At 37.0% G+C, this 120,788-nt stretch overlaps 4 protein-coding genes across 9 annotated transcripts; 2 read left to right on the top strand and 2 right to left on the bottom strand.

The window, feature by feature from the left end:
• Window positions 1–433: 433 nt before the first annotated feature.
• Window positions 434–16,350, top strand: LOC577615 (atrial natriuretic peptide receptor 1-like). Its single transcript, XM_031000079.1, has 21 exons — window positions 434–572; window positions 1,821–1,976; window positions 2,379–2,514; window positions 2,975–3,069; window positions 4,023–4,155; window positions 4,462–4,546; window positions 5,721–5,847; window positions 6,422–6,487; window positions 6,916–6,993; window positions 7,503–7,607; window positions 8,194–8,265; window positions 8,879–9,029; window positions 10,205–10,354; window positions 10,780–10,951; window positions 11,547–11,699; window positions 12,049–12,172; window positions 13,082–13,150; window positions 13,734–13,908; window positions 14,192–14,290; window positions 15,428–15,519; window positions 15,817–16,350. Exons 1-21 carry the CDS (start codon window positions 468–470, stop codon window positions 15,883–15,885), a joined length of 2,412 nt encoding a protein of 803 aa, XP_030855939.1. The 5' UTR covers window positions 434–467; the 3' UTR covers window positions 15,886–16,350.
• A 2,789-nt stretch (window positions 16,351–19,139) lies between these two features.
• LOC105438251 (DC-STAMP domain-containing protein 2-like) lies at window positions 19,140–35,071 on the bottom strand. The gene is made up of 14 exons (XM_031000080.1): window positions 34,628–35,071; window positions 32,217–32,540; window positions 31,289–31,542; window positions 30,446–30,693; window positions 27,404–27,505; window positions 26,620–26,808; window positions 25,490–25,552; window positions 23,256–23,469; window positions 22,841–22,998; window positions 22,098–22,262; window positions 21,300–21,467; window positions 20,615–20,852; window positions 19,463–19,590; window positions 19,140–19,243 (listed from the first exon to the last, which is right to left on the bottom strand). The coding sequence occupies exons 1-14, from the start codon at window positions 35,069–35,071 to the stop codon at window positions 19,140–19,142; spliced, it is 2,799 nt and encodes a 932-aa protein (XP_030855940.1).
• Window positions 35,072–38,731: 3,660 nt separating this feature from the next.
• LOC577426 (cyclic AMP-dependent transcription factor ATF-2) lies at window positions 38,732–48,994 on the top strand. Of its 2 annotated transcripts, none has more exons than XM_777655.5 (10): window positions 38,732–38,868; window positions 40,322–40,412; window positions 41,058–41,154; window positions 41,802–41,917; window positions 42,730–43,028; window positions 43,590–43,797; window positions 44,888–45,033; window positions 45,580–45,748; window positions 46,146–46,257; window positions 47,172–48,994. In XM_777655.5, the coding sequence occupies exons 2-10, from the start codon at window positions 40,365–40,367 to the stop codon at window positions 47,252–47,254; spliced, it is 1,278 nt and encodes a 425-aa protein (XP_782748.3). In that variant the 5' UTR covers window positions 38,732–38,868; window positions 40,322–40,364; the 3' UTR covers window positions 47,255–48,994. The 2 variants fall into 2 exon arrangements, with proteins under 2 accessions (XP_782748.3, XP_011663815.1); XM_011665513.2 differs by lacking the exon at window positions 38,732–38,868 and adding an exon at window positions 38,875–39,041.
• Window positions 48,995–52,493: 3,499 nt separating this feature from the next.
• LOC577362 (tight junction protein ZO-1) lies at window positions 52,494–116,651 on the bottom strand. Of its 5 annotated transcripts, none has more exons than XM_031000167.1 (25): window positions 116,478–116,651; window positions 88,567–88,766; window positions 83,011–83,041; window positions 77,822–77,887; window positions 74,669–74,793; window positions 73,919–74,021; window positions 72,543–72,749; window positions 71,503–71,719; window positions 71,030–71,081; window positions 69,888–70,056; window positions 69,288–69,393; window positions 68,869–68,917; window positions 68,202–68,372; window positions 66,550–66,722; window positions 65,855–65,905; window positions 65,292–65,387; window positions 64,921–65,018; window positions 64,121–64,334; window positions 63,065–63,162; window positions 62,434–62,661; window positions 61,189–61,984; window positions 58,599–59,682; window positions 57,471–57,679; window positions 56,856–56,999; window positions 52,494–55,523 (listed from the first exon to the last, which is right to left on the bottom strand). In XM_031000167.1, the coding sequence occupies exons 2-25, from the start codon at window positions 88,599–88,601 to the stop codon at window positions 55,423–55,425; spliced, it is 4,623 nt and encodes a 1,540-aa protein (XP_030856027.1). In that variant the 5' UTR covers window positions 88,602–88,766; window positions 116,478–116,651; the 3' UTR covers window positions 52,494–55,422. The 5 variants fall into 5 exon arrangements, with proteins under 5 accessions (XP_030856027.1, XP_030856029.1, XP_782687.3 ...); XM_031000169.1 differs by lacking the exon at window positions 116,478–116,651 and adding an exon at window positions 104,174–104,718 and having other exon boundaries at window positions 64,921–65,012; XM_777594.5 differs by lacking the exon at window positions 116,478–116,651 and adding an exon at window positions 104,174–104,717.
• Window positions 116,652–120,788: the final 4,137 nt, after the last annotated feature.

Here is a 120,788-nt window from a genome sequence, read left to right on the forward strand (position 1 = left end):
ACCAGAGGATTGAAGAATTTATTGTAATATCTGTAATATGATATATGTAATCTGTAATCTGTAATATACAGGTGATAAAATGGTTTTTCATGCAGACAGTAAAGTCCAGAAATGGGTAATTACGTAAATGTTTTTTGTCATGCATCCTTTTGTCAATTGATATAATTTGTTTGTATCGAATGGCACACACACATTGCGTATGTGCCAATTAAGCGGCTCCAGCAAACGAGACTGATGTCGGTCTCGTGGGCCTTCGGTCTTATGTGTTATCGGTCTTATTGGCTGTCGACCAATTGGAATATCCCGGTACTGATCAATATCTTTAGCAAATAAAAGATTACAAAATTATAACCGATTCCAACTGCATGAATCTATTACTTTTTTCACTCCATTTTCAACTTCCATCTCTTTTTCTTTTCTATAAAGTCATCATCATTGCAGCACGTGGAGAGCTAGTACGAGAGACAATGCTGTTGGCCTACGACATGGGACTTATCAATGGGGAGTATGCATTTATCAGCATCGAACCTTTCAGTAATACGTTGGTCTTTGGCGATGACAACTGGAAACAGGTAATACATTATTGATATCCGGCATTCTTCAATGAAAAATTCCAAATACCTATGGCTTGTGTAATCTGCAAAAAAGAAGTTTTCTTTGATAGATATAACTCTTGTCTTTGTCATTTCATGAGATAACCTCTCATAATATCAACTTATTATATCAACCCATGACATTTTTCAGCAAAAGCACTCAAAAAAAGTCGATGGCACGTCACTATTTTTCCTGCTTTCCATGACAGTTTAGCGATTCAACCCTGCCACTTCAAATACCTGCATTCCGCATGCGCATGATCAGGCTCATACAGTATTCAACACGTTATGATTCCTGACAGACGTATGCCTCATCCATTGTGATTCTCTCAATATTTTAAATAATTTACAAGGCCATTCTATAAAGACTGATTTTTGCTGCCAAGAATAAACTAAAAAATATATCATATTCTGTTAAACTGTGAGTACTGGGAAAGAAGGAGAGGTTTTGTTGAACATGAATTTATTTTGAACAATCGTTGATATTATATTCGATGAGGGGAGGTAATGTGATATTTTCATTTTATTCTGTCAATTCCGTTTACCTCTTTTCCGCAACGAATTGCATATTGACAAGTGATTTTGTTTTGTAAAGGGAAATGATGTCAGATCTGCTACTATACCACTGTTAAAATAAATTTCCATTTTATCATCCGGGTTTGGCAAGATGACAGAACACTGTATATTTTCGCCCAATCTCAAAATAAAAATATGTTACCAGATTCAAAATATCCATCTTGTCACTGTACGCCTGCCATTATAAATCCATGTTGTCAACATTTTTGTGTTTCTGATATACGAATAAACTACAGTAAAATTAAATTGTATGAGAATTGAGGGCAGCATATCGGCTGCATTGCTATGTTTATTACTACCACTTCAGCGATTTATTATTATTTTATTTTATGTAAGAGAAAAGTAGGACTAAATAGAGATTGCCTACGTGATATTCGGACCAAAAGTTCTTGTCTTTCAATCTCATGTCCCACCCCCCCCCCCCGAAAAAAAAAAAAATTACATCACTTTCCCCTGCTTCCGCACCTCCGCCTGTCCATCTATCCTTTCCACATCTTCTAAATGTATCTGCCTTCTGTAACCCCTCCTCCCCTGTGGATTCGCATGAACGCAATAAAGTGATACACGCCATACAAATGCTGATTTGTATTACAATTACTATTACTTTGTTATTATTGTCATCATTATTATTATCCTCCTCATTATTATTAGAATGATGGCCGTGACGAGGACGCGAAGAAGGCTTACGAAGCTCTACTCACCATCCGTCTCTACGAACCAACCACACACGAATACAAAGATTTCCAGAAGGAACTGGAACGCAGGGAACAGAGGGATTACAACTGGACCAGACCTGATCCTGATCACGTGAGTATCATCAACTCAATATACAACTATTACCGTGGTCAGTGTACTATTTCTTTTTCATTTGGGTTGATGGTAATTGTGGTTATTTCCATTCACCCGAACTCCTTAATTTTTTGTTTAAAATTCCATTGATCCTTACCTTATTTTCACTGTAACATTGAACTTACTTCATTTGTCTCTACAACAATGTTTAAAGTGACAGGGATCAAATCTTACCTTTTGAAATGCTAAAATATTTTTGGAATTGACTAGTCAGACTTTTTCCAAGAGGAAGATTAGGCTACAATTTTTCTTAATTAGTTTCGATCAAGAACCACAATTTCTTTTTTTATTACTTGAATTGTCCTTCTAAATAAAAATGCCTCGTGATATTCATTATGACGTATGGGGTGCATTTTTTAGAACAATTACTTTGCGAGTGCCTTCCACGATGCCGTCATCCTGTATTCTCTTGCCGTCAACGAAACCTTAGCTGAGGGTGGCGACATCCGAGATGGTTACAAGATCACGAGGAAGATGTGGAACAGAACGTTTGAGGGTGAGGATGAGGAATTGATATTTTCCGAGGATAGACATCTATCATTTTGAATTGCTTTGGGATGTTAATATTATTAAGTGATATTGTTAAAAAATGACCATTTCTAAAGAAGTTGGCATGACATTTTTATCAGGAGGGCGAAATTGCTCAACATATATTTTGTTCAAAAGTGTGAAATTCAATGAATGCGTTATCTTTTTCTCTTTCTTTTTTCGTCTTCGTCCCCTGTATTATGTCTATCTCTCCCTCTCTCTCTCTCTCTCTCTCTCATCCTCTTTTCCTCATTATTCGCTGTTTATATCTATTCGAGTGTGATTGTCTCTTCATTCTCTTTCTCTGTCTGTTTTACTCTTCTCTATGACTGTGCATCCTTTCATTATCTCGTTCAACCCCCGGTTCAACCTCTCTCTCTCTCTCTCTCTCTCTCTTATAACAAACTTCGAAATATGATCTTTGATAGGTATCTCTGGTACGGTGACTATCAACAGTAACGGTGATCGCGATGCTGACTATTCACTGTGGGACATGACTGACACAGAAGAAGGTACCTTTGAGGTAAGTATACCTACTCGGCAAATGTTAGTGAAGTTCTGGGCTACAGCACAAGGAAGCGATAGAAGATGAGACTCGCAGTCCATAAGACCAACAAACATAAGTCCGATGCGCCTTCTGAAAAGTTATCTATTGGTTTGTTAAACCAACAGCAAGCAAATGAAACCGTCGTCGGGCCTTCTTACTTTATGGGGGTTCACAAGACTGACATTATCGGTGTTATGAGTGGAAAGTACTGCGATTTCCGCGAGACCGGTCTCGTGGGGCTTCTGAAAAGTTATCGAATCTTTCACTAGACAGGCAGCAAACTAGACCGACATGCCAATGTCGTCGGCCTTTTGACACTTTTGAAGAGTTATTTGATGGGACCGTATTCGGTCTTACGGATGTATATACTGACTACTTTTCTAGGGTGTTCTCAAGACCCATAATGTCGTCCCAATGGGTTGAAAGTCTCGCTGTCCGTCGCTTTCGTTGGCCATGGTTCCACTGCGATGTCGCAAAGTTTTATATTCCCGAGCCGGACTGAATTCACAGTTTTTTTTCAAGATGATTGAAGAAGTCATAAAATAAAATGCATAGGATATTCAGTTGTAGAATGATTCATATACTATTGTCAAATCATAACATCTCATCGATAACAACTATTATACATGTACTATGAACAACACGGCTCTTTATATTCTTAAACAACAATACCCAAGTATTTGCTGGAGAATTTTACGGTATAAAATGGTGTATGAAGGCAATCTTTCATGGGGGTTCTTACGGGGTTATTGCATTTTCTCTTATTTGATCAAACCACTGTGTGTGTGTGTGTGTGTGTGTGTGTGTGTGTGTGTGTGTGTGCGTGCGTGTGTGCGTGTGTGCGTGTGTGTGTGTGTGTATATATATATATAGGTTTATTAAAATCAAATAAATGTAATGTTTTATCGTAATAATGTTCTCATTTACAGGTGATAGCGAACTACTACGGTGCGACTGGTGAGTTTAAGGTAACTGATATAGCGCCTGTATGGCCTGGGGGAGCTACGGGACCGCCAAAAGACGAACCCGATTGCGGGTTTAACAACGAATACTGTGTGAATAGTAAGCATCTTCATGCAACTTTCCATTTCCTTTTTTTTTCTTCTTTATTTTTTGTTAACAGTATACAAACAAAGTAGATGTATATATGTTGACATGAATTTATTGTAATCATCAAAATACAAGAGCTTGGTGATAAAGTCGAAGTACATGTATGTCTTTGGTTACCCAGTGACCAAGTAATAACAAAAGATGCCAACATGATCAGTGAGATTGCGATAAAACTTTAATATTTTCACGCCGCCAAATCGCCTTAAACATGGTTTTGCATAAACATTTTCATCGTATCTTATCAAATGTTATTTTCAGAAGATTTGCCTGTACTTGGCATTGTTGGTATCACAGCTGGTGTCGTGGTTATAGCAGCTCTCTGTGCCATCTTTCTTATCTACAGGTATATAACATCGACCATCACAACATTCCCTGACCCTTTTCTACTAAATACTAAGAGCTTGTTTTTTGTTTTTTAGATTTGTTCGTATTGATTTTGAAGTGATTTAGTAATTACTGAGAGTATGATTGTCATACTTCATAGTACCCATATATTTTAGAAAAGACCATAATCGTATGTTGTTCATTATTCAGTAGCTGTTTTTTTTTTGGTCTTCATCCAGGACTTGTTGTAAAACGTTTCAGTTCTCTTATCACTTAACATTATGCTAATTGAAATAAAAACATCAACAGAAAGTAGGGTTAAAGGTACTATGTCCCTTTTGCAGCCAACCTCAAATTCTGTAGAACTTTGCAGGAATTATGAATATGTCATGTATGTCCTATCTGTGAAATTTAAACGTTAGCAGTGTCCTCATATTCAAATTATGCAAGGAAACCCGTTTACTTGCTAGACTTCAATGTCAGACACTATTGAGTGGCTGACTGGCTTTTTTTCTTCTTTGGTAATAACATACATGAAAAGGGTTGTAAAGGGTACATGAGCATTTGTCTACATCAATAACCCACTTCTTGTGATGGCCAAGATTAAACTGATTGAATCTTTGCGCAGCATAAAACGTATGACCATTCGGTACAATAATTGTCTGAAAAATCAAGACTATTACTTTTGGGCTCTATAGCCCTAAAGTCGATTTGACACTAATAGTCGTTATTTTACCACTTAAAGACATTTTCAAGCCCCACCTTTTTTAGGGAAGTTCTAAATTAGTATTATCTTTCAAATGCAGTTGGAATTTAACTTTTTCATTTTTTGGCCTGCAAATGGGACATAGTACCTTTAAGGTAGAACAGAGACGTGTAATCATCCATCATTATTATAATTTAACAAAGTTATGCAATGCACACAGCTGTTGCATTTCTGAGGGTCCTAATTATTGTTTAAGATGCAAAATACGCCGATTTTTTAAATTTCATTTAGGTGTGTTGCTCCAATATGGAACAAAGTTAGAGAGAAAATTGCACATGAACATTACGAGAAATTTATTTGTTAGACATCGTTTACCAAAACAATATTGTTATTGTTGTTACGTCACTAGAATAATTGATTTGATTGACTCTTTTACTCATTTAATTTGAATTTAATCTGTAACACGCCCAAATTGGCCATCTCCTAGAAAACTTCGACTGGATGCCGAACTGATGAAGATGTCGTGGCGGATCAAGTGGGAGGAGTTGGTCTTCGAGGAAATCGGCAAATCGGTTACCACGGCAACGTCAGGATCCAGAATAGTTGCATCCAGGGTGAGAGCTTTACCAACATACCCGAACGCATCAGCAAATATACCGATTGTTCTCCTTTCGTCTCCATTGCGAATCCTCTACAAGTTTAATCAAACAAAAGCATGGGGAATCTTTTGTTCATTGCTCTTTCCCTATAAATGTTTTTTCGCCTGCATGACGCCCCTTAATATCTCTAGCCTCTCTCTCTCTCTCTCTCCTCTCTCTCTCTCTCTCTCTCTCTAGATATATATATATATGCCTCTATAGCTCACCCTCTCTCGTTAAACATTTTTCGTTCACTCACTAACACTCACATTTTATCTATTCGTCTATTTTACTCTCTCTCTCTCTCTCTCTCTCTCTCTCTCTCTCTATATATCTTTACCTCTCATCCATCTCTTTCTCCTTATCCTTGCTTTTATATGTTGTTACATCTCCATACATGTCTCTTTTTGTTTGAATACCGTCTGTCTTCTTAATTTTGATGTCATCACACTTCCGTTATTTTTAGATGTACTCCTTAGAGTTTTGGAGACATGGCGACAATTGATCAATAATGCTATTTGGTTTGTATCTTCTTTCCCTGATGATATAGGGCACTCTCATTAATTCAGATTGTCAGGAAGGAGGCCAGATCTTTGCTACAGTTGCAAGATACAAGGTTAGACATGTTCAGATCTAGTCTTATCTCATTTAACTTAACTTATTATTCAACTCGCTCCCCCCTCTCACTCTCTCTCTCTCTCTCTCTCTCTCCGTCTCTATCTCTGTATGGTTTGTTTTACTTGTTTTTTCTTAATATACTTTTTATCTTCTCAGCTTCCTCTTCCTTTCTGTCTTCTATTGACATCACATATAATCGTTTACCTTTCATGTCCCTTCTTATTTCCAAATCCCTATCCTTCTTATTTTTCAAAATAGTGTCAACCGAGTACCTGATATACCCGATGGCATTTCAGTGTCACAATACAGTTGAACTACATCCAAAATTACATTTGGTTGGTATTGATTTATGCTTCACAAACTCATGGAATACATGTTCAGGTTTACCATGGAAATCATATAACAAATGTTTTCTGTCTCATTCAGGGTCGTTTAGTGATGGTGAAACGGATCAATAAAGGCAAGATCGAACTCACTCGAGACGTTTTAATGGAGCTTAGAAATGTAAGCGTTTCATTTACAACTTTCTCTTCTAACATCGTTTCCATTTCCCCTGTCTCATCTCATTCAATCAATATCTTTCCCTATTTTTCCACTTTTATACTGCAGCCATATTGGAGAGACTCATTCTTTATGGATGAACGATATCCGAAATTGTATACGTTCGTTTTTCTGCATATTTTGTTGTTGCTTGTTATTTAGTATGTTTTTATTTTTTCTTTCAGATTAGTAAAAAAAAAAAAAAAGGCATAAGGCATGTTGTAATTTATATTTTTCATTTTCTTGAAACCTGGAAAAAGTTAATGGTGTGCACTGCTGTACAACAATCTCTATAACTATGCCTCGGTAATATATTATTTTTAGCATGTTATATACTCGTTGAGGTTATTCCATTTAAACAAAATTGACATCATCCTTGATCCATTTTGATCAATAATTCAGGGGGAAAATGTCCTCCGTAGCGTCATGTTTCTATTCATTGATAATGCTGTGTTATTTGGTCTGCATAATAGATGAGGAACTTGGAACACACAAACATCGTTCGCTTCGTTGGCGCATGCGTGGACCCGCCCAATCAGACCATCATGACTGACTACTGTCCCCGAGGGAGTTTGCAGGTATTAGCATAGCATTGTATTTCAATTTCAAATACATCACTTTTGCAAATTTTGAAGTTCCTATTTGTACTTCCAACTGGAATTATTTAGAAATCTTAACAGTCAGTATAATCAGCTCCAAGGAACTTATTTAGGGGGAGTACGGTGTGCATACAATGTAGTTTTTGCATCCGATTTCAGTGAAGAAGAAAAAAAAAAATATATATATATTTTTTTTTAAATTGCATAATAATGATAATAATAATAGATTAATAGATAAATCAATCGAAATCGATATAAATAATGCACAATTAGAAGAAACATATCCAAGTAACAACAATTTTCATTAATTTTTCTTCTTCAACAATGAATTCAAAAGAAAAAGAATTGTAGATGTGTGACAACGATTTGCACGTCTCTTGAGAGACCAATGTCGGAACTGTGAACGCAACCAGTGGCATGTCCAACTTAAGTCGATCTTAGTCTTTGTCGAACACCACCCCCCCCCCCCCTGTTTAATTTCTTGGCGTGGATGTTTTTTAGCTTCAGATATAATGAGACGCTGTTTGTTGAAAAGATTAAAATGTCCTTATTTTTATTTGTCTAGGATATCTTGGAGAATGATCATCTCAAACTGGACTGGATGTTTCGACAGTCTCTGCTCATGGATGCAGTCAGGGTTAGATTTCTTAATTGTCTTTCACTTCGGTTAATAATATTAATAATATTCAGCTTTTTTATAGCGATTCATACATCTCGGATGTCTCTGAGCGCTTTACAGACATACTACTACCCCGGTTATTGGATTCAGTGCTTGCCCGCACACAATATTATGTGCACAATCTCCACTCCCTGGGGAGCATTCCAGCCAGGCGTTACTTGACGGCTCTCGTATTCAAGAGCTTAGCAAATTAAATCAAATGATACACGTTACTTCCGGCTCTGTTATTACTTTCTTGTAGAATTCCCTTCCCATTTAAAATATTTCTTGCATGCTTAGAAATGATACGCATCACCTGAATTAGTCAGTACTCGAACTTTATGTAGACTATGTTTGTCTGATTACTTTTAGAGACAGCTCTCTTTAACATGTATTTCTGTACGAACGTACTGTATATACTGATTTTAATGCGAGTACCAAAGACCAAACGACCAAAATAATTCACATTTTCTCACCAGCTTGAAAACAGTCATATCGCTTTCAAAAGTTTGTCCATCTCGAAGTAAGAAAATGTTCACTTTTGGAAGATGCCTTTCTTTTCTTCAAATATCTACTTTAAATTATCTTTTAGGGGACCCACTACCTCCACGACAGTGGAATTGGAGTCCACGGCCGAATGATGTCATCAAACTGTGTAGTCGATGGGCGGTTTGTTCTCAAGCTAACCGACTTTGGGATTCCCTCATTGAGACCGTCCTTTATTGACAGTGAAAACAAATACAGTAAGTCAATAATTTAGATTTATTATATCAACAATTAAAAGAAATCATAATGTCTAGAAAAATATTATATAAATGAATCATTATGATTATGATTACAAAAAATACTTATATATTCATTTATATTCCACATACTAAGAATCTTGCTCTACGATTGGTCAAAAGTAAATCACGGGATGAAAGATAGTTCGCCCATTATTGATGGGAGAAGCAAAAAGTTTGTTACACTGTGTAGATAGTACTACTATCTACACAGTGCAACGCACTTTCACTGAAGATAGAGGTACTATCTACACAGGGCAACGCACTTTCACTGAAGATTATCCAAAATCGCACTAAAACAAGCGTAATTAAGCGCGCATTACCAATGTGCGCAATTAAAGCAAACACATGCGCGCACCGTACCCTCAAGGGGTTGGGCTAAACTTTAACTTTTTTGGTTTGAATTTGGGGCTGTACTGGTGTCTTTCATGTAGATGCATACACGTCCTTCTCTTTTTGTAGTTAAATTGTTTTAGATGTGGAATATAAAGCAAATAATCACCTTTTGGTTTCAGGCGATGGCAAACTATCACTTCCTCGTCGATCAGAATGTATACGCTATCTTTCCTCAGCTTCGCTTCGGAAAAATAGCTACATCCAGATCGCCTCGGAAGTGATAGTTTTGTCCCATCACCTTCACCAACGGTAGTTATTTGCTTAATATGCATCATATCTATATTTACATTTCGTTTGGGGTGTTTACGTAACTGTCTTTCAAGTAAAGGACGAAAGCGCTTGACAATGATACCTTTTTTTAGATTTAATTAAATTATGATTCTGCACTTAACGCACATTTTCAATGCCACTGGGGAATTTTCCAGGTAGATACAAAGGTTACAGGCACCACTCGTTATAAATCCAAGCATAATGACGTCTCTTCAAATTTTATTTGTTTAAGTCTCTTTCATTTATATTATCTTTTCCTTCCTTCTTCTTCTTCTTCTTCTTCTTCTTCTATATCTATATACATGTAATAGTATATCTGTAAAGCGCTTAGAGACATCGTAGATGTATTAGGCGCTATATAAAAGCGGAATATTATTACTATTATTATTATTATTATTATTCTACTTCTTCTTCTTTATTTTCTTCCTCCTCCTCTCTTTCTCGTTCAATTCCATCTCCATATTCTTCAGAGCTCTTGTGGAGGGCTCCAGAACACCTCAGAAACCCCAATAGCCCTCCGACGAAAGAGGGAGACATCTACAGCCTAGGGATCATCATGTTGGAGATAGGCACACGATCAGGACCGTTCGATGAAGAACGCAAGTTCATGGATACTGACCGTAAGTCCTTTGAGTATAGTTTCATCTGGTTTCAGACTCAATATCAAAAAGGAAATTAAAGAAAATTGGAACAAGTCTTAATCGTATTTCGTGAATCTTTTGCATAATTTGGTGTTGTTATTAGGCCTTAATTCGGTATCACAGGGGTTCGGCCTAATGTTCGGTAAGTTCTCAAGACCGAATATCAGATTTTCAAATTCTATATGCGAGCGAGCGAAGTGAGTGAGCAAAAGGTAACATTTTTGCATCGAAAATGTAATTTTTCCTCCAAAATTTTCTGTAAAGATGATAAAAACTACGAATCGGTCCTCTCGTTGCCCGAACATGGGGGAGCGGTTGCTTTGATATATCTACTAACTGTCATCGGCCACGGTCTTGATTCTCATAATAAAAATATGAAATGATGTTTCCGAATAATTGTACAGAGATCTTGGAGTGCTTAAAGTCAACGACAACTGAACCACCGTTTCGTGCCTCGATTCCCGAGTCGTCATGGGGTCCTGAGATCAAGGATCTCATGAAGCGATGTTGGGAAGAGAACCCAAGCGATCGACCAACCGCTAGTACTCTCCAGTCAACACTAAAGAAAGTTAACAAGTATGTTTGGTCTAGTTTCATCGGTAACAATATTCAGAATCGTGATATCAATGTAAGAGACGTGCTCTGGGCACAAGGGGCACCCCTTGACAAATTCACCGTACTTATTACAAATGTGCCCCCTGCCAGTTGAGATTCTGTTTATCGTTTGTTTTGTTTTGTTTATTTGCTCGTCAGATCCAACTCCCCCACCCCCCCCCCCAAAAAAAAAGAAGAAGAAAGAAAACGTATTGTTAGATCAAGGGCTTTAATCTAGCAGTTCTAATATTCAGTCCATGATTTGAATAAAAGTGATTCTACCAGAATATGTTTATTGTAAAAGTATAAAACAACAACATAAATGAATAAACCTCTCATTCAGTTCAAGAATACGACAATTCATTATTTATTCTCCGTTATTCATTGTTTTGCTTTCTTGTCCATTACAAATAAGGTAAATTGCCAAACATTATTTGAATATATTACATTTATCGTTTGGACCGATGTTTGTGAGTTGCTTCGTTTGAAACCAAACGAACGAATGTTGTTTAGATTTCAACTATAAATTAGGTTTTCACCATCTTAGTATGTTCAAGAATTTTGTTTTGTTACATAGGGGTACGTCTAGCGGTGGTAACATTCTGGACAATCTGTTGAATCGTATGGAACAGTATGCCAGCAACCTAGAGGCTCTGGTGGAAGAGAGAACAGCTGCTTTCCTCGAGGAAAAGAAACGATCAGAGACACTGCTCTATGAAGTACTACCCAGGTAAATACAAGATAATACTTAAAGAAACGATTAGATACACGGATTAAGAAATATATGTATAATTGTTTGACTTAATGATTGTGAGACATATACATATACAATTTTTCCGAGGGAATGTGAATTTAGGAATAAAGTATTCAAAGTATCATAAGTACAAATGGCATCCTTTTACTGCTGCTTTACAGTAGTAACACATTTGATCTGAATAGACAATAGAATACCGTTGTACCAGAACTCCAAAAGAGTGGATAAAGGTACACGAAAATAAATTATCGAGAAATTAATTTTGTAACATGTTTGTCGTTGTCGTTTGATAGAATTTGTTGTATTTCATCTTTTATCTCTGTAGATCTGTGGCGGAGCAATTGAAGCTAGGCAAGTCTGTCGACCCCGAGTCTTACGAGAACGTCACCATTTTCTTCAGTGACATCGTTGGGTTTACCGCCATCTCTTCCGAGAGTACACCCCTTCAGGTACGTCACTGCGGATTCGTTATAGACATTCTACATGTGCTTATTTTTTGTTTAAAGCTTATCTGTACTTGTTTATAAGAGGGAATAGACCGCCCTGCAAGGTCACTGGACAGGTGGTTATCTCATCAACTCAGCTTTCATTAACATAAGAAAAAGAGGATCATGGGGGACCAATGGTCACCGATTAGGCATTGTTTGCTATACAGAGGGAGCAAGTAGCTACGAGTAGGACAGTGTGGCTTTAAGATTCGGGTACCTACGCGTAACTACTAAATGGACCCACGTGCCGTTGTGAAGAAAGGAGTGGATTGACAATCCGTCTACTAATTCTATATTTTTGGTTGTAAATAAAAGTCAAAATTGTTACTCGGATTTTTCTCTTCTCTTCCCTTCAAGACAGACAAACTACCCTTCATCCGTATGGCGGATGGCATGGGGTGACGGCTTTATTGCAGTTTGGTTTCATTTGTTTGATGGTTTATTTTACATGACTGCTAAGGGAGCATTGTATGCTTGTAACAGGGATATGTGAGTTAACTCACATATCCCTGCTTGTAAGTCCTCGCCGAGAATTGAAACCTTACAAAGGGGCAAAAGCACATCGGATCCTCCCAGCTACGAGACCACTGAGCAAACTCGTCTTGGAGTTATGAATCTGATTTCCTGGTGGGAACATGTCCTTTTTTCAACCTTCCACTTTCAATTTTTTTTGTCTAGCAGTCTCCCTCTGTATCAGTTTTAAAGATTTTCACGACCACATGCCAAATTAAGGTCAACTTATTCAAATTTAAAACAGAATGATACATACAGAATTATATGATTTTAAAAAAATCCTTACATCCGTCAACTTTTTCATGTACGATTCTTCTCATACGATTAACATGTACCATTCTCTTCCTTATCTTGCAGGTGGTTGCTCTCTTGAATGATCTCTATATTTGTTTTGACGGCATCATCGCTAACTCTGATGTTTACAAGGTATGAATACATGCTCTTTGATGGAAAAGAAGAAAAAGTTTAACTAGGTTGAGTAGAATGCAAATAGCAATGAAGAAAATAATATTCAGTTCTTGAGTAGCACATAATGTGAAACTCCGCTTCCAAAGTGCTTGGAAGTTATTAGTCAGATTTTAGCCGAGATTCACTGATATATCTTGGAGATTTCGGGTACAGACAAAAAGTATTTAGGTATCAGGAAGCGACTTCAAGAAATTGGTTTAGACCCAAAGTTGACACAAAAATCGACGCATGATTTACTCGGAAGGTAGATAAACTAAATTAGCACCTGGATACCGGCTGTTCTCTTCATGAAATGTGAAGAATTTGGGGGGAAAATGTCAATATATCTCAAAGAAATGCCCTAAAAGTTGAGTTTCAAACTTTCGCAAGCCACTATTCATAATTGTAAAGGAAGGAATTTTCTCCCCATTATATGATTGTCTATATTTTATTATTCACTTTTTCTTACGTATAATTATGTATCTCGACCGTTATGTGTCTAAAAGACAGACAAGAGCTTGCCAGTTGTGAAAGGATCCCATTTATTTGTACTGCTCTACAGGTTGAAACTATCGGCGATGCTTACATGGTGGTATCGGGTCTGCCCATCCGCAATGGCATTACGCATGCTCGTGAGATCGCCGAGATGTCCCTGTCTCTCCTGGAGGCTGTCAAGTCGTTCAAGATACGCCATCGGCCCGATGAACAACTAAAGCTACGAGCAGGGATACATTCCGGTAAGAACGGACATTTATTTATTTATTATTTGGCATTGTCCTCGAGAGCAGCGGCTACTATGACCTGGAGTAAACTTGGTTAAGAATATTCATTCATTTATTCAAGATTCAACATCGTCCTAGTAAAAATCTAGAGCAACACATTCTGAACTACTCAAGAGGGAAAAGCCCTGTACTCATTCAGGTTCTGGCATCCGGAATCTGAGCGCCTATAGATAAAGAAGAACATGGCGTATATGTTTTTCTTCATCATCTGAAAGAAGTTTTTGTATTTCCGTTTCAGGTCCATGCGTTGCTGGTGTGATCGGTCTGAAGATGCCTCGGTATTGTCTCTTCGGTGACACGGTCAACACCGCCTCCAGGATGGAGTCAAATGGAGAAGGTAAGGGATGGGGCTACGATGTTTATTTTTTAACGTAAGTTCTGAAGTCTACCAAGAACAGGGGAGAGTGGCGTCGTTAGAACAAAGAAAAGGTCATCAGATTTCGATTTTAAAGGGTCGGTCGGTTGTTGGTTTCTTTTACGTCACTGCTTAGAAAGCATGACTGTGTACGACTGTAAGCAAGCAACTAGGGGCTAGGGGACCGATAGCTTAAAGTCGTTTCAGAAGGACTTGGTAGTGAGGATTAATGCCTTACGAAAGGGCCCTAGCGACTTGGTTTCAAACCCGGGACATGTCTGTTACGAAAACTATGCTCTGCCACGGAGCCATCGCGCCTCATTTAAGCAGTTAAAAAAGTAGGTTCTAAAAATACACATTTGTATTTTCGACCAAGATTTTGAGTTTAGAATTCCAGTCCCAATTCCTCCATTCTAGCAACACTACAGAGAGGAGGGTGAAAAACGTTTTTTAATTTTTGTAAAAGAATAGTGGTATCAGAGATCAAGCGCGTAGCTACGATTTTATTTTAGGAGGGGCGGTAGTACGTGAGCGCCGAAGCGCGGTCCGTAGGGTGGGGGCAGTGGCGGATCCAGGGGGGGGCCTGGGGGCCCGGCCCCCCCTTGAGAAAAAATCATGCAAAATCACGCGATTTTTACCTTTTTGGGGGGTTGGCCCCCCCTGGCGCTCAAGGGTGTGGGTGCAAATTTTAAAATTTTCGAGGACCCCCCCCCCAAAAAAAATGTGCTCACTACCCCCCCCCCCCCCCCCCCCCCCCCCCCCCCACTGAGCGAATTTTCGGCTGGCTCAGTCGTTGCGATTTTTTTTGGACTCCAAAAAAAAAAAAAAGTGTCCGCTTACCCCCCCCCCCCCCCCCCCCCGGGGGGGGGGGGGGGGGCGACCACTCCCCACCGCCCCCTGGCTACGCGCCTGTCAACGATTGGATGGATTAAACATAATTAAAAATTCACCCTTTTTTACCAATGTACAGATTTCATTAATTCGATATATTAGAAAAAATTATATGTGATAATAATGATGTCGATGTCATTCCTGAAAGTTTCTAAATGTGCTTTCAGATTTTGATTTCAAAAGAAACAACAAACTGATCCCCACCTTTCACGTATTCTTTCCTATCAGCCATGAAGATCCACGCGAGTTCAGATTGCAAGGAAATCTTGGACAAGTTTGATGCTTTCGAGTTGGATCTTAGAGGGCAGGTGGAAATGAAGGTAAGAAACGGGATGAAGGGCTGTACCGTTATTTTTGGATCACTAAAACAATTGAAAGTCATCGGTGTTGTTGCTGCATTTGTAACAATAGGAGTTATAAAATAATGTTTCTTAATCAGATGTATATTTAAATGAAATTCGTTTATTATTCAACGATTCAATGCATACATCTTTTGCACAAGCTGCGCCTTTAGCATTTGACTGTCAAGTGGATTTGGCGCCTTATAAATCGTATGTATTATTATTCTTATTAATACATTCTTTCAGTAATTCAATGTCTTCCATTTCATCTCACAGGGCAAAGGATCACAGACGACGTACTGGTTGCTATCGCGAAATTCTAAGAAGGAGAAATGCATCTATTAATTATTTGAAAAATCTACACGGTTCGCCGAGGAACTAAAAAAAACAGTCGATCTGTCAACAAACGAGTCATACATGCGGTTTTTCATGTAATTCATGTGTCATGTTGACAATATTTAGCAGTCTTTAACTACTTATACTTTGTTCCATTATGCAACGGTGATGATGTGTAATGTTTGGTTACGAAAGAACAAATGTTAATCACTTGCCTCTTGGGATAGATATATGTGAATGCTGATACAACTTCAAACCGTCTATGACCTTGCATACGTCGTTGAATTGTACTTATGGATGGAGCAGATACATATTTACATCAAACTCAAAGATGTAACATATCTTTTCTTTATTTATTCATATATTACAAATGTATTCATATATTACAAATGTATGCTCAGAGTTTCGCTGTGTGACTTTTACAGGCATATATACTAACGCACCTCCTAAAATCTATATAAATCAGAGAAGAGAGAATGTACATGTATATCAGATACCTACGCAGTAGCATATCTACAAAATAACATACACATTTTGTAATAAAACACCAAAGGAATTATGAATATGGTTAGTACAAACATATTGTACAAATGGGATAAAAGCAACTTAAAAAATGATAACAGAACAAGTGCAAGTTCGAGAATCAGTAAACAGGATAAGTGTAATCAGACATGTGATGAATATACAAGTGCAATTTTAATAAATTATAAATAGGATAAAATTTAGGAAATGATTAGTAATGTGCAATACTGAAATGTCAAGACATTCTTTAAATGTTATATGTATAAAGTATATTTTGTAAATACATATGTACATGTAGGTTTTATGAGAGTTGTATAGAAACGAATGATATTCTTGTACATTCATTAATATGCATATACTTTACATGAATCAAGTGACCTATCAAAGGCAGTTTCATAATTATCATTATCGATATTTCATATTTTATCATCTAAACTTCATGCAGAACACAGTACATTCTAAAGAGGATCCATTTAATCCAAAGACTAATTCATAACTCGTTTCATAATAAAAAAATATTTAACTTTTTAAAGAAGAGATAACTTTTGTTGACATAAATTCACATCCATAAAACGTGTAGTCTTGACAGAACTCCTTTAAAATATTTAAGTATTATTCTTTGGCTACAATATGAGTATAACAAACAACAACTGTGTAAATATATTTTGTTATGTGTGCGAAGTTTCCGAATCGATAATTATTTATATCTGATAATGTACATTTGTAGCATAGGCTGTATTATAAAATCAACTTAATATTGGAAATTGTTAGAGCTACTAACAGCAAGTTTTTAACCTACATGCCTTGATCGTTGCTAGTACTTAATCGAGCGGTTGTAATGATTAGGCAGTACGAGAGGTGTCTTCGAAATAACATAACATGCTTTAGAAATCGAATATTTTAACCATGTGCGGAAAAATAAACTCTGCGAAAAGTGAACATTTATCAAAATCCATACTTGATGAATAACAAATAGACGATAAGCTATACAGCAAATTGAGTTCAATGACCACACTACAATTATTGATATATATGACAATGTTTATAATATACCGTGACCATATAGCTATATTCTGGCGTTATATTGAGTTACACCATTAAGTAATAATTCATGGGTGACGATTTACGTGTGCTTTAGTTAATTGCTCAGTCCTTTCAGAGTTAGTTTACTAAGTCTTGATGTTGGGAAAGGAAGAATTTATATTGTAAATATGTATAAGATGTTGCTTGATTAGATATTAAAGTAATGTTTGAAGTAAGCTGCATTTATTTGTGGGTATTCCCAGATTGTTATGAGCTAGCATTATGTGCACGATACTAGTACCCCCACCCCATCCTCCGTGGAATGTAACCCCAAAATGTAACATATACCTACAAATGTTATCATGATTAAACAAATCAAAGGAAACCAACTAAAATCAAATAAAGCTTCAGTAAAATCTTGAAATAAAACATTACGTTTATTATGGCTCATTGCCTGCTGTGTACAAAAAAAAAGAAATCGAAAAAAAAAAAAAAAGATTATGTAGTAAATTCCCCCCCCCCCCCCCTCGTACTGTACCAAGGAGGATTCTTAATTTTAACTTTTGAAAAAATGGACAAAATAATTATGCCCTTGTCTCATGAAATAGCAAAAGGATATTTGCAGAACTGGAGAGTTGGGAAAAAGTGAAGAAGGCAATATAATAGATAAGAAGTATATTTTTTGTCCCCTCCTTCACCCTCCCAGGCTCGTTGGATTTGTTCCTTTATTCACTGTATTTTCATATACCCCTTGTAAGAACCAGGGAGAAAGTCACATCTCCATGTAAGAACCCTGCCAACCACTCCACCCTTCCATGCTGGATCCATGCTGGATCCATGCTGGCTAGTGTCCCCTCAATGACTTGACCCACGCTGGGGCCAACTAGCGGTTGTGAGAGATGAGAAAGTTGGAGAAAGGATACACTGCGATCCTTGGCTACAGGGCGGACCTTCAGAAAATTGATTTGAGGGTTCCCGGATCACGAGAACGACGTCCCACGAGACTGACGATGTCATTTCAGGCTCGCATGCTTTCAGACAACTTAAAAAGTTGTGAATTTTCCATGAAGACCGACAGCTCACTACTGTCTTGTCCGACGGTCTCCCGGGAATACTGACAACTTTTCCTAGTTTTTACGAGACCAACATTACCAGTCTCAAGGGTTGTCGGTCTATCCTTCATGCTACATCCTTCCTCACATACATTTATGATCAAAGTATTAGACATGTAAGTCTTCATACATTGAAATCTTCATATTCCTCATCGTCATCGTCGTCGATCTGTATCGAAAAGTCTCCAAAAGGAGGTGCACCGAAATCATCGTCGTCCTCGTACTGACCTCCAAGAAGGTACTGGTTCTCATCGTGGTAATCGTTTTTGGAGACGCGCTTTGTCCTGTGTGCGTATTCCTCGTCACTCGAATCTCTGAAAGCAAGGAGGGAAAATGTTTTTGATGAATAATCGTAAAGTAAACTCTCAAAGCCCCTTTTTCACCTTCTGAATACAACTATCTACAATAAATGCAAATGTTTCTAGTTTTGCGTAAACGTTCTGTTAAAAACAAGACACATGAATTATTTTTGTTTATAGGTAGATGTAAAAAAAAATAACCAGAATAAGTTGCACAGCATAAAAAGAATATTTGAAATACAGAATATGTTAAGGTAATGGTGTAACGTGATTCGAAGTGTAAACTTTAAGAGATGTCTCGATTTACTTACTTTTCTTCGCTGAAGTCTGAAAATTCAATATACTCCACGGGTTCCATACATAACGTGCACATGTTGTGGATCTCAGCAATGCATTCTAAACAATAAACAGCTAAAATAGGGAGACAAATATGATTGTTATATTACTAATTTTTCTACTTCTTGTATAACTTCAAAGCTAAAGAAAAATTTAATTTACATAGCATGAAAAATTGCGACCAATGATTGTCAATAATTTTGTCTTTAGTGTCTTCAGTTTTTATCATCAAATCGTCAATGAAATTATATCCCTGATTTGTTTAATTTAAACTGTTCCTTTTCTTTTACCTACCTGGACAAGCTGAAGTTCCACAGTTCCTGAAGTTGGTAAGATTGTCTGGTTTTCCCGGCAGTCCACACTCGAGACAGTACTTCCGATCATATCCACAGCAGCCGAGAAACATTCGACAAATCTTTGAACTGTCGAGTAAGAAATAATTGTTAAGACGTTAATCAGCATTTTGCACCAGCTTGAACTTCTGCAGTCTGCGTTCAGAGCTGACGCTGGACTATGCGAAGGAAGGGTTGTTGAAACGAAAATAAACGTGAACATTACGACAAAAAAGAAATAAAGGGACCTTTTAATGCGCCGACAAGAGAAAAATTGGTCACCGTATTTCCAAAAATCGCAAATAGAGGTTTCAGTCCAATACAAAAAAACATCATGTTTTTCCACATGGCTTTAAAATTCTCGAATTTTCTGAGAGGTATATATATATATATATACAGTTTTAAATAGTCGGCGTCCACTCCTTGCCCCATCCCCGGTACGGTCGTGGTCATATTTTAGATTGGTTTCTTGTACTAATCAAAACGTATATTATGGCAGTGTACGTTAAACTAAAATGATAAACCTGAATGAATTAAACCCCCAACGCAAATGAAGTATTACAGATATCACCCTCCGCTGAGAGAATTATTCAGGCAATCGACCCAATGAATACATGTTAGTTTTGTTATTACAGATTCATGAAATCATTATAGTATGATTAACATTAGGACTACTATTCTAAATAAGTATTGCAGAACCAAATTGAATGAGACGGAAGAAGCATGTGAGACAACTGACCGTTCTTTGCTTTAATAACATTATAACATTTACAGTTTAGCAGTGCATTATCACTTTTAGCCGTGCATTATCACTTCTAGCCGTGCTTTTACGGTAGCACTATATGAGAGAGGGAGGATTGGGGAGTCCTGAAAAGGACTGTCGGTAATCTTTCTTTCTTGGGTGTGCGTGTGGTCCTAAAGAGGACTGTTGGTAATCTTTCTTGAGCTTACAGTTCTAAAGAGAACTATAGCGCCGGTTGGAGAGGATCAGTAGTAGGAGGGGCTCATTATTGCTATCTTTTTGTAATATTTATCAAGGTTCACTGTTTCCATTACTACAACAAAAAAAATTGCTTAGACATGCCAAAGTGACTGACGGAGGCGGGGTACTTACCTAGATGCCAATTTGCTCCTGAATCCAATATTCTCCTCAGTCTTATCAGGTCCATGCCTCCCAAATTTCATCATGAGAGCTTCCACCAAGCCGCCTCGTTTCCTCATGATGTGGTTGTAGAGCCAGACGACCCGGTACTTCTCCCTCTCAGGGTAGAAGTAAGCTGCCCCCACCCGGCGAAGTCTTCGGCCGTAAGACTCGGTTAGCACCAGTAGCAGACACAGGAGAAATATGCCTCCTAAAGTGATTTTTTTTTTTTTTTTTAAAGGCGGAAAAAGAGAGCGAGTTCACGAAACCGTTATAGGTACATGTACAAGTTTATATGCAGAAATCCCATTAAAATGCGTGTAAATGTTATTACACACGCTTCATATTATTGGATGTCGTTGAACTTGTATGATAGGGGGTTGTGTGTCCGGACACTCAATAAAATAAAGCATTCACTTTTACCACAGAAAGTATGAATCAAATAGCACTGACCATAATATGTGTTCGTCCTTTATGATATTTTATTACATAAGTCTTAAAGATTTATGAAATAATGTATGTAATTTTCTTCAATTTGCTGGTTTGATTAACCTGACACAACCTGACACAACATCTGGGTATACTTATGACCGTTTCGTGGAACGATGTCCTGGACTCCTTTAATTCGGACATTGAATAGGGAAATCATGTGACTTACCTATTTGGTAGTAGGAGTAGAGATCAGGAGGATTGGCTGCTGGTAGACACTTAGTGGTATCAACGGTGATGTTAGCATGAGATGAAGGATCAAGTGCCTTTATCAAGACTCTGTAGACGTCAGAGAGTAACCCATCACCTTGGACAAGCAGATGGACAGTCCCGGGCACTGCCAATCAAAAGAAATTAGGCTCTGTAAGCATAACTACATACCATACATAAAAAGTGGAATCAGTGTTATTTATAATAAGTGCAGAGTGTTCAAAGAAAATTCATTTCCCCGTGGGATTCGCGCCGGCCCTTTTTTGCCAACTCAAAGCCCTCCTATTCCTCTTGCCGCGTCATATGTAAACAAGGCTTGAGAGGGCAGGGAGGGGAAGAAGTGCCCCCAACAAAAAAAATAACTAAATAATAATAATAATAATAAATAAATAAATAAATAAATGAATTAAAAAAAAATGAATTCAAAATAAATAAATATTTTAATTAATTAATTTTATAAAAAAATATTTAAAAATATAAACAAATAAATATATACAAATACAAATTTTGTTTCTCAAAAAATAACGATTTAGGAAATCCGCCAGCTTCCCAAGGCGCGAAAAGAGTTCCACCGGTTATGTTCTCTGGCATATATACTAATGATGGCATTTATTCGTCGTGATTTTTTTCTGAAGGATTTTTCAGGATCACAAACATTTCTACACTATAACGAAGAAAAGAAAAAGAAGAAGAAGAAAATGAAGAAGAAGAAGAAGTGGAAGAAGAAAGAAAACAAAATAGAAGAGGCAATAATTACATCCTTGCTTGACACTCATCTCGACTTTCTCGCGAATGACGGTGAGGAAAGAGAAAGCAGATATATCTGAGCACATGAGCATGAGAGCATAGCCTGCTTGGTAGAACCACATCACTAATCCATGGACCATCTTCCTACGTTCACTCTTAGCCAGACGTAGTGCAACTGTCAATCAAAAGAAAAACGATGCCGTTTATTTTTGCTGATTTTGGTACTACAATTTCTTTTTTTAGCCTATATAGTTTTGAAAATAATATTTTATATTTAGTAATAAATAATGTATATCAATAATTAAAATTCATTTGAATTAGAGAAAAACGGTGTGATTGTGGAGGAATTATCACTGAGAGACTTAGCCAAGTCTGTTGGTTTTCTGACATTATCATCAACAAGAATGAAAATCTCAGTCACGATGTTGTAGTCATTACATCCCATCCCTTCAATTTGGAAGAAAATGGAGTAACGATTACGCTACTGGAGAATGATTTAGAATGATGCAACCTGGATTGTCAGATTTGGTTAAGCCGGGGCCAAATACCCAATAGGCTATCTATTGCTAATATACATTTTTTGGTAAAGTATTCATACGAATAGAGATTTTGTATGATACACAGATCATCACATTATTGTAGATTGTTTGAATTTGTTTGAATATTATAACTACACATATTCATGAAGAAACAAAATAATGAGAAAAGAGAGATTGACTTAATATGATATACTAAAAAAGAGAAGTTTCTTACATGGCCGGACATAGTAGAGCGTCTCCCGGTCGCTGAGTGGAAATAAAGTGAATTTTTGCTTTGCGCGTCTTTTTTCCTCCAACCTTACAAACTGATCTGTGATGTACACGTTGTCAAACTTATCCTTTGTCAAATATTTCGATTTGTACTTCATGGCCCTGAAAATACAATCCAACACAAAACAAACTTCGTCATATGAGAAGATCCAAAATATATATTAATTCTCTCTTTTTCAAATAAAATGTATTTAAAAAAAACTTGGAAACGATTTTCGCTTATCTTCATGTCCCTGAATAAGTGTTCATGCACCCCTGCAAATATGGTCAAAAGGGCACAACTTCTATCAGGGGTAGCCATCTTTTGCCCACATATCAACTTTTCAAATTTAATTAAAAAGAAAGAAAGAAAAACTCACTTTAGAAACAGGAACACGACGGAAAATGATAAACAGTAGTTGACCCAAGACAGAACCGTTCTGATAATCGATGTCCTGCCTCCGATTTCCTCGATGATGGCGTTCTTGATGTCGTCAGGGGTCTTCGAGAAATTCCGGTTGAGGGAGAACTCGTGAGTGAACTCGAAATCGACAGTGAACTGTTCCTCTAACTTATCCACGGCAACGTCGAAGGCTGGGTTTTAAACAGACAATGGGTAGTTGAGGCTAAATGCTAAAAAGGGCATAGGCTAACCGGTGTGCATACCCTTTCAAAACCCAGTTGACATTAGAAGAACTACAAAGTGTCCTTTAATAATAATTTTGTATATTTCGTAAATTTCCCCCTCCCTTTTACAAAACCTGGATCTGCTCTTGACAGGGGTGGCGAAACGTCTTTCAAATTGAAGGGGGATAAAAAGGGCACTTTCTGGAAAAAAGGGGCCCCTACACAGGAAAACCTCAAAGCAAAAATATATAACATTTTTAAACATTGGTAGGCCCTTATATCTCTACATTGTGATTTGATTATCAGGGATGATTTCATTGTTTGTTTCTCTCTTTACATGTTTCGAGTAGATACCGCTTAAGCATCAGACTTTGCAGTTTGAAGTGATGGTCTTAATTTTCATTTGTGAGCGAGCAAAGCTAGCGTGCAAAAATGTTAAGATGTTTGAGTTCACAGTGCAAAAAATTACATCTTATAAAGAGGAAAACAAATCCTAATCATGAAATACTTAAAAGATCTTTATCAAAGGTAATTAATACAAAGTTTTGGGAAAATTCGAAAATTGGGTGGATAGTGATTCATTACAATTTTGATATATTTGGATGCCCCTGTGGATGTATTATGAACACTAGAGATTTTAGCCCCTAAAACACTTCTGCTTTCGAGAAAAATTGAATATAAAAATTTACCGGTGCTCCCGGTAAATTTTGATAAATTTCAAATAGCGCCTACGACCCTACTATGGTAGCCGCGACCATAAAAATCTCAGAATATGTATAATTTTTTAAACGGGAATAGCTAATCGGTCGATTTTAGACAAGAAACATTGTTTTATAGCTTAATTAATATCTTGACCTTGAGAGGGAGCTATACAACATAAAGACTTTATTATTTACAATTTCATAACTTTACACTCGATTTCAACCGCGACAACGATCACTGAATATTGTTAGATCGCTTAAGCATCCAATATACTCATTTGAACCAAATTCATGAACGCAATCCAAAACTTTGTATTACCTTTAAGAAACACAATTATGTTATATTAACTTATAATAATGCGAGCGAGCAAGCTTTGACTGAAATTTAAGAAACAGTCGCTTTTAGTCGCTTTAAAGTAGGAGCACCGTATTTTAAGTTGAAAGGGAAAAAATCCTAAATTCAAGGGACACTTATAAGAAAAGAAAAGGAGCATGTGTCAAAGTAAAAATCGGAATTATCAGAGGCGAAAATGGGGCACTACTCGCACCTGATAAGGGGCACTCACCAGAGATGAAAAAGGGCACTTTTGAGAACGGAAAAGGACACTTATTACAAAGAAAAAGGGGAAATTATCAGGAGGAAAATGACACTAATTATAAAAGGGGAAGGGGCACTTATCAGAGGTGAAACGGCAAAGGGGCATTTCTTGTACCAGAAAAGGGGCACTCACCTGAGATGAGTAAGGGCACTTGTGATTGTGAGAATGGAAAGGGGCACCTATGAGCTTTTGATAGATGCATTAATCAGACGTGTGAGAAGGTGCATTTATGAGAAAGGGAAGTGGATTTTGATAAAAAATAAAAGGGGCATTCATCAGAAGGAAAATCGGTACTTATTTGAAAGACAAGGGGCACGTGTCAACATAACGAGAGCACTTATGAGAGGTGAGAAGGGGCACTTTTAAGAAGGGGAATAGGCACATATTAAAACAGAAAAGGCTCTTGTTGAAGTAAACTAGGCATATCTCAGATTTGAATAGGGGCAATTATCATCGGTGAAGGGGGCACTTATCCCAGGTGGTAAGAGGCACTTTTAAGAATGTGGAACGGGCACCAATTATAAATAAATGGGTCACTTATCTGAAGTAAAATGGGGCACCTTTCTTTTGCAAGAAGGGGCACTTTAGGGGAACTGTGCCTACAAGCCTATATAATTGCTTTTTTTTTTTTTTCTGATCGCGAGTAGAATTAAAGAGTAAAGAAATGTTACCATCATTGCAATTTACCTTGTGTTGCCTTGTCTACAATCAAGCTGACTAACATTGGGAAAAGACAGAGAAGTTTGCCCACTAAATGAAAGAGACAAAAAAATAAATTGTTGAAGGATACATCTATAACTGGCATGGTCACAATTTGAATGGAGGTGATAAGAAAAAGAGTTGTTATCAATCAGGACCTTGTTTCATGAAACTATATCAAGTTACAAAAACTGATATTAGTTCAGTAGCAGTTCTAGAGGGTGGATCGGGGCTCGAGAGTCCCAAATTTCCTTGATAAATGATTTAAGTGAGACACATTTTACGTAGAAAATGAATGCCCAAAGCCCCCCCCCCCCCCACAAAAAAAAGAAGAGTATGCTAGAACTGCATTAGTATAAACTACGTATAAATAGCTGCGAGCAAATACAATTGAATTTGGGCACTTGTTATTGATAACAAGTTTTATGAAACAGGGCATCATAAAGATATTTGAAGTAAAATCTGGAGGCGAGATAAATCATCTACAAAGTGGTCATTCGAAGGAAGATTAACAAATTGAGGAGGATGATTATATAAAATGGCAAACATATAGGTCTACTTTCTGGGAACATGTGATAAGCATGTTAAGAAGTTGTAATGTCTCGCTATGTTGAACTAAATTCATACAAACACGATATAATATTATACGCAACAAATCACATACAAAATATACCACCGAACACATAGATACGAATTAATGGATCAGACTTGTACAGGATGTGCACGGTATGAAAAGTTAAGACTAAGATATTCTCCATCCTCCCAAGGTAGTTAAGGCCAAACAGGAAAGGTCCATTATTTGTTCTGTCAACTAAGCCTAAATCGAGAATAATCGGTACCAGTGCATTCTTAAACTCTAGTAACCTTTGTCTGGGCCCCTCCCTTATTTTTCGACATTCCCCCCCCCCCCCTCAAAATCATTATTCTTGATACACACATATATGCACATAAATAAAATAATTTTAATTAAAAAAAAAAAAACTGGATCCTTACTTTTTGGCCTTATACTACCTCTAAAGGATGAACATGGGATGGGGCATGGGGAGGTCTTCGTTTTATTAAAAACTGACAATGGCTAGGAGACGCTCAACTGGATATCATCAACTTCTTATACTTACTGTTAGCAACCTCACAAAGTTTACTTGTCAGATCGACAATGCCGCAGAGAATACCTAATCCTTTAGCCCTACACTTGTCTGCCCCTTCCTCAAACTTGTCGTAGCATATATCCCTTGGTCTTCCCATCCTCTCATTACACTTATCCACCAAGGTATCCATCCAGTCGAAGAATGCTTGGATCGCATCACCTAGACAAACAGGGTGCATTATTCGAATTCACATCAAAGTCGGCATCGATTTTGCATACGAGTCAAAACAAAGTTCAGTTGAGTGAAACGTTAATACGCATATATCAACAATCAAATTATGCAACATACATGTACATGAACATTACGAAAAAATATTGTCGCTATAATACCAATGAAAGACTATTATATGGCATAAAGTAGTTTCGGCATTGCAAGCAAGCTGAGCCAGCTGTGAAGAAATCAATGGGAATATATCATTATCGAGATCTATACCAAGGATGATTGGTTCACTTATAACATGACAGAAAATGAAATTGGATATCTTGAATGGTAGTTTGAGAAGCGGAAATGTAAATGCTGCGATGATGAAAGGGAAAGAGACGAGCAAAGATAAACATGTCAAGAAAATAAAGACTACCTATGACCCTCTTTATAGGCCTAAATTAGGATTATTTTGAGAATGAAGACCAAATAAAACCCATTAAAACCTACCATAAAGATACATGTATATGACAATACTCTCGGTTTGAGTCTGTTTTGATAACTTGGTATGATATGATAATTTGGAATTTTATTGAATTCATTAAATTCTTACCGATGGCTTTGACTGCATCTACGAGTGCCATGAATGCTTCGCTGGCTTTGTCAACAAGCTTCTTCACTGTCTCTATCATATCCTTCACACCATTAACAATACCTGTATGACAAAGGTTGAGACACAGACAAGACAGAGAGGAGGAGAAAGTGAGAGAGAGAGAGAGAGAGAGAGAGAGAGAGAGAGAAAGAGAGGGAGGGGGGAGAAGAGAGAATGACAGGGGTTAGAGAGAGTGAGTGAGAGAAAGAGACATAGAGACAGGAAAGAAAGTGATGGAGACAATAAAAAAGCAAGATAGAACACGACAAAAGGAGCAAGAGAGGGATAGAGAGCGATAGAGTGAGCATTGGATATAAAGCATCGTTAACATTTTGTATAGTAATATCAAAATATGTTAAATTTTTCTATAAAAACTATTTTTAAAGAGATCGTTCGTTCGTTCGTGTCTCCTTAGATCAAGATAGTAATGTAAAGTTCCTTAACTTAGAAGTAAATTAAATTAAATTAAGTTCTTCCATCGCTCGATTGCTGCAATGGCCGTTTCATTAACAAGGGACAGGTCTTCATCTGTGCAACCCGTTCCGCCGCACTGCAAGAGGTGGTCCATCGTCTGAGTCTCTCCGCAGTCGCAGAGAGTATCTCCTTCATGGGCATAGCCCCATCTTGCCATATTGACCTTACACCGTCCCATTCTCGTCCGCATTCGATTTAGGCATTGCCACTCCGGCCACTTCAGGTTAAGACCTTTGATGAGTACGGGCTTGACTGATGGTGGAGGATTCTGTTCAGGTGGTGGGACAGAATCGAGGAAGCTGTGTCGGGATATAAGTCGTTTGTGGGGTTGTAAGTATCCGTGTAGCATGTGTCTGTCATCTGTCGCCTGCTTCATCCGTTCCTTTAGGCAGGTGTTAGTGCGCCTTTGGTTAGGAGATCCAATGCCAGCGAGGTGATATATCTCCTCAACTTTTGTTGGTTTCAGACATCCTGTTATCTTTCGATATGTGTTATTGAGTGTGGTGTCAAGCTTCTTCACATGGGCTGATCTGCTCCAAACTGGGCAAGCATATTCTGCGGATGACATGCATAGAGCAACAGCTGCACTTTGTACAGTTTTGGGGTCAGCGCCATAGTGTGAAGATACTAGCTTCCCGATGATGGCATTTCGAGATTCTACTTTGCCTATTGTCTTCTCGATATGTTTCTTGAAGGATAAAGTGCGGTCAAGTTTTACACCTAAATACACTGGATGCTCGCAGTGGTTAAGTTGCACATTGTTCCACTTTAGCTTCAGTTCTCTCTTTGCCTCCCTGTTCTTCAAGTGGAAAACACACACCTGAGTCTTGGATGGGTTTGCCCGTAGGTAGTTTGCTCTGTAGTACTCCGAAAGGCTTGCGAGCGCTGTGTTGAGATGGAGTTCAACAGCTTCGAAGGTACTATGCTGGGCTGTGATGCAGGTGTCATCTGCATAGATGAAGTTTCGAGTGTTCTCTGTTGAAGGGATGTCAGCAGTGTATATGTTGTAGAGTGTTGGCGCCAGGACGCCACCCTGGGGGAGACCGTTTTTCTGTTTCCGCCATCTGCTCTTCTGCCCATCCAGTTCGACAAAGAAGCGTCTGTTCTGCATCATCTTCTGAATGAATCTGGTGAGTTTGAGGTCATTTGTGATGTCATGAAGTTTTGTCTGTAGCCTTCGGTGATTGACAGTGTCATAAGCCGCAGATAAATCCACAAATACTGCACCTGTGATGAGGTTGTTCTGAAAACCGTCTTCGATGTGTTGGGTCAGGTTGAGAAGTTGTCCCGTGGTGGATTTTCCTGGTCGGAAACCTGCCTGCTCACAGTTCAGTTGGCTGTCAACGTGAGGCCCAATTCTGTTGAGAATAAGGCGTTCAAGCAGCTTGTATGTTTGGCACAGGAGCGAGATCGGTCGAAAGTTCTTGGCTTCGTTCGAGTCCTTTCCTGGCTTGAGGATAGCGACGACTTTGGTTCGGAGCCACTGTTTTGGGACACATGTGTTCTCGATGCAGTTGTTAAACATGTCTAGCAGCCATTTCTGTGCTACAGAGCCCATGTGTTTGATCTGCTCCGATCTGATGTCATCGATGCCTGCCGCCTTGTTGACGTGTAGCGTGGAGATACCTTTCTGTAGTTCTTCTTCAGAAATAGGTCTTGTGAAAAGAGACATGTTCTGGTCAACTCCAGGTAGTTTGTGCCTGTGTGAATTAGTCGTCTTGGGGGCCTTTCCATTTTTCAACAGCTGATTTGCTACTTCGTCAGCCGTAACATTATAATGCTGTTGAGCTCTGGTGCTGTCAATTCCGAGCTTGCGTATGGTGGCCCACGCTTTCCTGCTGCTGTGTCTTAAGTCTGTTGTTTCAATCATGTGCTGCCACATCTGCCTATGTCGTTGAGATATCCTTGATATAAGCTCTTCTCCAAGGTTGATGGTATCCTCTGAGAAGGCATCTGTGTCGTAGGCTGTGGTGTAGTTTGCCAGAAGCTGACTTGATTCCTCATCGATGCCTGGAATGTATGTCGTGCGGCAGCCTCTTGGGATATGTGTACGTGACACCTTCTTGACTATATCTATGAAGGATTCATAGTTCTTTAAAGAGATTATATGACGTTTATTATGTTCAATTTGCCGTTTATTTGCAAGCAAAGGTTTGTAGTTTCCATTTTCAAGCGTTCAAATTTTAAGCATGATCAACAGACCCGATATTTAAAACTTATAACAACATAAAGAGAAGAAGGGGTGGATTACCCACCTCTCCGATTACTTACCTGAAATGGACCAGGGCAGTGACATCACCTCACCGCCATCACATTGCCTTCCACATTTCTAAACACAAAGGTGAATGTGTGAAGTATTCTCCTCATCAACACAACATTCCCACCTCTCCCACTACTTATCTGAAAAGTGGGCGGTGACATCCACTCCACCACGACCACCATTACCACTACCACCACCACCACCACCACCACCACCACCACCACCACCACCATCACCACCCCTTCTCCATCACCCTTTAGTATATTTACCAGAAAGAGGAGAGGTGACAATCTGAAAGATAGTCGATGATTGGTTCATGGCTAAGGCGCTTCCGCAAGCTTGGGCACGGCTGGCTGCATCCAGGTTATATGTGAGGTTTGCCAGAGGTCCGCCTAGTAAAAGGATGTAGGCATAGGCCATCAAGATCACCCGTCCTTTGCCTTCAGCGTCATGGACAACATAGAATAGAAAGTCATTACTTTGACTAGTGGTGTGGATACGCCGGGTGGGGCACGAACTCCCCCCATCGAATTAAAAAAAAAAACGAAAGAAAGACAAGGAAAAACAAGGAAAGGGAGAGCGGAAAAATGCGTGAAATGATTATAGGATCGTCTACATGTGGCCTCTATAATTCGCACTTCATTCACCGCGTAAAACCGGTTCCCCCCTCCCCCTCCTGATGCTATTACCCATACGATGACTGTACCCAGGGTATGTCACAACTGTTGAGGGGTGTGTTTTTCGTTCGAGATAACAGGATCTAAGTAACAAGAGTAAAGGGCTATGAAAGCAAGAAACACAAAGTAGAATATCCAGAGGATAAAGACCTCATACTCTCTATGAGTTTATGAAAATGATGTAACATAAGAAATAAATATGTTCATCTTTTTTATGAATTGACGAAATTGGCACCATGTGTACTAAACACGAAGAAGAATATACAGGAAGAGTGAGGGATTTTTTTTTGGGGGGGGTGTGGGGGGGGGGGGGGTTAAGAGTATGCCAATATTCTTCAACTTTTGAAATTGTGACATCAAACAGATTTTCATGTATTATATTATTATCTGTATACCCAATTTCATAAAACAGTTAGTTGAAGTGATATAAACAACCACAAACCTGTAAAGAATTGCGGCAGCATCAGTGTAACTATGCAGCGCACCCGGGAAGAAAAGGCCAGTCCAAAACAGAATATGAATCCTAGGATGGACGTTGTTGTGACCGCTCTCTTCCACTCATAGCCCATGATGAAGATGAAGATGAAATAGAAGAGGAAAGCAAGTATGCAACCCGAGAGGAAACCAGCGATGTTCTTGCCCAAGGTGTTGGGGTAAGAACCGGGCACACAACACCACTTCCAGCAACACTGCAAAGAAGAGGTTGAAATTTACCCGTTTGATTGCATGTGATGTTAATGCTTTTAAACCTAACCCGAATTTCCTTCACACTTCATAGACGTGTGACCAAATTAATTTGCAAGAAAGGTAATATGGCTTTGTGCCTGTCAGATATTTTGAAGAAAATGCCACCCTTTCTTTAGGGCGTGATTTATAGGCCTATTCTTCTCATGGTTTGTTCAGAATAAGGAAAACAATCAATTTCCATACACTTTGAAGAAACAAGAGGCAGTCAAAATCATCAGAAGATTATCAGAATGTTACCATTATCATCGTCATCATTATAATCATCATCATCATTATCATCGTCATCATCGCTACCACCATCATCATCGCCAGCTCCACCACCACCACCACCATCATTATAATCATCATCCAAAATCCTCCTCCTCTCCTCGTCATCACCATCATTATCATCATCTTCAGCACCAAGCATCCCTCTCCCCTTTCCCCTCCTCCTCCTCCTCCCCGTGATCTCACCATTACCATCATCATCCATAGCATTCCTAGCATTCCCAACATCATCCTCATCACCATCATCATCACCGTCATCATCATCATCATCATCATCACAACCACCACCACCATCATCATCAGCTCCTACATCATCATCTTCGTCATTATTTAGAAGTAATTTTATTACCTTTGCCTCAGCCGGCGTCCGATCTCGGAAGACCTTTTTCAGGCATTTGCAAAGACACCAGCAGAAGCACGTTAGAATCTTCCAGATGATGAAGAAAATAATCTTCAAAACAACCTTGATGAGCCCTGGCCGTTCATCAGCTGCCAACGCGCCTGTAGCGGCTACGTCTTGTTCAAAGATCTTTACGGATGGCCTTCGACGTTGATCCTTCTTTTGGCTGCCCTTGTCTTTTCCTTTCTTCTCTTCTTTTTTCTTCCCTGGCGTCACTTTCCGGTCCATTTCTTCCTCATCATCGTAATCAGACCATTCGCTTGCACTTTCTCCCTGCAAGATAAGACAAGAACAACGTAAATTGCTTTTATACAATCAATGGAGGCATCGTTATTTTGGATAAGGACAGGAACAAATTGTAAAATCAAGCTTCCATATTAAAGGTACTATGTCCCATTTGCAGGCCAAAAAATGAAAAAGTTAAATTCCAACAGCATTTGAAAGATAATACTAATTTAGAACTTCCCTAAAAAAAAAAGGGGGGGGGGGGCTTGAAAATGTCTTTAAGTGCAAAAATAACTTCTATTAGTTGTCGAATCGACTTAAGAGCTATAGAGCCAGTAAGTAATAGTCTGATTTTCAGACAATTGTACCGAATGGACATACGTTTTATGCTGCGCAAATATTCAATCATTTTAATTTTGGCCATTACAAGAAGTGGGTTATTGATGTAGACAAATGCTCATGTAGCCTTTACAGCTCATTTTGTGTATGTTATTACCAAAGAAGAAAAAAAAAAGCCAGTCAGTCACTCAATAGTGTCTGACGGTGAAGTCTAGCAAGTAAACAGGTTTCCTTGCATAATTTGAATATTAGGACACTGCTAACGTTTAAATTTCGCAGATAGGACCTACATGATATATTCATAATTCCTGCAAAGTTCTACAGAATTTGAGGTTGGCTGCAAAAGGGACATAGTATCTTTAAAGTTATATCTTTTATGTTTTTGAGAAGTAGTTGTGAGAAAACGACACCTGCTCGTCACTGGACAGGTGCGGCAAATGCTTGTGCTAGTTCTCTTGATGCAAAAGTCCGGTGGTCGGATTTCAGGAAGAAAGACCGGCCGGTGTCCATTTAGTTTTAGAATTTAATCTGTCATGTGTCTACAGTAAAACACATACATGTACCACATAAAATTTGTGTACTTGTGCCCCTCTAAAGGCACCTGAAAATGCATGAGAAAAAGCTGGCACCAGGCAAAGTAGCGTCCCTTGCGTGATGGATGAAAAGAATGAAAGCAGAGAACAAAGAGAACAAAGAAGATTAAAGGTACTATGTCCCTTTTGCAGCCAACCTCAAATTCTGTAGAACTTTGCAGGAATTATGAATATGTCATGTATGTCCTATCTGTGAAATTTAAACGTTAGCAGTGTCCTCATATTCAAATTATGCAAGGAAACCCGTTTACTTGCTAGACTTCACTGTCAGACACTAATGAGTGACTGACTGCCTTTTTTTCTTCTTTGGTAATAACATACATGAAAAGAGTTGTAAAGGGTACATGAGCATTATTTTGCCTACATCAATAACCCACTTATTGTGATGGCCAAGATTAAACTGATTGAATCTTTGCGCAGCATAAAACATATGACCATTCGGTACAATAATTGTCTGAAAATCAGGATTATTACTTTTGGGCTCTATAGCCCTAAAGTCGATTTGACAACTAATAGTCGTTATTTTCCCACTTGAAGACATTTTCAAGCCCCACCTTTTTTAGGGAAGTTCTAAATTAGTATTATCTTTCAAATCCAGTTGGAATTTAACTTTCTCATTTTTTTGGCCTGCAAATAGGAAATAGTACCTTTAAGGGAGGGATTATATCATTTTATTTTCCCCCCTCCCTTTCCCCTCTCTTTATCTCCTTTAAAAAAAAAATTATTCGATGAGGGAAAGGATATGTATTATGTGCCCCCTCCCCCCCCCCCCCCGAAGCTACGCCACTGATTATATAGGCAGTAATGACATTGATTACGCACAGTTATTCTTCTAGTGTTTATACCAAGGCGTTATGTGCTAGGACCAGTAATTATTTTGAAGAAGTTTATATTCAATATATCAGAAATCTATTGATTTGTTCTAGATAATATTGTAAAAGACAAATATTTATGATTGTTATTGCTATTTGATGCATAATATTCGTAAATCCAAAGGCAAATGTAGCAGCTTTATTTTTGTTAAGCGTCCGGACATCTACAACCCCCGTTATAATAACTGTAGCCTAGACGATCTAGAAAAACTAAAACAAACAATAACGAAAAGTACAAAATAAACACATCCCCCCAAAAAATCTATAAATTAAAAACATAGGCCTAGTCTAGTTTGACTTTAAATGTTAGTAGATATGGTAAACTACTGACCTCGTCCTCGCCTTGTGGCCCACCTAGCATTGACTGCAACTGTGTTTGAATGAAATCCTCAGCAGTATTCTGTAATTCATCTATGGCATCATCCTTCATATCCTCCATCATATCGTCTACTTCTTTTTTCACCTTCTTTTTTACTTTCTTCTTGACCTTTTTCTTGACTTTCTTCTTGGCCTTATCCTTGGCCTTTTTCTTCGCCTTTTTCTTTACTTTCTTCTTCGCTTTGTCCTTGACCTTCTTTTTCACCTTCTTTTTCGCCTTCTTTTTAGCCTTCTTCTTCACTTGCTTTTTTACTCGCTTCTTTGCCTGCTTCTTTGCCTGCTTCTTGACCTGTTTCTTGGCCTGCTTTTTAATTTGTTTCTTCGCCACTTTCTTTCCGGTTTTCTTTGCTGCCCTCTTGCCACCTTTCTTGGCCGCTGATCCTGCTACTTTCATCATCTTGACGGTTTGTTGATTGTTAACTAACTATTAAGAAAAAATAGAACAGACAACGTAACTGAAGAACGGATGTGGCGAATCCATGATGACCAGCATCTGTCACCAACTTTTGGGGTGAAGATACAACAATTATCAGGATTATTGATTAGCTATCTAGTATCTAGCTGAACTAGCTGCAGCTGAATGCGAATAATTGGGAATCAAGAGCAAAACATATCAACGAGATTCAAGGCAAGCGCTAATAATCAAGCGCAAACTTTAAAGCTGCGCTTATGCACAGCATAACTGGTGCGCGTATATATGGCCAACTAGCTGTGATGCATGCTGCATAATAATGATGATGAAAGTAAGATCTCGAAAAAGAAAAAAATCGAGGCCCGGCCGTGCGAGTGAGTGCCATCTTGGATCTTGGATTCTTTTCCTCCTAAATACTCCGAAGAAGAGTTTTGACTGGAGGTGGGGGAGGGTGGATGATTCCATTTTGGAAAAAAGTTCTTTAGTAACTGCATTTTTAAATGATAAAAATGATCATGATCAAAGCCGTATTATCAGTATGGCGGTGTGACCAAAGTTCGCGCGTGACCAAAGTTCGCTTTCTCAAAAAATCGGTAAGATTTCGAAAATCTGATATCACCAATGGAAAGAGGGTCATAAAATTACCCAGAAATGAAATTTTCTTTAGAATTGGGTGCGAAATTGTGAAAATATTGACAAAAGATCGGCAAATTTTGCAGTTATTTCCCGGAGTTATTTGCGTCCGTTCCGAAAAATTATCAATTTACCGATAAGGGTCTGGAAATCTTTATTTTGAGATCAGAAATCCTTAAAATTGTAAGTAAAGAGTGGTACTAACTGATTGTACGATATCTTGCCTTGCAAATTATGATATTACCTTATTTTTGATGGATCGCATTTTTTGATAAATCAACTGTAAACCACAGTGCGTGAAGTTAGGTCTCATTATTTTTATGACTTTTTTAGATGCGGCGCGCACGCGTGATCGGACATCGAATTTTTAGATCGCGATATCTCCGAAATCCTTCGACGGTAAATTTTTCTAGTTGAACCAATCTGTAGTAAAAAACTTTGCCGTCCATTTGGTAATAATTGAAATAAATAAAGTTGTGTAGAATGTGAGAAATCATAGATCGAATATCACATTTTGTAATATGTTCTAAAATGTCCGCGAACTTTGGTCACCCCTTCATACAACTAACCCTCATGATGATGACCCCCGGACAAGTTAACCCTATAACTTCCAACCTGTGGTTTGCTTTGGGTGCCGGCACGTATAATGCAGATAGAAAGGGGACACCAGAATAGGGTCATCAGCATAGGGGTGGGGGTGGGGGTGGGGGGGGGGGGGGGGTTTCCAATACCATACTCGTGCCCCCGCCCATAGATGGGCCACTGGACAAGAGGGTAATCAAACCACGTGGTATATTCATCCGATTACCGGGGGGGGGGGGGTAATGTAATCGTTCGACATGGGATAATTGGGGTAAATTCCAGTCAGCTTATTAAATAACTGAATCATAATTTAAAAACTGGGACTGAGTGGGACTTTTCGGAAGCTACAGATTTTCTTCTTTTATCCGAGGGGGGGGGGGGACCATATATTTCAGGTAGATTCAGAGGCTTTTAAACATCATTTATATATAGTAGTGGGCAAAATCTTGAAATACAACTCAATAACACTTTGTCATTTTGAGATGCATCATTGCCTAGACTATACATAGGCTACAAGGATGCGCAAAGGTAACATTCATGTTTCGTTTTGATTCTTTTTTCTCCATAGCACCCTTATCCTGCTTTCTTACCCTGCTTTCTTATTTTCTTTCCTTCTTTTTTTTAATTTTGCCCTTTTCTTTGAATTGTATCTTTTCTTTATTGATTTATGTTACCTCTCATCATGAAGAATATAATAGACTGTATTCATGTTTTGTTTTTCTTCGAATAAAGTATCATGAATCAATGTATGAAATATGGAAATTTCTCCACATTTTTGTTTATGTGAAAATTTACTTGTTATATTTAATGAAATGTGAACCTTAACGCTATTTTGTTTATGAGAGAAAAGCATAAAAACATTTTTTTTAAAGATGCTCGGTTCTTACGTCAACACCTTGGGCAAGAACATCGCCGGTTTCCTTTCGAGTTGCCTACTTGCTTTCGTCTTCTATTTCATCTTCATCTTTGATTTAAAAAAAAATCATGCAACTGCCTGAACCAACCCGGCCGTCTAGATTTTGCGAGCAAGCCGTAATATTATTGGCGTAGATCCCTGGGGATACGGGACTCCCGGCTCAACATTGTTGGAATTTGGCTTGCATAACCCAACCCTATATACACGCACTTATCGACAAAATATTAAATGATGATGGGCCTACATGTTTTGGAACTATTAAATGTTAATGTATAAGTTTTATTAGTAGTACATGTATTTCTAGTTAAAACTCAGACGAGTATTTTGGAGGACCAACCGACCAAGAACCAAGATATGCCTACATGCCGTGTGTCCGGACAGGTTGGTTACCCGGATAGTTAAATTAAAAAAACAGTAATTTAAAGAAATTTACATGCAATGTTTCAGACATCTTTTTAATACTTATATAGGACAATATTATAAACATATTATATTATATCAATTATATTATTGTATTATATCAATTATATTATTATATTATATAAATTATATTATTATATTATATAAATTATATTATCATTACTATTGTTATTATTATTATTCATTATCATTATTATTTTTCTTGTTATTGTCATCGTCAACATCATCTTCACAATTTATCATTATTGGCATTACTACTAAATGTATAATTGCATTATCAATAAACTAAAAAAATAGTAATAAATTTTAAAACTAATATTACAGAACAATCATAATAGTGAAACATACAAGTAAATAAATACAACAACATTTAGGCTATTTCTGCGCACCTATACATTCCACTTTGAAATTGACGAGAATTTTGTATCGGATTACCCTGGTTTCTGATCTCATCTTATATAGTAGGCGTGCAGAAAATATCATCAAAATTCGAGTAAAAACAATGTCACTTTCACAATAATGGGCGTTGGTGTGAAAACAAAGGTTCTCAGGAATTTTGACGTGAAAGGTGAGGTTTGTGAATAAATTACTTCAGAGTAAGGGGGGCTACGCCATGCAGAGCAAGACTATACCTATTTGTCGAGAGGAGAACTGGTACCCACTTGGAAATGGTTCCCATATGCTAAATTTAAAATCAGCAGTAATCAAATGATTTAGAAAATAACGAAAAATGGAATACAACTATAATTGTGCATGCAAACACCGGAATAATGAGCCAAGTGATCGCGCTTCTTCTTCTTCTTGATTTGTTCGTAAGTCGAGAGGAAACCTTAGTGTTACTGTTAGGCTCACAGTAGTATTTGGAATACTAAATGCAATCTTTTCTGTAAAAAAAACTGAATATTACCAAAAATAATAATAAAAAATAATAATTGATACTAAATAGTATTTTTTATGATTAAAAACTATTTTGTTTGTACCTCATTGTGCAAAGAAAACTTTATTCGTATTAATGTTTGAGCTTGAAGCACAGCTAGCAATCTCAAATAAAGGGGGAATTTAATGACGTCATTGGTAGGGAGCGTCGCTCATCGTCTCGTGACCATTACTACTTCGCCATGTTATAATGGTTGCCCTGTACTGTAGAGATTCACGTCATTCTCCGAGAATAAAACATCTCGTCATTTTCAACCAACGTGATTCCTCCTTGCGAATAATTCATCAACAGCGGGTAAGTTGGATGGACAACCCATCAACGATAACAGTAGAGTACCAAATGGGTTATTTTGTTGCTTGACAAGCAGTCAAAAATTACTTATTCTTCGCCAGATTCACGATGGTGGTGTGTGAGGAACTAAACGGGAAGTCAACTTACGAACAAATGCAGGGACATAGTAACTTTGTGTATGTATTCCATTGCATTGAGAATATGTATTATGAGAGCAGTGCAGTGCCTGTGCATGCATGGCAAGTGCGATGGAGTGACGGACGCGACGAGTCTCGGTGTGAGAAAGGCGATTTGAGCTCGATTTAAGCTAGCAGCTAGCTAATCAATTCAGTAGATCTAGACTAGATCTAGACCTCTAGTTACCTATTTGGTATTATTTTTCTTTTTGTGCTCTAATACATCACCATAACCAGGGAAAGCCATAATGGGGAAGTCCATCCTAAAGCCTAAAGGCCTAATAATTTAAAGTTCGTTTTTTTTAATAAAAGCAGAAAAACAAGAAAAAATGGGAAAATATAATTTTTTTATTTTCATATTTAAAAAAAAATTCTTCACGCAGCTCAGGTAAATGGGTGCCAATTAGTGCAAGGTGGTATCACTATCACATTTCATATTAGACCTATCACCTAATACCTTGTTTGGTTATCCAGGGCCGGGCAGAGTACCAGGCCAGGCCAAGGTCAAGGAAGGAAAGCGCCATCAATATAACTTTAATATTTCAATTGCAGCTAATATTTTTAACTTTTTAATGTATTTGTGATGGTGAATTTGTCTGGATTTAAGTTACCCTGGATATATTAAGGATTGTCTGCTGAATTGTGAACTTCTTGCTGGTGCTCTTATCTTATTTGCCAAATCTTGAAAATGCCCTTTGTGTTGTTTGTTGACATTGCCGTTGCTGTTGTTAAATGTCATATTTATTTATAATTTTAACGACATTGTGTGATTACAAATGTTAAATTCTAGCTATCACTCTACTCTACTCTCTGTTATTGGATAGGAATTAAACCAGAAGTTAGATCTAATTGAACGTGTTCTAGATCAACAATAGCTGATGTTAGCTAGTTTGTGACATTATTTTATTTTCATTTTTTTTAATTAGTCCCAACAGACTTACTACTGCCAATGTTGGAATCTTATTGGCTATATATCTTACAGTTTATTAAACCCGATTGTATTTTTATTTTATTTTCTTCCCGATTTTCCCCTCATTATCTCTATTTTCCCCAATTTTCTTGCCCAAAAGGGGGAAACGTTGTTAGATGCCATTTTTTATCCCCCGAATCCTCTTTTTTTTTTTTTAGTGTTCACTATCACCCCTGGTATATACTGCTTCTATGTGATCTTTTGCACTAGTGCGCCTTGAGCATTTGATTTCAAGTAGATTTAGCACCTTTGTATACTGGTATTTTTAACGTTAGCATTATGTATTTGCCTCTTACTATTTCCTTGATAGGACGTTTGATTCTTATGGTCGTATTCAGATAGTGGGCTCCACCATGAGTGACGATAAACCATTTGCTTGTAGAGTGCCTGGATGTAATCAGGTAAGAAGCAGGAATTGTATTTCATCAGTTTTACGAAGAGACTTTATTGTATTTTATTTAGAAATGTGTGCTACTGCTTTTATTCCATTTGCCTATACAAGTCAAACCAACCTGCTAACTTGAACATTGGAGAAAGCCTCACTTTTTGCACATGAATCTAACTTAATCGTAAGGAAAGTACCAGTGCCTTTTCAAGTTGTTTGTAGGGAATGGGGTAGCAGGAGCAAAAAATAATTCTGTAAGGTTCACCAATTTCAGAAAAGACAATAATCTGTTTATTTTTTGAGGGGAAAAAAGAAGAACATTTAAAAAGATGGTAGAATTATTTGAGTCATTTTAGCCCTCTCTAGCCGACTTACAGTGGTTACATATGGGCTGTGACAGATTCACACATCGTACAGGACAGGTGTACTTGCACAATCAAAAAGTGGATTCTTTCATTTGCATTCATTACCCCCTAAAATACAGGATATGGATTTGCTCTCATTTTTTTCCTCCTATTTTTGTTTTCATTTTCTTATCCCCTCCTCTTCCTCCTTCTCCCCTGTCATCCTAATCGTTCTCCTCCTCCTTTTTTCCCCTCCTTTCCCCTCCTTTCCCCTTCTTCCCCCTTCTTCCCTGCTTCTCTTTTCTCCCCAACCATAGAAATTTGTGAATGAAGATCACTTAGAGGTACATCGTAAGAAACACGATGTTCACCTTGGCTTCTCAGACTTCAGATCACTTGACACCCCTGTTATTGGTAAGATAAGCAATTATTACTCATAAATTTCTAAAAATGATATCAGGTATTGGTGATTGAAAAAATATATGTACTTCATCTACTTTTCCTCTTTTGCCATGAGTGTGTGTTTATTTTTTAAAAATGTTTTTTAAATGAAGATGGTTATCACCAAATAAGTCACCCCCCAAAATATAGAATCAGAGAAATTGATTAAAAAAGGTTTTGGGAAAAATTAGACAACAAGGAGTTCTGAACGCTGTACATTGCTATCTTATGGATACAAATGAGCCACTCAGTCATGAAGGTGTTGTATCACAGGCCAACTATACACCAATTGTGTATGATTGTAATATTCTAATTTTTCAATTTCCCCCCACCAACCTGATTTCTTCGTGTCTTTTTCAAAAATTAAATTGAGGACAAAATAGTATTTTATTTATTTGCCTATAATGTAGATTCTTTTATACCCTCCCCCAAAAAAATAAACAAAGGGATATTTTGGATAAGTTGTGATTCCTGTGTTGAACGTGTAGAGAGTGAGAGAATTAACAGCTTTCAAGAATACTGGCCTTTGTACATTAGATAAGTGCTATTTCTAGGATCTATTCATACCACATTCTGTTACTGATTGACAGGAGAGTAATGTTTATTATTCTATTCCACAGCGGATCAGACTCCGACTCCGACAAGGTTTCTCAAGAACCTAGCAGGAGAAGAAGGTCTTTTTAATGATCTCCACCCAAACCCTTTTGATGCAGAGTTCAGGCAAGCCAGCTCAAAGGTACATTGAATTTAAACAAAATTATCACTGAAGTGATGTGGGAGTAGATGATGATAATGATAGTATGGTTGATGGATGTGTAAAATCTGTTGTGCTGTGGGGGTACTCTCTGCTCTTTTCACTCTAAGTTCATTCCAGTATCTGATAACAGTTTTGATTTTGTTTATATATGTATGTATGGTATTCAAATGGTTCTATGAACCATGCTTCAGTGACAATTGCTTCCTGGTAATGTTTCTGCACTCACTTGAGTCTTAACTTGAAACTTTTCATGTAACACTACACATGGCCCTAACGCTAACCTTAATTCTAAGATAAAAGCTGATTGCAGCCCCAAACCTACCAGTATGTCTCTGAGGAAACAAAGCCCATAGTAAGTGTTGTCATAGCAAATATCTGGTCACTTTTCAATCGTTGAGATAAAACATTAGAATTAAATTGACCCTTTTTACTAACTCAAAGACTTTTTCAAATGTAGTCGATAGTAAAGTGTTTTAAGTACTTAAATGTTGCACCAAGGAATGAATAATTATCATAAGTCATGCTATGAGCACATGACATTTCAACTTTTAGATATTCCCCAGGTATTTCAGGGTTAAATGTAAACAGTTTTGAACTTTTGACATATTTTAAAACTGTGAATGGCATCTTCTGTAAGCGTCGTTTGATATTTTTGTGGTTGGACTAATTTTAAGTTAAACTTAATTTAAGTTTAACTAGTGTAGAATTTTGTAGAGGGGTACCCCACATCAAAATATTGTTTGAGTAGCCTTCAAATGCCATGTCTTTTTATGATCTGTGAAATCAAACAGCTGACAGAAAATGACGCTGAAGATGGCTCGGAACCTAGCCCTATTGACATGTCAACAACCCTCACCCCCATCGATGCGGAAGCTTCTGGAGACTCGGACATCGCAGGGAGAATCCTGCTGGATACAGAGGTCAAACCAGAGGAGGTCAGTGTGGAGTCTGACCCACAAACTGTGGGTGACCTCAGAGACAGTCCTGAGTTGCAGAAGGTGGTGACTCAACCCCAGGGGGCTACCACAGTGGTCGTTCTTTCACAGCCTAATCTTCCGCAGGCTAATCCTATACAGCTCCAAGCTGTGAGGTAAGTGTTTTGCCTTCCTTTTTAACATTTTGAATAAAATAAAAACCTACTTTCATTCATTTGGTCAAGTGTAAAAGCTTTCCTAATATAGTTTGCATATTTTTTTGGTAAAACTCAAGGAAGTTAATAAATAGATGAATTTCAGAGTTTGTGTTGATTTTGCTGCATTTATGAGCCACTGATAAATGATTATGTATTTGGTCAGACAGATGAGCTACATGCATCTGATGGGAGGGAGAGCCTCAGAGGGGGCTATATATGTTCATGTTTTGTAATAAATTGTATGCACACATTATTGGGATTCCCCTTTATCCAATTTCTAGAAACTTCGAATCAAATTTAATGAAGGTAATTTTCAATCTCGCCACTATATCTTTTATTGAAACTTTGCAGATATCTTTAATTTTTTTTTTTTAATAATGATAGTGTTCTTTTTGGTATTGAAACATCAACTGCAGTCTATTATACAGGTATGCTTGATGGATAAATGCAAGCAAAATGATTTCATGAGTTGTGTAATGAAGGTATCAAATCAACATGTATTTATCCAATTGTTTGCAGTGACCAGTTTGCCCTGAATGGCATCCCCCTCAACGGTCCTATCATGATCAAGCTAGCCACGGGCCAAACAATTCCTGTCTTACCTCCGTCAGTCACCAACCCTCAAGTGGCTATACCTACGGCAGTCTCGGCCAACCCCAACAAGGAACAGGACACTTTGGGGACTACCATTGATGGCAAGCCTGCACAGAATAGCTCGGTCAAGATGGTAAGAACATACACAGGAAGTCAGTTCTAGTTATTATCTTGTTTTCTATTTGAATGCAGATGAAACATTAAAACCCCACTGCACTACTTTTAGCTACTTGTGCCCTCTATATAGCAAACATTGCCTTATCGGTGCCTGTTGGTCCCCCATGATCCCCTTTTTCTCAAGTTAATTGAGAGCTGATTTGATGAGATAACCACCTGTCAGTGACCATGCAGGGAGGTCTAATCCCTCCTGGCCAAACTAGTGCAGAGAGGCTTTAAAGAGTAGCAAATTTCTGAAAAAATCATTTGTGTGGAGGTAGCAATCAACCTCAACTTTACCTGGCATTCTATTAATTAATGGTGAAGGAGCATGAAGGAGAAAATCCAGGATGCCATACAGAGCCCAGGTCCAACTTCATTTCCCTGCGAGCCTGATTCTGGGTGAGAGCATAGGTGTGTGTCAATCAGTTTACTTTACAAGTTGTTTTACTGTATTCTGGGACTGTATTTAAACTCCAATATATCTCTTTGAAGAAGTAATATTTGAAGCTCATTTTTAAAATACAGTGAAGCAACATGAAACCTAATATATCAAGAGCAAAACATGTTTTGGTGATTGGCGCACTTTATGTCATACTCATTATTAGCTTGGGTTTGAAAGGTTAACCACTATTTAGGGACTGTCAGGCACAAACACACTTTTGATTTCCTCAATACTTTTGAGGCTGATGCATGAAATTGTCAAGGTTTAATTCAACATTTTTTTAGTTACAATTCCAGCTTTTTAATTTTAAATTCATCTGAAGTCCTGTTCACCTATGGGTTGGTAAACCTTGGCATTTTTAATAATATTGTGTTCAAGCGTACGGCGCTTCACATTTCTATATCGTATAACACATCAATAGCGAGTGTGCATTTGATTCGCTCAACTAATATTGTCATCTCCACCTGCGATTCATATGCACGTTAAAGACACCACCACCGGGTTCCCCTGTTGTGTGTGGAATGAGCCATTAGGATTCATGTTTGGAAAAATCAAAGGCACTGCCTGCACAAAGGGCTAAAATAGTTTGACTATTGACTGAATGATATTTTCTCTCCATCAGAAATTGAAGAGCACATTACTATCCAACCAATCCCAAGGTAACATGAATGTGATGGCACAAGCCGTTGATGTAGTCACAAAGCAGCAACAAGAAGTCAAATTATTACTCAGTAGGCCGACATCAGTGAGTCAGCAAGAGATATATGTGTAAGTCCAATCTCTAGTCAAATGGGATCTTATATCATACTAGGAACATTACAGATATTTTGTGAAAATTGTCACTTTACATCTGCTGATTTCATAAGAAGAATCCTCATCTACATTTTAACTGTGTTTTTGGTGAATAAAATTCTTGTTACTAGACAGCATCAGTTACGAGTTCAGTCTAAGGACAGTTCTATATCCAGACCTTGTTTTCCTTTATCCATTCGACACACAAGGGTCCAGATTGATTAGACTCTTTATATTCTGTATGTATATGTCTTCTTTTTAAAATGTTGAAATTTGTTGGGGTCCATTGTTGAACTTCAAGGTCCTTGTGCACTAGTCCTGTTTGTGTTCAGCTCTGCTTCTAGCAAGTCAAAGAATGTGTCGTTGGGAACAGTGTGCATGACAAGAATTATCACAAGTATTGAAAAGTAGATACATAAGTATGTCTCAATTCTAAATGTATTTTGATTCATCCTTCATAAGTTTTACTATTTTGATGTGCTTGACCTTACTTTAAACAAAACAAAATTGTGTTGTCCACAGTCATAAGAGGCAGCGTGTTTCGGAGGAGGACGATAACGAGAATAAACGACAAAAGTTCCTGGAGAGGAATCGAGCTGCTGCTAGTCGGTGTCGGAATAAACGCAAACAGTGGGTAGTTGATCTGGAAAAGAGATCTGATGACTTAAACGCAACAAATAATTCTCTCAATGTAAGTATACCACACATTTTAGAAAAAACTTATGTTCACTTTATATAACATTGTATACTAAGCACAGTTGAAAGTATCTAGAAGAAATATATATATTAGTTAATGAGAAATTAATAATTTTCAGCTAGTTACAAAACTTCAGTTTTATTCACTTCAAGATCTATATGCCAATTTTCAATTATTATTATCATTTATTTTTTGTTGTTGTTGTTGTTTGGGGGGGGGGGGGGGTGTTGGTTGCATAATCTTTTGCTTTGCTGAAAGACCACTGAAATAACCTAGCCTTTTCAGGGGCAATACATTTAGCAGCTCATAGATGAATCATATGTTAAATCAGTTTTATTGTGTGTAATTTGCTCTTGCAATCCTTCTTTGTTTCTTTTATTCATTTGGGCAGACTGAAGTTGGCAAGTTGCGGAATGAGGTGGCACAGTTAAAGGAACTTCTGTTAGCGCACAAGGACTGTCCTGTTACGTTACAACAGAGGGCAGCAGGCTTATTTATGAGAGGTAAAAATATAAGTATCTAAAAACTCTCCTCATAATTTCTTCAATCTCATTTTCAATCTCATTTTCCTGCTTATTATTACTTTTTGTGTTTGACATTTGAAATACATAAAGTCTTCATTGCAAAATCTTACAAGGATTGAGTTCCACATATGCTATGCATTCTATTGTAAAGTCATATGTGAGTCATATGGCATTTGACAGATTGTAGAGATTTTCCTTCATTGGTAGAATTGTAGATATAAAGGGTTAGGTTTTTACATAGCAGTGTACATGTAATAGTGCTGTTTAAGTCTGGACAAACTTTAAATTCATTGATTTTTGTGATTCTACGACACGGTCGCTCTGCGATCAAAATCTTGCAGTACCGTAAGTGAAGTCCTAACTTCAATCATGGACCAGACACTATATATAACCTTAACCCTAAACCTAACCTAATGAAACCCTATCACAGCTTTACCCTAATCCCATATGGCAGGAGCAAATGTCAGTTCACCATTTCAGTGACCGAGTTCTCTCTTCAAGCCATAGCAGGTGTATACAGGTCTAAATGAATCAGCTATTCCATCTTAAATTAGCAACAATTATCTCAATTTTCACTCTTTCAATAAAAATCAACAAGAAATGTTTTCAATTTATAAATTTCACTTTGTGTTGCTAAGAGACTTCAATGATCATTTTGTATTAATTTTTTCTTAATTTATGAACAACACAATGTGCTGCAACTGAAGTGGACTCAATTTTCCAAGAATTTGGCACATGCTGCTCCTCTATGATTTGTAATGCAAACTATTCTAGATCAAAATATAACAAATACAGTTTCACATATATTTGACCCTGAACTGCTATTGGTTAAAATGTTAAAAAGAATGTTTTTTGTTTAAATGTTAATGTTTATTCTTCTTGAACTTTTGTAGTTGGTGACATACCAGGCAAACAAGAGCAGGACGTACATGAGGCATCAGGGATCATCTCCATAACAACCACTACCCTATCGTGAGAGTGACTAATGACCTCTCACCCTTCATCACTTCAGAGGTCAAAGGTCATTTGAGTATCTGGTTTTTATATACTGTCTGACAGAAGTCAACTGTAATCCTATATCCTGTAAAGGGTTGACATTACTTGTCCTTGTGCAGTATTAAATCTTTTGATATGATCTGTTTTCTGTTATAACATGCACTTTCCATAGACTCTAGTCTGAGTTATCTCAGGCTTAATATTCAAATGCTTTAGTCACAAGTGTCTTGGTTATTAAGACATTTCCATGTATCATTGATCCAATTTATTTTGCTCAAAGCTTTCAACAAGATTCATTAATATACTACATGTAGTTTGTTTGTACATCATTATTAAAGAATAATGGCTTATTCTGCAGCCTGGTAACCATCCCTTATTTAATGCTTAGTGGTTAGTAGTGCGTGAGGTGCTGTTGTGTAGAGTAACATCGACAGCTGGATTATCGTCAGCCGTAGAAATAGATGTCAAAATATGTTTCCATACTTGTTTACATTTGAAACAGCATAGAAAGATCTGCTTGCTTGCTCTTCAGAAGAGGTGACATTACTTGTGGGAATTCTAAAGTACATGTAGGAATTTCATCACCTACTTGCCTTGCTAGCCTGATTAATTGAGTCAAGACAGGGTGCAGTAGTTTTAGATTAACAAGCATTTCAAAGGGATGTCAGCAAACTTTGTATTTATGATAGTTTCATGAGACACTGCCCAGGTGTATTGTTTGTTTGTGAAATCCAACAACAAAAGTTGAAAAAGATGATTGAAACCATCAGAATTGATGTGGTATGGCCTGTGAGATAGATGCATATCCTGCTGCAGTCTGATGATGTATCAAATGAGTGGAAAAGTCTTGAACATCATACTGTGAAGGGGTCTCTAAAATTGATATGAAATTGATGGCAAAGAATGCAGTTGGACCGGCGGAAATAAACAGCTTGTGATCTCTTCAGTTATTGACAGGCTTGGGGAGTGAAAGAAAATGTCAACATAGTCTAGCCTTCTTACCATCTTACATATTGACTAGCACTTCATTGAAATTTGAACTCTCAATTTAGGGATGGAGACCTTGCGTATTGCATGGAATTATGGATTGTTTTTATTTTATCATGTTTATCAAATTCCATATGCTTTGAAAGTAAATAATGCCATTCCAGCTTAGATTCTAGAATGAATTGCCAGTATTCTCGAAAGCAGCCTAACCATGAGACATGTTTAAACCACGTTTCAGTTTGAAGATCTAGTCCACTGACTTATGGAATGCCAAATGTCAACCTCTTCATACTGTATAAATCACCATAAGTCTGTGACTGAATGAAAATTCAAGGTTGTATCTATATTGTTGATTTCTCACATTTATGTCTTGAACAATTGGTTTTGTTTAGATCTACCTGTAAAGCCCTGTTTAGATATGAGGCGGTAAACCATGGCATTTTAATTTTATGGTTACATCAGTGTAACACGCCTTACATTTGTGTATCTTAGAACACAAACCTTAGTGAATAGGGGCAGGACCTTTGTTGCTTGTACATGTAGTTACCATTCATTAACGCACACAAACAAAATAGTCAATTTTTTTGTGGCACTTTTCCAGAGCATTTTTTAGTAAGCTTATTAACATTTGTTGACATTTGGCCTTTCATAAATTAGTGGACCAATGTAGGCTGCTTTTGAGAACATGGGCCAACGATATCATTAAAATGCACTAAAGCATTTGTACAATATAGTTTGAGTGTATGTATGCTATTTTGATTTATTTATTCATTGTCGTTTCTTCTCTCATTAGGAGGGGAATCTTATGCATTTGTATATATTGCTTTGTATGCCATTATTTCACCTTGTATCATATGTAAATATCCTGTATATATATCACAAAGCTTGTATTTTATCACAATCCCATTCAACATGAGTGTACAGTAGAATATGCAGTTGTAGTCTACATCATAGCGTTGGCTCAAGTGCATACAATTTATTGAGAGTTGGGGAATTTGATTGAAAAAGATGTTATTTAGGAGGGATATCCATTGTATGGGACATTATTAAGACTTGCCACATGAACTTGCTAAATGGGAAATTATAATTGTTTAGAAAAATAGATTTTGATATTTTCAGTTAAAGTACAAGTCCACTCTTAAAATAACTTACTTTCAATGGAAGCAAAAAAATCAGACAAACCATCAAAAAAAAGTTTGAGCAAAATCGGATAACTAATAAGAAAGTTATGAATTTTTGAGAAAGTATGTAAAACTATAGAACAATGGAAATAACTACACAAATTGCCAATTTGGTTATAAGTTTGTGACATCATGTCCTCACTCTTTATCAATTGCTTTATATGGTTTAATCCCATAAATTTCTCCATGCCTTTGCCCAGGTTATATGATTTGTATCATATTGCGTGAATGACATTGCACAAAATCTTTTATGAACTTTGAAGGATTTATACTATTTTCTGAATATTGTATATTTACAATTATTGATTTTTATCTAAATAGTTAATCAAAAGTAACATTTTTCATGATTTAACTGAAAAAATTACTCTATATTTAATGCATCCACACAAAAACATATTACAGGTACTATCAATCTAACTTGGATGGTGTATGAAGAAATAAGATTCTTAGGGGAAAAATAGAAAATTTATATTATCAATATAAAGAAAACAATTACGGTAGTGGATAGTGAGGACATGACGTCAATCTCCAATTTGTCATGTGATTTTCATTGTTCCATGGTTTTACAGACTTTTTCAAAAATGCATAACTTTCTTATCAGATATCCAATTTTGCTCAAACATTTTTTGATTGGTTTGTCTGATTTTTCTGCTTCTATTGAAAGTAAGTTATTTTTGGAGTGGACTTGGCCTTTAAGAAAGAATTTGCTGTAACTTCCAGTGATCACTTCAATGAAGCCTGACATCTATAGAATGTATTGGTTTTTTCTATACACTTGTCTCTTTCATGAATGAGTGAAAATGGGTAAAAATGTATCGTAGCAGTATTTCAAATTTTTGAAGTTTTATTTCTGAATTATATTGTGTGTTCACATCAAACTCAACGTCAGTCTGTGTACTGACAGGTCTTTCAAATTCTGCTCTTTGTATTTTGTGTAACAATGTACTGAATTGGTTGTATCAGGGTGGTTCTTGTATGGCTGTCATTTTGATTTATTCAGCTCATCACTACATTGGCAACACTGGTACTGTCTTTTGATTTTGTAATAATGTTACCAATGCATCACTAACTGCATGATGTGAATGTGACGATGCTTTGATCCAGGACTTGGAAACTGCTCTTTGTATGCCTTTAAATGCAATTGAAAATACATTACAGCAGTGGTAACAATGTGAATAAAAGACCCTGCCTTTAATCAGTGCAACTTTTAGGGGGGAAAATAGCAATCAAAAAGCTTATGTTGCCAGTTTAAGGACTTCAGTGCTCATTTTTCTTTAATGAAATTCAGCCATCTTAGTTCATGATTAATAATACATCATAAATGAACACAGGGCATGTTTTTTTCTCTTCAGGGCATGGAAGTATAATAGGGCTGTTTACTATGATATTGTTTTCAACATCATTTTCCCTATTTTCAAGTCAAGTTCTAAGGTTACAAATCTACTGATAGCTGTGTATTGTGGAAACTACATGGTAAATAGATAATTTCACAGATCCAAGTGTGTTGGTCATTATACATATGATAATAATGAAAGTTATATTTTGGGCAATCAGAAACAATTAGAGGTGTCGTGGTCGAATGGATGCGTCGCCGGACTGTCGATCGCAAGGTCCGCAGTTCGAGTCCCGCCGCGGCACTAATGTCCTTTGGCAAGACATTGATCTACATTTGCCACACTCAACCCAAGTGATGTAAATGGGTGCCTGGCAGGAATTAATTCCTTGAAATGCTGGAGTGCTGTATAAACGGCTGCCTGGCTAAAGCCGGGGTAATAATAAATGTGCCTCGGAATAGAATTATCTAGATAGATGGCGCTATAGAAATGCCTATTATTATTATTATTATTATTATTAATCAATTGCAAATTTGCAGTCTCCCATCTATTATGTACAAAGTCACGATTGATATTTAATCGCAAATAAGTTGTGATTGATATCAACTCTTTGTAAGACGGAGCCCAGATATGACAAAGATATTGATACAACAATGTATTTTTTCTTGGTCCCAAGGTCCTTGTTGTTAAATTCCAATGTCAGCAATTTGCTTTTAAAAATACATGAATTTTGTTTTTGTAATACAGAATTATGTTATAGATGAAATGTATCACTTCATGATGAAATGTGAAAATGATGTATAGAAATTCATCCCCTTCTCACATTTGTTATGTATATTTTGCGCTTGAAAATTGGGTATTTTTGTATGAAATACATCTGCTTTGAAACATTGAAATCAAATCCCCTACTTGTATCTCTTATTTTGTATCGGTGTAAGCAGAAGCTCATTTATATACTCTAAACATAGATGCACATTAAAAAACAATTGGTAACACATTTCTTTGTAATACTTGAAAATGTAGCATAATGGACATGACAGATTAATTGTAGCGGACACAACACTTTTGTCTATTTTTTAAAATCATTTTCTACTATAGAATCAAATATGGTGAGCTTCAAAGATTGGATGCTTCGACTAAAGATGTTACTACATTTTTCCTTAAAAATTAGTTTTTCATAGAAAATCATGCCTATACGTACTTTCCTTTGAATGTTATGGCTATCAAAGTGTAGAATTTGTTAAGCTCTTTCCTTTGATAACCGAATTTGTCCAAGCAGAACACACATTTCTGGAGTTAATGCAAATTTTATTATTTTTTGCTAGTGAACATCTTCCATGAAATTGCCCAGAAGTCCATTATATTTTCATTGAATGCATGTATTTCTTGTGTAAAGATTGTCCGCTGATGACGAGTTTGGAAAGTCAAGCCTTCATCCCTATCTGCATTCTCAACCAGACTCACCAGTCACTTTCAAGACTCCACCTCTCCATTGTCTCTACCTCTATCCATACAATACCAAGTAGTCCTCCTCTTTTCTGTTCCATCCCTTTTCAAACCCAACAGTCCTTTTCAGGACTACCCACATGGTAAAACCACAACAACTTATGAATTTGATAATTTTATTCCACAGGGTTTGCCTCTGAAAGAAAGACACACAAGGAAGTGCGAAATCACTGTTAATAAGCAATAAAAGAATGCAACCACAACAACAAAATTTGGTTGGAAATTTTATTTCATCACAAGATGACGATATGAACCCTTAATTACATAATCATAAGTGCCCAACACCCGTAGAGTGAGAAGGTACAGTAAAACTAATACAAAGTGATCTGCAATTTCTGTAATTTGATATAAAAGCAGCAGAATAGAATGGATATTGATGCCTCTATTACAAATACAATTTCTCAAAATACAACACATTTAATTATACAAGCATAACTAGTTGAATGAATACAAGTTATTTTCATGAATACTATAACAGAACTTAAAATATCTGCTAGAAAATATTTGTTAAACACAACAAACAAATAAATCGTTCTTATTATTTTGTAAGTTAAAACTGAATGTTACAAGAGCATTGAGAATATGAATGTTGAATGGTACAATACACAAGTGAAGCATTTTTCACAATGGAAGCCGGAACTACCGGTATACCTCTTTACCTAAGACATAGGTAGTCCATGAATGAGAAAAATTATTATACCTGGAATAAAGTGCATGGTGAAATGATGGAAAACTAACAAATTTTAAACCTAAATGTAAAATTATAAAAGCAATTATATATTGCCAAGAAAAACAGAAAAAAAATCTCTTGGTGCCATTAAACATGTAATATAATGTTTTCTGTGCATATGAGAAGGCATTGACATTATTGGATGAATACGAAATTCAGTGTTTGAAAAAAATTTCAAACAGAGACTTTGACCACAACAAACGTGAAAGCAGATAAACACTAAATATACTTTCCAAGATACAGGCTGCTGAATACAGCTGTCAAACAATCAAAATGGTGGCAATGCTACAAAAATAAAGTCTTAAACGTATATGGATGATATTCAAGAGATTGAAGGGCATTGTTATGTCTACATAATTGTATGTCTAGTAGGAATAAAGCCATGAATTTGTAATGCATAAATGAAAAATGAAACTGCATTGAAATTCAGTTTACAGAATATAAGTCTTCACTCTTATTTCAGAGTTTGATGTCACATAACTCAACACTGTTTACTCGACACGGTTCGATAAGAAACCAATCACAGTGGGATGATTTTAAACAAAGATATTTTTTGTACATCTTCTTTAATTCCATTCTAGCTTCCTCCTTCTACTTTGCAGCAATCAGCATTCACTGAAGTGTAAACTTACATTACTAAACATGCAGGCTAAGTAGGCTACGAATTTGATAGCAAAAAAAGACTATATTAAGCCTGACAATCATAGAACCTTGATCATTCAGTGAAAATTCCACCTCCTCTTCTTTTGTAACTCTAGGAAATCAGATGCAATTAATAGAGGTAGGATTTCTCTACATATATATGATTAGTAACAAATAATGAATATAAAAAAAAGGCTTTTACAATCACAGAATATGAAACACTAGACAGCAAGGTAATGTGTTAAAGCAAATAAGCAATCATACAGATAAATAGTAATACTTTGGTTAGACTAAAAAATAAGCTAAATGTTTACAATTTTGTATTCATGATTTGAAATCTACATCAATATTTACAAATACAGTTGGACATTTAAAATTTCTAAATTCTCATTTACAATTTTGATACAATCTTCAGAAACAGAGTCGGAACTCTGCCTTATTATTGATTCTTAGTCTCATTGCCCGCCAACTGCAGAATACTATTTACATCATATCAAATGAAATCATTGATTGCTGCTAGGTCTATCTCAAATTACTTCCAATTGTGCTGGTAAAGGCACTGCTAATTAGTATAAAAATACATTGGTGTTCGGACTACAATTATGTGACAAAATAATTGGACACAATCCTTTATTTTGTCCTCCAACACATTTCATCATAAAAGGAATATATACATGTATCTTGCAAAAAGGTCAATAAAATCTGGTTTATAATGCGTTTGGAAGAGCTTAACTAAAATATTGATCTAAATCTTAATATAAAAGTACACTTAGCCTACCAATTTGGCATGATTAGCAGAGCAAATTTTCCATTGGTTATTAAGAATTCATACACAAACCCACTGGGAGGGATTTGAAGTCAATAAGTCCAGGGTAATTTCTGGTCCAAAATTGAACAAAAACAGAGAAGAAAAACAATATGACATAAAGAAGAAAAAAAAGTATTATTTATACATTATTGTTAGTGATGATGTTTTAATCTAAAAAATACAAGGTATAAGCAAATATTTGAGTTCCCTCTGGAATGAATAAAGCAGATACAATCTAAGCTAAGTACTGTTGACTGTTTAGTACAGAATCAGGCTTTGTACTGGAATACATGGAGTACTGTATTTACAACATATCAATGGGATGGGATGTAAGAATACATGTTGTTCATGGAAAAATGGGAAATATTGGAAATGAATTTCTAAAGCTGATCTTATGACTGAAAGAAGAATCTGAAGTTTAATTCTATCAACATGACATTCAGTGTTTTTTCTTCTCTCACATGGATATCATTAAGGCGACAAGACTTGATAAAAGATATATTCTAATATGGTCCTGACATGTCTAATATCTTCCATCAAATACCTAGACATTAAAAAAATGGATGACAAAACATAGTTGGCACTAAATTTTCATCAAATATCATTGGTCTTGATGTAAAGCTGCTACCGACAATTTGATTCACCTCGAGTTCTCTTTGACCTCTATCCTACACAACACATTCCAATGTAAGACATTAAGAACTGAACATGAAGCAAGATGTCATAAACAGGTATGAGTTGTTTCCTAGAGGCACAGACATGTCATTCCAAGTGTAGAACTGTATCTAAACAAAGGAGGAGTTTAATCCTGTATGTTAGATATACATGTAGACCTATCCATGTAAATCTTGCTCTACATATGTTGATATTGAATACATTTATCATATCAGTCATCACCATGAAGATCTAGTCCATGTGTTGTACTATTCTGGGGATGGTAGTGTGGTCTTGGAGGTGGTTCTAGAAGTGGTCCACCATGACAGACACTGTCTTGGTGATGGGCTTAGACTCAGCACTCTTCAGGCCAGGGATGTTCTGGTTCTTCCATTGTGCTGGCTCTCCTGTAGAAGAAGACAAAGGAACACTCATTTAGATGCTTACATCCCATATTAGTATTGATAATCATGTAAATTTAATTTCTTCCCCATCAGGTCCTGTCTTATACAGAGCTGCAATTGATTTTAATTAAACACAACTTAAGTTCAACTTCAACTTGCAGTATATAAGAAAAGATTGGAGATTGCAGGATGTACCCTTGTTGAATGTTGACTTAATAGCTAATATTGAAATTGCAGGGTATTGTGGGCCTTCCAGTCAGAGAAAAGGCCTGATTGCATGAGAAATGCAGAGAAGTTGTATGAGTTATATGACTGGCCACTGACTTAATAGCTAATTTACCTAATTTACCCAAGCTCCATCAAGAAGGCTTATGTAAAATACCATGCAATATTGGTATTTTTAAAGGTCCATATTCAATCCTATCGCAATGTCTTTCAAATCAAGTGTTCCTTAATCATTCCATGCAAGTGAAAACATTATTGAATTGACAATGGTAATGAAATGCACATGCTTGTTGGATGTGTAACATGAAATAATGAGTTGAAAAACATTCAATTGTATGTAAATTTGTCAACATGGGAAGCCTCCTCCCCTCCCCCCCCCCTCCCCCCCCCCCCCCCACCAAGTCTTTTCTAGGGTTGAGGGGTCATGCCTTGTCTACTATACAGATAATGCATGCCCTATAATAACCACAAAGAAAAGAAAAAAAGATGGTATTATTGGATAATCTGGGAGGTTATTTTGTGACAAACTGGTTTGTGCAAGAAAGTGTGATATGAACAGGGGGAAGTAATGCAAAGATACTTCTTCAGCTAGAATTCAGTCATGAAGACAGGTGCAAGTTTACCACAAGGTGCTAAATGTTTAATGAAAGTGTAGTATGAAGGGATAATGTACAAGGGAAGTAATGCAGTGTAGAAATAAGACATTGAGTCTATCCTATCCTGCATCACTAAAAACAAGTTTAAATTCTAAGAAAGAAGACGCCTTTTCAGTGGACATGAATGAACAGAATGCGAATGCAAGGTAACCACAAGGTGCTGGACATTATGAAAGTGTGAGTTGAAAATTTTAAAGATAAAGATCAAGATAAATAATGCAGAGAACATGGGATAGGGTTGACATTGAAGTCTATCTTGTCCTGCATCACTAGACTCGAGGTCAAATTTTCTGAAAATAAACCACCTTTTCACCGGATTTTGAAAAAGTCAGGTTTACTCATGAGTCCAAGGTTACCACAAGGTGCTACATGATCATGAATGTGTGACATTACGGACTAAGGACCAAGGGAAGTAATGCAGAATAGATGGGATAGGGTTGACACTGAAGTCTACCTTGTCCTGCATCACTAGACTTGAGGTTAAATTCCCAACCTTCTTGGGTGTTGGATGCAGAGTGAGGCAGCTTCAGCTCTACAGGCTTCATGAACTTGAGACCGTGAGGGCCACACATCACCAGCGGGCTCAGCAACGTCTCTCCTACACAGACAAACACAAGCAGGAAAGAAATATATTCATCAGCTTCCATAGAAACGGATTATTATTCATTACAGAAAATTGTAGAAGTATCACAATGGACTGTAGAAGTGAATCTTAGGGTTCCTATAAGCATATAAATTCCATGAATTTCCATAATTTTTCAATTATAAAATAAAAAATATCCACAACCTTTTTGTCCCCAGCAATGTCATGTAAAGTAGACGATAGTGTTAGAAAAACTTCTTTTGGAAAGGAAAAGAATCAGTTATTTTAGCCAAGACGTTGATTGATTGATTGCAATTGTTCATGACTTTTTCATAACTCTTGACTATTTTCCATTCTCCAATGACTTTAATATCCAGGTATGAACACAACTTTTTATATAATTTCAATGACTGTTAGCATTTTTTCCATGACTGCAGTATTAAACTCTGTTCATTTGAGACAGTCTCTCCAAGTGGACAGACCTACCTTTGTTCTTGTCGAGTGGAGGCAGCATACTGGTATCTCTGCAGACCTTAAAGTAGAGCTCCTGGCTGCAACCCTCTGGGATGGCACCCTTAGGGATGTGGATGCTCACACCGGTGGAAGGGGAGTTCAGGACCCCTCCGTTGCTGTCGAAGGTTCCTCTCACAGTATCCACAACTTCTTGTCCCTCATCAGATTTTAAGGCTACCTCACTGTGAAATTAATTTGCAGAGATCATAATTGATGAATCGTATCAAAGTCAAATAACTTTGCAGTATAGCTGGTTATATGACTTTACAATATTTGGTAGACTGGAGAAATAAATATGTAATAAATTATTTGCAAAGTTTCTAAAATAGTATATAGTTCTTCAATGAAATATTTTAAAAAGCCCAGGCAATAAGGGGAAAAAAGGAAAATGTTTGAACCTTATGGAAAGACAGCTTTGTAGAGTCAATAAATAAACTTTACTGTCTTCTTTTTCAAAAGAGAAACAAAATCACTATAAGCCTGTCTTTCATCAGCTCGAGTTTGCCATACAGCCCGCTTTTTTAAATAGCCCTATCTAAAAATAACCAGCTAATTTCCGTGTTCATCAACCCGCAGTTGCAATTAGCGGGTTATTCGGTCGAGACAATATCCTGAGAATTCTTTAGTCTTGTTTTCCCAAATAGCCCGCTATTTGGGAAAAAGCGAGCAAATTTGGGCCCGCCTTCATCAGACTGAAGTACGAGTCAACTTCTCGATCCCACCATGCACAATGATTTCCGGTTTTCTGTGTTTGTTAATAAACTGTACATGTGTGTACGATCAGAGGTGTGAAGACGCAATTTCGAACTTCGGGAAAATATCTCGAGTCTGAAAATAGCGGGTTATTTTGCAAACTCGAACTGATGAAGACAGTCCTTATGGGACAACCGTAAAATTACCTTTTGCAACCACCTGCGTGGAAAGACTGCCTACCAGTATACATAACAACTATATTTTTTGTTTCCCTTGAAGAATGTTTCTCTTTGCAACATGTATATATAGACCACCTGCTTATAAAGACCACATTTCTCGCCTCCCTTCACCAGTCTTTACATACAGGTTTTAATGCAACTTAGAATGAATGAATGAATGAGCACTTACTCGACTGGGATGGGTTTGAATGCAGGCTTCTTCTTGTCATAGTTGTTGTGTGGTGGGTAGATGCCTGACCTCTCCTGGTACTGTCTGCCTGGTGACTGCGATCTCTTCTTGGTCCTCTCTTTGTGAGCCTGGTACGACTCCCTGTCATAAGGTGATCCTGGTGCTTTGGGTGGCGCATTGGGCTCAGAAGTATTAAAGAAGTTCTCCCTTGCCTTTTTACTGTCCAGGTAGGCATTTCCTGTTTGTCCCGTTGTTGGTGGTTTGGGCGCCCGCACTGGCCTGATTTGAGAGGGCGCTTTAGTGGCGCTCGACCATCCACGTGGGCTATCACTGCGCTTGATCAGATTAGCCATTTTTGCAAGCTGGTTGCGGTATGCATCAGCAGACACCTCATCCTCTGACTTGTCACCACCAAGGTCCACTTTCTTGACCTCTGCATTGACGAAGCCTGACCCAACCGTAATGGTGTGTACCTCAGTTTCTGTTTTGGTCTCCCATCTTGAGCTGCTGGTGGCTGGTGTAGAGGTCTGGAAAGCAGGCTGAGCAAGTGGTGGTGGTGGTTCTACCTGTGCAGGTAGGTCCCATCCTTGCGGACTGGCCCTTGGACTTGGCTTACTCTGCTTTACCTCGCTGTGGTCCCATCCCAGAGGACTAACATGTGGACTAGGTTTGCTCTTTTGCACCTGACTGTATACAGGCTCCACTGGCTTTGGAGGGGGTAATTCTGGTTTGGGTGGTGGGGGTAACTCCTCTTCTTCTGGTGGGGGAGGAGGAGGGCGTGCAGGGGGCAATGAGCGGGTTGGTTCCTGGAAGTCTGGGATCTCCCAGCTAGGTGCAGAAATATCCACCGTGGGCTCTGCTGGGCGAGATACTGATGATGTCCTCTTTGGACGTGAAACTTCTGCTGAGTAAGACAGCTCTATTTCAGGACGAGCTTCAGGCTTGGACATAGGGGTATTTGGTGTCCTCTTTGGGCGGGATGGTTCTGAACGACGAGTTTCTGGGGTCTGCTGCTTTGGAGTTGCAGCTACTCTCCTGGGACGAGAGGCAGGCTCTGCTGGACGAGTCTCTGCTGGATTATGTTCTGAAAAAATGGAGTAATACAAATATGAGATATGTGTGTAAATATATATATATATATATATATATTTATATTAACAAAAATATAATTAGAAAGTATTTTCTTCAAAGAATTTCATGCAAAAAGAACTAAGAAGAATTATATATCTCTAAATTTCCTCAATATTTCATTTTTAAAAAATCTTTATAAACTAGATGGAACTTCGACTGCGCGCAGTCGAAATGATGCCTCCGTCATAGAGCAATTTTACAAACCAAAACAGAAGAAATTGTTCAAATTCAAGTTCAATTGTAATCCATTAACAGGTTCTCAGAATATTGTGATTACAAGCAATTTCTTATATACATATATGACCCTTTGATCTTTGACCACATGACCCTAACATCTACTCAGTTCATTGGCTCTGCAAGATGTCCCGAGTTAAATGGTAATCCATCTGTCAGTTCTAATGAGAATGCGTTCACAAGCTATTTTTGCATACATAATGAGCCCATGACCTTTGACCTTTGACCTCATGACCCAAGAATCTACTCAGTTCATTGGCTCTGCAAGATACATACATGATCTAAGTTTGGGAGGAATCCATCAATCTGTTCTAATGATAATGCGATCACAAGCTATTTTTGCATGCATAATGAGCCGCATGACCTTTGACCTTGACCTCATGACCCCAAAATTTAATCAGTTCATCGGCTCTGCAAGTAACATACATGACCTAAGTTTGGCAGGAATCCATCAATCGGTTCTTGAGATAACGCGATCACGAGCTGTTTCAGCATACATAATGAGCCCTGTGACCTTTGACCTTTGACCTCGTGACCCCAAAATCTAATCAGTTCATCGTCTCTGCAAGATACATACATGACCTAAGTTTGGCAGGAATCCATCAATCGGTTCTTCAGATAACGCGATCACGAGCTGTTTTTGCATACATAATGAGCCCTGTGACCTTTGACCTTTGACCTCGTGACCCCAAAATCTAATCAGTTCATCGGCTCTGCAAGATACATACATGACCAAAGTTTGGCAGGAATCCATCAATCGGTTCTTCAGATAACGCGATCACGAGAACGGGACGTACGGACGGACGGACGGACGTACAGACGGACGGACAACCCGAAAACATAATGCCTCCGGCTACTTCGTAACGGAGGCATAAAAATTAGAATATGGTTATTATTCATGTACAATTCTCTGTGCTAATTTGTTTTCTTTTTTATTGTTGTATTTTTTTTCCATGTTGATGGGCTCATGTTTATAAGTTGTACCAAACATGTTATGATCCCACCACATTACATTAATCTTTTCTTCTTTGTATATTTGCTTGTTCATACTTTATACATGTTTTAAAAATGGAGATGTGGAAATTAATTCAATTAAATTCAATTTAAATTTGAATCATCAATGATAAGCACACTAACAAGAATTAAACCAAACTGGTGTACATCAGAATAACAATGAAATGATATTGCAAGTTTGAAGGGGAAAAAGCTATTTTATAATACTAACCCATTCGTGCAGGAGGTGGAGGACCCTCATCTTCATCATCATCACTGTCACTGTCTTCTGGCCCGAATGTTGTCTCCAGGACTGGAGTCTTGGGTGCTGCAGGCAGAAGATCTGAATCCTCATAGCCAGTGTAAGGGGGTTGAATGGCATCAAGGTCTGTCTCGATGGGTGCCGAATGTTGGACCAGAGAGACTACAGGCTGGATGGGCTTGGTCCTGGGTTGTGGCTGCGGTCTGAATGCAGAAGGAGGAGGGGCTGATTCCACTTCTACGTCCAGTGAGGCACTGATAGGTTCTGGCTCCATGTGGCCATTGACGCTGACATCACCATCAATGCCAAAGGACTTGAACTCATCAACAAGGGTGCCGAGGTTGATGGTATCACTTGGAGCTCTCAGGTCTTCCTGACCTTGTGACTTGCCCCTTGAGTTCAGGGTTTCCTCTGCAATCTCCTTGGCCTCGTCTCGACGACGGTGCTGGTCTTTCTTTGAAGGGCGCTGCTCAGGCTCTCGCTCTAGAGTGTTCCGTTTGTTCATCTCCTCTTCCATTCTTTCCCTCTCTGCTCTTTCCTGCTCTCTCCTCTCCTCTTCGGCTTCCTCCCTTTCAATCTCCCTGGCTTCTTCTCTCCTATCCCGAGATCTGGAGCGAGAGCGGGACATGCTGCGCCTCAGAGATGACCAGATACTCTCCTTCTTCTTGGAACGGGATCGAGATTTACGTCTGCGGTCAAAGCTTGATGGAAACTCTTCCTCATCTGAGGAGTATCTCTTGGGAGGTGGGTCTGTCCTAGGAAGGGTCTGAAAATAGAAAACAAACAGATATATTACAAGGGTTGTGACTACTATGAAAAAACAAACAGGAGCTTATAATCCTAATCAAATTTGTGGCATACATTAATTTAGAATAAAAAAGAAATTGGTGAACCATTTCAAGAACACAGACATGAAGACCCCTTAGAAACAGAAAGTGTCTTTGGGGAAATCAACAGTTATTGCTGGTGGCAATCTCTTTTTGTGTAATTCTTTTATCTTTATCTCTTTTTTTCGCATATATTTGTTGTGTTTGTACAAGTTTGCAACATATGTAACAATAATGATAATAATATTGGATACTTCTATAATACTCATATAAACCAGTAAGATGTTCAAGGCTCTCCAATATCACAACATTCAAGAATTCCTTTCTACCAGGTACCTATATAACAAGTGTGTGAAGAGTGTTAACTGTAAATAAAGCGAATACTTACAGCTTTGACTTCTTTCTCACTGAAGTTGAATGAGCTCTCCGAGGCGGCGCCAGGGGTTGCTGAGGTGTTTGCCGTCATCGTGGGAGAAAGCCGCTCGATGTCAGAGTCAAGAGTGCTATTGGCATGGGAGTCAGGGAAGATGGATTCCGCATCGGTATCATAGTCAATTGGTAGGATGATGGGGCCCACCAGAGGTAGGTGACTCTCATCTGCCTCAGGTTCCTCGTACTGTAGAAAAGATGAGAGAAATTTGAAATACTGGAAACAAAACACGCTGGAGACGCAGATGTCTTTACTCTGAAAACCTCTACAAGACTTCTGGAAAACTCAATAAGTACTCGAATTAACAAAAAAAAATAAAAATTCTGTGATATTTCCAAAAAAAGCTCCTGTTGAAGAATAGAAAATTAAGTTATCTCCTGCCAGGTAGTGACATATTACTATAAAAAAACATCATGGGAAATGGCATGGGATCCAGCAGTGTATTTGATAGGCATTTGGTATAGCATTTGATATACAAAAAGGAGGAGGGACAATGATGTAAAAGTGGCCCCCTCTAATGGTTTGACATGATGAAGGAATTATTGCAAGATGGAAGGAAAAGAGGTGCCTCAGCAAACTTGAGACCTACCTTGGTCTCTGACATCCAGATTTCTTTCCTTTCTTGTATCCTGATAGCATCTTTCACATTCTGGAGCCACTGGCTATCAGTGGTCAAAGGGATCATGGCTAAAATATAGAACAAACACAAAAAGATACTTAAATACCATGGATAATACTGGCAAGATTCACAATAAGTGATATACAAGAGTGATCATATTCATCTTTCTGATATATGGTGGTAGTACTCTATGTTACATGTCATGTTGGTGAGAGGTGTTAATAACAGTGGTACTTGTGCAGATATCTCTTGATTGATATTTGATTTAAGTACGCTATCAGGTAAGCATTGATAATTGTCCAATTTACATTCATTCTGAAAAATAAAATACCTCTCACTGTAAAAATAATAGATGACACAGATTTTTGGATTGTACCATTGGCCTCAAATCTAAATTATTTCAACTCTTCTGAGCTTAGAAAATTGTGCACACCTTGTTGTTCAACTGAAACCAAAGATGGAACACTTGTACAAATGTGTTGGAAAAATACTGATTTACAGCTCATAAATTAAGGGTGTGGTGATTATACCTAAGAAGGGATGTGCAAAGGCCTTTTTGAGAGTGCGGCTAGTTTTGTATATCTTCTTGGAACCTTTGTTTTCTCTGAACTCTTGTAGTATCCCGGCCTTGTTCTCTTTGACCAAGGATAATCATGGCCTAATCTGACATTTACAATAAAACAAAAACTCCCATCAACATGAAATATAACATAGCTTTCAGGATACCATCCCTGGCCTTGGATCTATATCATTTCACTTCTCTTGTGCTCAAGAATAGAAACAAGCTGCTTCTGATTGTGCCCATTCTGCTACTTTTCCCCTATAATCGAAGACGTGTATACTTCAGTGGTGACTGCGATCAGGGGGGCGTTTCACAAAACTTGTCATCCGTGACAAATAACAGTTTTTGCTATAAGCTACTGAAATCCTTGCTTCTGATTGGTTGTCTTCAGATTTGTCACTGATTTTTGTCATTTGTCATCAAAAAAAGGCTTTGTGAAACGGGCCCCAGGGTTGTGTTCATACCTGTGAAGAGATGTGCAAAGGCCTTCTTGAGGGTCAAGCTAGTCTTGTATAGCTTCTTGGAGCCCTTGTTCTGCTCTGGACTCATGTACTGTCCCCTGATATCCTTGACCTGCGAGCGAGAGTCTGCATTCAGGAAGATGACGATGGGGTAGTACTGCATCAGGTTCAGCTGCTCAACTGCAAATGGCGTCACATCAAGCAGACAGTGTTTACCCTGCATGGGAAGAAAGGAACAGTGAAAATATCAATAAATAAAAATCTATAAAGGCACACATTAATTTTAAAAAATTATGGTAAATACACCTTTCTCATCACACATTAAGACCACCTGAATACATATAATGAAAAATAATCAAGAAATTTTATTATGAAAAACTTGAATGATAAGGCAATAAAACGTTCAATACTGCTCTTATTTGTGTTAATTTTTACAACTATATTTTAAGCCGATAGCCTGATGAATGTATATCATTCCAAAAACAATGAAGCAGTATCAAAGAATCACAGAATGTATGTAGGTCAATAATGCATTTGAAGATGGTTCAATTTAACCTCAAAAAACTTGATACTACTAATGCTAATAAATGCATAAGATTAAAAGTGACCCAGCTGCTCCAGTGACAATAGCTCCAGGATTGGGGTAAAGGTTGATATTGGGTTTTGGGTTGGGTTCATAGCTAGGCCTGGAGTTAGGTACAGTATTCGGTGAAGGGTTGGAATTACGAATTTGGCGAGTGTTGGAAATTGACTGTGAAGCAAATGTTGCCAGAGCATGTGCTGAAGAGCTGATTAATACATACCTTGTCAATGCAGTCTTTGATTGAACCAATCTTGACCATGCCTTGAGGATTTATCTTTAGCTGTTCCCCTGGGTGACTGTCAAATGTGTGCTCTGTAACTAGATCAAACATAAATTGATAACACATCAAGCTTCGATATTTCAAGACAAAAATATACCAAGAGCATTTTCAGCATGGCTGGTCAATTAATTTCATATCCAAATAACATATGTTAACTCATCTACGGATGCTCTCCAGGTCTGGGTGCCTGTCAATTATGATGCTCTGTGACTGAAGGCAAAATGAGATCAAGCAAACCTTGATGATACATCAAACTCAAATACAACTCAATGATATGAGTGATACAGAAACAAAAGATCCAATCTACTTACGAGGATTCTCAAATTTATCCGGGAGGGCATCCTTGAGATGGTCTCGGGCAATGTCCGCTAGAGGTCCAAAGATAACCACAGGCCTGGCAAAACCAACTGTGGACAAAAGAAAAGTGTTTATAGCCATAATTTATTTTAATACACAAAAAAGACAATTCATCTGCATAAACCAAAACATAATAATGCAATATGTAAATCAAGTTCACAGAATCTAAATAAGCAAGTGGTTCTATGACACATGCTCTGGTTACTATTATTCCTACAGTCTGTTCTCTACACTGACTGCATTTCTCACTTCAACTCTGGACTAACACTGCAATTAACCCTAACCCAAATCCTAAACCTAACCTAAAACCCAATTACAACCCTGCGTCTTTGACGAAATGAAGTCGGACGCCACTGTCTTTGCTGCCCCCTTTGATGCATGATATGTTGATATATACCTCACCATCCCTTCAAATATCACAGAGCAAATGTCAGATTCCAAGTTAAATAGACAAGTTCATTATGTTTATTTCCTATGCAAAAATGATGTGGAGAGAAAAGTTGTTATCTATTCTTACCTGTTCCTAGAGTGACTCTCTCATAGGCAGGGAATTTACCTGGTGTTCCAGCTAGAAAAAGGAAAATGAAATATTGTTTAGCTTGAAGAACATGCGTGTCTGACTGATAGATAGATTGTTAAATGAACTATTGGAGTTCGTAGAAATCAAATCTTGAACAAGTACAGACCAAGCTTGAACTTGAACTCTCATGGCACATGGTAAGAAGGATTTCTCTCTGTTTCATTGTTATTATACCGGAATGTTGGCTCAGTCAGTAGAGCGTCCGCCTCACAACCGGGAGGTCGTGGGTTCGAACCCCGGTCGCGTCATACCAAAAGACGTTAAAAGATGGGAGTTGCTGCTACCCTGTTTGGCGTTCAACAATAAGGGATAGAGCAACGTCGATCTGGCGCTGCTCAGTGGCTGCCGGGCTCACGATCAATTGGGCAAAAAGAAATTCCGTTTCGGTTTAACTTAATAAAATTTGGAGTGGATTATTGTTATTATTATTACTTGAGAAAAGATTTTATACAAAGTGACAAAAGGCTGCCAGATGCCATATCAAAAATCTGGAGAAATTTTTTAAAACTTTAATTACTTTAATGAAAAATATGTTTAGAATTTGAGGCATAGGTTCTTTTTCTTCGTTGTCTGTCTAAACAGGTGCATATGAAAATTTTTGCAGTCTTTCGCTGTAAGGAAATTGGGCTTACCAAAGACAACCTCATCGTATTCATCCTCGATCTCGATTCTAACAGCAGAACTCTTGATCTTCCTCATGCTGGCTCTATTGCCCCTCCTCTTGAAGAACTCTTTCCTAGTACCACTTGTGTTGAGAAGTTTGACAGTCTCCACCGACTGCTGAGCCATGTTACTCTGAGTTGCTCTATGTAAAAAAAAAAGAAGTAATAATGAATTTAAAACAAAATGTAGTTTACTTTATAATAGCATCTACTGGAACTCAGTATCATTATTTTGTCATACAAATAGGTTATTTTATCTTTTGAATGCATGTACCGTATTTTCCGGCGTAAAGGCCGCAATATTTTCGGGTGAGAAAAAATCAAAAAGTCGGGGTGCGGCGTATACGCAACAACAACAAAATTCAGCGGTCAAAACATCACGTCCATTTGCACGTATGGGACTATAGGTACGGTAGCATGACTAGACAACGGTACAGGACAATTCTAGAATAACTCCATACAACTTACCGACAAGTTTATGTTGCATAGTTGACATGAAGACGAAAAAACTTATTTTTCTAATAAAATCTGCCGATAGATCTAGATCTAAGTCCATACCATTGCATCGCCAAAAAGTAAACAAAGGGACAGGCCGTTACTTACGGAGCTAGCTGCCGCGCAACGCAACTGCGCAGGTCGAAAAATGCTATTTCGGATTACACCGCACATCGAGGAAGGGGTATTGTAGGATACCAAATCTGCGTACGATACAGTACTAGCTTAAAAGTCGATGAAGATCTGCTAAATAGACCAGTTCACGGTTAGCACATTACTGCAATGACCCCGAATATCCACAGATCTTAAAACTATGAAGAGGTCCCACTTTGTACATTTTGAAATAATCACTCCTACAGCGATGGAGGTGCCATAGAAATAGCCTTTGTTTCCCCTTTTCAAAGAATACTTCCACCTGTGTATCATGGAGTGCACTGAATGTGCATGAATGAATAATGTTACATAACTTTCATGAGCACGAATCCAGTATTTCGTTTCCGTTAATTTCAAAATTTGTTCTGCAATGACCTTTATCTGCTCATGCTCAGACTGCAACCGTGAACTGGCTTATTATGATCATTTTTGAGGTTAACTTCTTGTTGATTTAAAAGAATATTGATGAATTTGGTATAGTTTGTAAAAAAAAAAAGAGTGTTCTACAAGAAAATTACGATCATTTTGTTTGGTCCGGTTTTTTTTTCTCTTTTTTTTTTTTTTTTTTTTTTTTTTTTTTTTTTGTTGTAGTTTTTTTTTTCCTCTACGAAATGTCAAAGTTGGGGGTGCGGCCTATACGGCGGTGCGGCCTTTACGCCGGCAAATACGGTAGTCAAATATATACTAAATATTTATTTATTCATTATATTTGTCTTGAAAAGGTAAGAGGGAAGCAAAATACAATTGATGCCAATTTGAGAAGACAAAGAGGGTTCATTCAACCTTCTGTTGCTTTGTTTTCAGAACCACATCCTGGCCACAACAATGACCCACCACCAGAGGGACAATTGACCAAACTAAATATTGATGCATAATCCTGAATGACAAAGCATCTGTTGGTTCGGAGTCAAGTTTGGAGTTTGGATATGGCATTGTAACTTAGGTACAAATGAATATCCTATTTTGATCTTTACCTGCTGTTGTTTGGAATGAGTCCCCTCTCTGTTGCAATGTTATTCCTATCCAATCTGATGGCATACCAGTAACCCATAGCACCCTCTGGGAAGGTGTCTACCGTTCTGAAGACTGTACCACGGGGGAACTTCAACTCCTCTCCTACTGGGTTCTCATACGCAAAATGTGCTCTGGAAAACAAGAGCAAGAATACAAATTAATTGGGATCATTAAAAGAATAGCAGTGGTAGTCTTCACAAGAAAATTGATCTCTAAGAAAAAGAAAAATTCTTACTTGTCAAATTTGGATAAAATATGATAATTTTAAGGACAGGAAGAAGAAGAAGAAGGATAGCAGTAGTTATGATAATTTAGAGACGATTAAAAGAGAAAATGTTTTTGGTTCCAAACATTCTTTTGCCTTCTTTTTCATATTATCTATGGCATGCACTACTACTGTATTAAAACACAGTCTGAATTCACAGACTTGCCATATTTGGACTGCCTACTTACCTACAGAAAATGATACCACAACTCATTATATTCACAAGATATCACATATAAAATAATTTTCTGAGTTAGAAGGGTATTCATTTAAATCAACTGACACAGAGTTAAGGCCTCTCTGGCTTTGAGCAGATTGGACCAAAATTAATAATAATAACATAGAGATAATAAGATTCTTACTTGATGTAGAACTTGTCTCCTCTCCCCGATTCCATGACATTTCTAAAAGCTATAGAAAGAAAATGAACAAGTCATGTAACACGGTTAAGACATTTATATCTATTTTTTTTTAAATGCAGTGCTCAAATATTTCAAGTACTAAAATTTTTCAACAAACAGAATCTTGAGTTTAATTTTTTCACAGACATTTTGGACCAAAACCTACAAAATGAAATAGGTTGTGCTAGTCTAGCTGATTCTTTTCTTCAAGTAAAATAAGAGAATCGACTGAGAGGGGGCACACAGAGCACACACAAGCTATTGGTTGCAGGTTGAACCAAGGAGGTTTGGGTTGACCTAGATGGTGATGTTTGACCCGGTATCTTTGCCTCATCTTGGGCTTTAAGTTAAACAGGTTCACAACTTGGTTGATGACTAACCTGATCTGCTGTGTCTGACTTCTAGCTTAATGAAATCAGGTAACGTGAGCAGAAGGAGAGCCACCTCTTCCTTTGTCAAACCTTGGAGATAGATTTCCTCGTTTACCTAGGGAGGGAAGAGATACACAATTAGGAAAACTCAGAACCATAGACAAATTCCAACGTTTCTCGCCTAAATGACAATGGAAATATAACAAAGATAATTTATTGTAGGTAGGTTTGACAGTCTGTTTAAAAGATGCATCATTTCAAAACAAAAACAACAAAATATGCAGTTACTTAGAATGGTGTTTGCAATATTTCAATTGGAGTACATTTGCTAAATAAACATGTACGTGCATATGTTGTTCGACAGTTCACATGTTTGTGTTTTGTTGATGCAGTTATATGATATGAATTTCTACCTCATCAAATAAATTCGAACAAATTTAGGAATGGCATTAAAAAGATCAAGAAATAAAGTGTACGAACAATAAAATGCATGAATAAATCAGATTAAAATTCACACAGAATTTACATATGTTTAATTACTATATACCACCATGTCAAAGTGAGAATGGAAATGATCAAGATAGGTGAGAGAGAGAGTGAGACACTTACACATGTGATCCTGTCTGCGATGGCTACACCAGAGCTCTCTGCAGGGCTACCTGGTTTGATACCAGCAACGTAGATTCCCACCTCGTTACCTCCGATCAGCTTGATACCCACGCTGCCTCCCTTGTTGAAGCTCACCACATGGGAATCTCCTTCCGGGTCAACAGGAATGCTGGGAAGGATAGAAGTACAGGCAATAAAGATTTGTACGGATATGGTGCGGTAAACCGCCGCATAAAAGAAGCCACATTTTTAAAAACATGTAAATGAATGACAACTGCGCGCAACCGAGGTCCTTTGCGTATTCACTAGCTGAGCTCTGTATATAAGTTATGAAATTAGAACACAGAATAAAACTGGTTGAGATTTGGTAAGATGTCATAAATCCTTTGTAAAAAACATAACTGCTCCATACGCAAACATATGTACACTTTATCTGAGAACTAGAAAAAAGAAAAAAAGCGTATACCGTATTTGCCAGCGATAAGGCCGCAGCGCCGCATAGGCCGCAACCCAACTTTGACATTTCAAAGAGGGAAGAAAAAAAAAGGGAAAAAAAAACAAACGGACAAAACAAAATAATCATAATTTTCTCTTAAAATACAATTTTTTTTTTACAAACTGATACCAAATTCATCAATATTCTTATAATTTACCGGAAGTTTATCTCAAAAATTGATCGTGGGCAGATTTGGTGTCCGATATATACCCCTACCACAATGTACGGTGTAATGCGAAACTGCATGAAATGGAAAACAAAATGGCGACTTCGGATGGATGCTTCGCGGCAGCTCCGTTAAATGGTCCCTTCCTTTACTCTTGCAATGCATTGGCACGAACTTAGATCAAGATCTATCAGCAAATGTTGGTTTAGCAATTTATTTTCGTATTCATGTCAACAATGCAAGATAAAATTGTCGGTAAGATGTGTGGAAATGTCCTGTACCATAGTGGTATAGTTATTGTACCGTTCGTAGTCCCATATGTGCAAATTCGTGCTGGTTTTGATTTGAGTTTTTTTTAAAATTTTTTTTAATCTTTCGCCGTAAAGGCCGCACCCCGACTTTTTGATATTTTCTCTTTCAAAAATACTGCAGCCTTTACGCCGGCAAATACGGTAGACCATAGTTTATGATATGACTTACCCATCTCTGAAGTCATCCTGACCTGGACTGGGTGGTCTTGGGGGAGGAGGAACTGTTAGATAAATTGATTGTTAACAAAAATGAAGATTAGATACATGATACTAACATAATGATGTAACACGACCAAATTGTATTTCAAAATCACATTTTCACGTGGTAGACTTAAATTTCACTACTCTTCAATTTTAAGCTACATATATTTTCTCTTCTTTTTCAGTATATGTGGTGATTAATAATGTTGGTAAAAAGTCACCTTGCCAATATATGGCTGGCATTTACCTATTTAAAAAAAAAATAAGATTCTCCATGAAAAACTATAATTGGGCATTCCTTTCTAATTGTTATGTTGAATTGTTTATGTGCATCTTGATTATTTTCTAGTCAAACACTCTGCCCAACTAGTATTAAAAGTGTTCGGACTGATGCCGGCAACAACAACAAATGAACAAGGACTGCATATAAATTCATCTTACTGTATTCATCCTCCTCGGCTGGTGGTGGGGGTCTGGGAGGGCCTGCCTGTAGCCCTGGCTGCAGGGTAGGAGCAGTGTACTGCTCGATGGAACTGGCCAGAGATACTCTGTCCAAGGCAATCGGTCTAGTGATGTCCAGCTCCATACCATCCCTTGACCGCTCAATGATTGCATGGGCATCAGATAGACTGACCTGCGCCACAGGGGTGTTATTTATCTGAAATCAAGAAAATAGAAAAACAGAAATGGGATTAATGGTATATTACAGCATTTTCAAGTAAATGAAAGTGTTAAGTGATCTATGGATAGATCACCAGCACTTTGTAAACAATGAATTGGAAACTCTTGAGCACTTCATTAGTCAATAGTGTGAGCTGAAAGAAAAAATATCTTTTAGATTGTATTTGGTTTGTGGCAACATATATACTTTCTAAATATTGTACAGTATTTGTTATATACATGTACATGTAGTTCTTTATTTCAAAGAGGCACATCCATTGAAGAAATGGTGCAGTACAGAGCCTACTAATAATCCAAAATAACAATGAAGTCATCATCTTCTGTTATTACTGTAAAGATTCATAAACAGATTCAACTGATATTCATATTCCACGTGATGTTGCATGTCAGCATAGCATGATTTCTAGAAGTTTGTTTGAAAGAGAACACGGAGCTCTGTATACAGAACATTAAAGATTCTTTTCTTCCATGAAAGATCCAATCAAACTTACAGATAAATTATGTTCTGGTAATGCATACTTGAGGGAGCTAGTTTAAGGATATTCAAAAATTACCATACTATGCAGATGATTGGACCAGCAAAATATAAATAACTCATAAAACTTGCTGGAAATTGGATTCACCTGAAAGCACAATGCACACATTCATGTATGGGACAACATGTATGTGTTCTCTGATCAAGATCATTAGCTTCAATGTGTAGTCTCAAACATTCTAATTTACGTTCAATTATGTGAGATTGTATTTTCTGTCCAAAACTCATAATCATCTTCCAAGTCTGTGAGAATGTAATAACTCACCGTAAGGATCTCATCTCCTTTCCTGAGCCCCAAGGATGCTGCGACACCGTACTCATTCAGGCTATCCACAAAGAGCTTGTACCCGAGTCGCATTCCATAACTCTCATTCCTATTCTTTGAGAGTCGTATGTATTGCTTGTTGTCAATGCCATCGAGCTGTGTGTCAGCTGCACGTGGAGGGGGTCCGGTCATCTTGCGTTTATATGTCTGTGACACAGAGAAATGAATTGAAGATAAATTGGGCGAAAAATTCCTAAAAGCATGACTTTAGATGTACATTCATAGTCAACATATATTACACAATTATTATATACAACTATGTTGTAAATGTTTCCATGCGGTTCAAGATCAAATGGCAACTTTAACATAATATTTAAAAGCTTGAAAGGTTTACTGCTCTATAAATCTTTAACTTAAACTATTTTTGGAGTAAATCCATATTTCCTTTGTTTGTCAAAAATATGTTGACACATTCTACAATTAGCAATAAAGTGTTCCTGACCTACAACTTTGATGATAAAGTTCATTGACATTGATAAATCCTGTACAAGTACAGGTATACATCAAAAATAAAACTCTCAATAACATAGCTTTAAATACATACATGTACATGTATAAGAGCGTTACTAAAATCTATACAGTTCTTTGCATATTGTGACATGCTTTTTTCCACAAGCTCGAATTGGAATTCAGAGCGAAGGCTGCTCATGTTATTGTGGTTTTAATGACCATGAACACTCCTTTAAGTAGTGACTAATGAGAAAACTCCCTGGGATAATTGGAATCATGCATAGTAAGTATACGGTTGTGATTACATCCAATGACAAGGGTGATGTGTAGAGTGCTGCGATGAGTAACAGAAAGAGTGGCATATCAGTGTATCGTAAATTTTCATTTGATGTATATAGATGAACACCTGGGCCGGTATTCAATTCAATACTTAGCATAAGTAAGAAATTTACTAAGTAAATGGCTAAGTTAAGTAATTGACTTATCTCGTATTCAAATCGCATTTTAGACTTATACTTCCGTAAGACAAAATCGAAGTAAAATACTTACTGATAAGCATTGTGACGTCACACGGTCAATCAAAAGTAATGCGCAATTAATGCATTGCAATAAATGCGCGCTTATATAATTGTGCGCAGGATATAATACTGTGTAAGAAAACCATATGCCTGCCTATCAAGGCCTCCAATTAATTGGCTTAAGTGTGGTATGGAGTTGGCTTGGATTTAGAGTAAAATACTTAGCCAAAAGTGTGAATTGAATACCATAATTGGCTAAGTATTTTTTCTACCGGTAAGCCAAATACTAAGTAAAAAGCTTAAATTTTGTACTTAAGTATTGAATTGAATACGGGCCCTGGTACTTACAATGGTGACAACTTCTCCACTGTGTCTCAGAGCTCCAATGGCGTCGCTGTGGTAAGCATTCTCCATGCTGGCCCCGTTTACAGATAGGATACGATCATTCTTTCTGCAAATTACAAAAACAAGAGAAAAGAACAGAGTAAAATCGAGGAATAATTTGTAAAGAGTACAGAAAAGGTGAAAATGTATTCATGATTATTATCATCATTATTTTATTCAGCAAAACAATATCAAGAAAGCAGTACATCTAAAACAACAGTAAGATTATTATTTTTCATTCATCATCATCATCATCATCATCATCATCATCATCATCATCATCATCATCATCATCATCATTGTCATCATCGTCATCGTCGTCGTCGTCATCATCATCATCATCATCATCATCACCATTATCATCAATGGCATCATCACCATTATCATCATCATCACCATCATCATCATCATCATCACCACCATCACCATCAATGGCATCATCACCATGTTTTTGATTAAAATGATGCCTCACAAAAAGGTGCACAATGGAAAATTGTTGCAAAAATCTTCTTTGGACCATGGAAATTATTGTGAATAGTGAAACTTTTAAATATACTGTATATATGGGCTATAACAAAAATTAGAATGGGAACCGCAAAAAAAATCTTGTTACACTGACAGTTTGTTAGAACAGTGTCCTTGATAACTAGGTTTCACTGTTAAAGTTCAAAGCACCTTCATGGCAAGCCATTGAGGTGATGAAAGGGGACTTACTTGAGCATACCCTCTGCCGGTCCATTGGGTGCAACGTCTGACACGACGATAGAGGTCTCACCGCTGGAGAAATGGGGGTTATCCTGACCACCGCTCACTGCGATACCAAACCCCAATCCCTGGGCCTGAGAAGAAAAGAGAAATGATAAACTAGTTAAAGGGCGATGTACATGGAGAAGTTGTTGAGGTATAGTGGTTCATGCACTTGACTCTCAATCCAAAGGTTGAGGGTTCAATTCTCAGGCCAGCACAGACATCCTTTAGATTAATCCACATTTGCCACTCTCCATTCCGGTATTAACAGGTACCTGGCAATTGTTGAAAAAATAATAATTGCAGGGTCCGCAAGAAGAACAGTATTAATACTGATGTGGCTAGGCTACTCTGGGTAAATAAAAACCGATTATAGGAGAAAAGGTGGTTTAAATCTTGATGGCTTATTCAGTGAAAGCCAATTACATATCCGATTTTCTGTGTCCGAAAGGAAAGGTAAGGAAGATATTATTACAGAGTGATCGTACACAAACCATGGGGAAAAGTAGGTTATATCTTGACAGCTGCTCAATAATATCCCATCCCTCATTCCCTGGGCATGAAAATATAGGGCGAAATACACCAAGTGTGATGAATACGAACCATGGAAGAAAAGGATTTGTGTTAGCCCAAAGGAAAAGCCCTATGTTGAAAAGAAGGGGTGGAATAGTTCAAGTGTGACGGTATACGTACATGTAGCACCGGTCAAGGTAGCCAAGGTCTCGCTCTCTTTAGAATTACCGGTCACCAATTCAACCCCCTTTTATAAAAGTTCCATTCAATTTTCATTCATCTGATTTTCATCTATGCAATTCTAATCTATGCATCAAATATGATTGTGCAGTTACTACTGATCTACAACGATAGTATGCTAATGAACAGGAGGGGAATTTTCATATCTTTTGTGTCTTGACTTGGCATAAATATCAGTATTTGTATATGAAATGCGTATTTAGAAGTGCAATTCAACCCATATATACACTTTGTATAGAGTTGAATTATATGGAAAATGCAATTCTAGCATCTTTTAACACAATACTCACTCTTTCTATAAAATCATAAAAGCACACTAAATATTGATACCTGTCACAACAACTAAACTCTGCATGAACCAGAGTACAAATTGTTATCTTTTGCTAGCAATTAATCAAAAGTAGGTAGGTTGACACCAAGGTATGCCTTTGGTATGCCTTGGATTCAAAGAAAGGCTATCAATTCACCGGCACTGCATCAATGATCATCAATTACATTGAGGAAAGTCCAGGTCACAAGATGCCAGCGGCAATTTCTGTAACAGTTAGAAATATTTACTGTCTAACTTGTTTTTTGTTATTGTTCATGTTTTTATTTTTCTTTCTAGCCAGGGAAATGTATTTGTAGTAAGCATACTCTTTCACAGCTGATGACAACAAACCCTGTTTTGAACTAGGTTTGACCGTCTCGCTACATTGCTATACTTTTGTCTCTAAAAGTCAAATACGGGATCACAATGAGGTCACAAAAGAAAGAAAAAAACATTGAATAGACATATACAAAAAGTTGTAAGTGATCGACATTTGTGACTGAAATTCATATAAGCCAAGAAGAAGAAGAAGAAGATGATGAAGTAGTACTGGGCCCGTTGCACAAAATTTACCACTGATGGTAACTTTGCCATCAATGGTAACTACCATGGAAACCTTGATCTTGATTGGCTGTTGAGCCATATTACCAGGCATGGTAGTTGCCATTGATGGCAAAGTTACCATCAATAGTAATTTTGTGCAACAGGGGCCCAGGTCAAGAGTAGTTTGATGAGAGCGATGAGAGCTCTAGAGAGACATGGAGAGGACAAGATAGATACAGAAAGATAAAGAGAGATTTGTAAATGGGAATGAAGACACAAAAATATATATATTGAGAGAGAGAGAGAGAGAGAGAGAGAAACAGATGAATAAACATACAGATGCAGATAAACAGAGAGAACAATCTTTGGTAGTAAAATGTTGGCCCTTTCCAAACTATTCCTCTGATTTCACCGCATTCTTGGACTTCTCTCTCTCATTACCTTGTTAAATTCCACAAGATGTATTTGGTTTCCCTATTCTGGACATGACCCCGAGCATAGTTATGACTGAAGGTTAGCTAACCCTTGACCTCTACACTGCAGGGAGGATGGCTGGTCTACAGTGGTCTATGGGATGCAGGTCAAATAGTCTCATAGGAAAATAGTACAGACCATCCCTCTATACATTTGTTTTCATTCATTGTTATTTCCCATTTATTTTGATTTGTTTAATTCTGAATTGTTAATCTATCACACCCTACAATATATGTGACTTTTAAAATCAAATATCACCCTTTTAGAGGAAACAAAATATGATGGATTAAAAGTGTTGTGGAAATATTAAAGCATCTTACATTTACATGTAAATTTCTTCCTTTTACTACCTAGTATTAAAAATGTTTTTAAGCACTGAAAATTTAAGGGAGACATTAAAAATTCAAATATTCTGAGGGAAATTAAAGTGGCATGCTTATTATTTCAAATCGATTACTGTCACAAATGAAAAATGATTTCCTTACATCCTGGCAATACATGTAGTTCATAAAAGTTAACTTATTATGTCAATAGAATATCATGGCTGTATTTAATCTACAAAGCATACACAAAGTCTAATTTCGGAGACCAAGTCAAGGCACTGCTGGTTCGATGTCATGATGATGAAGGGTTATTCTGTACAAGGTTAGAGATACAGTCATGGCTTTCGGTCCTTCATTATCATCACAGCTAGAAAGCATAGTCGATGCCTTCACTACTAATACTATGACATGTCAAGTCTAATTCTCTGGTTTCTGTTTTGATTTCAAACCATGCTGATTTTAACAAGGTAACATGTTTGTTTACATCAAAAGTACATATTTATTTTGTGCTACAAATACTGATGAAAATCTGTAATTCAACTTATGCCCTCTACACTACAATATTCCTTAATGTATTAAAAGCATGAGATATTTGTTTAACTTCCAAATAACTCTAATAACAATATGCCTCTGATAAATTGCAAAATTACACTCTCCTACTAGTATTTATTCTCTATTGTGAAATTTATAAACAATAACTGCCCTTTTGTAACTTACCCGTCGGATTGAAACTGTATCCTTCTCCCATCTCACATCTCCATTTCCTCCTCCTCCTCCTCGATTCTGTAGAAAAACAAGAAAGATATAAACAAAACACATTAATAAATATGAGAAATGTTCACATCTGTGTAAACTCTTTTACATTCACAACTACAGTACTCTCAAATTCAAGTTCAAAATATATTGATGGTGATTTGATTACACATCTTGCAAATCATTTCACGTCATGTGGAATCAACATTACCACAGAACTTTCATAATTTCTATTTACAAAAGCTCTCAGCTCTTTGGAATCTCATAAAAATGGACCCTTAAAATTATGAGCCGACAATAGAAGACATCCAGCAAATACAGTGGGGTTTACACTGCCCATTGACTTTCAATGACTGCAAACACAGCCCAGGGAGGCGGAACTATTCAGCATATCAAATGCTCCCAGACAAGCGGGGACAATACATGAAATTTATGGACTGCAAACACTTGCAGAATTTCAGCAAACTGTACTATGCAACTAGTAAGTTTGGTTTTCTATTACGACGGTTATTACATACAGTACATTCCTCATTCATGTACAACAAGGAGTAGCTTAGCTGAACACCAATGGAAGGAGGTCATTTAAAAGATATTACGGGCTTTTCAACTGTCACATCAACATAGTGAAATACGACACAATGACGTCATTCTGACGATGTGCGCATGCACCATGTTGTCTACCCTGTCCACTACCAGAAACGTGAATATGTCCACCTAGGTTTTAAACGTACTATAAGGACCACCTCAGTCTAGAACGCCATTATAATATCTAGTTATGATTGATTGTACCTAGCTGTACCGGTGTGATTTCAGCTTATTCAAAGTGGCACATGCAGGGAAATATGCATATGCATGACAAATATGTTCACTCGTGCGGTGAGCGAACATTGATTGTAATTGTAACATTTTCACAGGGAATTGAACGAGGGGTGTTGACTACCTTGAGTGAACACGTCCTCTAGACGTGAATGTTGTTCCCGTTGACACAATTGAAAGGGCCTTGTTTGAAAAGGCCATGTTTGAAATGTTTAAAATGACAAGGTCTTGTCATGTATCTCTCATTGAAATAATTGTCCATAATGGAGGATCCTTCTTCATCATAAAGGGTTCTTTGCCCTCACGTCTTGTACAATTACACATGTTAAGACCTGTATACAAAAATCAAGCAAACTTTTGTTTCTCGACATAACTCAATGCACTACATTTTGCACACCTGTCATTATCATTTGTTCATGTATTGAATTGCGCCCATTGAATCCTCTCCCCCACCTTGACAAAAAATAAATAAACTCTACCCCCATCCTACTCCTAACGACACCAGTCCAGACCATCTGAATCACAGACGCAGTTAAAACATCCTTATATCATTCATCAACCAAGGTGAATAGGATAACAAAGAGGAATTGTAAAAGGAAGAGGGAGAAGAGTCTAGCTTGGGTGTCAAAGTAAGCACTTCAACCATTTTATATGGGAAGTAATAAACAAAAATGGACTATTGTGTGTTTTCTCAAGTAGCTGCTATTTTTCAAAAGACTGCATGGTATATTTTGAAATATCTTTAACCCTCCTCCATAGACCTGTGCAAAGGTGACTCACATGATTATGTTCACTAATATACACCCCCTCTACAGGCCACTATCACCACGCATAGACTCATGCATTCAACACCCATTCATTCCGACACTCACTAATGCATGAAATATGTCTGTCAACAGACCACCCAAAACAGGACTCACTATGTCAACAAAAGACTGCTTTGTTAATATCAAACTCCAATCTATTTCCAGATATTATTCATATTTATGGTGCAATGTTATGTACTGCAAGAGCAACCCTTTGTTGACAACAAAAATCGATTGTATCCGAGCATTATGTTGGAATGATTTGCTATCAAAATCCCACGCTATCTCCAGATATTATTTGTATTGATCAAGCAATGTCTGAAATTAGAAGAACAACGCCTTCAGCGCACAGAGAAAATTTTGTGAGCTTATAAATATTGCATCATTTATATTTATGGTGTGTTCATGATAATCAAATGTAATTCAAGTTGTAATGGACAGTTTTTTTATATCAAACTCTTAATCTATTTCTAGTATTCTTCAAATGCATGGAACAATCTTTTTTGTATTACTTTACTTTCATTGTACGTTCACTGTGATAAAAAGTAATTTGATCCTAGTAGTTATATTGTACCGTTTAAAAAAAAAAAATCAAACGGCGATCTATTTCTTGATATGATTCATATTCCTCATGCTTTATTTTGCATTGCTAGAGCATCTCTTTCACAGTACCCTCCCCCACCCCCCCCCCCCCTCAAAAAAAAAAATGCAATTTTAAATTCAAACTGCATGGTATAACAACTTCATGCATGGAGAGTCATCCGTTATCTAAAAAAATGCCCTACTTTAAAATTGCAATATTTAAACCATCCTGATGGATCAGCATTCAGCACTGTGTAATTTTGCAGGGACTTCAGATGGACTTAATAAACAGTTTTGTTGCTTGACTGACATTGAATCAAGACATTAGTTCCAACCATTGAAGCAAATAGACAGACATGCTGCAGACAGGTATTATGGGGAATGAATATATCTACATGCATCAAGCAACATACAAACCGTTTCTTCAAAGCAAGAACAAATAAATCATCGGATATAATGAAGTTCTGATTCCCCTCATCAAATCTTCCAAGTAACTTTGGAAATGTGCCAATTCATGTCAACCCAGGTATGAAAACAAGAAGCAAGTTTGATAGACCCCAGAGGCATTCTGGAAGTCAAACTGAACAATTCATTTTCAGATAGAGTGTTAACCTTTAAAAAAGCAATTTACTGATATATCGTCGTATTTTGTAAACATACCCAAAAAAAATACTGGTAATTGAATTTGTTCCATAATAAGAATTGCTCAATAGATCTTTAAATGTAATGGATACACGTAGACTTCATGCAGAGGTGCCCTTGAATTTTCAAGGCTGTACGTGCCTGGATTATAATATAAATCCATTTGTCAAAAGTAATAATTCCAATATTTATCTATAGTCTATCTATAATCAAGTAATTTGAGAATAGAGGAATCATGCATGCCAATATACACCAACAGTGTAATTACCCCATGGTCTGTCATACTGCTGTAGCTCATAATATAGTCAGACAAAAACAAACAAAAAAGCAGCAAACAAAAAATCACACCATAACAAAAATTGGTTTACATTCTGTGAAACCAGAAATCTCTACAGCAATGAAAGTGTATAAGGTGGTTCAGATTTACATTATTTCTATGCCACAAAATAACTATCACCATTTGTGAAATATATATGAATTTGTGTGATTCACGAGAGCTTCTTGCCATAAAAATTGCTGTCATTGCCAACTCATGAAAGTTTTTGGTAGTATAGTAAACAACATCACTGGTAGTGGTACTATATGGAAGAGACGTTTGCAAGCATATAGACTTACAGGTTCTGTGGCAGATGCTCCAGAGTAAGTTTTGCTCTTTGGTCAATTCTTACACTAACCACATTCTGAACTTTAACCCTGGACAAAATCATATACCCTTGAACTTCAACCCTCACCCGGCCCTGGCCTTAACCAAACCTGAAACACAATTGCATCCCTGATGTTATGTATTTTAGAGTTTTTCCTTTCACAAAATGCCCGGTCAACTTTCCCAGATCTAAATCATTCTACTCCCATTTCAATCTAAATGCCTGTCTGAGTGTCTCTGACACCACCAAGCTAATACCACTGCTTCACAAGAGAAAAGAGAGTGCAGAGCAGAAATAGTAGAAATGGTTCGTAAAGAGCTTTCACATTCCATAGCAGTACTAGTTTTCATCTTTCAAGGAACAGGTTGGCATACCCTAAAGCTCAAATGTCTCCATTCTGGAAGTCAACTTACAAAAGATTTCATCCTCTATTCCCTCTTGTTTATTCTTTCTTTTTTCGAGCCGCAAGGTGGAAGTTATTTTGGCTCAAATGAAAACAGGATCACATTCTTTCAAACATTGTCATACGCAGTGGTTAGATGCTGCCTATTTCCCCATAGCTAAAAGGTTCAAAGAGGTGAAGCGAATTGGGTCAAGCAGTGTAACTAACGTCCAATCAGAGCCTTAGATGAGATTTACTCAAGCCAGATTATCTTTCTAAACTGTTCAATTTCAATAGGACATTCCTACAATCAGTTTTTCGCAATGGGAGCTGAACTGACATCTCCAAAAAGGATAAAAATACAAGAAATTAAGGCAATGGGTTTATGCAGAAACAAGACTTTGAGGTTTTTCTTTTGGCTAATCTCCAATTTTGTCTGTTTATTTTGATGCCACTCACCCACTTCAGCCATGTTGCTGAAAACTAAACCTCTATCCATCCCGCTTCCAGATGAATTGATTTTCCCTACCCTTGACAATAGGGACTTTTAGATTCTGCACGACGAGAACACGGACTGCCCTTTTAAGGCAATGTGATGTCACTGCCAGTGCCTTAAAAGGACGTCACATTGCCTTAAAAGGGCAGTCCACATTCTCATCGTGCAGAATCTAAAAGTCCCTATTGTGTACATGTAGCTGAGGCTAGAACAGGAAGTCAGGTCCCATGGTCTTCAACAGTGATTACTGAGGACTTTTTTTTGTCGAAAATGTTTAATTCAGACAAAGACTTCCTCTTCAGACCTACATGTAAGCCTTAAAGAGCTAAGCTTCAGATCTACAATTGTGCAATTTCATAAACTAATCAAATTCCTTACTTCAACCCTGGATCCAACCCTAACCCTACAATTATAACCTGACTCCCAAATGGAACCCTAACCCTAACCCTAACCCTACACCTATAACCTGGAGTGAATGTTGCTGAAACAAATGTTACATCATGGCAGTTCCGTGTTGTCGCACTACATACATGTACATGTAGGGCGATATCATATATGATAGATAGAATGCATCCTTTATTTCAATAAGACAAAACGGAAATAGCAACCTAATTTCATTAAGGTGACTCACACATTCACACAGAAATTATTGGCACAATATTTACATGTTTAATATTCTCCCACATCTTCAATACTCGGTATTTGCAAATTCCCTTAGGAACAAAACAAAATAAGTTTATATGGCCTCCACCAACCACAAATTAACAATGAATATTTATGCTTACCAAGGTTGAACTGCCACTGTCATAGCTGTGTCTGCCAAAATAAACAAAAGATAAATAGATTATATACAATGCTGATTGAATTATGAATGAGGAGTAATATTGATATAGATTCATCACATTCCATTATCAGTGGGTGATTGAAATTCATAACAAATGAGAATTTGTTTACTGTATACAATGCTGAAAATGAGTATAAGTAATTTCAAAGCATACAGTAATTGAAACATAAAACCCCAAAAATCATACTATAAACATACAATTATCTGAACTTTATTTATAACTGGGTTATTACATGTATACCAACACAACAAAGAAGGGATCAAAATGGTTTCTTTTAACCCATGTCCAAATCCCACTCCAGTGACACTGAATCAAATTTCTAAGAACTTATCCTTGTCAAAAATAGTTTATTCAAGAGAGTGGCATCCAGCTTAGCCTCTTTCCAGATACTGATGTGTTTTTAACAGGTTTAGGAAACAACATTTTGGATTTTAAAAAAGAGGGTACACCAGGTTTCCCCACTTAATTTTTGTCTCCTAGGAGATCCGGAGTGAAATGTTTATGATTTGATTATGTATGCACTGCCCCCCCCCCCCCCCCCCCCCCCAATGTTTATATTTTGACATTTCAGAAGCCCAGTGTTAAATGTGGAGGACCATGTGCATCGGGCCCCTGTTACATTTACATGTACCAGTAGTTTCAATTAGTTCAGGCTGCCTGAATTGTGCATACATAAATTAAAAGACACACTAACCTGTACACGTAGGTAGGGAATGATGAGGTATACAGAATATGAATTGGGTTCAAACATCTCCTACTCTCCAGTTATTTCACGTATTTGAAGGGAAATATTTGACCCATGGATTGAAACCGAAAGTTTGTTAAGTCTTGAGAACAGTCTAAGAGGGTCAGTGTCAGAGTGACTTTTTACATTCCTTTGCGTATTGTTTATAACTGGAATCAAATGTTCACCAGTTCAAGTGCTCTCCAAGCTGTCAAATTACAGTTTTGATAAGGGCTCTTACCATTCAACCAAGGCATGGGTTTAATATGACAGGTTTGGTTAGCTGATAATGACAGGAGTTATCACAGATCACATGCCAAGAAAGTTTGTCATTCTTTTGACAATTACACTCACACTGAAACTGATTAACACCATAAGGTTTGAGAATCTACTCTTTTAGTATAAGTGAGTGTCTGTACAGAGATTGTCATTCTCCTGACAATAACACTTGTTTTTATTAACACCATAAGGTCTGTGAATCTACTTTTTGAGCAAGTATCTCTACAGAGTTTGTCATTCTCCTAAGAATTCCACCTACATCACCTACATTGTAAGGTGTCTAATTTTACACAGCTTCTGAGCAGGGTGAATGCCTTACAAGCACTTATACTTCTCCTGACGATCCCATTTTAAGTGTTAGTTGATAATGAGAGGACATAATCACATCACAAGCCAAGAAAACTTGAATACCTCCATTCCTTTCTTCTGACTTGATCACAGTCACACAATGATCAAAACCCTTTATTGCAAAAGATGGTTTAAAATTAATTTTATTCATAGAACTTTCTAAAGGTAATCCATCTTCATCCTTGTCATTTAGACCAACATACTAATTACACGTCTTTGTCACTTCATGCTATCTTGAATAAGAAAAAGTGCAAAGATTATACTGCAGTAACATTATGGGTTTGTGAATCTTCGCACGGTCGAATCAACAATATACTAACTTGAAACACTATGCATTTACATTATTTGTGACTGCTAACCGTATATCAATTGAGTAAAACCGATCTGTACAATGGTGACACAAAGGATATTCACAATTTCACACAACAAACAGTGAGCATATATTACACAGTTTATTCCTGAAGAGATATATTCAACTAGAATGGAATGAAATTGTATTTAATGCCAAACTGTCATTTTTCTCAAATAGTACATCAGTACATTGTAGATTAATAGATTTATTGTTGACAAAATGGCTGTGGAGGTGATTACCTGTCCATACTGACCATCTGATTAAGACTAGAGTGAATTACGAGCAATAAATATATAGGCATTCAGCCTGTATTCCAAGGACTGCAACTTGGATTTCACTTTGGCCTGTACTGTACCAATTATGTTTAAAAAGACTGTGGACTATACTTTTACTGTATTTATAAAGTCATGTTAAATAAATAGAAAACTTAAAAATCAGTCAAACTCCCTTTGTTAAACTTGCCTTTAGAGTTTAGACTGAGCTATTAAGTGTCGCATCTATATATTTCAGTAGAAACAGAACCTTTATGTTTTGTGTGTGATTCTCTTCTGGGTGATCGACATTTATTCCGGCCACAACTGCTCTGGGCTTTATTTTCATCAAAGGCAGAGCTGCCAACCTCTGAAACCAAAATCAGTAATCTGAAAGCTAAAAATCAGTAATTTTGGATGGAAATCAGTAATTTCAAGCGCGGCGCTTTCAACATCAAGAAGACTGCATTTGCACGTACATTGTAGAGCTGTACACAACACCACAACACAAACTACTAGTACCATGGTAATAGCATCACTCTGAATGACAGGACTTGAAGTAAAAACAAGAACATTCTGTTTATAACATCATTTTAAGTGCTATAAAAAAAACAATGGTTATTAGAGGATTGATGTATCATTACCCTGTTTCACTTACGTGTGTATATTCACTTCAGGTTTTTACAATTGCAATTTTACTGTCAGGGAAGGCATTTTTGACAAGTTGTGAAAGGTGGTCTGCTGCTGAAAACGCGATGTTGTGCTCTATCAAAAATTGAGTAAACTTCACTTCGGCGTTCGTGACAGAATTGTCCTTTGCGACGAAAAACTGGGCGATGTCATGACTGCGGGAATTGGAACTTGCCTCCGCCGCTGCAGTCCGGTGCTTCACCAACTTCAGATGTACCTGGATATCGTTCGAACCGCCATGACCAATTCCAAAATCGGATGAGCAATGTGTACAACAGGCACTGTTTGTATTCCTTTTCGACGGAACAATGCATGACCATTTCACCTGAGAAGGTTTGCAGTTTTTTAGAACGCTTCTTCGATGAAGTTGAAGTCATTTTTCTCCGTCGGTTACTCGAAGTTTGACGCGACCACGGCCGACCTGCTGCACATGCGGTAGTGTAACACTCGGCCAATGCATATTTCGCCCAGATAAATATCGTGCCACTTGTTTCAGCACATCCACCATGCATGCGCTTTCGTATCGGTCAAAACTTTGTGTGTCAGCTCATTCAAAATTTATTCGTGTATCATATTTTGTTATCAACAATGAAAAGGGGTATATGAATAAAATGAAATGAATAAACATGATCCAACAAATAATGTGAAATAAAACACAATGACAATAATTGTTGAATATAAATTCAAGTTTAATCAAGGAAGTACATTCATTTTCCTTATGACAATTATCATCATCATCATCATCATCATCATCATCATCATCATCATCTTCATCATTAGTCGAGTCGTACTTTTATTATCATAACAATGAGAACCCATCACTAAGGGGAAAAAAATTGTAGACCTGCTATAAACTACACATGGACATGGTACCGTACGGGTTGGTTTGCAAGGTGGCTAAATGGACTTGGGACGAGTTTGCCGTCTCCCCGATATATATTGCATGCTGAAAGCTAGCACACGCAGCCCATATAGGCAGGGCGGTGTGCATATCTTTCGATGGTAGCTACATGTGTGTGCAGTGGTCGTGGCTGAGGCGCGGATGATATTTCCGTGCGCTCAAAAGTTAACCACCGGGCCGAGGCCCGGGAAGTATCGCGATCATTACCGCTAAAACACTCGCATATGCATAATGCATGTGTTAATACATAGGCATGTCCAGAAATCGGGGAATCCGTAATTTTTGAAGGGGTTTCCGTGCTTCCGTAATTGCCGTCGATTTCCGTACCAATTACGGAAAATCCGTACTAGTTGGCAGCTCTGCAAAGGTATAGGATTAGTTTAACTTTAGTTTTTAGTGTTAGGGTTAAGGTTTGGGGCAGCATTGTTTCCAGGTTGAAGTTGTAAATTTGGCTAGAGTAGAAAGTTGACCAGTGCAGAGTAACTGTCACTGGAGCATGTTGAGAAAAACTCCTTCCCTGGTTATGAAGATGAAATGAATCCATCAATCAGCCTCTCCACTGCCACAGCTTCAGAAGTTCAGTCATTGAAGCTGAATACTGACACCAACACTAAACATCTTGTCCATCTTGCACTGGGCTACTGTAGTCTGCAGGAACAGACTCTAATTTGACACTTTACCACAATTTCTAAAGCCTTGAGCAGAGGCTAGCTCTGTCAGTATCTGGCTTCGTCAAATGAACAGCTAAAGTAAAGAGCCTGTGGTGTGCAGTAGACTTTGCAGTCTGCATCTAGTCTCTTTGTTCAGACAATCTGTTACGCACTGATTTAGGTTTGTTCTTGAAGACTAGGGCTACTTGCTCTGGCGTAGAGTGACATCACACATATCATCTCAAGATATCCTGTATCACATACCATGGGAACTTATCATTTTTCGAGCTGATAACACAAATACCCTAACAACTCAATTTAAGAACAGTCTTGCGTTCTGTCCCCTTTTCCTCAAACCCAGCCCCACAATTGTGAGTTTCTTCAGAATTGTGAATGAATTGGTATAAAAAATCTTTTAATAATGATTTCTTGGAAAATACTCACATCATCTGTTGAAAGCCAGAAAGGCATCAATTCTGCATAGAAGGAAATGAGTTAAAATCCTTCTGCTTCTGGCTCTCACCAGTTGTCCTTGTCTTTATTTTCCACTCCTTCCAAATATTCTCATGAGTCATCAATGATATATCACACATTAAGTAAAACTCTTCATTTCATCCCACAAATCAATATGAACACCAATCTACTCATGTGCTTGAGTATGATTTTTGTTAAATTTTAACACGCTCAAACGTGCTTCTCCTCACAATAGCTTGCACTCAAGCACATGAATGGACTTTTGAACTGTGATTGTCTATTTAATAGATACCTCTTGAACTGTGTCCGCCATTCAGGTATTTCCTTAATTAATCCTGGTTGAATACCTTACTCATTAACTATCTGTATTAGGATCTGAATGGCTTTTATGATATGTTAATAACTAATATTCCAAACTGTAGAAGAAGAAAATAATTCCAAAGAGTTTGATCAATTGGAGATGGTTTGATTGTGATACATGCATGATTTCTAATTTGCAAGGCATGGAATATTGTCATGCCTGGCCATCATTCTCCTGCAAGATAAACAAAATAATGGCATGGCTTGACACTAGCAGGGGTCCGAGGTACGTGGGCCCAAAAAATTTGAACACTAGACCCCCCCCCCCCCCCAATCCAAAAACAAAAAAGAAACTCAAAAGGGGGGAGGGGCCATATATATATACACCCTAAAAAATTGCAATCAAGAACTGCTGTGAAAAACAAAGATATTAGTTTAAAGCCACACGTACATGTATGTACATGTATGTATTTGTAAATGTATGCATAACCTTTTTTGTTTCAAAATAAAATAAGGATATTACTTACCCATTCAGACGGCCCCCATAGCCGACTTCCATCATGGTTTCTCCTTCTGTCTTCTCTCTCTCTGGTTAGTATGTCTCTGTCCACCTCTTTATAATAATAGTTGAATGTTTAGTGTCCCTTCTTCACGTGTCTTGGGCGTCTTGGGCCATTGACAGATGAGAAAAGTATCTTGTTGAAATTTTCTTCTTTAGGCTGCAATTCTGGAGAGGAGAAAGAAGAAACAATTGGAAAATAAATCAGGGAGCTATATCATAGAAGTATCAGTATGCGATATGTGACATTTTTTTTCCATTTGAGTCAATCATTCTTAGGAATACACGGTATTGTATTAGAAGAAAAAAGTTTGTTGAAGACATTGGTCACTTAATACTACATGTATGTCCCATCGATACTGCAGGGATGAATAGTTTCTCAGTATTTAAACTTAAAAACAAATGTTCCCTTAACCAAATTGGGTTTGATATATAATGTATGATTCAGACAGGTACAGTCAAACAGTATTTATAAACATTGCAGTTTACAATGACTATTGGACGAGAAATGGACGAGGAGACATCTTACAAACCAAAGACATTTATAGATTTATTTAAAAGAACTTCATTATTGCTGAATGACGATCACCAATTCATCTATGATTTTCTATTGAAAAAGGCAAAACATACATCAGAGAATACATTCTGTACAGTCTAGGTGAACAGACTATGACTAAGAAGGATCACCATATCTTCAAAAATAAATAACTCAGATTAGGGTCACTTTATTATGTCCTGAAATGACCTTTCTCGCCGACCTGTGGTCCTGCCATACAGCCTGTTGTTCCTCACAGACGATTCTATTTTTTTCAAAATAAGGAAATTTTATGTTTTCCATGCTCTTTCCACCCAAGCCTGGAGGAAAAATACCTGCTGCAATACTAATAGCTACTTTTTTTTTTCTTCCAAAGATATTCCTGTATATGGTACATCTGAGAGAGTGGTTGTTTTGTCTTCTTATTTCTCATCCCTGGGAAATGTGGATAAACAGGTTTCCAAGGTTTTGCTGATGCAGCTAAACATTCATCGCAACAAATGTTACTATTCTGACAAGTACGTTGCTCCTCTCAAAAGTATTTTCCTGCTCTATTTCGAATCGAAAAGCACTTATCCTTTCCATATCATCAAGCTAATATTAGAATCATAAAAATGTGATTTATTGTCCAGGGTTAGAACGCCTCTCGTCCTCTAATATCATCTTACACCCCTGGGCAACCACGGTGCAATTTGCCAACAATATCAGACCAAGGAGTTACCATGTAATACTCCTTTATCGCTTGTACTTTTAAAATGTACATGAAAGTGTTTCTTGCCGTTTCACATCAATTTCATGATCCATTCCATGTTCCATACATGTTTTATTTCAACAACAACAAAAAACGATTGTCCTTGCCAATTTATGTACCATCCAATTCATTGTAATGGGATACAGTATTCTATCTAGGGCTAAATCCCCGCCCCTTTACTGATATCACATTACACCCCTGTGCGTCCATGGTGTGACTCTTCAGCAAGAGAGATTGCCAATCAAATCAGAAGGCTCCTGTACTTTTTGAGAAAGCAAGTGCTTCCTCACATCAGTTTCTCACAATAGAACCCATTTAAGTTTGCAAAGTTAATACCTGTGCATACCGGTATATCAGTGAATCTTTCTTTAAGCAGCCACTTGGTGATACGAGACACTTCAACAAAAAGAATTGCTTGAAAATGTCTCTCTTTTTTTAATATGATGGTTAAAATTTCCTGCCTCTTTGCAATGGATTGGAAAGCACAAGAACTTTCTAAAACACTAGAAGATCCTGATCATGACAAATCTCCTGAAAACAAATTTTACAATATGAACAACCTAGATTTTCCATTACTAAATCAATCCCAGTTCACACTTGACTTGCAATAGAAACGGTGGTGCCGGAAACCTGCACAACGATTAATGTTGGGGACATAATGGTTATGGTACATATGAACGGAGCTACTGAGAAGTCTGTGAACAGGTGCATATCTCGCTGGGATGTTGTGACCCGGTCTCACCCCTGCCTGAGATAGATACATGATCACCAGGTACCAATATAATATTCTACGGATGAGGTGATGTTTAATGTGCATGGAAGAAATAAACAACTTTCCTCCTACACTTTACCAAAATAGTCCTTACAAAAGCATTCCATGGGGGGGGGGGGGGGGGCTGGTGTAAAGCAAAGAATAATAAGCAATAAAAATGTATATTGGGTATTAGACACATATTGTGTATTATGCTAATTACTGATATCAAGATAATAAGCAGTGGGGTGAATTCAAGTGCATGGAATCATAACGAGTGGCTGCATGCACATTGTAAAATAAACTAGATTCATATTATTACTGCCCACTTTTAAGAACAATAGCGTGACATTTAAAACACAAGACTATGGCATGTAGTGCTCACTTGATTCAATAGGCCCAATGACATTCCAGAAAAAAATGCATGCATTTAATATGGAAACGCTAAGAGTACATGACCAACAGCTGGAATAATTCACTAGTGTTTTGAGAGCAAGCATTTACACTGCAAAAAACAGGGATGTTTCTGCAAGTGAAAAAAAAACCTCTCTAGTCATGGGTTCTTAGTCATGTTTATGGGTAGATGTCTAGCGACTTTCGACAAAACTCTGGAACGGAGAAAAAACAATGTTTTTTGCTTACAGTGTAAATGCCTCTAATATATGAATTTGATGATAGCCTGTGGCTTCATTTCAGCAAATCTAATCATAAAATTATTTAACAAGTAATGGACATCAATTCATTGTAATCTGTGATGGAACAGATTCATTATACTCCATGCATTTATATATGTAACTTTGTTCTATAGTATTGAGCACAGGTTTTTGTTTATCTAAGAAAAACGTGATACAAGAGAGAAATGCAAACACTTTAGATACATTTTAGAAAGATGATTGCGAGCAGTTTTGCAATTAAATGACTAAGCATTTCTTAAGAGTGTGAGCCTGAAGTCCTGCACTTTTATGTGGGCAATTCCACGGTAACGGAAGGACACTCAGACAAGATTTTTGAACTTCAGGTTCATACTAAAAGAAATGTTTTATTAGTATGTATTAAACTATGGGGAACAAAATGTGTTTCAGTCAAGTGGAAAGCTTCATCAACTTCACAAAGTTTGGATAAACACTAATTAACTGGAAAAACCATGTCCATTTTTATGTCCTTCCGTTACCGAGATAATTAATATGCACATTCTTAAACTACTTAACTATAATGACAATTTTTTTGGGGAGAATTAAAGGCACTTATATAGGTATTATATCTGTACTGTTTCACATCTTATACTAATAAAACAGTTCTTTTAGTATGAACCTGAAGTTCAAAAATCTTGTCTGAGTGTCCTTCCGTTACCGTGGAATTGCCCATGTGCAAGTACTGTAGGCTACATTCACTTCCTAAGAGCACTACTATGTAGGCTACATGTAGGACTTCATGGATATCAATAAACATCCAAAATGCATCTAATGTGAGAGGTGAAACTAGAATGATGATTAATAATGACAAATTGACAACAACATGTTATCAATTTGTATAATAAAGAGTTGATGACATAAATGTGCAGTATTGATTTTGAAGGTAAGTGATTTAAGAGTGGTAAGATGATAATCACTTGGGGGTTCCAAGACAGAGTGCCAACCACCTGGTTCGTTGCTCCCGTTTGACAGGTATATTGTATGACGGAGATAGAATACATGTTCAAAGGCCATGCAACAAATCAAGTCATATGACAGCAAGCAACAGATGGCTTTATGAACTTTGCCACACTACAATTAGGTGGCGAAAAACATGGACATGAATTTGTACCCAATTTCACTGTCATTGAACTGAACATTTACGTATACATGTACATCCCTTCCTGCCCCCCCTTCCCTGTTTGACATTTAAAAGACATGTATATTTTCTAAGATACAAAAGGTAGCCACATATACAATACTTATACTGTAGTATTGAAATATCAATCAAACACACACAAGAAATGAAACTGATGCTTGGGGGGGGGGGGGGGGGTTCTGTAGTGAACAGTGAACAGTAAGGTAGTAACACTCACTTAATGGATATCTGCTATCAAAACAAATATTTATTTTATTACATCTGTGCTTTCGATTTGAATACCATTCTTTAAAAAGGATTAAAACAAATATTCCTTTTAGTGTTTCATAAATGGTTAAAAATAGATTTTACTTTTCTATTTTTTTCAAACATATATTGAAGAAGTGCGAGGACCTAGAAATTACTATGTGGTTCCTTCTCTTTCCATAAGAATGCAATAACATGTAAGACCTGGGGACTTGAGCAGGTTCAAATGCCATACTCAAGTACCCCTCTGCTGGTCATAAAAACTAGTCCCACTGTTCCAAATGACAAAGGTTTTCTTCAAGCACAAAGGTTCAAGGGTTCCAACATTTGACATTAAAGATTTATGCTTTGGAACTTTCATGGATGACAAAGCAATTTTTAAGATAAGATCTCAGATATATGGAAATAGGTCGGAGTGATGCCCGCTTTATTCTTTCTCTGACTTCTCTCTGTAAAGTGTAGGGGATATGGTTAAATGTGTGCTTGGATTCTGGCATGCATTACATCTTGGTTTGCTTCAGTTAAATGTGACACATCCTCTGGCGACATTTGCCCTATGTTCAAAATCCCACACTAACCAAATTCCTAACTGCAAACCTGGTGATAGAGCACTATACCTAACCTTAAACTTAAACCTAACATTAGATCAACCCTAGATGTCTTTGACCAACTAAAGCCAACTAAAGCCCAGTAAAAACACTGTAGGCTTTGTATTGATCAATCAGAAGACAATAACTGATCTTGCTAAGCTGCTATGATAATAAAATAAAATAAAAAGACATACCAGTATTGAAACTTCAGTAGGTCAACACTGGTGTATATCTGTTGTTCAATACTTTAAAAGTCAATATTAGACTAATTAGACTTGGGACTTACTGAGAACTAATAAAACATAATTCCTCCAAATAACCTAAGCCTAAGAGGAAAGGTCCCTCATCACCAGCTTCTGAAAGTCCTGAATTCAAGCTCACAGTCACAGCGTAGACATAAATGTTTAAGACTAGCCTTAGTTTGGACATGGGATAGAGCTAGATTTTAAACACCATTGATCCACTCCTGTTCCAATGGATTATCTCAAGATACAATGGAGATTAACTAATCCTAATCCCATAGGTCAGACTGGTAAGAAGAGTATCAACTAGACAGGGGCCCATACCACATAATCCTGAGGGATTGAGGTGAGCTAGAAATGGTGATACAAGAGAAGCCATAAAGTTATTCATAAAATGCCCAAGGGTCAGGATGCTGTATGAGACTTTATATACCTCATTTTAAGATTCTTTACTAATCCTGTCTTCTGATTGGTTGAAAATGCAGTCATGTTCTTAACCATGCCCGCTAATTGAAATTCATAGTCATTTTTCCCGGCTCTACCGGTTTATATCCATTTTTCATAGCACTTTTTCCATGGCTGTGAAACGTGACGTCATTTTGCTGCGATCCCCATTTTGGTTTACGTGTTACCGTATAAGTTTCTTTTGTGCGATGACCGATGCGCAATACCGTTAACGGTGTTTGAGTGCAATTCGATTTTGGTCGCTGCATTCAGGCGACGAATCTACCAATCCACGCAGCGCAGACGACCGATCGCCATTTTGTGTACTAGTATAAATGGGTGTTATTGTTGGTGTTATTGTTGGTGTTATTGTTGGTGTTAATATTCATGACTTCAAAGAGATGGAAACCTAAATGGGTGAGTCAACATTTTCCTTTTTTTTCGGTATATAAAATATATATTGACTGCTTTTAATATTCGAGGCATAGTTGTTTCTATAGGGTCTCGGGAAACTCACAACCTGCTATGACCACGCGGCGCAAGCGCCTTGGGGTCATAGCAGGTTGTGAGTTTCCCTTGACCCTATAGAAACCACTATGCCTCTCAAAGCAGTCAATATATCTTTAATATAACCTGTTGCACTGTGGCGCCAAAAAAAGAATTATGCTCCAAAAATCTGATGTTTCAAAGTTTTTAAATTTCATAAAATAATTTTGTACACATTCCAATATGTGCAGCCATAGTTATTCATGGGATTATTCATGGGATTATTGATGCAATGATGTTTTAATATTATAAAAAGACTTATAACAAATTGAAGATATTTATATTGTATTAAACTGTAAATAACTAAAAATACTGAGGTCAAGTCAAAATTTAAATAAACCCGTTTTGACATTGCCACAATAGCTTCTGGGAAACGCATGCTGCACCTACACATATGTATTTGAATTACCTCCAGTCTACTAAAATCACTATCATGCACTGTCAATTAATAGAAATAGACAAATAGTGTTAAACACACATGTCTAGTAGTAGTATGTCTACAAGTTTTTTTCTGAAGGAAAACAAATTGTGTGAATAACCTCATCTAAAAGAAATATTCCTGCGAACACTGACCTGGCCTTTTACAAATGGAATACAATTAATCTCTCTTGTGATGTATGCAGTGAGAAGGCACAGATAGTTTGCTGGAAGGAAGTAAAACTAACTCAGTTAAGAAACCAGACTATAGCTAGCTTGAGAATAGTAAACATGATATCGCACCATATCATCATAAAGAATGTATTGAAGCATATCCCAGTTATTGAAATCTTCAGTTGATTGATCTGAGTCCCGAACACTACTACAAACAAAAGGAACTATTCATGTGACCTCATTAACAAAAGAAAAATCTGACATATAAAAAAGAAAAATCACAAGCATGGCTCTGGCACGTACTGAATGAGAAAGAAAATGAAAAGGGATCAGTATAACAGGATGTGTTTAGAGCAATATCTGACACGTACAAAAGAAAATCCCAAGCACTGCTTTGGAACCAGCACTGAATGAGAATGAATATGAAAAAGGATCATTATAAAAGAATGTTCATGCCATCCATCATATACATTCATACATCATGACTCCAACAACAGTTTTGGTTTTGACGAAAATGCTGTTCCTGATTCTATGTAAATGAAACCTAAAATACTATGAACATGTATTTAAATGTATATATGTATGACCAAGTTTAATTCTATAACCTTTTCTCATATCTTTTTATCATAATCTATCGATACTTTGTACTTGCTGCCCTAGGCAGTAACATGCAACTCTGAAGTAAAGCTTCTAAACTAAAAATGTGGCAATTGACTGTCTTTAAAGTAACTGATACCCATCAAAGACACACAATGTATGCTAGTCATAAAAAATAAATGAGATAACCTGCATTCCTTTCTAGTTAATCATTGACACGGGTACGTGACCATCGCTTTTAACAGAGATATACTTTTCTTCCGTCTTTCTTTAGGTTGCATTTACATGTATGTGCTTAAATCTTATCTTAATTTTTTTTGGTTCTATTCGCACCTTGTTAAATGTGGGTGAATAAAAATAAAGAATAAAGGTAGTTTCAGTGTGAAGTAATGTGATAACATTCCAAGGTAAATTTGTTTTTTAAAACCTTTTGTGGCTGCATTTTCTTGAATAAAGGGTAAATAAGAGCATGAAGGTGGAATAACTCTGAAGAACATTTTTAGAAATACAATGTAGACAACAATACAGGAAACACAGATCCACGACTTTAAACTTGAACAGATACAACTAAATCTCTAATATCAAACTATTTCGAACAAAACTATACCCACTGTGATTACACTAAATCTTGATTCTCTTCATGCCCTTTCCAATATCAAAAAAGAACAAACTTGCCTGATGTTTATTTATCCTGGCTTATTTATGCGAATTTTCATAATGATATTATATACATTTGTTCCTCTTAAGATTTAAGAAGGTAGAATCAACTTCATTTAATTGCAATTTCAAGTAAAAATGTAATAAACACAATATGTTATAATAAGCTTTGGTAATGAATCATGACGACTTCTTCAAATCAAAATAAAAGTTAATGTTTTCAAATAACCCTTCGCTTATATCAGTTATCGAAACATGAACCTTGAATGATTGCCACTTTCGATTTGAAAAAGGTAATTTGAGCCGATATAGTTTCCTACAATTGTAAAGCATGCATTCATGATGTGATGGCTTTCATGTACGTGCTCCACTAAATGTTGACAATTAAGTTACATGTACTCTACAAGTATCTGGTATTTATCCTCTTTCATTTAAAAATGTTATGACTTCTGTAGACAACGCAGGGTTGAAGTTCACAAACGGTGGTAGCGGCCTTTCAAGCATTCCTTTGTATTACATTTCATTCTATTCTACATCTATGAACAAGTGTCGCTCATATTTTGGTCCTTCTTGTTTACTGACGGTCCAGACTCCAGGGTAAAAAATCGGAAACTTGCTCATTCCATTCCAATCCAGGTATTTATAAAGCGCCAATATCTACATGCCTAATCAAAGGCGCTGTTTTTAACTTCAGTCCTCTTCTCATTAATATTGGTTACAATGCTAGAATTACTACAAGTCTGACTTTATAAAAGTACAAGGATTTTGAGAGGGATGATTGGTGAAATTTAACTTCAGTCCTCTTCTTATTCTCCTTGGAATCTTCACAGGGGTGTGCTACAGCCTATCCTAAAGATCTACATGCAGAGTACCAGTTGTGCATTGCAGGTACAATGTACATTAAACACTGCATTTACAATTACAAGCTACTCTTGTGAAGTGTAATAAGAGTCTTGATGAGAAAAGACCAACAACAACAAAAGCAAAGTAGATTTTCAACTCAATTACAAGGGCACGATTTAGTTAAAGGGACCATAATTTCCAGAGGACCAGATTCATTGTAACACAAGTTCTCTGCACGTCCTGCTGTGGTCTCATGGAGAGAGTTGCCTGGGAATGCATATCAATCACGTCTCAAAATTATATACCTGTATTAACATAATCAATACACATTGCACAATGGAGTCATTAGTTGAATGGTATCCACAATCCGGATCTCCTACATCTCCTAAGCTTCCTACGTGACTTTCAGATGAATGAAAATGAGACCAATGATCACATCTGATTGAAAATAAAGGGTGAAAGACGTGAAGAACCTTTGGACATGAAAAGAAAAACTAATAAATACCCCTACCCACACCAATGTTCAAAGCTAGCATCTAATTTTATTTCTAACATGTACATCTTCTGCACTATATGGCTTTTCACTGTGAAGTATGGTGCATAAGAATTTCAGATTAAGCTGCATACGGTGTATCATCCATCATACTGCATTAATAATGTGATGCATTTATACATTATACTGGTACACAGTGTCATGAATCCATAATTCCATATGTACTTGCCTATTAATGCTATACATAACACAACATCTGTTGGAGTAACGAATGTAAGTGTGATATTCCTACAACTCTAACCCGCCCAATAATGTTCAGTAGAGTATACTCGGTACCCCCTGGTATCGTTAGCACAATGTCTTTTTTGTACGTGTGTCCGGTTAAAAAACCCCATTAAAGAGGAGCCCAATGCAAAGAATCACTGGTGGACAATACGACACACCTTCCAGGTGCCTTGCTAACAAGCTCACAAATTGTTTTCCTCCCCGATCAAAACCACTGCCAAAGCTGGCATGAATGGGACAACTCAAGTGCAAGTAACTCATATCACAAATTGCCAAAAAGTCTATCATCTAGAATTGAATAAGCAACAATACATGCTGTGGTAGGAGAGGAAATATGGTGGTTAACAAGTGATTCAAGGCTTGAAGGCCAACCAATAAGGGCAGGGAGTAGATGGTATACTACAAGATCGATCAATACGATGCTCCTAACACAAACAAATGAAGAGGTCATGTGCATAATTGGTTTCTATAATTTTGAAAGACCTGGAATGCAGGCGATACATGTACACACTTGTAAGCAAATATCTTCTGCAGACAGCAATCGCGTTCTTGTGCATTTGAGGGTGAACGATATGGTTCATTTTGCAGGACAACCTGGAATTGTTCAAGGGCACGACTACAGTATGTAGGCTAGCAGTAGTAGAATAAACATTGTGTTCTTGTCTATATGAAATATAGGTGGATCAATGAGGGGCCTGAGCCTCCATCCCCTCTATTTGAAACAGAAGAACCATGAAATTGGCAACTTTAATGAAAAGAAAGAATAATTGTGAGATACTTTTCTTAATTGACAGAGAATTTTGAGAAGATTACATGTTCTTAAAAGCTTTGAGAACTTGTTTTTCCTACTAAATTGTGTCGGACTGAAGATGATCAGCAGGATTTCTGATATGATGCTGTGTTCTATGACAGACACATCCACAGGTACATGTATATATACATGGCTGTGTGACAACTGACAATTCAGTATCTAAATGTATGTGCAGAAACCTTCTTCAGATGCAGTCTGAAGGCATCCAATCACAGCAGGATGCTGTTTTGGTCTTAGATGCTCTTGGCAAAAATGTACTGCAAGAAAAATTCACGCCCCTTTTTTAACGATCCTGGACCTGCCCTTGTATCAAATGTACTGTATCTCCACATAAATCTAAGTTAAGAAGATACTCTACCTTGAACTTCTGTCCATGCAAGAATGCCAATTCATAGATTGCAAGATCGCCTTGAATTTTCCTCCTCTGTTGTTCAGAGGAATGTATAATCATAATGTTATTCATGGTTCATTTAAGGAGCAACACTTGCAGTTCATATGTGCATGTTAGCATGAAATTGGTGCATGAGATTAGATTATGAGCAATATAAATCAAATGACATTCAGTGCTCATATGAATAGGTCTGTACCTCTTAATGAGTCTTTTCAATAGTTATTATTTCAGAAATACGAAAGGCAACAAAATTTGATTTTTAGAAATCATTGAAAAGAGTAACAATCACCGAACAATAAATTATAATTTGAATGTCGATAGAAGAAATAACATAACAGACAAAAACAATAAAATACTCTATGACTATGAGATATTCTAATGGTTTTAGAATAAGGGAGCAAACATTATAAGGGGAAAATATTTCAAGTAAATGCCTCTATGCATGTATAGCAGTTTTACACATGACTCAATGTCGTCTTCCATCCATATGTGTGTCCATTATTGTCCTTTCAAATTAAAAGAATTTACATAAATTTTAATTGTAAATATACATTTACAGGGGAAATATTTAGCTGATATTTTGAATTAATCATAAGATCTTGGAACCATAGCACACAAGACAAAGTACATGGAATTTAAGGTGACAGATTGGCCATCTTAGTTTTAAACATAAGGAGCTCAAAAGCATGAAATGTGTAACTTTAAAATGCTTTAAATAAGGCATAACCATCAAAAGAAGAAAAATTTAGAGAGTCCAGAAAGTAAATGCTATCATATACAGTAGGATTGACTGAGTGGTCTATTGCACTGAAGTCAGGTTTGATAGCCAATATGAATCTATTTTCAGTTCTATTCAGCTCAGCTGAAACACCTCAATAGCAGAATCAATAGCCTCTGGGACAACAATAGACTGATATTCTAAAGATGTTTTATCACCCCTGGTCAGTGGTATGCATACATTATTAACTGGAGTGACCTTCTTTAGATCATTTGACAATTTAATAGTTTACAGCTCTACATGCTTGTACATGTACCAATGATATTAAACTAGTGTAGTTTAATCAAATAAATGGAGCTTAATCATGTGGGTCTATGTTCTTACAAGATGTACAAACATGAACAGGTGCATGCAATATCCATACATGTAAATAATTTAACAATGTTTACAGAACTAAGGTAAGTGTAAGCCTACATCTTGTATACCAACACATTGCCTGTATTTGGATCGACTCTATTTACAGTTATCTACAGGAGATATTAACGTAGCACATAATGATAGACAGGAAGTATAGCAAGCTTGCACATATAATACATCGTGTTGGCTTGTACACAAAATTGTGTGTTACACATTTAGAAGCAACTCATAGTCACAAGTTACAGTGTGGACTGAAAAAATATGGTCTCTTTTCTATCCTTCATTTCCTTAATTATTCAAAATTTGTGAACGTCTAAATTTTGTTAGTTTGGAAGTTTCCTGTATTATAGTTTTCAACAAGGAGATGTAATTATGTACATGTAACTGTTTAACACTTCCTCAACGTCCTTGCACAGCATAGGCATTACACATACCGGTACATAGCGGTACTGTAAGCTTTATAAACTGAGTTTTACCACTCCCTTGTGTACCAATATTACATCTCTGCAGGGTCTTGTTGACTCCGTCTCAAACTATTCTTGATCAGTTTAATTAGCTAGTTGGTCAGTGGAAAGTAAACAAGATAGTATCTTAATGATCATCTTGATAAGGGGCTGGCTCGTTATGAACTTATGACACATGACTAAAGAACTAGGAAACAACACCGAGATGTTCAACTATCACAAAACAAGGGTGTCTGGTTAAGATTCAAGAATCCACAGAGACAATGTTACTCTTTATAAAATAGAGAACTCCAATTATGATCATGTAATTGATGATATGCATAAAGACAATAACAATTGTTCTGAGCCAGAAAGACATTAACTCTGTGTTAAAGTAATCAGTAAATGCCCTTCTTAGATGGGAAAAGTTAAATAATCAATCCTATCACGTCTTTCTCCGATATTCAATTACTGCCTAATTCACCTACTCAGGAGACTTGACATGTACGTGGTGTGTTTCTTGTTACCAACTAACATGTTGAAGTCAACAAGTTTTGAAGTCTTTGCTGCAGGAAGGTTTATGAACAGCGACTGTGGACCAACTAAAAACAAAGCCACACCTAGTGAAGTGATCCGATATCGCCATTGACCTATTGCTTCAGTAATAACACTCTCACAGCGGGATATGAGGTCTGGCATTCAACAACCAATTCTCTTCACCCTGTGTTTTCTACTGTTTGGGCTTGATGTCAACTCCTCATGCTATTACGTTAGGTTTAAAATTGTACACGTACTGCTCCCACAGTTTGAACAAATTTCTCCCTTGATCAGTAATCAAATGGTACACTATAAGGGCATTTACAAGTTCCTTATCTAATTTGCCTAAAGTTCAGAATAATATGCTGTGCAAATACTATTGTCTTTGAGTATTGAAGATATAGTCCAAAGGTGCCAACCATGCCACAAGAATGACAAAACACATTACCATATGCAGCCCTCACATATCTTTCTCTATATCATATGGCATAGTCTTCCGGAAGGGGAACAAGAAAAGTTGGTAACTTCTACTTCAGAAAAGAGCAGTGATGAGTCATACTACTGAACATATTTCTCCTAGTTTCTATTCCATAAACAAATCTGTCCACCATCAGGAGAATATATGATTGCAGATTCAATAAGCATATGAATTTCCGTTCACAAATGTTTCTTTACAAGTGCATTCATATCAAATGCACTTTTTTCAGTTCATGGTGCTTGTAGTGCTTTTTATGCTGTATTTGAAAGGTGACAATTTGCTCTTGTTCATTTGTCCCTATCCCTGAGAAAACTTTGGTCAACAAGCTGTACAACTTTCGTATGAATTTCTAAAGAGCACAATATAAAAACTTCTTTGATATAATGCCTGTTGTTGGCTGTTTGTGCATGTTTACAATGGAAGCGGTTCCAACAAGTTTGACGTGTCAGATTGAATAGTCTTCCTGCCATTGGCTGATTTGGATGGATGAATCTATACAGAACAGAGCATGTTTTGCCATAAAAATCATTGCACTATAATTATATAGCCTATTTTGTGAAATCATGTGAATCCGTTGCATGTAATTGTAGACCTCTATTATTGGGCTCTTCGTAACGTAATCTTGAAATTGACAAGTTGTTGATGTAAATTGAAGTAATCAGCCATAAGCAAATTTGGATAGGAGATTCAACACACAGCACAGTAATATCTGACAATGGTACAAAATATATTTCTGTGAATCCATAATTCAGATCTTCTTCCAAGTAGAAACGTAACCAACCATAACATTGCCCTTTATAACAGATAACTTACTTTTAAGAAGCGAAGGGGTAAAAAACTGAAACTATTCTTAATAGCTGACAAGATGTTCAATAATTCAAGAATTGTGAGTTGTATCCATCTAGTAATATCCATGATTTATTCCACTTTCATTAGAGAACCTCCAAGCCTCATACATGTACATGCTTTTATGGAAAATGCCAGGACACTCAAAACAGCATAAAATCAATATTTTTTGTTAAATTTTCAAGTTCAACAAGAGGATTTAGTTTTTCATTACTACAGAAAGGCAAATATGAGGTATAGTACACTATACATAATACGCAAGTTATTTCCTTACTCAATTCTTCTACACAAGTATTGTTATTTCTCATATATATGTTTGATGATGCTACATGTATATCTGGAACCCCCTCAGTAACAAGGGACGGCTACACATAATAAGTTGAAATAGGGACAACCGATGGCTTGCTGGCTCGACAAACAGCAGACATCTTTCTGTGTTTGCACAGAAAGTAAACACTTCTTTTCACCGATATGATCATGATGGATGAAGTGGAAATGGAGCAAGATCATTGGACACCGGTCTGATGGGCAAGTCCACATCAAAATATATTAAGAGATTGAAATATTCAGCTAGAGATCCTGCATGCAAATTACATGCACGATGACAGACAATTTCAGGCCAAATTATGAGCCTTCAAACACTTTTAAGTAATATGGTTATTTTTCCCTGTTTATTCTACAGGAGAATGTGATACAGGTTGAGATGAAATTAGAAATAAAAACAATTTGAATATTGTCACTATTGATGAATACAGCAGAAATACATGTTTATTGCCTGTATCTAGAGCCATAAGGTTATGATATGACTTAATGCTCTTCTGGTTCTCACCATATTATACTGTATGTAAAGATTATATTGTAATGGTGTGAAATCATGCTTCTCCATAAATGACAGAAGATGCATTTTAAGAATAAAGATCCTTCATCTACTAGTACTCTTGTACAAGATAAAAAGACTTTTGAAAAAAGCTCAAGGGTAATTTCAATAGCCAATACTCTACTGTATACATGTATATCCCATAGACATCATTTTTAGGTTACCCAATAATCCCTGGTAATGTTATAATATTAGTTCAGTACTATAAGACATGTGCAAACTGGAGAAAACTCTGTACCAGATACTAAATAGAATCAAGTGTTTATCGCAATACAGTTTGAATCTCAAAATGTGCCCCTCCCACTTTTCGCTTGATGACAAATTCAACTGACATCGAGAGGGAAATTGATGGAGAATATGCTACCGTGTGGAATACAAGTACTTCAAAATGCTTCCTCTTTTTACTCACAATGGATGTGGAGGAAATATCTTCTAATCGTCATCTCAAATACAGGCTATGGTAATACATGGAGAGTGTAATACATGAAGGCTTCAAATCACCAGGATAACAGCTACACCACTAGACCTTACATCTCCAAGGAATCGCCTATTGTACTGCTGAGAAAGGAATGCAGTAGGCTCAGCCCCTGAGAGCATTGTACTAGAAGGACCAGGTAACTGAAGCTATTCCTTTTACAAGTACTAGGTCAACTTACCCTTTTACACTAGAGGCACTCAAGCTCGTATAAACACAAGGAAAGAGCTCACAACAATCTTCCTCTGCCGATCACTATCCAAGCTAAAATACAGCTCCACTTCCACTGCAATGCACACTTGTTGTTATATTTCCAATATTCTGAGTTCCGTTTACTGAGTCAGTCTTCACAGCCTTATGCAAGCATATGATTAAGGGTTGAGAAATGCGATGACTGGTCTTGCGTAGTGACTCGACTGACAGTCAGCCGTGGGAGTTGGAGCTTTACAGTCCCTCACAATATCATTGCATGGGGGTGGTGCGTGAGTCAAATCACCCTAGTAAAGGACGCCACATACCACTATTGTTATGCCCGCAGAAGAGGCTGATACAAAAAAGCACATCATGGCGGCCTCTCAGCAAGCAAAGCCCACTATACAAACTGAATTGAATCGGGTGCAACCATTTACAGCGTGGGGGAGGGTCCAGAGTGTTTGTTCACTCAGGCATGCACGCCTGATAAGCAAGCCATTTGTTTGTGCCTTTTTGCATACCTTAGTAAACACCAAGCCTCAACGATTCAAATGATGCCGCTATTTTGAGCTCTCATATGCATAACAAAACCTCTCTCGGAGGAAGAAATCAGCTTTGAATAGGAAGGGATTTTTGTAGAGCTCGCAGCTCCTTATCGGTACAAGGATACATGTAGCTCTACAACGACCATGCAGTGATTATCAGATGCTAGATTACACCGAAAATATATTATGCAATGTATAAATAACACAATCCTTTAAACATTTAATGACTTGAAGGCAAAATACGACAAGCAGGAAAATAGCAATGTACATGAAGGCCTACATGTACAGTTTAATAAACAGCAATCTGTTTCAACAATCTTGCTCAAATATCTACATGTAGTTGTATTCTCCACAGCTAAAAATCTTTACATTGCTAAAAACACAGTTTTGCATAGAGAATAAAGACACAGAAGTGAAAATAGAAGGATCTACGGTACATTACAATATACCATACCTTTACTCAATAAAAAGGTCAAATTAAATAAAATCACAATTGCATATTTCTCAAATATTTAAGTTTAAAATTGCTTTCATATTATTTTATTACCAATGAATGATTTTAATTATTTGAACAAGTAAGCCTATTCATAATTAACAAACTGATGATTCATAACAATAACAAGTATAAATGATGAAGACATGAAGTCATACTCAACTTTATTGTAGGATATGCATGTATCATATGTACACATTGACTATTTGATTGGTGATTCTATATTTGATTTGAACTATGAAATCAAATCAAAACAGAATATAGTTGATATACTTTGGAACCTGTTGATATGAACTTAGTCTCTAAAAGCTAACAATTAGCTTACCTCAACAAGGCTCCTATTTACTTAAGTTTATCACAGATTAAATATTAACCATGCAGTAACATCACAAGCCAACACAACATATTTCTCCAATGTAGAGTTTGCGTAGGAGAGAGAGAGGGGGACCTTTGCACACTACAAAAAAGCATTCCTAGGTAAAATGTGTTTAAGGTCACATTTAAGTACATCATTTATGTACATATTCCATGATGCAATGCAGCTGTTAAAATATGTGTCTGCAAAGTTCACTTGAAATGGGGTTGGCTTGCTTGGGCTAAATATAATGTAATTCAAATTCATATTGAATATCATGATATCAAATCATTTAGTTATCATTTATCATTCAGCATTTTTGTAAATAGCTATGCTACCTTTCATCTATTAAATACTGGTAGCCTTTGTGGGGAATAGCTATGTCTCATTTTTCTCATCAAACATATGAACATGTAAGACTCGCAGTTTCTCTTTTGAACTAGAAATACATGTAGATGTGAATAGTATTGACAAGTTTGGCCGGCATCGTCCACAAATCAGTGACTCGATGCTGAAGTTCAGAAGTAAAAGGATCTTTAAAAATAAATCAAATATATCCATGGGCTAGTATAAAAGATTTCAATGTTTATTTCTTGTGTAAAACCTGCTATAAAAATTTGAAATAATAAATCTATACAAGAACTGACAAAAGAAAAAAAAAGGCAAATTCAAATATAAGTTGAAAAAATACAACCTACAGTACTTTTACTGTAAATCATGTCTCAGACCAGCAACCTCTTTAGAGGATGTTGCGAAGTTGATTCTCATATACATGTATAAACATTTTCTCAGGGAGGGGGTGTAAAGATTTTATACAACTTCCTAAATATAGAATCAAAGTAAAAGAACAAGCAAGCAAAAAGAAGCCATAGGAGGGGGATGGGTTGTTGGTCTTACACAATGTAAGAATGTTTGTGACTTTGTGTACATTCATAATTGTAGTAATTACATACATGTACATGTTGATGTTGTTGTTCAAAAATTGACATCCTGTAGTCACTATATTAAAACAATATTTTATCCAGTCACACGAGAAGGACTCTAAATTACCATTAACCAACAAAATATTGACTATTGAGGTGATGACATTTTAGTTTGGTCTAGGCAGGGAGATTGGAGTCTAGGCTTGTAAGTAAGTGTGAAGGGGATATTAGTTACATGTTGTATCACATGAATGTATTGTGAATCATCTCAAGAAGTGACCTTCCATTCAATGTAGATTACTCACCAAACACAATTTCAGAACAAACTTTTAACAAAAATTTTCTTTTGCTTCCTTTTATCATTAAATAAATGATGTTTTTGCTCTAGTAACTAGGGACAGAGAAACACAGAACATACATGTATATTCAGGCACAAGGAAACTTGAAATGTAATTTTAGAACAAGGATAAGGTCATGCTGTTGATCAGAGGGGAGGTCACCTATTTATGAATCCTATAAAGATCGTTATGATTGGCCAAGATTGAATGATTACTTATTCGAGATTCACTTTCGACCTTTGTCCTATAAACACTGTCAGCGTGACACTTCAGATTTAGACCAAAGAAGCTGCACATGTATACCTACAAAAATTTCTATAAACAGATTCGCATTTCTCTCATGGACATATCAATATTTCTATCATGATTTTATTTATCCATGGACACAAAAACCACTCAACCGATGCATGCGATGTGCAAGTTTTGAGAGATATGCGTGTTGATGTTTTGCTGGGATTTCAACAAACAAACAAAAAACTTTCAAAGATATGGTAAAAATGTTTGCACAAGAAATACATGTTTTCCTACACCTTCTTTGACCTTTCTATAATAATATGCAATTATGCTTCTTCTTCCTACCTTTTTATTTGGGCTAGTACACTGCAAGCAAAAAAAAAGACCTGGGGGGTGTTTCACAAAGATCCTAAGTTGAACTTATCTCTAAGTTGGACTTAAAAATTATGGAAAGCCATTAGCATCCTTGAAAACATTTTGTAAAAGTTATTTTAAAAGACATAAAATGTTGATTCAAATCATTCATATTTTCTATTATCATGGGAGATTCTATGTTCTTGATGTGGAATTTATAAAAAGTCTAAAATACTTGAATTTCTGCTTTTGAATATATTTCATTTTAAGGCTCCAATGGCTGTCCATAATTTTTAAGTCCAACTTAGTGTTAAGTTCTACTTAGGATCTTTGTGAAACACCCCCCTGGGTTTTTCTCACATTATGCAGTTTTTTTGGAAGTTGCTTAGCAACTACCCATAAACATGATAAAAAACCTGAATAAAAAAACACAATGAAAACCCCACCGCAGGGGTGTTTATCTTAACTCTGTTTTTCTGCAGTGTAAATGTTCACTCTCAAAATACAGGTGAATTATTCCAGTGTTTGCTCATGTGCATGCAGAGCAGCAACAGGTCACACATGAGCACTACTAAACCCCCCTCCCCCGCAAATATCAAAAAATAAAAACTGGAGCAATTAAAACAAATACCAAAATTCACAAACAAAAATGTGCTTTTTTTTTGGGGGGGGGGGGTATTTCCAGTAGTGTAAATAGTAGGTAGTTGAATTTTTTTCTTCTTCAAATCTTTTTTTTTTTAGCTGCGTAAATGACTAAGTGTGCCTAGTATTGATAGTCAAACATTCAAAACTCATGCAATTTTTTTGTTATAATCACTTCATTATGGGAGGATTATAAAGGCAAGCATAATTGGAAAAAGTCACCAAACGTTTCAATCAATTGCACAAAAGAGATGGACAACTCACATAATAATAGGAGGTCCAATCATCATAGGAATAGTTGTGCTATGCTTTCCATTGGCCTTCAGTATCAAAGAGCCAAACTATGCAGTGACTGGCATCAGGCATTCAATTGAATTATCATAGGAAGGTCCACAGTTTGATCCATCTATTCAACATTCTTACTCACTGTGTTACTAATCAGATACAACCCTGTAGTTATCCTTGCCTGAAAGTCCTCAGCCTATGTTTCATAGTAACATGTTCCCACATTCAAACTGGTGTCATTCAACAAGCAAATGGGGATAAAAATGCAGACATATCAACTGCGTTCAGTAAAACAGACACTACTCCATGACGCCCTTTAGTGGTGAGGTGATGAAAGCTGCATTACATGTACATGTATGCATGTAGAGGATCCTTTACGGTCATTTTTCTAAATCTTCTAGAAAAGTATTTTTCTAAGTGTTATACTATTATTACTCTGGCATTATCCAAGCAGCCCTGATAAGGCACTCTGGCATTCAAGGAATGTCTTCTTACCAGGTACAGTGTACTTGTTTACATCACCTGGGTGGAGAGTGGCAAATTTAGATTATTGCCTTGCCAATTGACATCTACATGTAAGTGCTGCAGCAGGAATTGTTGTTGACCAGCTAGTTGACACCATCCTCGGTCTTGTGGAGGCACTTTGGAACATATTGGCAAAACGCAAATTGTTGCATTTGCCTTGGCAGAGGTCAGTAGACTATCAGTGCACTTATTTGGTGTTGAAGCAAGGGTCTCTACTTTTCCATTTTTCAACAATTACCAGCACCCTAAGACTTGGAACTTACACCAGGTGTACATATCATGTGAAATCAAAAGGCAATCGCAATTTGCAATCAAACCAAAGAACACTATACTACCTGTACCTTCAATTGTGGATATATATGTCAAACTGTTACCTTTCAAAGCAGCCCATGCAGCCCCTGGGAAGAAGGACTATTCCAGGCTCATTTGTACATGCTGGTTGCCCAGCAGCCCCACCTGTCCCCTCCAAGCACAAACCAAACAAACAACACCAAGTTCACTATTCACTCACACAAACCAGGGATTAACCAATTGTAAGAAGGACTAAACAAGATGCTTCCTGGACAGGAATGCAGTTTCTTTTCCTTTTCTATTGATCATATATTTTGAATTATTTTCCAATCTAATATGATATCACGAATGAGATGTTTTTTGTTAACATTCAAAAGGGAACATTCAAAAGGGGACCTCCAAGGGTGCAAATATATCAGATGCAATTAATGGCCAAAGTATGTGTGAAAATGATGTTCAACCACTAGACAATACTCAGATCTCATATCTCATTTTTCCTTAATCTCTTAGTGACTATTCTGTGTTTTTCTTTTTTCTCTCCTGCTTTTTTTAAAACCAGCTTTATAACAAGCCAAGGTAGAATTTCCCTTTTTGAAACATTAACTATTGTATTCATACTTACCAGGGTTCCAGTAGCTTTAAAGGAACACAAGGCTCAATCTCAATTCAGGTTTTTATCAAGTAACATAGTAAATATGATGAGGAGAGTAAGAGTGAGAGAGGAGACTGGTTTCAGTAACAACAAACGTCTTGTTGCAGCATACATGTACAATACCACAGCATGAATATGCACACTTTAACCATGTGAGTTGTGCATGCGTGCATATACATGTAATATCATATGATATTACAATTGTACAAAGTATTGAGTGTTTCATTATGCTAGCTTCAGTACACCTCAAGAAAGAACCCATTTTTATTTCCTTGTCGTTTTAAATTAGGGTTTGTCACCGCTCATTCTAACCAACAACAGTGAGGTAATGGGCCAAGAATGCGAGCATACAGACACACTGTAGCCCTTCACTCCAAGAATGCTAACTATGCACCCATATCCAGCTTGGAAGTCAACAGGGTGTAATAACCCTACCCCTGCTATTCATCATCAGTACACCGACTCCCAGACTCCCCAGGCCTGGCAGGCAGGCCAATCATATTTGAGAAAAGAAAAATAACAAATCTCATCTCATTTATGATCGTAATTAATGTTGGCTTAAAGTGTAAATGGCGCAAACCCTTGGTAAAATTTTTAAGAATCATAGGAAAGACATAAATAAGGCTCATTCCCCAATGATGTGGCAAAATCGTAGCAGGTTTTATAACGATGACATAAAATGTACTACGCTTCATTTTTCTGTAACTTATATAACACAGAGCTCAGTGAATATGGCGCCTTTGTGCTGCGTAGTTGCTATTTATTTACATGTTAAAAAAACATGGCGATTTACCCCAACCCCACCATGTTTGAACAAGCCTTTATGAGTGCAATGAATCTCTGAGCGTGATCGACAACATTTATGAGACCTGTCTGGATTAGGATGACAATATTAATAATTATGCATGTAAATCATTCTTAAATTAGTGTCCTGAAATTAATGTTGAAAAAAGTTGGGGATATTTGTATTGCAATCGGCAAACAATTCAAGAAAATTGTAGCTGCAGGTTTTGTTACGAGCATGAATCATTGAGACAGGACATGCAACACCAACATACAATAGCAATACCTCTTCTTATAAATTCAGGAGACTGAATTGCAAAACAATTTTAGACATGTACATGTAGTTAAAAAACATGAAGATGTCATTTTGGATATGGGCTAAATAAGACCTACCATTAGTATACATTTCAAAGCCTTAGTTATATCTCAAGCTCATAACATGTATCACAGATTCACACAAACCTGTAATATATACAATGTTATTTACGGTACATATGTTGGACCGATTACACTTCATGTACCTCTATGGATATCCACTGTACAAAGTTTGTGTGTACGATGTTGTTGATATTTGTTTGGAAGAGTTATCATTTTTGTTTTAATTCAACCTTCATGGGCAGTGATTAGAACCCATACAAATATTGATCAGGAATTATAGATGCAGTTAACCTTGTAGGTTTTCAGAATCCTTATCTCTCTTATAAACACCATTAATCCAAAATAACCAAAATGTCTGAAGGATGAAACACCCAATTAATGCCCTTATCAAAAGAAAGCATGTACAATTTTGTCTAATTTGAAGACTTTTCAACATTCTATTAGTTATACCAAAGCAGAGGCTAGCTTCAATAACATCATCAGGAGAAATTCAACCGAGAGTACTAGATTTACTAAAAATAGGGAAAAATCTTAATTTGTAAAAAACTTTCGGGAAGAAAAAAAAATTGTGAGGATTGGGGATTGAAATGTGCATGGGGTCAGAGTTCTGTTTGGATTTTAGATTTGCTCCATGAACCTTCTCCTTTTCAATCACATTTTTATTTTGACAAATTTGAGAAGATATAACACTTGACTTCACATAAATCAAAATACGATTCCATCCTAAACCAATTCAGAGCGGCAAAGGGATACATTGGTAATGGTACATGACACTCAGTAATTCCCATTCGGAATCAACTGGCCCATTAGAAAAGGGTTGACTGCACTGAAGCTTACAAACAAAAATTGTTTTAAAACCTTGACATAAGTTAAATAGGAAATCAAATGTGGAATAACCCTTGACCTTCGGCAGCTACACTGTAATTGAACATGGGAGAGAAAGAGGGATCAAAAAGATCCAAGGTCCCTTAACTAGCAAGCAAGTCAATATGTTGGTCTCTAGAGAGAACATTGTTTGAACATTCCAAACTCTGAACAAGGATTAGGAGGGGAAAATCTCCTGGTTCAGGAAGGAACGAGAACGAACCCTGGATGCTAAGCACACTCCCAAATGGACTCAAACAAGCTTACAGAGTAGTCCTCATTCACAATAGAAACTATTGCTCGACCCAAAGAAGGAACAGAGGGAAAATTGAAGTATTTTTCTGAATGGACCATACCAACAATTAAATGTACACGTAGGGCCTACAAAGTCAACCAGATTCAGGAGTGAGTGAAGGTTTGAATAGCTAGAGCTCTATCAGATGGAATTAATACATGTACATGTATGAGGGTAATGTTCACCCTGATATCATTATCAAGTTGATTTCAATTAGAGCAGAAAATTACTCAAAAGGGAACTTGAGGAAAGTGTATGATAAATAAGAAAGTAATGTTCACTGTATATACTAGAACTGCTCCTTCAACACAGCCAGAGACCGAAAGTGTTTGGATATATGTTCAAGACTTCATAGTTTATCACTTTTTAAGACTTTTAAGTGTCAAAATAGAGTCTGTACCAGAATACTGGAGGGGAGGGGTGGGGTAGGAGATGGTTAAGGGCCCAAGCCAGGCTAGTTGTATAGTACAAGCAGAGATACATGTACAAGCATTCCTTTGCGTATAACCATTGCACTTCCTTTTATTTCTGTACCTACATGTAATCTCCCACAAGAGAGATTGCACACTTTTGTGGTTTGTTTCCGCATGCTAATCATACCACTTTAGAAGTAATTACCCGCTGAATTTACCTCTATCATATAATAGGAGTGTGCTGTTACATCTGAAATATTCAAATAAGAAATCAACCAACCAACAACAAAAAACACCCTCAGTAAGGGCATTATTCATCATTTCAAATTGTTTTCCCAATCAGACAAACATGTTTATGTGCAACCTTTTGAAGGTTTCACATAATATTTCAGAGCTTCAATTATCAAAGCTTTCCAAAGAAAAATAATATGTAAAGTACACACCTATTTTCCTACAACTGTGGGTTTGTAAAAGGGTATAAATTGTGGGAAGCGCTTGTCTTGGCGTAAATATTCTAAAAACGAATGAAATGCTGACGATACCAAACAACAACAACAACCTTGTAGTTGACTGTATATTACAAACTAATAAATTCTACTTGTTATCTTTAAAGAGCTATGCAGCCATCCTGAAAATCTTTGATTACTGTTAAGCAATTATTGCAGGCACACTAAACACCCAAGTTTACACCCTTCACCCCTCAACCTCAGCTCCCATCAAGTACAGGGGAGAGGGGCATGCTTTAATACACAATGGGGCAGCAATAGTTTTGCCTGCTCAGCATACCAAGTTGTACTCAAACAACTGCGTATGAAGATGATCAAAATAATAGCCTCACAAATAGTAACCATGACAACTGGTGCCTACATCTGCCTCCTGACATTAATGAATCAGTGATCTACCCCTCCCCCAATAATGAGGACTACCATGTAGAACTTTATAGGGAACGTAAATCAGTACCCCCCCCCCTCCCCTCCCCCATCCCAAAATATACCCAAAATAGGGACCCAAACTCCTGAATAAGAATCAGATCATTGGATTATTCACAACAACAATGCTCCTTTTATTCAACAGGTAACAAGAAGGCCCTCTATGATCATGGAGCTGACAACCATGTCCCTTTAAATACCCACGCTATCCAATTAATCTGCGTAAATGCACAAAATATCTAGATTTGCATACAATATCTCGCATCACATCAGAGCACTACAAGCTTCACTTCACTCAAGGTATGTGTACCATTGTTCCATGATTACTAAATGCTGGACACACTCTACTGCTTACTTTTTATTGCAGTGGGACAATTCCTTTTTAACAGCATTGTTTGCTGTTTGTAGGAAAGTGACAGGACTGCTTACTAAATATAATCCTATCTACGTGTATTTAACCTGATAGTTGTTTTTAGAAAAGGTAGAGGCAGACCAAAACATCTAATAATCAAAAACACCATTTTAGAAGTACTGATTCAAGCTGTGTTTATATTCCATAACGCTTACATCAAGAATAAATTATAAGATAAAATGGTCATAGTAACTTTAACTGTGAATGTATTCTTGTAAGTGTTATGTAATAATTATTTTCAACAAGGCTATGCTATGTATTACTTTCATGTGCTTTTATTGAAAAGTAAATTTAATTCAGCCTTCAGGTTGCTGTGTTTAGTATTTTCAACAAACCCTTCAATTCAATAAATTTATAAAATTTGAAGAAAAAAAAAAATTCCTTACAAGAATTTCTCCTTACAAGGTGGCAAGTCCAAGGTATTCTGAAATTTGGTATCGATACTACTAGTAAACAACACACACATTTTAAGTTACCACAAATCTTGTTCTGAACAAATATTCATTTCATTTCGTATTTGTAAGATCTTAGCTGTAGTAGGGCTATGAATTCAAAACAATGACCAGATTAATACTAAACTCTTAATTGTGATTGGTACATGTAACATAAATTTATGGAACAAAATAGCTTGGGACTTGCCAAATAACTTAGTAAACTTTGAAGTTTACAAGTAGTATATTTTTAATCATGAAGACACAACATTTTTGTTTGTTTTGTTTTCGTGTGCAGGGTCATTTGTGAGATATCCTTCATTTCATGGTCTGTAGTAGTTTATTAAATATTGTTTATTCACACATTTTCTAAACGTTTCATTGAAAGTTTTTTAATTCAATGTAAAATAAAATCATATTTCATCACCAGCACATCTCCTAGAAATGTCGGCCTTCACCTGAAATACAGTCATCAGACTTGTGGGTGGGCCTACCAGTTAAATTTGATGATAGCTAAATACATACAAATAAACAACTCACAAAAAAGTTATGTTACAGATGCAAATTAAACTTATCTACACTGTAGGTTATGAATTCACAACCTTTGCACCAATAACATGCAGGCATTTGATGGTGAATACTATATTTGACAAAAGTAAGTCTCAAGGATAGTAATGGCCATCATATTTTCATGGAAGTTATCTCAGAACTTTGCAGATTGACCACTGCAGTCACAATGTAATACAGACTTCACTTTGAATTTGTTTTCTTGTGAACTACACCATTCACTTTTATTATTCATCCAATTGTCATTTAAAAACAAAAAAAGTGTCTGTAACTGTGACTCCTCGTTAATGCTTTGTCATAATTTTTTGGTTAATAAAAAAAAATGCTCTCAAGTAGAAAAGTACTATTCTGGACACTAAGGACACAAAGAAACCACTGCTCTTGACATGAAATCAGTTAAGTCATTTTTTTTTTACAGATAATGACATGATCCTGCATAAGCTGTCATTAGCACATCTTGTGATCTTCTACATTATGTACCCCTATTATTATATCATATTGTCTGTCGCACTCTAATTTACTCAATCTGCAGGGATACAACTCTGGAGGAACCCAAGAAGAAGAAGAAGGTGACAAGTTGGGTGAGTACAGGATAGAAATAATCACGTCCAATCCATGTATGTGAAGCGTTACTTACATGTATGTACATCACTAAATTTGTGATAATCAATCAAACACACACACACATCCCATACCACCACACAATAGCAAGTAAGCAAAATGAACATGGACATGGTTTTGACTATTGTGACAGGCCCAATCAGACTAGACTTATACTATTTACCCGGAAATGACATCTGATCTATGGGCTTTCAAACATCTATGTCTACATTTAGTCTACATGTTTTAATTTAGTAAATAAAAAAAAACTAAAAATAGAATATATCGCATATTGGTCAAAACAAATTGGTTACAGACGTAAATTAAACATTTATTATTTTTTAACACAATAGCAGTAGCCTAGATTTGATTTGACCGAATTTTCTGTCTCTTTCGTTCGTTAGCCTCTGAAGACAGGAGCCGACCCTACCCAAATCAGAAGCTAAACGAACAAAAGTGACAGAAAATTCGGTCCAAGTCTTGATGTGTGACACATGTCATCATGAAACAGTTGCAGTTTACTGCATGCTCATTCACTCTTTCAAAATACTGTTTACGGTCTGACCTCATTGTGCATAATTGCAGCTTGCACCGAGTCACAAAAAGATACAAGCCATAACGGCATAGATCTAAGCACGATAAAATACTTCTCAACTGTCGCATTTTACTGTTGCCAACATTTCATAAACTGACATGGTCGTGTACATTTTGAAATGATTCTTATCTGGGAAACAGACAGCAGACCACGACTTAGCCGTCATCGTTTTTCATCCCTCATCCCTCCCACAACACGGTATTCAAAATTGCTCAAGATGCGATCCCTGCACTACCGTCTACTACAGCCCAGTCGCACGACCAATAACCTCGTAACACACGTACGGTACACTACAACAAGTTGCGACTATTCAAGATGACAAAACTTGGCCTTCATGAACACGTAATCCTACGATTTCGTAAAATTGGTATGCTAAATAATATACTTACAGTTAGTGTTGAATTCGTGGAGCTCCAATTTCCTATTTAGACCTTGAATTTGCAACGCAATTTCTTCGAGAGTCCGATCGCCACTGCAACAGATCAACAACTTACATGCACTAATCTAATCGTATGTGCACGGTAAACGTAACGTGCGTGAGCCGAGTGGAGTCGAGTAAATTTGAAAACGGTGTTTGGTCCGGTCTCTGAGCGTCGGGGCGGGGCACAGAGGGGTACGGTGAAGCTCCCGTGGTCTCACGATGGAGGGGAAAACATACATTGTGGAAACAGAGATGGCGCCATTTCTGCCACCAAAGTCACACCCGAGAATGGTAAAAAAATGGACCCGCCTCGGTACACCATCATATCAGAATAAACCAAGCATCCTATCATTATCATGGCGGCTATGGAAATTATTAGATCTCATATAAGGCCTAATTGATGAGGATTTTTCATATTTTATTATATACTGTGCTTTCAAATACTACTCTCCACTCTCTCTCTCTCTCTCTCTCTCTCTCTCTCTCTCTCCTTCACCTCCCCCTTCTATCTCTCTCGTTTTCATATTTTCATCTCCTGTGCTAAAATACTATAACAAGGAAACTTTCTCTCTCTCTTTCTTTAACTCTCTTTCTTTCTTTCTCTCTCTCTCATTATTTCTCTCATCCTAGCTCCTCCTTTCCTAGCTCCATCTCTTCCCATTTTCTTTCCTTATGTATGATTCTCCCTCTACACTTCTTACATCGATCCATCCCACGTCACTCATAAGTTCATGCAATATGAAGAGAAATACATTGGTACCTGTTCATAGGCTGCACATCATGGTAATGTAATAGAACAAAACAGGTATCTATACACAATGGCCAATGATAACATATCTTTTATTCTTTTTCTTTCATTCAACAATTATTTGATCTCTGAAACAAATTTATGGAAGTTTACAAAAATATATAATGTTAATAACAAATCTCAAGATCACTGTATACTTCACTAAACTTCGACGAATGCAAGTTTTTATAAATATAAATACATTAATAAATATTACCTGCATATAATAATTTAGAAAGTCATTATCAGAACATTTTAGCACCTTTTATTAGCACAAAACTCTAAAACTTGGACATATGAGAACAACATTACACTTTGTCATAACAACAAAAGAATATAAATAATTCTTTCAAAACATTTCAGCAAGGGCAGACCCGGGACAGACCTGAAAAAACTTGGAAAGTAGTACACCCTCCATATCCGACCTACAGTAATCAATGGGCAAGGAAACAAATACACCACAGGATATTGTTTACTGGTATTTGAAACAATTAAGATACGTGTATTTCTATCTTTTGAGGCAGATTTGAAATGAAAAAAAACCTTTAGTTGGTTCCTTCTTTACATTGTGGCTTTTCTGGCATTCTATTTCATTGCAATTTGTTCATACCGTGAAACCCATTGAAAAGCAACGTGCAAACCTAGCAAATGAAGCAACATTTTTAAAAGCTTAACGTTTTAAAAAGTGTGTAAGATTACAGAACAATGCTATAAAACATTTCAGTAAACTACAAGGAAAATGTTCAATGAAAGTAAATCCACTATAACTGCAATAGATGATCGATGGTCCAGAGAGTAATGCCATCATATTATTTCAGCACCACCTTGTGATACAAGGCTGCTTCTTACTTGCTGTTTGTTATTAATTGTGCTGCTATGTTAGCTTGGTTTTGGGGTAGCACTCTTCTACTCGCTTTCTTTGGTTTGTCTTGAATAAAGAGCTTTAAAGTTTACGTAGGCTGACGCCCCTGTCCCATCTTTTACATTGCCTGTGGCAGCGGTGGGATATTAACCCACGCCATCAAAATGACTGGTGGCACAAATGCCATAAACCAAACAAAATGTATTCTTGGGTTTGATGGCGGACCAGGGGGTGTTTCATAAAGCTGTTCGTAAAGTTACGCATGACTTTACGAACGACTTGTATATGAAAAGCCAAACGGGATGCTCAATCGTAATTGATTATTATTTATTAAGTTGAACTATGCAGAGATGTAGATTAACATTCTTATTATAATAACCATTTTTAATGCAAAGTATATTTTTTGCTATAATTTAATTGAGGTTATTGGAAATATCAGAAAAAACTTTGGGCATCTTATATCTGGCACTTCATATACAAGTCATTCCAGGGATCCTTTTATTAATGCAACATCATGTTATGGGAGATCTTGAAAAATAAATTGGCAAAGAGAAGAAAATCATGGCAAAAGAGAATGGTGCCTCACAACAAGTCCAATCTGTTCAGTTTGGAACAGGCATCGCAAACAAAGATTAAACGCATTAGGGGAGAGCACATCTATAGAATATTTTGGCAAAAAAGGAAAAAGATTTTGGCAAAAGGAAAAAGATTTTGGCAAAAAGAAGATTATGGCACTAGAATTCACATAACAGTCCTGATCTGTTTAATTGGGGATGCTCGGACGACAATGCTGAATCCAATGCAGAGCAGTCCCAGATTGCTGAAACGACCAGTCCTGAGAAGTCCACTGCTGCCGATTGGGATACATCTGTCACTGCGTATGAACCAAACAACCAAAGCTTGATGAGATGATCTACAAGACAGCATCGCGAAACACTTAAGATGTTTGGTTTTAAGCATTAAAGACTGTCAATACTACATTAGACCACACAGCGAGGTCACTGACAGGTGACTATCTCATTAACTCAGCTCTCAACTAACATAAGAAAAAGAGGATCATGGGGGTCCAACAGGCACCGATTGGGGAAGTTTTCTATATAGAGGGAGGAAGTAGCTACAAGTAGGACAGTGGGGCTTTAAGAAAAAATTGAATGTATGATTTAACTAAACTAAAGAAGTAAAAAAAAGGATTCAAGTTTTGGCCTTCCAGTATTTTGATCTTTTTGTGTATAAAAACCAGAATATGAATAAAAGAACGATGAAATAGTTTGAAGAATGCACTTTGACTGTTTGAACTTTTACACAGTTTTCTTTTTTATTCAAACACTTGCTTTAACTCATGGACTGTTTGAAGTCACACAATTGAAATGAAAACCAGCTTGCTCATCTGGACATCTGGACATTTGAACTTGAAATTTGATGAAGCTAGACACCTATTGTGCTGATGAGGTATTTTTTCAACAAGAAGAAATCCCAAGAACTCCTATTTTTTTTTTTACATTCTTTGATTTTTGGTTCCAGGATGATATTGACTTCCAAACTCATATCACTACATTCTCTCTCTCTCCCTCTCTCTCTCTTTCTCTCTCTCTTTACATGCACATGTCCCTCACTGCTTTTCAATAGATTCCTCACATTCTACTTAATCTATTATATGAATTGAGAATCATTGAGACATGCTCATATATGCTACATGTATTGTATAATTTTTTATGTTGTATGTATGTCTATATTTTTTGTTTAATGTGGAACAATAAAACTTGAAACTTGGAATAGTAAAGGCCAAGTCCACTCCAAAAATAACTTACTTATAATAGAAGCAGAAAAATCAGACAAACCAATCAACAAAAGTTTGAGCAAAATCGGATAACTAATAAGAAAGTTATAAATTAATGACATGAAAAACTTTGAAAATCACAAGACAAATTGTCAATTCACTCATGAGTCTGTGATGTCATTGCCCAACTATCCACCAATTGTTTTCTGTATATTGATAATATAAATTTCCCATTTTCCCCCTAAGAATATCATTTCCTCACACCAGCATCCAAGTTATATTGATAGTACCGGTAATATGTTTTTGTGTGGATGCACCAATCATGAAAAATTTGAATTTTGATAAACTATTTACATAAGATTCAATAATTATGAATATACAATATTCAGAAAATAGTATCAAATCTTCAAAGTTCATGAAAGATTTTGTCAAATATCATGCACGCAATATGATACAAATCATATAACTTGGGCAAATGCATGGGGAAATCAAGTTTTAGTGGATAAAAAGGGAAATTGATGGATAATTTTTTTTTTTAAAGCAATTGATAAATAGTGAGGCACTGACGTCACAAACTGATAACCAAAATGGCAATTTGTGTACTGATTTCCATTGTTCCATACTTTTTCAAAAGTTCATAACTTCCTTATTAGTTATCCGATTTTTCTCAAACTTTTTTTTTGTTTGGTTTGTCTGATTTTTTGGCTTCTATTAAAAGTAAGTCTTTTTTTTAAGTGGACTTGGCCTTTAAAACCATTTCCCTCTCATCCTCTCACTCCTTCACTACCCCTCACTCTGTACATCTCACAAATAGTTTTCATTCTCTCTCCCTTTCTCTGTATCCACTTAGGCA

This window comes from Strongylocentrotus purpuratus, unplaced genomic scaffold (assembly GCF_000002235.5).
Source record: "Strongylocentrotus purpuratus isolate Spur 01 unplaced genomic scaffold, Spur_5.0 spur5_scaffold_6, whole genome shotgun sequence".
In the NCBI taxonomy this organism is placed as follows: Eukaryota; Metazoa; Echinodermata; class Echinoidea; order Camarodonta; family Strongylocentrotidae; genus Strongylocentrotus; species Strongylocentrotus purpuratus.

What these genes read in the sequence shown, in the direction of transcription:
- LOC577615 (XM_031000079.1), top strand. Translation starts at nt 468, where the DNA reads ATGCTGTTGGCCTACGACATGGGACTTATCAATGGGGAGTATGCATTT. An exon ending in GTGGAACAGAACGTTTGAGG is followed by an intron (nt 2,515 to 2,974) that starts GTGAGGATGAGG and finishes GATCTTTGATAG; the next exon opens with GTATCTCTGGTACGGTGACT. An exon ending in GATGGAGTCAAATGGAGAAG is followed by an intron (nt 14,291 to 15,427) that starts GTAAGGGATGGG and finishes CTTTCCTATCAG; the next exon opens with CCATGAAGATCCACGCGAGT.
- LOC105438251 (XM_031000080.1), bottom strand. Translation starts at nt 35,071, where the DNA reads ATGATGAAAGTAGCAGGATCAGCGGCCAAGAAAGGTGGCAAGAGGGCA. An exon ending in GTCGTGTTCCTGTTTCTAAA is followed by an intron (nt 22,999 to 23,255) that starts GTGAGTTTTTCT and finishes TTGTATTTTCAG; the next exon opens with GGCCATGAAGTACAAATCGA. An exon ending in GCTCTACTATGTCCGGCCAT is followed by an intron (nt 22,263 to 22,840) that starts GTAAGAAACTTC and finishes TTTGATTGACAG; the next exon opens with TTGCACTACGTCTGGCTAAG.
- LOC577426 (XM_011665513.2), top strand. Translation starts at nt 38,974, where the DNA reads ATGGTGGTGTGTGAGGAACTAAACGGGAAGTCAACTTACGAACAAATG. An exon ending in AGTCAGCAAGAGATATATGT is followed by an intron (nt 45,034 to 45,579) that starts GTAAGTCCAATC and finishes TGTTGTCCACAG; the next exon opens with TCATAAGAGGCAGCGTGTTT. An exon ending in CAACAAATAATTCTCTCAAT is followed by an intron (nt 45,749 to 46,145) that starts GTAAGTATACCA and finishes TCATTTGGGCAG; the next exon opens with ACTGAAGTTGGCAAGTTGCG.
- LOC577362 (XM_031000167.1), bottom strand. Translation starts at nt 88,601, where the DNA reads ATGATGGAAGTCGGCTATGGGGGCCGTCTGAATGG. An exon ending in TATGGGGGCCGTCTGAATGG is followed by an intron (nt 83,042 to 88,566) that starts GTAAGTAATATC and finishes TTATTTTGGCAG; the next exon opens with ACACAGCTATGACAGTGGCA. An exon ending in AGCCGAGGAGGATGAATACA is followed by an intron (nt 71,082 to 71,502) that starts GTAAGATGAATT and finishes TTTATCTAACAG; the next exon opens with TTCCTCCTCCCCCAAGACCA.